Raw genomic sequence first — 144,179 nt, 5'->3', positions numbered from 1 at the left:
TTAAATAATAATTTTGTGATCCACATTCTTTAATAAAAAAGGAGCACTTGGAAAGGAAAGAACAATAAGAAGGAACTAGTAACAGTAACATGTAATTTTCTTTTCAAGTACATGGTAATATTTCTTTTTACAATCAGTTGTTGTGGTGCACCACTTTAATTACTTAGACATTAAGATGTGATTATACATTTCCCTTATCTGCATTGTTATCTTTAGTGTACTATTTTTTCTGCTTGAGCTATGTCATGTTTAGGTATAAGTTACTGCTGTTTGCCAGGCATCGTGTTACTGAATTTTAATTTGTGTTACTCTGCTAAGCCAGATGTAATTTTTTGTTTACTGCGCATTGGCTCATATTAGTTGTAATGTTGCATTGCTTGTTAATTTAGATTTACTGTAGCTTGCTTTGCAAATTTCCATTTTTTTTCTCATTGCTGTTTGTGTTAATTGTTTTGTGTGATGCTGCATTGCCTCATCCCTTAGTTTAGCATCTGAGCTCAGTAGATTTAAGTTAGCTTAAGAGGGGTAGACTATATAAGAAACTAACTATGATGAATTGGAAGAAATGCATTTAGACGCTATAAGGAAATGGTTTGGCCAAAAAAAAAAAAGGTATTTTAGGTAGGATTTTCTTGGAAATAAATGATGAGGTAAGATAATGGAAATAAATGTTGAGGTAAGAAATGTGTGAATATATAAATACAGAAAGCATGCTTAGTTAGAATTTTTTTTGGTGGAAACAAAGGATGAAATAAGAGGAAAGATATATGAAGTTTTGGGTTGGACTGCAGTACCAAATGTTACACTGAAAACGAACCCTGTCCTTTCCTTTTGTGTTATCCCACTATATGTTTGTGTACCCTTGTGTATTTGTTTTCTTCCTGTCTCTGTGTAGTTTCATAGAATTTTTTCTTCTTTTAATATTAAGCTACATTCACTATGATGAGGAATACTGTTATCCTCAAATATAATTGGCATTAATAATATGTTATTTACTTTGTAAAGATGTTAGATATTATTAATTCTGTTCTGTTCAATGCTCATGTGTGAAGTTGATGTTTCGAAAGTTATTCTGATCTTCTATGTATGTACTCATGTCATAATTCCTGTAACACTAACGTATATGTCTACTTCTATTCTTTTGTAAAGCCTGTACTACAAATGTTATCTATATTATTATGTTTTTAATGATGTGTTTTGTACCTTTGTTATTGTATTCTTATGTTATGAAATTGCAATTGTCACCGGTTCATTATCCGCAAGACTCTTCAACGGTGATTGTGCACCTGCACAGTCACAACAGATGGCTGCTGGCTATCTCTCTAAGGACTACAGTGGGTCTGCATCTTTGATGGCCCACCATTACCATTATCTCTACAAGGACTACAGTGGGTCTGCATCTTTGATGGCCCACCATTGCCATTATCTCTACAAGGACTACAGTGGGTCTGCACCTCTGGTGGCCCACCAATACCGTAATCTCTACCAGGACTACAGTGGGTCTGTTCTGTGATGACCTACCTACCAATATTCTTCAAAACGTCGAATGACTATGCTGTGGGTTTGCTCTGTTGTGGAGCATTACCTGTCTGCATGTCAAGAGTCAGCATTGTTTTTCCGTTGGAAGGACAACACTACTTCTTCAAGACTGCATGGAAATCCACTACTTCCGTGTGCATTTTCTTCTACTGCTCAGACTTTGCGAAAAACACTATATTTTACCGTAATGAATGATCAGGACTGTCTTTATGGACTGTGAGAAAATTTGAGCTTTTGACCAACGTTGTATCAATAAGTGTGTGCATTTGATATCTTTGTTATTGTAATTATGAAAAAATTTTTCAAATCTGTATTGGGCACTGCCCAAACCAATTTGTAAAATTTTTTGTGGGGAGCATGGGGGCAATGTAAGTAGGCTGTTTATGTTTTCTCTATGTAAGTAGGCTGTTTATATTTTCTTATTGGCAACGTTACGTAGCGCTCAATATGAAAATCACTGGCTGTGCTGTGTGCAGTCTGTGGCTGCTTTGCATTGTTGTAATACTCGCCATTGTAGTGTTGGGCAGCGGCAGCTGGGCTGTTAACAGCGCGTAGCGTTGCGCAGTTGGAGGTGAGCCGCCAGCAGTGGTGGATGTGGGGAGAGAGATGGCGGAGTTTTGAAATTTGTCATGAACTGCTATATTTATATATGATGATATTAAGGTAAATACATTGTTTGTTCTCTATTAATATCTTTCATTTGCTAACTATCCCTATCAGTAGTTAGTGCCTTCAGTAGTTTGAATCTTTTATTTAGCTGGCAGTAGTGGCGCTCGCTGTATTGCAGTAGCTTGAGCAGCGAAGATTTTTGTGAGGTAAGTGATTTGGGAAAGGTATAGGTTAATGTTAGTCAGGGCCATTCTTTTGTAGGGAATTTTGAAAGTCAGATTGCGTTGCGCTAACAAAATATTGTGTGTCAATTTAAGCACAGTCGTGTATAATTGTTCAAAGGGGACGTTTCACACCATACATGTAATGAGTTAATTAGCGGGAGAAGAAACACCGTCATCTGCACAAAACACGTCTGTTGTAAACCTGATACACTTATTAGTAAAAGTACTTTGAAATAATCAGTGAACATAGTCCACTAAATATGTGTGGTGGCGCATTTAGTAATAGTATACCTAGTAATCACTAATCTCATATTACTTCACAATATATGATCACTCTGTATGGAAATGTGGTTTGTATTATAATTAAAACATTACAAATTGTGTTGGAACAAACCTACAGTGATGTGATTACACTTTCATTAAACAAAGAACACCGTATCCTGCACTATATCAAACTGAAAGTTACTTCCGCCACAGGCAGTTAAATTTACGAAATCGTGTAGACTGAAGTGCCACCACAGTATTTTTCTGTCGTAGGTAAGAAAAATTTCACAGTACCTTTTGGTGTCTTCTTCCGCAACACTGCTTCCAATTTGTAGTCCTAATGTTTATATTAAAATAGCTGGTAAACTTCTTTGCTAACACTACAATGGTTTACTCAGTGATGCCATTAAAAGAAATTTAAAACATGTTATATTTGTCCCCAGTTCACATATATTTACAAAAAGAGAAAGAAGGTCACAACATTTACAACCTGGAAGCCTAGAATGAAGACTATTACACACTGGTACACTGAACTGCACCAATAAAAAAATATACTTTAGTCCTTTCACAGATGGTGAACACTTCTTGTAGCCTCTAAGAAGAGTCGCTACAGTACGATGAATTTGCAGCTTTCAACTGTGGCTGAGGTGTCGTAGTACTTTCTGTCTTCATACTTGGCCAGCACAATAGACTTACTACAACATAATGCATGCCGTATGTCAGCATATAACGATTTCAAACGGGCCCACAAAAATACATAGCCACCACATCCTATCTTGGATAAGAGGTGCTTAAAACACTGCAGTTTATCTCGTCCATCCGGGGCTTTTACAACAATTGTGCTCAGTTTTCTCCACTAGAACGTAATATATGTGCCCACCATTTCACACGTAACTCGAGACTGTCTTCCACTTCCACTTAGAGAACGTTGTAGTCAGTTGAAAAGGCGGTAATTCGGCCGCCAAAGCCCTTCCGCGGGGAACTTCGTACTAATTTCGTCTTGAAACTAGTCATGACCCTGTACATTTGTAGTTATGTAATTCTATGACAACGGTAATGATGTAAGCAGTTTTACAAAATACATATAAGAATGCGCAAGTCATTATTTAAACAGCAAAGTTCAAATATATATATATTGTTTAACATTTCTCATGTATTTGTCTGGCGGCAGCGCCGTACTGTGTTCGGTGATCTCATTTGTACCACTGTTATCGCTAGATGCCAGAAGCGTATCGTGCTTACTCTAACACCTCACTACATTCTGTACATTGTTATCCGTCTAAGTGCGGCTGACACTAGTTATAACAAATTAGGAAAAAGAATTTATATTATTGAACTGAAGCATTTTCTACACGGTGGTAATGCCACTTGTATCGTTACAGGTTCCGTCACCAGGAAGCATGGGCTGCTGGAGATTGGCGTCGGTCTGCGTTCAACAATGAGTTGTGGTTCTGGGCCACACCGGATGACCATCGTCGGCGACAATTGCTGCGATCTGGGACGAGGTCCCATTCTTCCAACGTTTCAGAGAAGTACACAGGCGTCACTCCTGTCGTCGTGTTGTAGGGAGCCCTCAGTCATAACTTCAGGTCAAGGGGTCAAGGTAGCTTGCGTCTCTATGAACTGTCTGCGTCATGCTGAAATACTCCTGTGGGCAGTGAGATCTCTCTGACAGAACATCTGCAAGACCCTCTCAGACGTCACGTCTGTCCCAGGGCCAGTACCCAGGATATCAAGGGCCAGTTACAATAACGGTGGGCCAGCTTGTCTGGGGAGTATGCAACGACTTAATTACACCCTTTAAAATAGAATCAGTCCATGCATCCAGGCAAGAGACGGTGCAACGTTATTAATACGTCGGCCCTTACAGCCAAATTATTTGTAAATTTGTTTGGATTTTTTAATCACTGAAAGAACATCACATACCCTCTCAAGCTGTTAAGTTTCATTTAACTTCCTCGTCCCCTCCTTGGTACATCGTTGTCTGCACTCGGAGCGACGATTTAGCAACGATTTCGCCGACAGCCGTCAGCTGAAATTGACGCCTCAGCTGCTGTGCTCCCCCACGTTGTCAAAGAGTTCTCCCGTCGGCCGCCAGAGGCGCTGGGTATTATATGTTGTGCTCTGTGATGTAATAGAGTTCCTTGACTGTTTATAGCTACAAAGATTACAGAGACTTTTTCTAGCGATTTCACACAGTTCAGTTTTACTTCAGGCTCCTCAGTTGCTACAGTTTTTGCATTATTAGTCAGTTATCTGCTGTCGTGACATAGCCTGCAGTACGACAAAGGAGTGACAATATTCACGAGCAAATCAATGTTTGTGAAGTGTGACATAAATCCGGGACGTGGTAGTACCGTCTGTTTCGAGAACTGTCGTATATTTACCTCCCTTGTATGCAGTTAACCCAGCACTGTAGTCTACGCAAGTGGGAGTAGAATTACCATGGACTCTATCGAGTTCGCAATAATTGTGAGGCAGTTAGACCATCGATAAGTAGTCGGGATTGAAGACGTCATAACCGCGGCACCTGCCACGAACACCTACGAGAAGTGAAAGTCACGATTGATACGAAGAGTCTATGCACCTCAAGAAGAACGGACCAGGCAAGTTATAATTCAGTGTGATGGTTCTTATTTACGTAGGTATTGTTATATCGGTATTTGTTCGTTATGTAAAGGTGGATTAAGTATTATTTTGCCTGTTTCAAGTTATTGACTCTGTTACGGGACTTCTCGCAGTTAGTTTCCCCACAAGCTGTTTTCATATCAAAAGACATCAACACACAATTTTCCAGATATACAGCTCAGATTAATTAGTATGTTTTGCAATTTTTGTTAAGTGGGAATCAAAAGAATTTAATGAAATCTGGTTATATGTATATGCTTCAATATTAGAAAACTGACTACTATTACTGCTTCAAAAGAAGAATCGCTAACCAAGAGAAATCTCCTACATTTACATTTGTTTTTATTATTTGTCAAAATTAGCAAATATTACAATATCTATTACGATTTTGGGCCGTTATCATTTATAACAATGGCGTTGATCTCTGCACACATTTTCTCCCATAAAATTTTCATAAATTATTTGTGTCACTTACTTCATGAGTATAGGATCTGTTACAGTAAAACATCAGCGACACTTTTAAGTAATATTTGATTATATTTAGACTAAATATTACATGAAACTTACATGTTCTCGTGCCTCGTCACAAAATGGCTTCTTACACAATCAAGAAACAAAAGGAAAGTGTATCCACCCTTTTTCAAAACGAACAGAGATTACAATAACAATAAAAAAATGGTTCAAATGGCTCTGAACACTATGGGACTTAACATCTGAGGTCATCAGCCCCTTAGAACTACTTAAACCTAACTAACCTAAGGACATCACACACATCCATGCCCGAGGCAGGATTCGAACCTGTGACCGTAGCGGTCGCGCGGTTTCAGGCTGAAGCGCCTAGAACCGCTCGGGCACCCCGGCCGGCAATAACAATCACAGATCATATTAGTTGATTACATAGTCTTTTCGAGTTTCTGCGATAATATTTATTTTGTTACGACGTTAGTTTTGTTCTATTTGCGAAGTTCTTCAATATTATTTTTTCACTTTATCTGGCGTACCGCCACAACAGGAGGATACTGGGGTTCGGAAGCCATCTCAGGCACTTGAGCAGCAAGGTCGACATGTCACAGTAGCTGACAGCTTGCTACGTGCGTTATGGAGCAGCCGCATGCCACCACAAGTGAAGCCAATGGCAACATCACAAACAGAAATGCCCTTGGCTGCAGTAGCCGACTCGGCAGACAGGATCATGCGTACAGTGACGCCCACTCCAATAAGTACAATGACAGGGTCGTGTAGCAGCGTATCGGTAACAATGCGTCACAAAAGAAGAAAAAAAAGTAGTATCCTACGACTATATTATCAGCGAGTCACTGTTGGAATCGGCCAACTCATAGAAATACCTGGGCGTAACACTTTGTGTGGATATTAAGTGTAATGATCACATAGGTTCACGCGGGTAAATCAAGCGGTAAACTCCGGTTTAATGCTAGAATACGGGGGAAGTGCAATCAGTCTACAAAGGAGATTGCTTACAAATCTCTCGTGCGACCCATCCAAGAACATTGCTCAGGTCTGTGGGATGGACCCGTACCATAGAGGACTAACAGTGGATATTGAACGTATACAGTCAAGGGCAGCACGAATGGTCACACATTTCTTTATTCCTTGGGAGAGTGTGACAGAGATACTGAAGGAGGCAGATTCTTGAAGACAGACGTAAACTATCCCGAGAAAGTCTGTTAATAAAGTTTCAAGGTCCGGCTTTAAATGATTAGGAATATATTACAAGGCCCTTCGTATCGCTCACATATAGAGATCGTGAGGATAAGATCAGAATAATTACTGCATGCTCAGTGGCATTCAGACAGTCTTTCTTCCCGTGTTTCATACGTGAATGGAACAGAAAGAAATCCTAGTAACTAGTACAATGGGACGTATCCTCTGCCATGCACCTCACGGTGGTTTACAGAGAATAGATGTAGATGTCGGAATAGTAAGACGCGTGTCAGCGACAATCTTGCGGCAAAAGCTGATGTGCTCGCCAAACAGATTAGCGAGTTGTTATCTCGGAGAGATAGTAGTAGCAACAGAAACCGATAGCGCAAATGGACAAGAATCAGTTCTTCCGCCGCCTCTTAGACTTCTGGGACAGATAAACACCCCATCCGTGGGTCTCATCTCAGATTTACTGATATGGCGCGCAGCCGAGTGGTCTAAGGCGGTGAAGTCATGGACTGTGCGCCTGATGCCGGCGGAGGTTCGTGTCCTCTCTCGGGCATGGTTGTGTGTGTGTGTGTTTGTCCTTAGGATAATTTAGGTTAAGTAATGTGTAAGTCGAAACAAGGCCCCCGGAGTAGACAACATTCCATTAGAACTACTGACAGCCTTGGGAGAGCCAGTCCTGACAAAACTCTACCATCTGGTGAGCAAGATGTACGAGACAGGCGAAATACCCTCAGACTTCAAGAAGAATATAATAATTCCAATCCCAACGAAAGCAGGTGTTGACAGATGTGAAAATTACCGAACTATCAGTTTAATAAGTCACTGCTGCAAAATACTAACACGAATTCTTTACAGACGAATGGAAAAACTGATAGAATCCGATCTCGGGGAAGATCAGTTTGGATTCCGTAGAAATGTAGGAACACGAGAGGCAATGCTGACAGTACGACTTATCTTAGAAGAAAGATTAAGGAAAGGAAACCTACGTTTCTAGCATTTGTCGACTTAGACAAAGCTTTCGACAGTGTTGAATGGAATACTCTCTTTCAAATTCTGAAGGTTGCAGGGGTAAAATACAGGGAGCGAAAGGCTATTTACCATTTGTGCAGAAAGCAGATGGTAGTTATAAGGGTCGCGGGGTATGAAAGGGAAGCAGTGTTTGGGAAGGGAGTGAGACAGGGTTGTAGCCTATCCCCGATGTTATTCAATCTGTATATTGGGCAAGCAGTAAAGGAAACAAAAGAAAAGTTCGGAGTAGGTATTAAAATCCAAGGAGAAGAAACAAAAACTTTGAGGTTCGCCGATGACATTGTAATTCTGTCAGCAAAGGACTTGGAATAGCAGTTGAACGGAATGGACAGTGTCAGTATAAGATGAACATCAACAAAAGCAAAACGAGGATATGGAATGTAGTCGAATTAAGTCGGGTGATGCTGAGGGAATTTGATTAGGAAATGAGATACTTAAAGTAGTAAAGGAGTTTTGCTATTTGGGGAGCAAAATAACTGATGATGGTCGAAGTAGAGAGGATATAAAATGTAGACTGGCAATGGCAAGGAAAGCGTTTCTGAAGAAGAGAAATTTGTTAACATCGAGTATAGATTTAAATGTCAGGAAGTCGTTTCTGAAAGTATTTGTATGGACCGTAGCCATGTATGGAAGTGAAACGTGGACGATAAATAGTTTACACCAGAAGAAAATAGAAGCTTTCGAAATGTGGTGCTACAGAGGATTGCTGAAGATTAGATGGGTAGATCACATAACTAATGAGAAAGTATTGAATAGAATTGGGGAGAAGAGGCGTTTGTGGCACAACTTGACTAGAAGAAGGGATCGGTTCGTAGGACATATTCTGAGACATCGAGGGATCACCAATTTAGTATTGGAGGGCAGCGTGGAGGGTAAAAAGCGTAGAGGGAGATCAAGAGATGAATACACTAAGCAGATTCAGAAAGATGTAGGCTGCAGTAGGTACTTGGAGATGAAGAGGCTTGCACAGGATAGAGTAGCATGGAGAGCTGCATCAAACCAGTCTCAGGACTGAAGACCTTAACAACAACAATGTGTAAGTTTAGGGGCTGATCACTTTAGCAGTTAAGTCCCATTAGGCTTCACACACATTTGAACATTCTGATACGGCCCGCTAATGCACCACACCTTGCGCCTTCCCAAATGGCAATCGCGATCGGACATAGCCGCATCACCTAATTGCTGAGCATAATTGGAGCACCTGTTTATAAGCAACAGAAAGTGAGGCTGGAAGTGCTTAGTCGACACAGGGTCAGATCTGTGTGTATTTCCACTGAGCTTGTTACACAGCAGTCGACCACCGTATTCTGGTTGTCTTCGGCGAAAAATAATTCTATAACAACGTGTGGCCCACAGCGGATGGAATTGGATCTTGCACTACGTCGTGTGTTCAAATAAGATTTTACAATTTCGCATATCATGGAGCCCATCATTGGAGCTTATTTTTTGGCGTTCTGTCACCTGATACCACAAGGCGAACGCGCGAATTGTCGACGCAGTCACGGGCGTAAAAGCTTCGGGTTTCCAACACAGTGCATAACTGCACACGGCGAAGATTGTGCAAGCGGCCAGCGGTGACGGCAAGTACACAGACCTACGGTAACAGTTTGCAGCCCTGATGCGCCCTCCTGGGACGCGTAAAGAGGTACGTCACAAAGCCGTACATCACAATAAGACTACTGACGCTCTGTCTATCTCGTGTCGACGCATACGTTTAGCTCCCGACAGCTTACCCATTGCGAATGCGGAATTTGACCTCATCCTGATGGAAGGTATCACTAGTCCATCCAGTAGTCCAAGGTCGTCTCCATGACACCTCGTACCAAAGAAGGGTGGTGCATGGAGCCGTGTAGAGACCACGATGTACTAAACACTCGAACAGTGCCAGTACCCAGCGCCTTTGTTACCCGAATATAATGACGTTTTATGCAGAGGAACCTTGTTCAGTGTGCACGATTGTGCTAATGCGTCTCACAAATCCCAGTGGTAGGGGAAGATATTCCAAAGACAGCCATCATCACTCCATTTGGATTGTTTGTGAGCCTTTTTATGACGTTTGGCCTAAGGAATGATGCGCAGCCATGGCAAAGATTTATTGATTTGGCACTGCAAACTCTTCCCTAGTGCTTTGCCTACCTGCATGATATTCTCGTTTTTTGTCTTCTACTGAACAACACAAACCGCGTTTGATTGGTACGCTCTTAGAACAGTGTGGCAAGTTTCTCAACACCGCAGAGTGCATGTTTGGTAAGACGCAATCAACTATCTGGGACACCTGATGTCATCTGCTGGCTCGTTGCCATTACCGGAAAAAGTCGAAGCCATCTTACAGAGTGCTCGACCAGCACTGCTAACGAATTTCGTCGCTTTCTGGGCAAGTTGAACTTCTGTAGTTGACATCTGGCACACTTGGCTGATCTACAACAACCACTGACCGTAGCAAATTGGTTCAAATGGCTCTGAGCATTATGGGACTTAACAGCTGTGGTCATCAGTCCCCTAGAACTTAGAACTACTTAAACCTAACTAACCTAAGGACATCACACACATCCATGCCCGAGGCAGGATTCGAACCTGCGACCGTAGCAGTCGCGCGGGACCGTAGCACTCACTGGTCCAAAATCAAGGGCATTTCACCGATTCAGTGGACGGACACTACGAGCTCTGCGTCCCAAGCGGAAAATCAGAACATAGCAGATGCAGCAGTCCTCGCACACGCTGACCCGGATGCACCTCTCGCACTGGCTAGAGACGTGATTTAGAGCAGTTCCACGATGGCGCTTGGCAACCAATCGCTTGCACCTGGCGCAAGCTGTCTCCAACACAGTAAAAGTGCAGCGCGTATGACAGGCAACTACTAGCGATTTACGAGGCTATCAAGTACTTTCGCCCACAACTAGAACGCAGTGACTTTATTTATTATTTATACGGACCGTAAACCGCTCACTTACGCATTCCGTAAAGCAACAACAACTGCTCGCCTCACCAACATAATAAACTTGTATCTATCGCCAAATTCAACACGGACATCAAAAAGTCTCTGGAATTGATAATGTAGCAGCAAATTGTCTTTCCCGTGTCAACCGACCAGCAGTTCCAGAATTTCATCAAGGCTACATCATCAGCCTTAGATCTAGAAGTTGTTGACGTCCCTGGACCAGATATCAAATTATATTGTGACTTACCTACTGGGAAACCTCATCCATTCTTGCCAGCTACATTCCAGAGATGCGCCTTGGGCAGCGTTCATAATGTTGGTCATTCTGGCGTCAAACCAACATTCCACCCAGTCTCACAACGATTTATTTGTCCCGGATTTTAAAAAGACAGTCGAGAGTGGACTCGTGCTTGCGTCAGATGCCAGCATGGCCGAGTTTCCCGCCACGTGCACGCACTTGTGGTGCATTTCCCAGACGCAACTACATGATTTGCGCATGTGAACGCATGTGTATATTGACACTGCAGGGCCTTTCCATCCATCTAATGGCGATCATTCTGACCATGATCCATCGATTTACTCGTTGTCCAGAAGAATTGCCAATAGACTACGTCTTTGCAGAAACTTTAGCCTCTACATTCGTCTTAAGGTGAGTTGCTTGATTTGGTTACCTGCTACACATCACAACGGACCACAGCCGTCAGTTTGAATGTGACCTGTTTGCTCAGCTGATCAACTTCTGTAGCACTGTTCACCACAAAACAACAAGTTACCACCCATCCAGTGGCAGTATTACAGAACACTGGCAACGTTCACTAAAAGCAGCACGCATAGGACATTGTACCAGTCGGCCTATAGCTCCATCGGTGGTCTTACTTGATCTAAGAAGTCCCTACAAGCCCGACTAAGAGTCATCGCCGGTGGAGCTAATTAACGGTGAAGTGCAACGCCTAACGCGAAAATTTATAGACGCACACTCCTTCCAACTTTCTGACCACAAACATAGCTGCTTCACACGTAAGTTGAGGGAACACATTTCCCAGATTCGCCCTTGCCAAGCCTCCCGGCGTTGCACACTTTTCACCGAAGTACAGCCGGCCGCGGTGGTCTCGCGGTTAAGGCGCTCAGTCCGGAACCGTGCGACTGCTACGGTCGCAGGTTCGAATCCTGCCTCGGGCATGGATGTGTGTGATGTCCTTAGGTTAGTTAGGTTTAAGTAGTTCTAAGTTCTAGGGGACTGATGACCACAGAAGTTACGTCCCATAGTGCTCAGAGCCATTTGAACCATCACCGAAGTACAGCGTGAGATGGAAATATGTACACATGTCGTGCCTTGTATGTATGGCGTCAAACTCTCCCTTCATCCACCGTACACAGATCCTCTCAGAGTCCTGCCATGAGGACTGGACACTGTGGAGTTCATGGCGAGCCCTCTACCACCTCTATTGACCGAGTGTAGCCCGCATGCATGTTGCAGGAAGTGCTACCGACTTAGGTACCACGCCTTCGGCCCACCAGCACCGGCACCTATGCCACGCACAACGCGTTACGGACGACGAGTGCATTTCCAGGCACGCTTTCTATAGGGCGCTTCGCTTCCCGAGAGGTGGCTGCTGTAGTGACGATATTACTGAGTGCCGTCATCTCAGATCTGTCAGAGAGTTCAAGCGCCGTCCGCCAGAGGCGCCGCGTTTTTTATGTTTTTTTTTCTTTATTGTATTTCAATTCCCCATCGGGGCGGGCTGACACCAGCATATGCGCTGCTCTTCAGCCGAAAAAGTTTTTTATGTTGTACTCTGTGATGTTACAGCATTCTTTGACTGTCTGTAGTTACGGGGACTTTTTCTAGCGATTAGAGACAGTTAGTTTTTTGCTTCAGCTCCAGCATTGCTATAATTTTTTCATTTTTATTCAAGAAAACAGGGTGGTCCATTGATCGTGACCGGGCCAAATATCTCACGGAAATAAGCGTCAAACGAAAAAACTACGAAGAACGAAACTCGTCTAGCTTTAAGGGGGAAACCAGATGGCGCTATGGTTGTCCCGCTAGATGGCGCTTCCATAGGTCAAACGAATATCAGCTGCGTTGTTTTAAACAGGAACCCCCATTTTTATTACATATTCGTGTAGTACGTAAAGAAATATGAATGTTTTAGTTGGACCACTTTTTTCGGTTTGTGGTAGATGCCGCTGTAATAGTCACAAACATATGGCTCACAATTTTAGACGAATAGTTGGTAACAGGTAGGATTTTTAAATTAAAACACAGAACGTAGGTACGTTTGAACATTTTATTTCGGTTGTTCCAATGTGATACACGTACCTTTGTGTTGTGAACTTATCATTTCTGAGAACCCGTGCTGTTACAGCGTGGTTACCTCTAAATACCACATTAATGCAATAAATGCTCAAAATGATGTCCGTCAATCTCAATGCATTTGGCATACGTGTAACGACATTCCTCTCAACAGCGAGTAGTTCGCCTTTCGTAATGTTCGCACATGCATTGACAACGCGCTGACATATGTTGCCAGGCGTTGTCGGTGGATCACTATAGCAAATATCCTTCGACTTTCCCCACAGTAAGAAATCCGGGGACGTCAGATCCGCTGAACGAGCGATGGTATGGTGCTTCGACGACCAGTCCACCCGTCATGAAATATGCTATTCAATACCGCTTCAAACCCACGCGAGCTACGTGCCGGACATCCATCATGTTGGAAGTACATCGCCACTCTGTCATGCAGTGAAACATCTTGTAGTAACATCGGTAGAACATTACGTAGGAAATCAGCATACATTGCACCATTTAGATTGCCATCGTAAAAAAGGGGGCCAATTATCCTTCCTCCCATAATGCCGCACCATACATGAAATCACTATGGGCTCTGATGTTCCACTTGTCGCAGTCATCTTGGATTTTCCGTTGCCCAATAGTGCATATTATGCTGGTTAACGTTACCGCTGTTGGTGAATGACGCTTCGTCGCTAAATAGAACGCGTGCAAAAAATCTGTCATCGTCCCGTAATTTCTCTTGTGCCCAATGGCAGAACTGTACACGACGTTCAAAGTCGTCGCCATGTAACCCTGGTGCATGGAAATATGGTACGGGTGTAATCGATGTTGATGTAGCATTCTCAACACGGACGGTTTTGTGATTCCCGATTCTCGCGCAATTTGTCTGCTACTGATGTGCGGATTAGTCGCATCATCATTTGTTGCAGGTCGTGGGTGATGTTTCAAATGTGGCTGAACACCTCCTGTTTCCTTAAATAACGTAACTATCCGGCGAACGGTCCGGACACTCGGATGATGTCGTCCATGATACCGAGCAGCACACATAGCACACGCCCGTCGGAGATATTGATCACTATATCCATACATCAACACGATATCGACCTTTTCCGCAATTGGTAAACGAACGATTTTAACACGAGCAAAGTATCACCCGTGGTCTAGGGGTAGCGTCTTCGATTCATAATCAAAACGTCTTCGGTCCCGGGTTAGATCCCCGCCACTGCCTAATTCAGTTCTGTAACAAGTTTCAGCTTGTAATAGCGAATACCCTGTTCAAGAATCACAAGAGGAGGAGGTATACTTGGAAAAGGCCGGGAGATACGGGAAGATTTCAATTAGATTACATCATGGTCAGACAGAGATTCCGAAATCAGATACTGGATTGTAAGGCGTACCCAGGAGCAGATATAGACTCAGATCACAATATAGTAGTGAAGAAGAGTAGGCTGAAGTTCAAGACATTAGTCAGGAACAATCAATACGCAAAGAAGTGGGATACGGAAGTACTAAGGAATGACGAGATACGTTTGAAGTTCTCTAACGCTGTAGATACAGCAATAAGGAATAGCGCAGTAGGCAGTACAGTTGAGGAGGAATGGACATCTCAGTTCGGTGCTAGCGGCCGTGCGAAGCGGAGGTCCGATACTTCCGCCTGTGCGGCGTGTGCGAGTGTTTGTTTACTTGTGGACTTTGTCTGCGCGCGGGCTAGTAACAACGATCATGGCAAACAAGTACAGGAAAACTACACTACGATTCACTTTCTGCAAAGATTACGAACGACCAAAGGCTTTAGCAGTGGAACGATTCATTCGAGAGGAAGTCAAGATACCGCCAAACGATATTGTCGGAATTCACCTGTCGATCATTAGTCCCACGGTGTATGTTAAGATGGTAACTGACGCGGCGTGTGAGAGAATTCTACAGGCGACAAAAGCAGGTCTCCGATTTTGCCATAGTGACGGGAATGTCGGTACGGTAACTGTAGACCATGCTGGTCTTGGTGTACGGACAATACGTGTTTTTGAGCTGCCATTTGAGCTCCCGGCTGAAGAAGTTATCGAGGCTTTTAAGCCATACGGCACGGTACATGGTCCCACGGCAGAACGCTGGACACAATTCGCTACGTACCCCGTTCTTAACGGAGTGCGACAGATCACTATTGATCTTCAGAAGCGTGTACCGTCCTATCTGACAATTGGTGGTTGTCGGCCGGTGGTGATTTACGATGGTCAACCACGTACATGTTCTGGCTGTGGCCAGGAGGGACACCTCAGGTCGAACTGTATGCAACGGCGGATTACGCAACTGCCTTCAGATGTGCGGGAGCCGTCGCCGGCGATGACAGTACTACCGATCACCTATGCCAAAGCCCTCACTGCGTCCGCTGATGACCGAAAGGACACAGCCCCGGTGGAAGATCAAGATGGCACTCTCCAAAACCTTGTCGCAGACGTCGGGATGACAGAGGATGCTGCTCCATCGAGCATACAATCTACGGCGACGACATCAGATGAGACCGAACTCCCACCAAGCACACCGATAGTACAAGAAGCAGTTCCAGCCACTACGGATGCTGTTCCATCTGGAACGCACTCTGAGACGACAACATTAGTTTCGACCGAACTCCCGCCAAGTTCAACGATAGGACTCGAAACACTTCCCGTTCCTACGGATGCTTTTCTGTCGGGCAGCCGTGATTCCCTACAATCTGAGGACACGGACGGAAGATCACGCAAATAACGTTCCCCGAAAAGGAGGAAACGGCGGCGTCGCACGACATCTCCTCGGGATGACTCCCCTTACCCCGACGACGATGTGCCTGTGGACCAAGACGACACAACAGCCTCTACGAAACAGGATGAGGCACTGGGAACTGTTCGATCAGACCCACAGCGGTCTGTCACATTGATAGTACCGGGACGTGGTGATGCTGAAGAGAAATCACAGCCAGTTGGCTCTCCAGACGCAGATGCTGTGGCTATGGACACGAATATATCACAACCTGAAAAGATGTGGTATGACGATATTGAGGAGGCGCCGGACGTCATACAGAGGCAGCCGGCACTCACGAAGACGGCCTAATAATTGCTGACGGTGAAGAGAGAGGGGCGAGAGAACGTCTTCTAACTCAGCCCCCAGCGCCGATGCAGGGAGATGTTGTTGCGCCTCGACAGAGTGGGATTCAACGCCATGCGAACCGTATTGCGACATTAAATATCAATGACGTGCGTTCACCGGCCAAAATACACCTACTGAAGGAAACGATTTGGGCATTTGATGTAGATATTGCTTTGCTGCAGGAAGTCCACATAGCTGCACTCCCATACATCGCAGGCTACCGAGCCTATTCGTCACATGGAGATCACAATGGGAGTGGGGTGGCAGTTTACGTGCGAGATGGCTTCCCAGTGGAAAACGTGTGTTATATTCCGTCGGCCAGGGGAATGGCTTTCACGACGTTTGGGACACGCATCATCAATCTTCATGCACCGTCGGGAAACAATCGGCGGCGGGAAAGGGCTCGATTTTATGCAGAAGACATTGCTCCACTATTCCATGGACGTTATGAATGTGTAATAGTTGGCGGAGATTTCAACTGTGTTCTCAGCCAGAAAGACCAATGGCCGCAAGCAAACATCAGCCAGGAGTTTCGAATCTTTGTCAACGATCTTGTACTTAGTGACACGTGGGAATTACGACATGGAGCTGCACCGGGATACACCTATGTGACAAGTCATTCGGCGAGCAGATTAGATCGCATTTATATCTCACGGGCTCATGCAAATGATGTACAAGACGCGGAACGCTGGCCATTGGCATTTTCAGATCACAGCGTTTACATCTGTACGGTGCTTCTTCCCCGTAGAGAGGTGTGGAACAGTAAGGCCCCGTGGAAACTAAACATTCAACATCTACATGATCCTGAATGCCGTCAACGGATCCTTGAGACATGGACGATGTGCGAGCGAAGGGTTGGAAGGTATACGACGATGCTTGATTGGTGGCTGACTTGTGCTAAACCGGCGCTTCGCCGTACGTTCATCTCATATAGCATGGAGATGGCAGAATGGCGCCGCCGTACCACCGACTTTTATTTTGCAGCACTGCGCGACCTGGATGATGGTCCGCCGGGACAGGACATCTGGATCGAACGCAAAAGGATAAAAGCTAAACTAGTGGCTTTAGCTCGGAAAAATCTTCAGGGAACCATGGTGCGCGCCAGATGTCACGATACGATAAGGCACGAGATTCCTTCCATGCACCACGTCGTGATTGAACGAAAGCACCGACGACGCGTTTTGGTACGGGAATTAATTACCCGCGAAGACCTAAGAGTGACGCGTCAAGTGGACATTGTCTCTGCATTCGTCGACCATTACCAACACATCTATCGAGAAGAAGCAGCCTCTGTCGATGACCTCGACCGTATAGCCACGTCCGTCTCCCGTACACTGACGGTGGAAGCCGCGGGAACCTTACTGGATGCCATTAGCTGTGAGGAAGTATATGATGCGATCGCACAAGGCGCGTTGAATCGGTCCCCAGGCATTGATGGGCTTCCTGCTGAATTCTATCGAGAATTTCGCAACGAAATGGCACCGCGATGGACGGAAATGTGCAACGAGATGTTAAATTCCGATGCGCCTATTCCACCGGCTTTTATGGAAGGCCTCCGGGTGCCAGTACATAAACCGAAGCCAGGAATTACGGTCACACATTATCGCCCCATCACCCTGTTTAATGCCGACTATAAGATCTTTGCACGGTTGCTAGCGTCCCGATGTCGTATGTTAATTCGTAGCGTTCTCTCTCCAGAACAGACGACACCGGGTGGATCGGTGAATGTGCAAACAGCTACTGGCGAATGCCGTGATGTGATAGCGCTGGCGGAGAAGTGCCGGCTTAAAGCGGCGATGGTGGCGGTTGATTTTGACAGTGCTTTTGATAAGGTGCGCCACAACTATCTGTATGCTGTACTGGAACAAATGGGTTTTCCAGACCGTTTTACTGGTCTCATTAGAAGGTTTTATGGGGGCGCACAATCCTTGGTACAGGTTAATGGGCGTATAGCAGGGCCCATTCAAATTCGACGCTCCATTCGCCAGGGCTGCCCTCTTTCGATGCTGCTGTTCGCGATAGCGTTGGAACCATTAATTGGGAGGCTCACCAATTCTCTTTCTGGGATGGAACTACGGGGCTACACCTTCAAATGTCGTGCCTATGCGGACGACCTCCTGCTGCTCGTTCGTTCTGAGGAAGAGGTGAAGACGGTTCTTGAACTGTTGTTGGGCCACAGTGTGACGGCGGGTAGCGCTGTGAACATGAACAAATCGGCGGCAATGCCGGTTGGAAGGAGCCTTACGCCGGAAGAAATCAGTCCATTTCCTTATGTGCAACGATTCCGCTATCTCGGCATAGACTTTACCTCATCTGTAAAACATACTACGGCAGTTAACTACCGACGTATTTTACAGACAACACGTACCATGGTCCGACAACATCTCCTACGGCGCCTTGATCCTTTGCAGCGAGTCGAGTATCTGAACACTTATGTGGTTTCTCGAATGGTGCACATTTCGTAGATCCTGCCCTTACCACTCACGCTCGGACGTCGACTTCAATCAGCACTAGGCTATTTCGTGATGATTGTGTCGCCCCTCAATGTGCGATACGACACGCTCACTCTCCCTACGGACAAGGGGGGACTCGGACTTACGAATGTTCACTGCCGAGCGACGGCGCTCCTTCTAGCCACGATGTACAAGCGATGTCGTAGCGGGCGTGATTCCCTTACATCCCACCTACTCGATCTCCTGGTTCCAGCGTCCCTCACACCTCCGGTGGCGGTGGGCAACATTACGCCACATTTTGCGCATGTTTCAACATTTATCGTGGAACTTAGTTATATAAGAGACAAGCTTCCGCGCACGAGACCGCCATGCGCGAAAGATTTTTATGTTTGGCTGCTACGACGGATAAGTCGTAATGTCATTGAACTCAAACACCCCAGGTTGCATTGGCCGAAGATTTGGAGACATGTGCACCAAAAATTCCTTCCTACCTTCGTTCGGGCACTGTGGTTCTCTGTCGCCTGTGGCAAGTTCAACACCAACCAACGACTCCATGCAATTGGACTAGTGGACAGTCCACTATGCCCGAAATGTCACCAAGTGGATGACGACCATCACCGTTTAACTTGTATCGCGGTGGAGGACGTCTGGCTCCTAGGAAGACAGATGGTGGCTTGCTACCTCCGTGTGACCCCGCAACATATTACCCCTGCTTCCTTCATACATCCGGAGAGTGACTACTTTCCGGCGACTAAATCACAGTCGATCATCTGGATCAAAGGTTGGACGATCGCGTACCTCTATGGGGATGCTGCCAAGTCGCGACTTGACTTTTGGTATTTCTTGCAGCAAGCACACAATGAGGTTCATAGATGGTCACACTATCGGAAAACCTTTGCCAACTATCTTCAGGCAGTCTTCCTTGACCCCCCACGCAGTTGGGATGTGCCGGGTGCAGCCGGTGTGCACATTTGACAGCTGATAATGAACCTCACGCTTCTCTCACCACTCAATATGTAATAAACATACTACACGATAAAATGATCTACATGTTCCTTTTAACAGAGTGATCTTTATTGAAAATAAATAAATAAATAAATAAATAAACATCCCTGTTCCTTTAAATTTGTGATTTGATTTAAAATGATTTTTTTTTTTTTTTTTTTTTTTTTTTTTTGCAGAGAATGCATTTAATTTAAAAAAAAAGTTGGTAGAGCACTTGGAAAAAAAAGTGGTCAGCGTGACAAAAAAAAGGGGTAGCGTCTTCGATTCATAATCAAAACGTCTTCGGTCCCGGGTTAGATCCCCCCACTGCCTAAATTTTGATAAATAATCAGCATTGGCGGCCGAAGACTTCCGGCATAAGAAGTCAGCCTCATTCTGCCAACGGCCTTGTCAAAGAGGGCGGAGGAGCGGATAGAGGTTGAGGGCACTCTCTTGTCCTAGGGGTGGGAAATTGCCTCTAAAGGCGGAAGAATCAGCAATGATCAACGACATGAGGATGCAGAAGGCAATGCAAACCACTGCATTAAAGACACGTAACATGTATCCACAGGACATGTGGCCTGTAATTGAAGAAGTGTCATGATGATCTCTCCATTGGCAAAAGATTCCGGAACAGTCCCCCATTCGGATCTCCGGGAGGGGACTGCCAAGGTGGAGGTTACTATGAGAAAAAGATTGAATAATCAACGAAAGGATAACGTTCTACGAGTCGGGGCGTGGAATGTCAGAAGTTTGAACGTGGTAGGGAAACTAGAAAATCTGAAAAGGGAAATGCAAAGGCTCAATCTAGATATAGTAGGGGTCAGTGAAGTGAAGTAGAAGGAAGACAAGGATTTCTGGTCAGATGAGTATCGGGTAATATCAACAGCAGCAGAAAATGGTATAACAGGTGTAGGATTCGTTATGAATAGGAAGGTAGGGCAGAGGGTGTGTTACTGTGAACAGTTCAATGTCCGGGTTGTTCTAATCAGAATCGACAGCAGACCAACACCGACAACGATAGTTCAGGTATACATGCCTACGTCGCAAGCTGAAGATGAACAGATAGAGAAAGTGTATGAGGATATTGAAAGGGTAATGCAGTATGTAAAGGGGGACGAAAATCTAATAGTCATGGGCGACTGGAATGCAGTTGTAGGGGAAGGAGTAGAAGAAAAGGTTATAGGAGAATATGGGCTTGGGACAAGGAATGAAAGAGTAGAAAGACTAATTGAGTTCTGTAACAAGTTTCAGCTAGTAATAGCGAATACCCTGTTCAAGAATCACAAGAGGAGGAGGTATACTTGGAAAAGGCCGGGAGATACGGGAAGATTTCAATTAGATTACATCATGGTCAGACAGAGATTCCGAAATCAGATACTGGATTGTAAGGCGTACCCAGGAGCAGATATAGACTCAGATCACAACAGAGTGGTGACGAAGAGTAGGCTGAAGTTCAAGACATTAGTCAGGAACAATCAATACGCAAAGAAGTGGGATACGGAAGTACTAAGGAATGACGAGATACGTTTGAAGGTCTCAAACGCTATAGATACAGCAATAAGGAATAGCGCAGTAGGCAGTACAGTTGAAGAGGAATGGACATCTCTAGAAAGGGCCATCACAGAAGTTGGGAAGGAAAACATACGTACAAAGAAGGTAGCTGCGAAGAAACCATGGGTAACAGAAGAAATACTTCAGTTGATTGATGAAAGGAGGAAGTACAAACATGTTCCAGGAAAATAAGGAATACAGAAATACAAGTCGCTGAGGAATGAAATAAATAGGAAGTGCAGGGAAGCTAAGACGAAATGGCTGCAGGAAAAATATGAAGACATCGAAAAAGATATGATTGTCGGAAGGACAGACTCAGCATACAGGAAAGTCAAAACAACCTTTGGTGACAAAGCAACGGTGGTAACGTTAAGAGTGCAACGGGAATTCCAGTGTTAAATGCAGAGGAGAGAGCAGATAGGTGGAAAGAATACAATGAAAGCCTCTATGAGGGTGAAGATTTGTCTGATGTGATAGAAGAAGAAACAGGAGTCGATTTAAAAGAGATAGGGGATCCAGTATTAGAATCGGAATTTAAAAGAGCTTTGGAGGACTAACGGTCAAATAAGGCAGATAGGATAGATAACATTCCATCAGAATTTCTAAAATCATTGGGGGAAGTGGCAACAAAACGACTATTCACGTTGGTGTGTAGAATATATGAGTCTGGCGACATACCATCTGACTTTCGGAAAAGCATCATCCACACAATTCCGAAGACGGCAAGAGCTGACAAGTGCGAGAATTATCGCACAATCAGCTTAACAGCTCATGCATCGAAGCTGCTTACAAGAATAATATACAGAAGAATGGAAAAGAAAATTGAGAACGCGCTAGGTGACGATCAGTTTGGATTTAGGAAAAGTAAAGGGACGAGAGAGGCAATTCTGACGTTACGGCTAATAATGGAAGCAAGGCTAAAGAAAAATCAAGACACTTTCATAGGATTTGTCGACCTGGAAAAAGCGTTCGACAATATAAAATGGTGCAAGCTGTTCGAGATTCTGAAAAAAGTAGGGGTAAGCTATAGGGAGAGACGGGTGATATACAATATGCACAACAACCAAGAGGGAATAATAAGAGTGGACGATCAACAACGAAGTGCTCGTATTAAGAAGGGTGTAAGACAAGGCTGTAGCCTTTCGCCCCTACTCTTCAATCTGTACATCGAGGAAGCAATGATGGAAATAAAAGAAAGGTTCAGGAGTGGAATTAAAATACAAGGTGAAAGGATATCAATGATACGATTCGCTGATGACATTGCTATCCTGAGTGAAAGTGAAGAAGAATTAAATGATCTGCTGAACGGAATGAACAGTCTAATGAGTACACATTATGGTTTGAGAGTAAATCGGAGAAAGACGAAGGTAATGAGAAGTAGTAGAAATGAGAACAGTGAGAAACTTAACATCAGGATTGATGGTCACGAAGTCAATGAAGTTAAGGAATTCTGCTACCTAGGCAGTAAAATAACCAATGACGGACGGAGCAAGGAGGACATCAAAAGCAGACTCGCTATGGCAAAAAAGGCATTTCTGGCCAAGAGAAGTCTACTAATATCAAATAACGGCCTTAATTTAGGAAGAAATTTCTGAGGATGTACGTCTGGAGTACAGCATTATATGGTGGTGAAACATGGACTGTGGGAAAACCGGAACAGAAGAGAATCGAAGTATTTGAGATGTTGGACTGATAAGGTAAGGAATGAGGAAGTTCTACGCAGAATCGGAGAAGAAAGGAATGTGTGGAAAACACTGATAAGGAGAAGGGACAGGATGATATGACATCTGCTAAGACATGAGGGAATGACTTCCATGGTACTAGAGGGAGCTGTACAGGGCAAAAACTGTAGAGGAAGACAGAGATTGGAATACGTCAAGCAAATAATTGAGGACGTAAGTTGCAAGTGCTACTCTAAGATGAAGAGGTTAGCACAGGAAAGGAATTCGTGGCGGGCCGCATCAAACCAGTCAGTAGACTGATGACAAAAAAAAAAAAAAAAAGTATCACGAAGCAAATACCGTCTGCACTGGCGGAATGTTATACTACGTACTTATACGATTGTGACTATTACAGCGCCATCTATCACAAAGCGAAAAAAGTGGTCCAACTAAAACATTCATATTTCTTTACGTACTACACCATTATGTAATAAAAATGGGGGTTCCTATTAAAAAAAACGCAGTTGATATCCGTTTGACCTATGGCAGCGCCATCTAACGGGCCAACTATCTGCTTTCCCCCTTCAAGCTAGACGAGTTTCGTTCTTTGTAGTTTTTTCGTTTGATGCTTATTTCGTGAGATATTTGGCCCGGTATCAATGGGCCACCCTGTTTACTATCTGTCGTCAATTAATAATGTTAATAAACCAAGTGAGACATCGGCGTTTCTAATTACGAATGAGCTAGCTAAAGTAGAACATGCAGTTGTGTGATTGGAGACCTAACGCCTAGAGGCTACGTCAGTCTGTTACATCCGAAAATGACAGCTTTAATTCTACAGTGGCCGCATAATTATTTCACTTTTCCCGATCTAACCGCGAAGAAGTTTACGCCAAATAGTGCGATGGACTTGAAGATAGTTGTACCGCAGAAAATAGCGTTAGTCTGCGTCATTTGGTTTCTATAGTCGCTTGCAACTGTTTCACCGATATTGCATTGCAGAAAGTCGAAGATAGTCGACGAAAATGTCGGATTTCACAGGAGAATTCTCGTTAATCTCTAGATTGCAGGATTCTCACACCAGTATACCATTTTACTAGATGTAATTCCATGCCGGCCGCGGTGGTCTAGTGGTTCTAGGCGCGCAGTCCGGAACCACGGGACTGCTACGGTCGCAGGTTCGAATCCTGCCTCGGGCATGGATGTGTGTGATGTCTTTAGGTTAGTTAGGTTTAAGTAGTTCTAAGTTCTAGGGGACTGATGACCACAGAAGTTAAGTCCCATAGTGCTCAGAGCCATTTTTTTGTAATTCCATAGAAAGAAAGGAGTAAAATGCTGAATTCATCATCGAACAGGCCATAGAGATCAGAATGTGCAACAACAATTTTAACCGGGACGATGGCTATGATTTCAGTGGTATATAGAAGCGAGCTCGCGACATTGAGAGATTCCAGAGAAATTCATCGTACTGTTTACGTTTCGCCGGCCGGAGTGGCCGAGCGCTTCTAGGCACTACCGTGTGAAACCGCGCGACCGCTACGGTTGCAGGTTCGAATGCTGCCTCGGGAATGGATGTGTATGATGTCCTTAGGTTAGTTAGGTTTAAGTAGTTCTAAGTTCTAGGGGGACTGATGACGTCAGAAGTTGAATCCCATAGTGCTCAGAGCCATTTGAACCATTTGTTTACGTTTCGACGCATATATCGTATCATGACGATATTAAGTTGATCCTAGAAGAATGTTATTTTCTGTTCTAATCTTCTGTTGTAAGAATGTGGCATATTTTATGTGAGAATGACTTCTTTTCTATTTCTGCTGTTAAACTGTCTGTGTTACTTTACGTCCGGCAGCAACTGTACGTCATCACATTGTGATGTTAATAGTTACTCACGGACGTCATCTGGCGCAACTGAAACTACTACAATGAGACACAGTGCAATGTGTGACGTTTGTTCCCGTGGGAATTGGTGACGAGACGGCGGAATCCTCTTGCACAATAGTAGTCAACATGGTCCCTTAGCTCCTGTGGCTCTCATTGTGTGCGCGAGGCGGTATAAACTTTAAAAACATTTTCATTCGGTTTACATAAAATTTTGACTTGAAGTATTTCGTAATTAATTATGATTAAATGCTTTAACTACTTCTTTGATAACAAAATAGGTGGAGGCCACTCATTTAGACCAAGAGTTAAATTTTCGGCACTTATCGACTTTAGGGGGACAAAATTTTCGAAAATATTTTTTCTCACTTTTTGATCAGTTAGACTATGTTCATCTCGAAGATGTTATTTATTTTCATCCCCGATAAAAACTTTTCAATATATCGAGAGAAAAAGTTTTTTTAATGAGAAATTTTTTTCTCGTTTTTTGACCGGACGACGAAAATGTTGTTTGCAAACATCATTCAAGCTAAATCGCAGCACATCAAAGCACTTGGATAAAATCACCTCATTCAGTTTATACTATAGTCAAATAACAGTGCAGTTAAGTGTTAGTTCGGTGTTTGTTCTACTAACTCGTAATGACTAGAATTTTTCCTGATGTGACCGAATTTCGTATGGTAAATTTGTTCGACTTTGTTGTTTTACTGCTTCAAATCTGATGCAAAACATGTCATATACGTGATCAGCATAGTTGAATTGAGGATAATCGGTAATAAAGCAAAGATTTCATGGGTGTCCCCCTAAACTCGATAAGTGCCAAATTTCCTTATAAATTTCCTACATCAATCCTGGTTTTAGTCACATTAAAAGTAAATGTTTCATAAAATAATTGCCAGTGTCAGTCGACTGGAAACAGCCGAGCTGAGATACTGGAAAAGTATAGGTGGGTACTAATTATTCATTTATTGTGGCATCATAAATATATAATTGTAGTATACAAATATGTCCATTTCTTATTTTTTAACAATTTGCAGTTTAGCTCCATCTTGCATTTTAGCACACAATTCTAACGCTGAAACCCAGTGCGCTAGCAAGTAGGACTTGGCTCAGTTTTGGTTTGGGAAACATCATGTATCACTTCTAAAGAATTTGTATTTATACTTTGTTTTTGTGTACCACTTAGTTGATCAATACTTGAGACAGAGGACTGATAATTCCTAATTATGCCTCATAACGATGGATTTTTGTACAATGTGCTTGCATGTAGCTAGATGTGTAGTAGATGTAAGTGAAATAACGACAGGTGTGTAGGGAAGACTGGGGCAGGTTGAACCGCTTTTTTTAGTTGATTTTCTACATACTGTATATTAAGTGTTTCCATTGAAATTTGTATGTGAAAACATAGGTACACAGTTTCAGCACCTTTATATCTTAGTAACTTAGACTTCTCACCATTTTTCTATTCATAAAAAACGTTTAGATCAGTAATTTCACCTCGGGGTAAGTTGGCCCACATGACATTATCATTTAATTTACTCACGATACTGATTATCAAATTGAAAATAGTTCGCCTTTCATACAACTGGTTACTGGAACAGCCCAGAGTGATTTTGGATTTGGTGCGGTACAGGAGAGATAGCACTCCCGCTTCCGTTTTTAATGCGGTGTTTTCTGCCGTTTTATCTGAGCACCACGACCATGTTGGATGGGTCTAAGTAGGGTGACTCCGTTGATTGCTCCGTCGTCTTACCGGATAGTGTCCTCAAGGTCAGACTGCCTTCCGAATTTACCATCTTTGACGCAGAAGTATATGCAATCTTGCGGGCACTGGAGTAGATGAGACATTCTCCCAGTGTTAAATTTCTCGTCTGTTCAGATTCTCTGAGCGCCCTTTACTCTCTCCAGCGTTTGTTCCCAGCAGATAAAGTAACCCAGACTATCCAGGACGTCCTCCTCCAACTACAGCGACTGGGGAATGAGGTGTCTATCTGCTGGGTAACAGGGCACATGGGAATTCTGGGGAATGAAAAGGCTGATCGAGCAGTCAAGGAGGCGTGTCGTGACGGTCAGGTCTTTCAGTGTGCTATCCCATTGCGTGCCCTCACCTCGCTGTTGCGGCATAAAGTCCTGTGTCGCTGGGAAAATGAGTGGCTAGAAGTGAACGACAACAAGCTCCGTGTCATGAAGCCCACAACTCGGCCGTGGCGCACTTCCTTCCAGCCACGTCGACGGGACGAGGTCATCCTTGCTCGTCTTCGCATCGGCCACAGCCCTATGACGCACGTATTTGTACTCCGGCGAGAGGACCCTCCGATGTGTGGTGCTTGAGGCGTGCAGATCACGGTGCACCACATTTTATTGGCCTGCATTTTATTTGCTGACCAGCGGACTGCAGCGGATTTGCCGGCGGATCTGGAGTCTATAATACGCAATGATCAAACGAATGTGGTTCGCGTTTTAAAGTTTCGTGAATTGTCCCACATTTTTACCAAGATTTTGGGGAGATGTTTTTAATGTGTCAGCAGGGTGGCTGGCTAACCCAGTTTTTTGTTAGTGCTCAGCCAGTCACATTTCCCTGTGCTGTTCTTTTAGCTCTACTGTGTTTCGTTTTCCCTCTGTTTTAATTTCTTGATTAGCTGTCTTGCCTCCTCATTGGTTTTAGCGCATGTGAGAGTGCCTGTGCGATAGAGTAATTGTGAGGTCATTTCGTGTGCATGCGTGTACGACAGTTTTCTTTCTTATCCACATTCGTTTATTTTAATCATTGTTAGGGTGCTGATAACCTCGCCGTTGGGCGCCCATAAGATCCCCAAACCACACACACACCCACACACATACAACTTCTTTTAATACAACGTCTTACAGCTTCATGGTAACATAACAATCATTAAAATGTATCATCATCGTGATACTAACAGTCTGACAGAAAACTATGTCCAAAAATTTTATCAGTCTTCGTCTCACTACCTCACAGGATCTTCACAGTTCAAACATTCGCAAAAATATCTTTCCACGTCATTTTTAACACCAAAGAGATGCGCCCACCGCTTGCAACTTGTGCTTATGGAATCCTGTAATCACCTGGATTTGAGTGAGACAATCTTCATCTTTTTCATCTTGAAGATCCTTTGTAGGAATGCCTACTTCGTTTCTGAACTTCATTTGGCTGGTCTACTCATGCAATGTAGCTCGACCACAGCTGCTTTTTTTTTTTAGAAAATGGGTTTTCGTGCAGAACATCCATATTTCTCTTTCAAACTGTTTTTATTTCCTATCTGTGGAAGCTTGTTATTCACGTTGTAATACGTCTTTCACTGGACTGTCTGTCAGAATATAAGAAGTTTCTTTTTCCCTTGTTTGTTTTCTTTTTTCTTGGTTGCGAATTCTCAATTGTGTTTTCAGAAGGTGGTGGCCCAGAGTTTGTAGTTATCTGAAAAATGTCATGATTACCACCTTGAGTTGCTGATAAAATTTTCATTTAAACAACCGTGTCTGGTTCTTTAAAGAGTTTATCGGCAGTTCAAGGTGGTAATCATAACATTTTTCAGATAACTACAAATGGGGTGCCTTCTTCAGGCAAGGGTAAGCACAGGTCACCTGATGTGATGTTTAACTTAACAGGTGTGGTTATTGACAGCATAAGCTTGCCATTGTGTTCTTGAGCAGTTGAAGGGTCAGCTTGAGCAATGGTCTACTTGTTATGTATGAAGACAGGAAGTCACTACCGGTGAAAATATTGCCGGCCGGGGTGGCCGAGCGGTTCTAGGCGCTACAGTCTGGAACCGCGCGACCGCTACGGTCACAGGTTCGAATCCTGCCTCGGGCATGGATCTGTGTGATGTCCTTAGGTTAGTTAGGTTTAAGTAATTCTAAGTTCTAGGGGACTGATGGCCTCAGAAGTTAAGTCCCATAGTGCTCAGAGCCTTTGAAAATATACCTGTTTAAGGGCCTGCCGCTTTGGATCCAGCCGATATATTTCTGGGCAAATTGCGCCTCGTAGTGAAGCTTTTACAATGCCTTACAGGTGATACGTTGTCATTCGTTGTTTGTTTCCTGCCACCAGTGCTTGGCACAATGAGTAAACAAACTGCTTAAAGGGACCGCAAACACTTGTGTCTAAGAGCTGTAGTTTGTGGCTACAGTGACCTTGAAAAGACAAAAGGATGACACCATTTTCCTTGGAAAAATATAAGACCCAGGGTATAGTTGGGAACTATGGTTCGCAGTTAGTATCAGCCAAAGATGGTCTTCGGAACATCGAACATTTGATGTAAATGTTGAATGCATTTCAAGAAGCTAGTCTCTGTCATCCCTCCCTCTGGATGGGCACTACACTTCCTCCCACAAGAAACGTGTCTGATAAGACGGGGCTATAACTTCACCCTAAAAAATATGAAACCTGGAGATACACTATTTCCAACTGCACTTGCACCTAACGCCATCGTGGTAAACGATCCTATTTCTGCTGATATTACCCGTCCTATTCGATGTAATCCTCTTTGAGCGACTATTCTATCAGGCTTTTAGTCATTCCAGTAGTGTAGTGATTCCAGTTTCATCTAAGTATATTACAGATGTCATCAGGGGTCACTGAATTTGTTGCAGTAATTCTCTAAATTTTTCTAGGAATGTTAATCTCTTTTCTCATCTTTCATGCCGTTATACTTCTGTCACTGCTAATTTCACAAGTGCTTCAGAAACATCGCCCCCTTCAGTTTTCTTTCCATAATTTCAAACCATTCTAAAAACAAACCGGCAGAACGATGATAAGTAAAAACATGACTGCATGCGAATGTACACATACTCGAAAATATGTTCCGCAGTATTCCACAAGTATTAATTTCCTATTCATATTATAATCGTTTTAGTTGAATACTTGAACAGAAGTTGAGTTTCGGAAGAAAAGAAAAAATCATACATCGCATAGACGCCAGCGGCTTATTGTAATTCATGCAGGACACAATTTACTTTCTTAAAAAATGAATGGAATTTGATTTAGACTTTGCCAACGTTGGGCCTATCAAAATAAATAAGATCACTTGTGTATGAATAGACAGCGGGGCGGGTTTGCCATGTGGGCCTACGTGCCTTTGTTAAAGTGGGCTATTGTGCCTCATCACCGAACTGGGATTATTGCAGTCCTTTTCCGAAAAAGGTCTGGAACATTTACCGCCATATACAGTGTCAGAATAATTCTTAATCTAAGAATTTAAATCGTTGTACTTGTCCAGGAGTACCCATCAAAATACCTTGAGCAAGCAAAATTTACTTTCACTAACAAGAAAACATAAAATGTGTACTCTTCCTCTTTCAACAATCTAACTGCCTTGAAGCCTTTGTGGGATGACGACGGTATTATTGCCACCCGGTCGGTGGTGTATTGTAACGGCAGGTTAACGAAATAATAACTGGCCATCGAGCCTCTATGGCCTATGTTCTTCGGTCTCCCTTACTAGCTTTCCAGTTAAGCACGACAGTGCACCTGGCTGCCTCAGATAAACGTCAAGTGATGACATCTTTTTTGTTGTGCAAGATGAGTGTACCACAGCCTACTAGTGATATGGTCAACCACATCCAGGGATCGTTCTTTTCAACCAATAAGCGCTACGTTAGGAAAACACAAGGAATAACCACCTGAGTGGTACGTACTTCACCCAGACCAGAACTATGACAGATACGGGTTTTATTTTGAAGAACACTAGGTGGTCCAGATTGATGTACACACCGGTACCTCTAATACCCAGTAGCACGTCCTCTTGCACTGATGCATGCCTATATTCGTCGTGGCATACTATCCACAAGTTCATCAAGACACTGTTGGTCGAGATTGTCCTACTCCTCAACGGCGATTCGGCGTAGAACCCTCAGAGTGGTTGGTCGGTCACGTCGTCCATAAACAGCCCTTTTCTATCTATCCGAGGCATGTTTGATAGGGTTCATGTCAGGAGAATATGCTTACCACTCTAGTGGAGCGATGTCGTTATCCCGATGGAAGTCATTCATAAAATGTGCACGATAAAGGGGGAGGGCGAATTATCGTCCATGAAGACGAATGCCTCGCCAATATGCTGCCGATATGGTTGCACTACCGGTCGGAGGAAGGAATTCACGTATCGTACTGCCGTTACGGCGCCTCCCATGGCCACCAGCAGCGTACGTCGGCTCCACGTAATGCCACCCCAAAGCAGCAGGGAACCTCCACCTTGTTGCACTCGCTGGACAGTGTGTCTAAGGCGATCAGCCTGACCGTGTTGTCTTCAAACAAGTCTCCGACCGCGCGACTGCTACGGTCGCAGGTTCGAATCCTGCCTCGGGCATGGATGTGTGTGATGTCCTTAGGTTAGTTAGGTTTAAGTAGTTCTAAGTTCTAGGGGACTGATGGCCTCAGATGTCAAGTCTCCGACGATCGTCTGGTAGAAGGCATATGCGACAATCATCTGTGAAGAGAACGTGACGCCAGTCTTGAGCGGTGCATTCGGCATGTAGTTGGGCCCATCTGTACCGCGCTACATGGTGTGGTGGTTGCAAAGATGGACCTCACCATGCACGTCGGGAGTGAAGTTGCACGACCTGCAGCCTATTGCGCACAGTTTGAGTCGTAACACGACGTCCTGTGGCTGTACGAAGAGCATTACTCAACATGGCAGCGTTGCTGTCAGGGTTCCTCCGAGCCATAATCCGTAGGTAGCGGTCATCCACTGTAGTGGCAACTCTTGGGCGGCCAGAGCGATGCATGTCATCGACTGTTCGTGTCTCTCTGTATCTCTTCCATGTCCGAACAACGTCGCTTTCAGTCCGAGGCGCCTGGACACTTTCCTTGTTGAGAGAGAGCCATTCCTGGCACAAAGTAACAATGCGGACGGGATCGAACCGCGGTATTGACCGTCTAGGCTTGGTTGAACTACAGACAGCACGAGCCGTGTACCTCCTTCTGGTGGAATGACTGGAACTGTTCGGCTGTCGAATCCCCTCCGTCTAATAGGCGCTGCTCATGCATGGTTGTTTACGTCTTTGGGCGCTGCTCATGCATGGTTGTTTACGTCTTTGGGAGGGTTTAGTGACATCTCTGAACAGTCTAAGGGACTGTGTCTGTGATACAATACCCACAGCCAACGTCTATCTTCAGGAGTTCTGGCAACCGTGGTATTGCAAAACTTTTTTTAATGTGTGTATTTGTTGCTCACTACATTTGCAATAGGTTTCGTAACATTTAGTGGCTTAGTATTGACACACTTCGGCACAATCATCGAAATGAAATACACTAACTGATGCAGTTATGAGCCCTAAAATTGACCACCACGAAGTTGAATGCCGGGTGATGGAGTAGCAGGCACGTGACTAGATACGGAAAGTTTATAAAATTAGTAGAGAAGAGGAGGCATTCACAGTGGGTCGCAGATGGTGAAATCTACTGAAACTAAAGACTTCGACAAAAGGGTGATTGTTATAGCCTAGTTCGTGGTATTAAGCAGCCTGTTCGGCTGTTGTAAAGCTATTGTCGTGAGCTTCTACGAAAGGTGCTTGAAGAACGGTATAACCACGAGTAGGCGACAAGAAGGTGGACATCCACGCCTCATTGCAGAATGTGGAGGTCGGAGACTTGCCCGCTCAGTAAATTACGATAGGCGCCGATCTGTGGCAGATCTGACAACAGAAAACAATACTGGTGCGTATACAAGTGATTTGAAGGACAGTTCAGTGCACACTGCTCAACATGAGGCCCTGCAGTCGATGAGCCATATGTTTGAGCCGACAGCATTGACAATTACCACTGCAATGGACCGAATGTCAGTGGGAACGTGTCGCTTGGTCTGGTGAATCACATTTCTTGTTACACTACTGGCCATTAAAATTGCTACATCACGAAGATGACGTGTTACAGACGCGAAATTTAACCGACAGCAAGAAGATGCTGTGATATGCAAATGATTAGCTTTTCAGAGCATTCACACAAGGCTCGCGACGGTGGCGACACCTACAACGTGCTGACATGAGCAAAGTTACCAACCGATTTCTCACACACAAACAGCAGTTGACCGGCGTTGACTGGTGAAGCGTTGCTGTGATGCCTCGTGTAAGGAGGAGAAATGCTTACCATCACGTTTCCGACTTTGATAAAGGTCGGATTGTAGCCTATCGCGATTGCGGTTTATCGTATCGCGACATTGCTGCTCGCGTTGGTCGAGATCTAATGACTGTCAGCAAATATGGAATCTGTGCGTTCAGGAGGGTAACACGGAACGCAGTGCTGGATCCCAAGGGCCTCGTATCACTAGCAGTCGAGATGACAGGCATCTTATCTGTATGGCTGTAACGGATCGTGCAGCCACGTCTCGATCCATGAGTCAACAGATGGGGACGTTTTCAAGACAACAACCATCTGCACGAACAGTTCGACGACGTTTGCAGCAGCATGGACTATCAGCTCGGAGACCATGGCTGCGTTTACCCCTGACGCTGCATCAAAGACAGGAGCACCGGCGATTGTGTACTCATCGACGAATCTGGGAGCTGGAATGGCAAAACGTCATTTTTTCGGATGAATCCAGGTTCTCTTCACACCATCATGATGGTCGCATTCGTGTTTGGCGACATCACGGTGAACGCACATTGGAAGCGTGTATTCGTCATCGCCATACTGGCGTATCACCCGGCGTGATTGTATGGGGTGCCATTGGTTACAAAAATGGTCAAATGGCTCTGAGCACTATGGGACTTAACTGCTTAGGTCATCAGTCCCCTAGAACTCAGAACTACTTAAACCTAACTAATCTAAGAACATCACACACATACATGCCCGAGGCAGGATTCGAACCTGCGACCGTAGCGGTCGCGCGGCTCCAGACTGTAGCGCCTATAACCGCTCGGCCACTCCGGCTGGCGCCATTGGTTACACGTCTCGGTCACCTCCTGTACGCATTGACGGCACTTTGAACAGTGGACGTTACATTTCGGATGTGTTACGACCCGTGGCTCTACCTTCATTCGATCCCTGCGAAAACCTACATTTCAGCGGGAGAATGCACGACCGCAAGTGGCAGGTCCTGTACGGGCCTCTCTGGATACAGAAAATGTTCGACTGCTGCCCTGGCCAGCACATTCTCCACATCTCTCACCAATTGAAAAACGTCTGGTCAATGGTGGCCGAGGAACTGCCTCGGCACAATACGCCTGTCACTACTCTTGATGAACTGTGGTATCGTGTTGATGCTGTATGGGCAGCTGTACCAGTAAACGCCCTCCAAGCTGTATTTGACTCAACGCCCAGGCGTATCAAGGCCGTTATTACGGCCGGAGGTGGTTGTTCTGGGTACTGATTTCTCAGGATTTACGCACCCAAATTGCGTGAAAATGTAATGACATGTCAGTTCTAGTATAATATATTTGTCCAGTGAATATCCGTTTATCATCTGCATTTCTTCTTGGTGTAGCAATTTTAATGGCCAGTAGTTTAAAACTGGTGAGTGGCGACGAAAGGATACGCCGTCATCGAAGCGAATGGCTGTTCGAAGATAGCATTGAGTCAAGGACAGAGGCGATAGAGACAGTACTATGTAGGGGGGACGTTCACTTGGGGTCACATGGGTTGTGTGATGGTAATCAAATGCGTTATGACAGCTATGGTCTACGTGCGGATTATTACGGACTACCAGTGCCTCCTCATACTTGATATATACCTATTCTTTAACGAAGATGGCATCCTGGTGATGATAAGTATCCGTGTGACAAGGCCGGAATGGTGCTACTGTGGATCGAGAAGAATGATGATCTGAAACGAATGGATCACATGTGGAAAGCTATCGATTTGTATTTCTGCGCCCATGAGCCACTGCCAGCAATTTACGGGAGTTGCGTGACCTACGCGGGGACGTCTAGCGCCTCATGCATCCATAAACCTACCAAGAGCTTGTGGGATCTATGCTATGCAGGATCCCTGCTGTATTGCGTTCTACCAACACACTACTCAGCAGGTGGTCGTAATGCTTCAGCACACCAGAATATATCTCGTTGGTGTACGACACTATCCTCTGATGTAGCAAAAATGCTCTTACATTTTACGGTTGAACTGTCTTTTATCCAGCTTCATGGTAAGTACTTTATCCAAACAGTAGCTCCCTGCCCGACGTTAAGCCAGGTTAATTCTTCGGCGGCACAAGTACAGTCTACAGGTGATGTGGTACGGCAGATTTATAACTAATCGACACAGAGGTAGCTTCCCGAATGGCCAGTATTTTTATCCATTTCATGAAATTGACCGCTGACTCTGAGCTCATATTCTGGTCACACCGCATGACGAACATCGGTGAGTTGTCCTTGCCGGAATCGTGGAGATGTGAACTTCGATTTATTGTATAAATATTACATTTTACTTGAAACTTGGCTGACATACGCAGTAATATTTAAGAGAAAGCGTGCTTTTTCGAGCATATGTTGGCGAGTGTCAACTTTGGGGTGTCACAGAAGTCAGACCATAATTAAAATAACAATTTTCATTGCGCAGTTTAAAGATATAACCATTCTTTAATTACTGGAGAATTTTCGTTGCTATAGGATTTGTCTTTTATCCTAATAATGGTGGGTACACAATGCCACAGTTCGCCTAATGGTGATACGAATTAACAAGATGGAAAATGTAAATACAACCTCTGTTGTTGCCTTTTACAGCTTTTATGTTTTTATGCTCATAAAACCACAGAAAGCGCCAATATCTCATCTTTAATTTATTTGCTTGTTTTTTTGTTGGGCAAAAAGGAGGTGCAGACTATTATTGTGAGATGAATGCCAGACACTTCAAAGAATGGTTTAAGAGCGTTCTCGAAAAGCTACCGACACAATCTACGGTAGCTTTAGGTCAGGCTCCATATCACACGATGATTAATCTACTATCACGAAATCCATCTATGAAATGGAGAAAATATTCAATTATTGGATGTATGCAAAGAAATAATGTAGAGCATACATATAATGCCATATCATGTGAGGAACTGACTACAGCTGGCCACTTCACATTACAAGAATACCTTTTGGAATGTGTCTTGCGCTCAGTGGGCAAGGAACATCTCTGCTGCCTGTGATGAACTGCGAATTCGACCCCATTGAACCTACTTGGGCATTCAAGAGCAAGATAGCAAAAGAGAACAAGAACTCTAGGATAGATGATACTGCCGTGTCGCTCTGTTGTGGATAACGTTCCCCACAGCGTCTGGAGGCATTTAGTGAGTCATGTGCTCGGACTTGAAAACAGAGCCCACTGTCTTGACACGGTAATAGAACCGCTGCTGATCCAAGTAGATGACTACAATAGCAGCAGTGTGACCTCAGCCAGCAGTGAAACCAGTGAAGGTAGATTTCATGTCATTCATCATCCATTCCTTCAAAATTTATTCCAGCTAATCGAATGCAAACTCATTCACTCATTCATCGAAATGCTTGGAGAAATGCGTGATAAACACTGTGCTGCCTGACAATATTTTTATTCACTGTCGGTTTCGATATTGGACCATCTTCACAGTGGAGAAATATCCATTGTAAATATTCACTGTCGGCTTCGATAATGGACCATCTTCACAGTGGAGAAATATCTATTATGACAACTTCACATGCCATACACGCTACTTACCCAAAAAAAAGTATACGTCATTGCTGACTTGAAATCGTCAGAAAATGGTACTTAACGTCATAATACTGACTTAAGCAAGCAAAAAACATTGAAAACGTGAAAACATGTAACAGCAGTAAGTGCACAACATCATTGCTCAGATGTTGTTGTGCCTGAGCAATGATATTGTGCACTTACTGCTGTTTGCTCTAAAATAATGAAATTTCGAGCAAGGCAAGGTTTCTTTATACAAGTAAAGAAAACATTTGAAAATGTTAATTTTAATTATATCATACTAAAAAATAATGTTTCTGTCATTTTTTATCCGATTGTTTGTCTGACCGTCTGTTTGCTATCGACATCGACAACGGGCAAAAATCGTCCATATTCTCGGTTGTTGATGTGGATAAACTATCTATATACATAATTAAGTTTGTACATAACCCTCATGGGGCACTTGCACTTCCACTAGCCCAATTTTTTACTAGTGAATAGGCGCTTAACGCGCATTACAACAGCGGCGCTCCACCACACCATGGCAAATATAGCAGTTAATAACGCAGTTCCTTTACAAACTCTTAACTGACAAACGCGGGGAGTATTCATTAATAATGACATACGATATAACCATCAAAGACCCGCCAGGTTAGCCGAGAGCGCTAATGCGCTGCTTCCTGGGCTAGGGTGGGGGGGGGGGGGGGGGGGGCGTGCCGTCCCTGGATCGTATCCGCCCGGCGGATAAACGACGGGGTCCGGTGTGCCAGCCAGCCTGGATGTGGTTTTTAGCCGGTTTTCCACAGCCCCCTAGGTGAATACCGGGCTAGTCCTCACGTCCCGCCTCAGTTACACGACTCGCAGGCATCTGAACACGTTCGCACTATTCTATGGATTACACTAGCCGCTGACAGCAGGGGTACACTAATTCCGTCCCGGGGGGTACGTGGTGGCGGCAGGAAGGGCATCTGCCCACCCATTAACGTTAACCTTGCCAAATCAGTTTTGCCGGCCGTGGTGGCCAAGCGGTTAAAGGCGCTACAGTCTGGAACCGCGCGGCCGCTACGGTCGCAGGTTCGAATCCTGCCTCGGGCATGGATGTGTGTGATGTCCTTAGGTTAGTTAGGTTTAAGTAGTTCTAAGTTCTAGGGGACTGATGACCTTAGACGTTAAGTCCCGTAGTGCTCAGAGCCATTTGAACCATTTGAACCAAATCAGTTCCTGCCAATGCCGACCCTGCGACACCGCGGAATAAGGCACAAACGCGAAAAAGAAAGTAATAACAATCAAGACAAGCTTCATATTCTTGCTTTCTCCGCCTCAGTAGCTGCAAAGGTAACCTAAATCGCAGAATCTTGCGTTTGATATCATAACGATGTAACGATTAATCAGAAAGTAACAAAAGTCCGCCTGCAATTTGAACTTGATTGTCTCTTTGAACTGAGCAAAGGAAATTTTCTCCTAATTTTGGTGTGACTTGTATGATTCCTCAAACTGACACTCGTCAAAAAATGCACATTTTCTCTTAAATATTGAATCGCTTGCCGTCCCCATTTCAACTAAAATGTCATATTCATGTTGTTGTTGTTGTTGTTGTGGTCTTCAGTCCTGAGACTGATTTGATGCAGCTCTCCATGCTACTCCATCCTGTGCAAGCTTCTTCATCTCCCAGTACCTACTGCAACCTACATCCTTCTGAATCTGCTTAGTGTATTCATCTCTTGGTCTCCCTCTACGATTTTTACCCTCCACGCTGCCCTCCAATGCTAAATGTGTGATTCCTTGATGCCTCAGAACATGTCCTACTAACCGAACCCTTCTTCTAGTCAAGTTGTGCCACAAACTTCTCTTCTCCCCAATCCTATTCCATACCTGCTCATTAGGTACGTGATCTATCCACCTAATCTTAAACGTTCTTCTGTAGCACCACATTTCGAAAGCCTATTCACTTCTTGCCTAAACTATTTATCGTCCATGTTTCACTTCCGTTCATGGCTACACTCCGTACAAATACTTCCAGAAACGACTTCCTGACACTTAAATCTATACTCGATGTTAACAAATTTCTCTTCTTCAGAAACGCTTTCCTTGCCATTGCCAGTCTACATTTTATATCCTCTCTACTTCGACCATCATCAGTTATTTTGCTCCCCAAATAGCAAAAGTTCGGTCGGGCCAGCCTGTCATGGGGGATACATCCACTAGGAACATGGGGACTGGCGCGAAGGAGCAGCGAGCGCAGCTCCTGCCTGGACAGCATGAGACGGAAGTTTAGCGTGCACTTTAGTAGAAATGGGGTGACACACGCTGTAAAATTTAATACGTAAGTCACATCCGTGTCGTACTGTCCAGGTAAGCGTTTTGGTTGCTGTTCCTACACTCCTGTGCATTTGTTTGACGTGCTTGTGAACCCCCGTGACTGACTGTCCCGAACGCTACATGTTTATTTTTCCAAAATTATTTAGTGGTACTTGAAGATGAAGCTTTAGGCTTCGAAACATGTCGTGTATTAAATTAAGAAACTGATGGAAACTGAAGCGTATTTTTATTCTACAAATACACTACCGGCCATTAAAATTGCTACATCACGAAGATGACGTGCTACAGACGCGAAATTTAACCGACAGGAAGAAGATGCTGTGATATCCAAGTGATAAGCTTTTCAGAGCATTCACACAAGGTTGGCGCATGTTGCGACACCTACAATCTGCTGACATGAGGAACGTTTCCAACCTATTTCTCATACACAAACAACATTTGACCGGCGTTTCCTGGTGAAACGTTGTTGTGATGCCTCGTGTAAGGAGGAGAAATGCGTACCATCACGTTTCCGACTTTGATAAAGTTCGGATTATAGCCTATCACGATTGTGGCTTATCGTATCACGACATTGCTGCTCGCGTTGGTGGAGGTCCAATGACTGTTAGCAGAATATGGAATCGGTGGGATCAGGAGGGTAATACGGAGCGCCGTGCTGGATCCCAATGGCCTCGTATCACTAATGTCGAGATGACAGGCATCTTACCCGCACGGCTGTAACGGATCGTGCAGCCGCGTCTCGATCCCTGAGTCAACAGATGGGGACGTTTGCAAGACAACAACCATCTGCACGAACACTTCGACGACGTTTGCAGCAGCATGGACTATCAGCTCGGAGACCATGACTGCGGTTACCCTCGACTCTGCATCACAAACAGGAACGCCTGCAATGGTGGACTCAACGACGAACCTGGGTGCACGAATGGCAAAACGTCATTTTTTCGGATGAAGCCAGGTTCTCTTTACAGCATCATGATGGTCGCATCCGCGTTTAGCGACATCGCGGTGAACGCACATTGGAAGCGTGTATTCGTCATCATCCGGCGTGATGGTATGGGGTGCCATTGGTTACACGTCTCAGTCACCTCTTATTCGCACTGACGGCACTTTGAACAGTGGACGTTACATTTCAGATGTGTTACGACCTGTAGCTCTACCCTTCATTCGATCCCTGCGAAACCTTACATTTCAGCAGGATAATGCACGACCGCATGTTGCATGTCCTGTACGGGCCTTTCTGGATACAGACAATGTTCGACTGCTGCCCTGGCCAGCACATTCTCCAGATCTCTCACCAATTGAAAACATCTGGTCAATGGTGGCCAAGCAACTGGCTCGTCGCAATACTGTTGATGAACTGTGGTATCGTGTTGAAGGTACATGGGCAGCTGTACCTGTACACGCCATCCAAGCTCTGTTTGACTCAATGCCCAGGCGTATCAAGACCGTCGTTAGGGCCAGAGGTGGTTGTTCTGAGTACTGATTTCTCAGGATATATGCACCCAAATTGCGTGGTGATATAATCACATGTCAGTTCTAGTATAATATATTTGTCCAATGAATACCCTTTAACATATGTATTCCTTCTTGGTGTAGCAGTTTTAATGGCCAGTAGTGTATATTCCTCAGTTACGGATGTCCACTTGCTAAAATATTGTGGAACGGATAATTATCTCTGCAACGTGCCTCCCCGTTCGAACACCCAGCAACGCTACGTGTAAAGCACGTCGCGCGTGGGACGGGCCTGGGAATGGCTGTTTCCGCTGCAGGTGGCAGAGACGCCGCGCCCTGTCCTGCGAGGGGTAGCGCCCCCGCGGCGCTGCCTGGCTCCCAGCGCCCTCCGCGGCGAGGAATCTCCAATTAAAAGTTTTTCCCGCGCCGTCGTGTTAACGAGGGCTGCGTTTCCTGGAAGCGCGCCCCCTAAAAACGCGCCGTCCAATCTGGACGGCTCACAGCCGCCCACAATGCCGGTCAGGCAGGCCGGCCGTAATTAATGTGCGTAATAAGACCGGCGCCCAAACAATTAGCCGCGACAGCCCGCGAGTGACAGGTGCGCCGGCCGCTGCCGCTGCCGTGTCTTGCCGTCCAGCGTAAAGCCGTCGCCACACGGACCGTGCTGTCGAACGTTAACGTTGAGCGTGCCAAACTCAACGTGCTGCTGACCGCTCAGGACCGATGTGACATGTGCATACGGTACGTGGGCCTCAACGTGGTATACACGATCGCAAAGCACTCCAGCGGCAGTTGACGGGTGTTTCTACTTCGTAAATCACACTGTTTACTCCACAGGCGCACGTAAGACTCCCTCGTTAGCTCCATTAAAACGCACATTTCCTCCGTCGTCCACGAAAAGGAAAGCACCATGTCCAATCAAAAAGGACACAAGTTTATAAAGGTTCCATTACTAACAGTGCGGTACAAATTTGGAATTCTTCTCCGCATAAGATAAACATTATTTCATCATTCCTACATTTTAGTAAAACCCCAAGGTCAGTCTTACTTTATCACTGTTCCTACCCAGTAGCAGAATCTTTGCAACAGATGAATTACGAAGCGTAAAAGAAAAAGGAGCAAAATATCTTTATACAAGTAGCGCAAGCTGTCCTCTAGATTAAGCCAATCGAACAAAGTCACCCCTCAAAAACAGGTGAACTTATATTAACATAACATCAAATATTATAGCATATACTTATATTGTTATTGTTGTTGTGGTCTTCAGTCCTGAGACTGGGTTGATGCAGCTCTCCATTCTACTCTATCCTGTGCAAGCTTCTTCATCTCCCAGTACCTACTGCAACCTACATCCTTCTGAATCTGCTTAGTGTATTCATCTCTTGGTCTCCCTCTACGATTTTTACCCTCCACGCTGCCCTCCAATGCTAAATGTGTGATTCCTTGATGCCTCAGAACATGTCCTACTAACCGAACCCTTCTTCTAGTCAAGTTGTGCCACAAACTTCTCTTCTCCCCAATCCTATTCCATACCTCCTCATTAGGTACGTGATGTATCCACCTAATCTTAAACATTCTTCTGTAGCACCACATTTCGAAAGCTTCTATTCTCTTCTTGCCTAAACTATTTATCGTCCATGTTTCACTTCCGTTCATGGCTACACTCCGTACAAATACTTCCAGAAACGACTTCCTGACACTTAAATCTATACTCGATGTTAACAAATTTCTCTTCTTCAGAAACGCTTTCCTTGCCATTGCCAGGCTACATTTTATATCCTCTCTACTTCGACCATCATCAGTTATTTTGCTCCCCAAATAGCAAAAGTTCTTTACTACTTTAAGTGTCTCATTTCCTAATCTAATTCCCTCAGCATCACCTGACTTAATTCGACTACATTTCATTATCCTCGTTTTGCTTTTGTTGATGTTCATCTCATATCCTCCTTTCAAGGCACTGTCCATTCCGTTCAACTGCTCTTCCAAGTCCTTTGCTGTTTCTGACAGAATTACAATGTCATCGGCGAACCTCAAAGTTTTTATTTCTTCTCCATGGATTTTAATTCCTACTCCAAATTTTTCTTTTATTTCCTTTACTGCTTGCTCAGTATACAGATTGAATAACATCGGGGAGAGGCTACAACCCTGTCTCACTCTCTTTCCAATCACTGCTTCCCTCTCATGCCCTTCGACTCTTATAACTGCCATCTGGTTTCTGTACAAATTGTAAATATCCCTTCGCTCCCTGTGTCTTACCCCTGCCACCTTTAGAATTTGAAAGAGAGTATTCCAGTCAACATTGTCAAAAGCTTTCTCTAAGTCTACAAATGCTAGAAACGTAGGTTTGCCTTTCCTTAATCTCTCTTCTAAGATAAGTTGTAAGGTCCGTATTGCCTCACGTGTTCCAGTATTTCAACGGAATCCAAACTGATCCTCCCCTAGGTCGGCTTCTACCAGTTTTTCCAATCGTCTGTAAAGAATTCGTGTTAGTATTTTGCAGCTGTGACTTATTAAACTAATAGTTCGGTAATTTTCACATCTATCAACACCTGCTTTCTTTGGGATTGGAATTATTATATTCTTCTTGAAGTCTGAGGGTATTTCGCCTGTGTCGTACATCTTGCTCACAAGATGGTAGAGTTTTGTCAGGACTGGCTCTCCAAAGTCCGTCAGTAGTTCTAATGGGATGTTGTCTACTCCCGGGGCCTTGTTTCGACTCAGGACCTTCAGTGCTCTGTCAAACTCTTCACGCAGTATCGTACCTCCCATTTCATCTTCATCTACATCCTCTTCCATTTCCATAATATTGTCCTCAGGTACATCGCCCCTGTATAGACTCTCCATATACTCCTTCCACATTTCTTCTTTCCCTTCTTTGCTTAGAACTGGGTTTCCATCTGAGCTCTTGATATTCATACAAGGGCTCTCTTTTCTCCAAAGGTCTCTTTAATTTTCCTGTAGGCAGTATCTATCTTACCCCTAGTGAGATAAGCCTCTATATCCTTACATTTGTCCTCCAGCCAAGCCTGGTTAGCCAATTTGCACTTCCTGTCGCTCTCATTTCTGAGACGTTTGTATTCCTTTTTGCCTGCTTCATTTACTGCATTTTTATATTTTCTCCTTTCACCAATTAAATTCAATATTTCTTCTGTTACCCAAGGATTTCTAGTAGCCCTCGTCTTTTTACCTACTTGATCTTCTGCTGCCTTCACTACTTCATTCCTCAGAGCTACCCACTCTTCTTCTACTGTATTTCTTTCCCCTATTCCTGTCAATTGTTCCCTTATGCTCTCCCTGAAACTCTGTACAACCTCTGGTTTAGTCAGTTTATCCAGGTCCCATCTCCTTAAATTCCCACCTTTTTGCAGTTTCTTCAGTTTTAATCTACAGTTCATAACCAATAGATTGTGGTCAGAGTCCACATCTGCCCCAGGAAATGTCTTACAATTTAAAACCTGGTTTCTAAATCTCTGTCTTACCATTATATAATCTATCTGATACCGTTTAGTATCTCCAGGATTCTTCCATGTATACAACCTTCTGTTATGATTCTTGAACCAACTATGATTAAGTTATGCTCTGTGCAAAATTCTACCAGACGGCTACCTCTTCCATTTCTTACCCCCAATCCATATTCACCTACTATGTTTCCTTCTCTCCCTTTTCCTACTCTCGAATTCCAGTCACCCATGACTATTAAATTTTCATCTTCCTTCACTACCTGAATAATTTCTTTTATCTCATCGTACATTTCATCGATTTCTTCATCGTCTGCAGAGCTAGTTGGCATATAAACTTGTACTACTGTAATAGGCATGGGCTTCCTGTCTGTCTTGGCCACAATAATACGTTCACTATGCTGTTTGTAGTAGCTTACCCGCACTCCCATTTTTTTATTCGTTATTAAACCTACTCCTGCACTGCCCCTTTTTGATTTTGTATTTATAACCCTGTATTCACCTGACCGGAAGTCTTGTTCCTCCTGCCACCGAACTTCACTAATTCCCACTATATCTAACTTTAACCTATCCATTTCCCTTTCTAAATTTTCTAACCTACCTGCCCGATTAAGGGATCTGACATTCGACGCTCCGATCCGCAGAACGCCAGTTTTCTTTCCCCTGATAACGACGTCCTCCCGGAGATACGAATGGGGGACTATTTTACCTCCGGAATATTTTACCCAAGAGGACGCTATCATCATTTAACCATACAGTAAAGCTGCATGCCCTCGGGAAAAATGACGGCTGTAGTTTCCCCTTGCTTTCAGCCATTCGCAGTACCAGCACAGCAAGGCCCTTTTGGTTAGTGTTGGAAGGCCAGATCAGTCAATCATCCAGACTGTTGCCCCTGCAACTACTGAAAAGGCTGCTGCCCCTCTTCAGGAACCACATGTTTGTCTGGCCTCTCAACAGATACCCCTCCGTTGTAGTTGCACCTACGGTACGGCTATCTGTATCGTTGAGGCACGCAAGCCTCCCCACCAACGGCAAGGTCCATGGTTCGTGGGGGAGATACTTATATTACACTAATAATAAAGTATCAGACCCTAATAAAAACGCGAATATTAGGAAAAAAAATTTTGAAGTGTTAAGACGCGATCCACTACCCCAACAAAGAAACTTATTTCGGGACACAGACGCTATTCATTACGCTTTTTTCTGTTGTTGATCGTTGGGTTTGGTCGTTGCGGACGTCACATGACATCCGGTAAATTTCGTTTGTTGATCCTTCCACTCAGTTTTTTATTACAGAGGCCGACCAACTCTCTGACCGAACACGCTGAGCTATAGTGCCGGCTAAAATACTTCAAAAATCTATGGACTGATAATGAAGATGAAGCGGAAATAAACAAATGGCTCTGAGCACTATGGGACTTAACATCTGAGGTCATCAGTCCCCTAGAACTTAGAACTAGTTGAACCTAACTAACCTAACGACATCACACACATCCATGCCCGTGGCAGGATTCGAATCTGCGACCGCAGCGGTCGCGCGGTTCCAGACTGTAGCGCCTAGAACCGCTCGGCCATCCCGGCCGGCAACTAAACCAATAATACGCTTCTAGTATTCAACCACATTCCAATACCCTTGCTAAAAACGTTAATCGTTGATAATTATGTTACTAATTGAAATTTAATTATAACAAATGGTACCAAGAACAATGCGTTTTGGGTGGATCTTCAGTGTGTCGCTGCCTTCAAATAGCCTACTCTCATAATACGCAAGTTACAATAATTCTTTTTACGCGAATATGATGTTTCTCATTATTTTATTGGAACGAATCACACAACTAACAACGGGTTTTCCAGTGATTCTCAATTTTCTGGTGCTCAGAAACGACATATATACATATAGGCTTGAAATGAATGCCAATATGGCGCCTCACAACTCTGTACTGAAGGGGGAGGGCGTGCGTGTGACGTAGTGGCGTTGTGCCATCTTATTGGTCAACGCTCACACCCACGCTCAGAATATCTGACATGCCAGATATTGCTCTGCACGTTCGGAAAGGCTCCTGAACGTGCTATTCCACGCTATGACGTCAGAAACTCGGCACGCTCAACGCTCAACGTTCGGATGCACGCTCCGTGTGCTGACGGCTTAAGCCTCCGCTCTAAGAGCAGGCTAGACAGGCGCCCTAGCTGACAGCAAGAGTCTGTCAACTTTCGCACCTGTACTGCCTATCACCAAGTAACAAAAATCGCTTGACAGTATCTCCCACAGAATACTTTTGTGAATTTTGTTTTTTCATAACTTGCGACATGGTCATGAATAAAACTGTGACCCGAATATAGAATAAATTTGCTTTCCTTCACGTCTATGCTCACAAATTTTTTGTCATCCAATTACCGGCTTCGGTCTCTAATGACCATCTTCAGATCCGTTTTATAAAAAAATGTCCTAATGTACTGATGCCATAGTGGCATCGTCAAGTGTTAAACACAAAATCAGCACAAAATCAACATTTGACTATGCCATTAAAACAAACCTGGAGATCGTCATTACAGACCGAAACCAGTAGTCTGATAACAAAAAAATTGTGACCATAGACGTAAAGTAAAGGAAATTTAATTTTTTTGTTATTATCTTCAGTTCGAAAACTGGTTTGGTGCATCTCCCTACGCTAGTCAGTCCTGTGCAGGTCTCTTCACCTCTGTATAAGTACTGAATACTACAACCATTTGAAGCTGCTTACTGCATTCTAATCTTGGTTTCGCACTACAACTTTTGCTTCCCCCCCCCCCCCCCTCACACACCCACACCCACACACACCCACACTCAAATTTGCCTGCTTCGCACTCTGACTGTTCCTTGATGCCTCAGGATGTGTCCTGTCAATCGATCTCTTCTCCAAGCCAGATTTGGCCATGAGGTACTTTTTTCTCCATTTCGATTTAGTACCTGTTCGTTAGTTATTCCATTTACCCATCTCATCTTCAGCGTTACTCTACGGCATCGTAATTCAAAATTTTATGTTCTCTGATATATTGCCTATCGATTCCTATCTGGGTTCTCAGGCCGCTGTTTGTTTCAGTGTTTCTCTGACGTTTACCAACGGAGTGGCTGGTATCGTCAAAGCTTCACCCTACATTGCTGTTGGTGGGCTGGGGACTAGCACGCGTCCGGAGATTATACACTGTCCAGTCACGTTAATGTAACTACCTGTCAAAATACTGGACAAAAATCTTTTGCAGTTCGAGACGTACAGGAGGAGGTAGCGGCAGGGATGTGGAGCCATGCCGCATCTTGTGCCCTGGCCAGGTGCACTAGGTTTCTAGGTTGAGGATCCGTGCCACGAACAGACCGATTCAGATAGTGTCAATTGGATTGAAATTCGTGGAGTCTGACGTCCAGGAGAGTACTGTAACCCGTCCTGGTGTTCTTCGAACAACGCACGTACACTGCGAGTTGTGTGACGTGTTGCATTGTCATGCTGGTAGATGCCATCATGCGAGGAAAAACAAACTGCGTGTGGGGGGGCCATGATCACAAAGATAGATGCATACTTGTGTTGATCCACCATGAGTTGCAGAATGACGATATAACCCACGGAAAGCCACAGAAACATTCCCCAGACCAGAACGCATTCTCCTCCGGCCAGGGTCGTTCCGACGATTGTTGCAAAGTGTTTGCTTTCAGACGTTTCACGACGTACACGCCAACTGCCATGTGTCTGATGGAGAACAAATCGTGATTCATCTGAAAACGCCACCTGTCGCCACTCAGTCGACGCCTGGTTGCGGTACAGGTGTGCAAATTCTAGACTTCGTTGCCAATGAACAGCAGTCAGCGTGGGTGAATGAACCAAGCACCTGCTGCGGATGCCCATACGCATCAACGTTCGCTGAACGGACGTTGTGGAGACACTGTTGGTAGACCCTTAGTTCATCTGGGCGGTCAGCTGCTCAACAGTTAAACGTCTCTTCACCCTTACACGTCTCCACAGCCGTGGTGCACTACGCTTGCCTATGCGCCGGTTTCGCATAGAGCCATTTTTCCTTTCACGGTATACTTCAACCACGGCAGCACGCAAACAGTTTACAAACTCAGCCATTTCGAAGATGCTTCCACCCTTGGTCCGCAAGTCAACGATCATGCCCTCTTGGGCATCAGGTAAATCGCTTCTTTTCCGCATTGCGACAACGACTGGACTGTTTTCTGCCTCCCCTGCGCACGCTTTATATGCAATCCGCTGCTAGTGCCGCCGCCTACCGTCTGTGAGTGGGTACTGCACGTGAACGTCGAACACACGCAGTGGTCACATTAATGTGACTGGACCTTATATGTACCTGTCGCGCCAACGTCTGAGGGCCTTTCCTGGTCATTTCTACTGTAGTTCTCCCCTTGCTACCTGCAATGGTCGTTCGCTGCACCAAGAGATCAAGAGATGAAAAGTGTATTAGACAAGCAAAGGACGAAAGTGACCCACTCGCAATGGCGGCAGTATACTACTACATACTCTGTTCGCCCCCGACAGCTGAATGGTCAGCGTGACGGATTGTCAATCTCTGGGCCCGAGTTCGATTCCCGACTGGGTCGGGGAACTTTCTGCGCCCAGGGACTGGGTGTTGTGCTGCCCTCACCCTCATCCTATCATCCTCATCGACTGCAGTAGCGCCGGCCGGAGTGGCTGAGCGGTTAAAGGCGCTACAGTCTGGAACCGCACGACCGCAAGTTCGAATCCTGCCTCGGGCATGGATGTGTGTGATGTCCTTAGGATAGTTAGGTTTAAGTAGTTCTAAGTTCTAGGGGACTTATGACCACAGCAGTTGCGTCCCATAGTGCTCAGAGCCATTTGAACCATTTGACTGCAGGTCGCCGAAGTGGCGTCAAATTAAAAGACCGGTACCCGGCGAACGGCCTGCCCGACGGGGGACCCTAGCCATACGAATAAATAAATACTACATACTCTGTGCATGTAGAAACGTCCATGTGGGAATCGACACCCTGATCACCAAAAACGGCATTGCAGGCTGGGGCAAGTGGTGGAATTGGAATTGTCTGAGCATCTTCTGTGTGAGATTGACCAATCACTAAAACCTGCAGACAGTGAAGTTATTGCTGCAGAAAGGCACAACAACCCCCACTCGTTCAGGGAAAACATAGCTTCAATAAGATAGCAGAAGACCTCGTGCCAAACGGATCTTGAATTCCCGTTCTGCAGCGAAGGAGCGTTACCTGCAGTAAGAGGGCAACCACAGTGGAAGTTACTAGGGAAAAGACGTCAGACGTTGGTGTGACATGTACATACAGCGTTTATACAGTTACAAGTGCAGATATTTTTATTAGTGGCTGAGGACATGTGCTGAACAGTATTACATAAGTATTTACTTAGTTTGCAGATTAATAATTGTAGCCATTGTGAGTAGTATGTTTTTTGCTTGGTCCGTACCTCCAAATACATGTGCAAGAGTAAGCCACTAATGCTTATTTTCCCCAGGGTAGCAAGTCAGGCGTTGAACTGTGTACGCGTGGACACAGAACGGTTTATTTATACTGCAGCCGTAGTCTACTTAGTGGTGCACTTATGAGCGTGTAGAAAGCCTGAGGTACCGTAGTACGACGGTGAGTCAACTGAAAACCTTAAATATTTTTTAAAATATTATTTATTGTGCAGAAGTGGTACAAAGCTGTATCATTTTTCAACATAATCTCCCCCACGCTCAATGCAAGTCCTCCAGCGCTTACAAAGTGCATAAATTCCGTTACAAAAAAATTCTTTTGGTAGTCCGCACAATCACTCACGCACCGCGAGGCGTACCTCTTCATCAGAACGGAACGTCTTTCCTCCCATTGCGTCTTTTGAGTGGTCCAAACATATGTAAATCACTTGGGGCAAGGTCCGGTGAGTATGGTGGATGAGGAAGACACTCAAAATGCAGGTCTGTGATTGTTGCACCTGATGTACGGGCAGTGTGGGCTCTTGCATTGTCATGTTCCAAAAGGACACCTGCTGACAGCAATCCACGTCGCTTTGATTTGATTGGAGGCCGCAGGTGATTTTTGAGGAGATCTGCGTATGATGCACTGGTGACAGCGGTCCCTCTAGGCATGTCATGCTCCAAAATGACGCCTTTTTCGTCCCACAAGAGAGTCAGCATAACCTTCTCTGCTGATGGTTCTGTTCGAAACTTTTTTGGTTTTGGTGATGAGGAATGGCGCCATTCCTTGCTCGCTCTCTTCGTTTCCGGTTGGTGGAAGTGAACCCAAGTTTCGTGACGAGTAACGATTCTTGCAAGGAAGCCATCACCTTCTCGTCCAAAGCACCGAAGAAGTTCTTCACAAGCATCAACATGTTGTTCTCTCATTTCAGGAGTCAGCTGCCGTGTCACCTACCTTGCAGACACTTCGTGAAACTGGAGCGCATCATGCACAATTTGGTGTGCTGACCCATGACTAACCTGTAAACATGCTGCAATATCATTCAGAGTCACTCGACGGTTTTCCTTCACTATGGTTTCAAATGCTCCAACGTTCTGTGGAGTCACAACTCGTTGTGCCTGACCTGGACGAGGAGCATCTTCCACCGAAGTCACACCATTTGCGAACTTCCTACTCCATTCGTAAACTTGCTGCTGTGACAAACATGCATCACCGTATTGAACCTTCATTCGTCGATGAATTTCAATAGGTTTCACACCTTCACTACGCAAAAACCGAATAACAGAACGCTGTTCTTCCCTGGTGCAAGTCGCAAGTGGGGCGGCCATCTTTATACTGATACTGCGACGGTATGTGTGTATCTGCACTATGCTGCCACCTACACGCTGTTTGTAGCACGCATACCAACTTACAGGATAACGGCATGGAATTTCGATTTGTTATTACAAATTTAAGGTTTTCATTTGACTCACCCTCGTAAATTATGTGTTGTTTTTTGCGGGCAGACTGATGCGGAGGAAAAACATCCAACTCACTGATATGTGCACATATTAAGGCACCACATATAAAAATGTCTGCTCTTATATCCATTACACCCAGTATAACTCCAGTCCGCCACTAGCAATGGGGGTGAAGCTTTCACAATGCCAGATACTCGTCTTGACAAAAGGTCAGAAAAATCGTCAGACAATCCTCTGCCGAAGAACCTAACGCAGAACGAAATCACGTTTCTAGCAGCAATTCGTCTGGATAATGGCGTGTCCTTACACAGTCACCGATCTGGGGTAGGAACAAACGTAATGCACCTCACCAAGTGACACTTTACTATAGATCTAAGGCCCAACATCTACGTCCCGGTGCCCACTGCGATATTCACTGATGTGCAAGCTAACCATCCCCAACACATGTACAGTAGTTGTCCAGTTTGAGTCAACGCCAGCTGCAGTGCTCTACCTATCTGAACAAACATAACGATAAGTTAGCCCACTTGCTGTATAATAGCGGTTTGTAAATCTGTCCACTTATTTATTGTGTACGACATCATAGGCTGCAGATCATGGCAAATGCACTGAACGAATGGTAGTATGTGTGAAATACTGTTTTAGAAATTAAAAATATGTGTAGTAAGGGATGCAAAGAAAACACTAAATTTATAGGGGGTGGTCAGAAACAGTCTGGAAAGCTTGTGAGGGTGTTGAGGGGTACGGTATGGGCTGAGCAGGCTCGCGCGCTATCGTCTACGCTATGAGAACAACTCACACTAATTGTATCTGTCGGGCCATTTGAATTTGCCTGATATGCCTCACTGGCTAACGTCAATGCTAATAACTTGGAAACGTCGCAACGTACCAAATTTTTCTCTCAACAGTTATTTCTCAGCACAACTCACCGCGCAAGCTTTGGAAACCGTTTCTGACCACTGTGTGTACAAACATCGTTGAAAGTTCGTGAAAATGGAAAGGCCATATTACAAGTGGAATAACATTTTATTTTAAAGAGAAAACACATAATAAACAGCTTTTCCAATAGATGGCATGATCCTACTTAGTCTGCTTCAAAAACCTCGGTTTTGGCTGTACCTGACCGCTTTGCAGAATACCGAGATAGTGTTGCGCGATTCTTATATTTGACGATTCTCCGTTAAAAATAATGTCTCCAGACCCGTTACACATCTCGGAAGCCTGACGTCTCGGGATTACAGTTTCAGTGCACAATTTAGAATGCGCGTTACTGACGTGTATACGGCGTATATTTGACTGTACGATGTCCTAATCCGTGGCACATACTAAATAATGTCAGTTCATTGAGTGAGTCACACGACACAATTCAGAGCTTATTCAGATCAAAGCACAGTCCTTCTAATGTTCAAATTTTATATGGCACGCTTTCACTGTTCGACCAACGACCTGCAGATATGTAAAAAATGGTTCAAATGGCTCTAAGCACTATGGGACTTAACATCTGAGGTCATCAGTCCCCTAGAATTAGAACTACATAAACCTAACTAACCGAAGGACATCACACACGTTCATGCCTGAGGCAGGATTCGAACCTGCAACCGTAGCAGCTGCGCGGTTCTGGATTGAAGTGCCTAGAACCGCTCGGTCACATCGGCCTGCTAGATATGTGTCCCTAAAACACAAGAAAACAGTCTTACACCATAAAAGAATGAAAACACAGCGCATAGTTTACAGTTTAGTCAATAGTGACGATTGCCGTCCTGGATTTTACATGATACGGAACACATGTCAATTTAAATATTTTATCCGTGTCCTCACATACGAAAGACAGCCCATCAACCATGCCACTATGTCACTTCCTCCTGACAGTCCCGTATCCCATGATTGATCAGTTACAACAGTCGAAATAGGTTCACTTATAGCAAAGATATTTTTGGGAACTAAAGCAAAACAATACAAAACAGCAAAGCTACATAAAGATACATTATAAAATATATGTATTTGTAATATTTCAGTGTAGTGACATTTACTGTTAAATATAACTAACGGAACAAAGTAATTAAAGGATAAAAGTATTTTCGTGGGCTCCCTAGAACTATAGCTTTACACCTGGTCTAATTGCGCGTTTTAGAGAGATAGACATTTCTACATTTCTCTGCAGTAGTTTTATGCGCTACTGTCAAGACGGAGTAACACAATACTGAGCTAGTAAGCGAGGCCTTTATCATTCCATAAGAGAAATGAAGCCGCGTCAGAATAGTGGAGCAAGTCGACAACGCAGGTGGACCTCCCAGTCTGATCCAACACCCGGGATATGTGGCACTGACTGTGTCACTAGCGCACAAAAGTGTGCATATCAAAATCCTTGTGTGTGTGATACCATTTCCCGTCGAAACACTTCTTGCCAGGGTAGGCTGCTTCCTACTTCTGATGTAGTTCGTACGATTGTTGGTGTACTGAGTAGAGAGCGCCAGAATTTTCTACGAAGATGTTATGCATGCACTGAAATTGTTGGTCGTCATTTTGAACACCTTCAGTGGTGTACAACACTTTGAGTAATCAGCACATCATCCTTGCCGTACTTAAAGATCGTGTGCATCTATTGTCGCTACTGTTCCTGACGTTCAATAGCTTTCAATGACTCAGGATTATTTCCAAGACCGTAAGTTGCCATTCCAAAGTGACTGTGTTTCGACTTCTCTGTGAGCTCCTTCAGTTTACGCGCAACCTTTTGGATCACTCTGTACATCGCAAGGACAGGTTACACGCTAATAGTGGCTGCGTATTTTTGTCGTAAAGACCTCTAAAGTATCTAATCAGATTATTACGCATTCTGAAAGTGAATTCATCGAGGTGAGCGAAGCATTAAAAATGAGTAAAACATGGTAACTGGATGCTTTTATAGTTCACCTGGCTCAGGAGCTGTAGTGGCAAAGCGCTTCAGAGAAAAACATTCAAATAGTGTTGTGGTTGTAGCTGAAGCCAGAGTGCAAGGTTAACTATTTTTTACAAAAATGCTTCTAGCAGTTACAGGAAAGACAGGTGGGAACAACATTTTAAACCTCCTTGTAACTAGCACGAATGACCTTGAATTAGTCTTGAATTGCGAGAACATTTACCTCCTGTTCTTCTTGATAGCAACCCAATATCATAAAGAAAAGCTGACGCATGTGAATACAATTTTGAACGAGCACCTCTATTGACACCAAGTTTAACAAAGTTTCAATTTGCCTCTGCACCCTCAAGCAATTTCGGAACGTATCTCTACGTGATATAGAATGGTAACCTGTGCAGTCGCCTTTGTTCCAGAAAATCCACGTTTGATGTCATCGTACATGGAATGATTAATGACCACTCTAAGCAGAAACTGTATGTAGCTAAAAGTGTGGATATTCGTATGTGCTCGTACTGCTGAAATCCCAGATTTTGCAGTAGTGCAGCATGGGACGAATAGAGAAAACTTCAGTCGCTTATAACCAACTTTGCACGTTTGTATGTGTTTCGTCTGTTACCTTATTTAACCTTATACGTCCAGCTAAGGCGGACTGCGAGTAAGTAGGCTACGTGAGTACCACAGACTGTGTCTGCTTTATTAGTATCACTATCAGTATTTCTATGCACAATTTCAGTTATATCTCTCACAACCGTAATGGAAGATCTATCTAGTCACACGCTTTGCATCTCCCACACACTTTCAATTACTGTATGTGTTCTCAAAGCAGTACATTTACAAAGCTAACTGCTGTCACAGATCAGATGAATTACTATTAAGAGCCACCGTAGACTATAATATCCTTGCCCTAAAACATCAAACAATCCCCGTCAGCCACACGATGTTTGCCGGCAGGATTTTAACCCCAACGATACAAAAGTACTGCTGATCCTTGCTGCACTACAGCGTCAACATTCAGGATTTTCGTGTCAACCACACCAAGCTTGGCCATTTTACGTAGTTGTATCACTCCTTCTATAGAGTTAACCCCTTTACATCCTTATTCTTCAATTTCTCTGTGTGTCCTTTGTTTCAATAACTGAGTTTTAACAGATTTTTCGATATGGACATGACCTTTTTACTTCTTGCTTATAGTGTCTGTGACTATGCTATTATGTAAAATATTTTAATACTGAAATGTAACAGTCGATTGTTATTTTTTATATTAGTCAAGCCAGCAGTAACAAAATTGTAGCTTCAGTACCTTCATTAAACACTGAAAAGATTTAAATACACTGTCAAGAAACGTGGGGTACCGATTTTACGTAGCCAGTAAACTTTCTTGAAGTCCAAATTGTTTTCATAACAGCGTAGACATATTTGAAATGTACGATAACTGTACGAAAGTACGCCAAGAAGTTGAAGACGAGTACTCTATCAACTGTAGTAGTTTTTTGAGAATCGTTGTGGAAGAATCTTTGATTTATATGACGAAATGGCAACTATCTAACAGAACGTCACACCAACGCAAATAGGCAAAAGCTGCATTGCCACACATAGTTTCCATAATCGATTAAGGCATATGCTGCGACACTTCAGTTGAAAAGGACAAGATCGATGTCGTTCCCCTATCCGAGCTTTTGCTCGGTTTATAAAGAAATCATCGTTGTCGGGATGTTAAAACCCTATCATTCTTTCGTAGTGGATTGTACTTTTTGTGAGAGTACATTAGGTATTTCGCTGTGTTGATTTAGTTTGTACGTACAGCCGCGCGGGATTAGCCGAGCGGTCTAGGGCGCTGCAGTCATGGACTGTGCGGCTGATCCCGGCGGAGGTTCGAGTCCTCCCTCGGGCATGGGTGTGTGTGTTTGTCCTTAGGATAATTTAGGTTAAGTAGTGTGTAAGCTTAGGGACTGATGACCTTAGTAGTTAAGTCCCATAAGATTTCACACACATTTGAACTTTTTTTTTTGTACGTACACGTAAGGGTTCCTATTGCGCTGTTTAGCAATGAGACACTCTTCGTTCATCATTAAAAACGGTCAAATTCCTTCCTTAATGCGCAGCTTGAAGCCCACTCAAACAGCTCTTGCAGATGACGTCACACCTCCGGAAATCCCTGGCTTCGTCCAAACGTTCGATCAAACCCTATTAACTAAATTCTACTGATATTATCTTCACGATGGATCTTATCGCTATCATTTATTCTCGTGATTTCAATCACACTTGGTTTCATATGATTTACTTCGTTTATCAGGCATATAATTCACGATTTATTTTCTTTCTTGTTTCATATGAATGTTACTATCTTGTTTTCAATAAGATTAAAAGCGAATAACTTTTGAATCCTTTATTAAAACATGCGAACGGAAATCGAAATGATAATTTGCGACCCACGTGGTAAATCATTACAGCCTCTAATAATCAGATAAAGTATTGTCCTGGATATAGAGTGACCATATTTTCTTCTGACAAAAGTGGGACTTTCATATATTTTCTTGGCGAAAAAGTGGGACAATTTTTATTTCTCGTTAAATATTACTTTTAATGCTAACATTTCTTCTTCCTCTGCAAATATTTGTGTGTGTGTGTGTGTGTGTGTGTGTGTGTGTGTACAAAACCAAACAAAGAATGGAAAGACTGGAAAGAAGTACATTTCAAGTTTTCAGAAATTTACTTATTAAGAAATGTAACATTTATAACACAGAATGTAGAAAGACATAGAGTAACAATCACTATAAAAAAAGTTCTTCGTGAACACAAGGAATTTATGGCTTTGTGGATTCCACACTGCAATCATATTTCTTCGAAGATGAAATTTCATTCAGCAACTGAGGTTTGCTTAATAGGTATGAATAGAAGTCAGTGTAACTGTATTTACTGAAGTTTAAACAGGTCAGTAAAATACACTTAACGCTCCTCACCGTAAATCTATTCCTCTCATCTGTCCACTGTGGCGATAGTAAGCTGAAAACTCTTGCATTGTGGGCAGGGAGTGAAAAGAAGTACTGCGCTATATTAAGCGATTCTCTGAACTGCTCATTACACTGGCAAGGTCTGAAAAACCTACACCATTTTTCATGTGCCATCAACTGATTCCATTGTACACTGTTTCCACCTGTTGTTTCCAAATGACTGTATATGAACTATTTCATCAAATAAGAGGCTGTCATTTACTAGAACGCCCTTTTCATTTAGCCACATTAAAGTATTTTCAACTATTGACCATTCTGGTGGTTCTGTGAGCATCATCCATGAGAATACAGAAAACTCAGTTATTCCTTGTAACCATGAGGATAAATAGGCTACTGAAGCATCATAAAACGTTGATACTTCTATGTCAAATTTCTTAACAGACTAGTCATCACAATCATTCAGCAGTTACTTTACACTAAGTGGTACAAAATGTTCATGTCTCCTTGACTTCAGACTTGTCAAAGCTTTATTTAAGACTGCTAATACTTCACATATGGAATTATTCTGTTCCTCAGTGCTCAGAATGGATTGTTGGAAAACAATCATTTGTGAATATACAAAAAGTAAATAACATTCATTTATAGGATCACTGAAAAAACTCTTTAAGATTGCAGGGCACTTTGAGTTAGACTGTGACAAAAAGTAAGATTTTAAAGGTTCATACATTCTCAAGATCCTTTCTATGGCTGGCAACAATGAAAGCCACATTGTTTTGGAAAAGGAAAGAAAATTTTTGTAAGTGACACCAATAAATTCACAGAATTCAGTGAGTTCTGCAACACGAATAGAAAAATTATGAAAATGGTTGTACAACTTCATGACAATACAGTCAATGTCAACAGGTGAAACATCACAAGCACTTTGAAGTGTGTTATGAACAAAAGGTGCTAGACAACCTATGCCAACAATGTTAGAGTTTTTTAATTTTTCTTTCAGATGTGTGAAAACATTATTACCCTCTTTCTTCATTAACTCCCCAAAATTACAGTTAGTATTGTCTGCACCAAATGAAACACACTTTGAGATGATACTGAATGACTGTATAACATGAGAAAGATAACTGGAAATTGTTTCGGACTTTTCGTTCTGCAGTTCATCAAGATCAAGCAATTTCGTCTGCAGTCCATCCTCACTTACAGAAAAATACTGAACTACCACAGGAAAAATTTTCTGATGCCCATGATTGCTAACATCAGTAGATATTGAAAAGTATTTTTCACTATTTACCGAAGCTATTACCTGTTTCTGGGAATGCGGAGCTATAACATTGTTGATCATTGCTTCACACTTTGTTCTTCCACACGAAACATTTTCTGCAATCTTAGAATCAGGAAAAATTTTTTTTGTTTAGATGAACACTGCTGTCATTAGAACGATAGTTTTGGTGGTGCTCAGCAACATGGAATGACAGGCTTCCTTCTGCTGCAGCTACGCTTTTCTGTTCCTGTTTATTTGGAGTTACAAAATATCTCGTCATTTTTTGCGAGGAACCTGCCGATCGAAGATTCTTCCTATCTTTCTCTGATTCCATATGATGCTTGAGATCTGCAGCACCACCATGAGACACGGATACAGCACAGTTACATATCTTACGTTTTGCTGAACGGTCATTGTCTGTGAGCAGTGAAGCAAGGAAATTTCCTCTGAAGCTCTTCCAAAAACTTTGATTTTCGTTTCGGCATCGCCACGACGTGCTAGCACTTCGAGAAACTGATAGTGAGAGCTGACAACAATGGCAAGCAAAAGCAAAGAAAATAAGAGTACGGAACAATTACAGTGCTTAAGCTGTACATTACCTGGAGGTACCAACGTACGGAATGTCAGTTTCAGTTGGTAGTTTATAAAATCGACACGCAGAAAATATTTTAACCACTTTGTAAATGTCTGAAAATAATCCTTGAAAATCGGGACAAATTGCTTGTTTTAAAAAAAAAGTCGGGACAAATTTTTGAGCCTCAAAAAACGGGACAATCCCGATTAATCGGGACGTATGGTCACCCTACCTGGATACAGACTCAAGTAATTTTTTGAGGACGAAGTTTTCCTCTTTGACTGTTAACGCCTGTACATTCAGTTAGCTTTATCAGACGTCTTTTCGTAGTTTTTTCGAAATGGAACAGGAGTTTGCATGGTAACAGAATTTAATGCTCTTTCCTCTTGCGTTTCAGAAAACTGTGAATTTTTTAGCAGAAATATAGCTCGTTGTTGTGGCTGGTTCATATCTCTCGCTGGAGTCAAATGTCCCGTCACTGCACCAGGTGTACTCGATAACATATCGAGTTCTGTGGCGTATCGAGAAATGTCGAACCCATTTGCCCAACCCTGTTTTTTGTCGTTTTACAGTTGTTATTCTTGTTAAGTTATTTAGGGGAATCAGAAACTAATTGTGTCACTTGCGTCTCTGTTACGTAGATAGTAACAGAATAATATTCTAGAACAAGTATCATAAGATTAGTGACCGTTACAATTTCTTCAAAATACTTAGATGACGACAGCGGGTATACATTTAAATAAAATGTTTTGTTCTACATTAACGGCTATGCAGTGCATGTATTTGGAATGAAACAGACTTCTGTGGAATTTTTGTGATTCCTAGTACAATTTTCGAAAGCACTTACATATGTCAGAGATGACTGAAACTGAACCGAAAGCATAGAGAAGTACTGCTGGGACTGAACCGTCGGAAAAAAGTGGAGTTTCTCGGAGTTCTAGCGACCATGGAAAGCGCTGACGAAGTTGAACGGGCGACCGCTAGGTAGCACTACCAACCGAGCCCATTGCCAGTCATACATTTCCGCGGGCCTCTTTCAACTGAGCGGCGATAGAAGTAAAATACAGTTTATTTCAGCGAACTATTATGCGGTTTTTTTCTGATAAACTACTTCACACTACAGCTGCAAAGTGATCTGCCGTGTCAGTACACTTTTCCCCATGAAACTGCTCGTCTGCTGACGCTCGCTTAAAATTAGGAAAACAAATACCAACATACACTTTGCAATTTGTGTTCTTAGCGATAAGTATAATACGTATTCATGTATCCAGAGACTGACACACAATTATGGGATTATATGACTCTTGGGACATATGAATACTATTTCAAGTACCGTATTTAGTTAGGCGTGTTACTTTAGTCGGGAAATTTTCGTAGGAACAATAACTGTTAGTTGGTAGTGTGTTGTTCAGTGCACTGAACAGCATACTATTATCTTCGTCTTAGTTTGAATACTAACCAACGTAGTGTGCTAACTTTAATGAAAACAAATTTATCAGCCCTTGTCACTATTCAGAGTTAAACACGACGTCGCAAACATGTTACCAGCTTTTAATTAGTAATTCGTCTACAGAATAGAAGGAACTGTGTGGAAGAAATTATTCTGGTTCAACTTAAGACTCGATTTGCCACCTGTATAATTTTTTCCGTTATTGGCCAAATAATCAAATATTAATAAACTACTTGCTTATATGACTCATAACTGTGTCTAATCTCGAATTACCTGTGTCAGTGATAGCGTAAAGGAAAGAAGGAAGGAAGGTCAGGGATAACGTCCCGTCGACAGCGTGATCATTAGAGACAGAGGACAAATTCGTATTAGGATTCTGATGAGGGTACGAAACACGCCGTGTTTTTATAATGACCCATCCCGGCATTTACTCTAAGTGATTTAGGGATTTAGGGAAATCACTGAAAATCTAAATAAAGATACCTGGAGAGCATTTTAATCACTGTCTTCCCCAATATAATTCCACTGTCTTACCACCGTGCCACCTCGCCTAATGGTAGCATAAAGATGCTCCATCGTCTGCCTGCTGTAATATTTTAGTTTGTGGTAAAATTCTGGGTTCGAAGTTTGGAGTACAGAAAATCTGCAGAAGAGGACTGGGGCTAGAACTTTGTAGTTTTACTGCTGAGAGAAAAACTTTTTGATGCCACAAATAAATAGCTAAGGGGCCCTTAGTAATTTTGGTTTTTTGTGAGTACATGGATGTTCATATTATCATATACTCCGACTACATTAATTAAGAAGGCTCCTAGATACCTTCTTGTGAAAAAAATCAGTCAGTCTCGGATTTCAGAAGAGTTATATTGTCTACAACGCTCTTTCTTCTCCAAAACCAGTCCAGACTGGTAATTACTGTTATTCCGAGGTCGTGCCCACACAGCAAGGTAAAGCTGCAGGTGTGTATTAAGATGACAACTATTCATGCGTTCCTGGTTTTAGAACAGGAATTGAAACTGGGGTGGTCCATTTCTAAGGTAAGGCTGGTCCCATCTACATATCATCCTAAATTTATTTGAGGTAGAGAAATTGCAAGTCCTGTAATAAGGAATATATTCTATCCCTGAAGGTGTATTGGAGAATTTCTTAAAAGTTTTATTAGGCAGCGACCACAGAAACGTGGTTGAATTATCAGGGGTGAGAAATATAGCCACTGGAGCGGCACCAATAGTTTGTGACTGACATTTACGTTATTGAGTTAAAACTTTGTTTTTAATGGCAGCTGCTCGAGAGCATTTACTTTCCCATCATGCCATCCATCTACCTCTGTGCTGCCCAGCAAGAATCTAGGTTCGAGCAGCGGTCCAGCACACGGTTTCAAAACAACGCAAACTTCGCTACATAACGAAAAATTCATTTTGGAAAGAAGTCCCATAAGTTACGGTTAAGCCATTTCTCCACATTATCATGTCTTTCAGAAGTGGTAGTTCAGAAAGGTGTGCAAGAGAACTGTGAAGTTTGTAGAGTAGGAGAACATAGACCGTGCGAACGTGACATTAGTCGTACCTGGATATCTTAGTTTGTAAGATGAACGCCCAAGAAAGGAAAGATTTGGGTTCGAGCTCTGCCCTGATACATACACTGTGCAACACCATTTAAGGATCACTTTTTCGAAATCCCGTAATTCCCATACACTGCGAAGATTAAGTTTGAAATTTGGCTCGAAGATGTCTACAATCTTCCTCTCTAAAGGTGCAAAAGCTTGGAGCAATGCGATGTCACTCTCAGGTACGTGGCGTTTCAAACAGCAAGGTGTCCAAACATACGAAAAAAAGACCAGAACTCAGAAGTTAATGTGACGTGTAAGGTGGTTTAACAATGTCACATTGGCACCAAATTTCACCTCAATTCTGCCCAACGCCACCATGGACTTGTCACAGATGCGAAGGTCGTCGCACCCTCTCTTACTCACATTTCCGCCTTTATTTTGATGCTTCCGTGATTGAGGTAAGAACCGCGACTCTCAGCGTTGAAATCATGTGGTCGAGGAAAACATTTCGGACATATCGCCACTCAGAATCCACGCGAAAAGGCATTAGGATGTACTGTAAAGGGTGTCAATGGAACCACCATTTCTCTTAAGGCTTTCATTCCCTCACATTTAGCGGTTGAAACCGACAGTTCGTAGTACAATGAACAAGTGGATGAAGTTCTTGACGACCTTCGTCACTGATGAAATCCCGGATGATTCTGACCCCTTCGGAGTGTAGTGCGACCACAGTCTTTTCTCTGGTGTAGAGGGTGGAATCACTAGGGACAGTTCAAAAACACTCGACGAAATCTGAACTTGATCTAAAGCAGTAAAGAGTGTTTACACTTTTATCAGAGCTACTGTTTCGAGCCCTCCTGTAGCGACATCATAGGGGGGGGGGGGGGGGGGAGGGGGGGGACACTGACACATGCGTGAATAAAACGAAGTACTAGGCGCTAGCAGAGAAGCAACCCATTCGATACCACTCCATATCCGATGCCTATTACAAGATGAGAGAGCAGCAGTATCGCCTGCCTGTAGGCTGTTAGGGCTTCTGTCATAGGTTGGCTCAGTACAGGTACATTTTTAAGGTGCTCATGAATGGGGGCAGGTGGTATAAATCATGCGTGTCCTTTAGAAGTCAGATCTGGGAGCTGGAGAGATGTGGAGCGATTGAATAAGAGTCCCTAACCGTTCTTTCCATCAACCTATCATCTTCTAAAGTTGTGTCCCCGGCGCAGAAGACAGCTCGTCGGTCGTGGGATCTTCTTTGGTGGAAGCCACTATGCCGTCATCTGGACCCTGAACCTGTGATTGTACTTTTTATGGGATGCCATTTGCCCAGGTTAGTCTCCGTATCTACAGAGGGCAAAATCTGTAGTACTCAGAATGATGATGGTAGGCGACACTTCTCATTACTGTACCTTGTTTCATTATTATTTAAATCTTCATATATTTTACACTGTCTTTAACAACACTCGACGTAGCTTTCTTAATTGTACAGTAACTTTTCTGACAACTTCCGATATACAGTACAACATGATCACCCGAAACAGAGTTACGCGTCCATCCCTCTAGAACGCCCGACACAGTCTTACACGTCGAGCCCTCCGAACGACCGAAATAGAGTTGCGTAATCGGACCTTCAGAACGCCCGAAACAGTCTGACTAGCGCAGCCGAAGTACTTAGTCTCCCAGGCGCGTCAAAGCGACCGGAAGGTGTTCGAAGCACTTCCGTAGCAATATCGTTACTCTTATGTTTCTCAAAACTGGTGAAATTTAATAAACAAAAACGATAGACTCGTAGGGTAACCGTGAGACACTGTCATATTAAAAACTGGATTAAATATAACGAACGGTATATAAACAATTAATAAGAGAAGTTAGGCGTTTTGGCGCCTAGGATGCGAACGTGTCGACCAATCAGAAGCAAGTTCCGTACAATTGGCGGAGTCTCCCACGGGACTGGTACATATTGTACCATCTGTCACTTGTACCCCACTCCACTTTTGTACCATATGCTACTTCCAGTGTATCAAGCTGCATCAAGGCGAGGTTCTAGCAAAATAAAATACTGGCGGCCACAGCCAGGAATATCAGCATGGCACCGAGGATGTGTTGCTGAAATGATCACGCCACAGGAGGTAGCAGTACATGAGGGGCGATAAAGCATGAACAACTTTTGCTGCTTCAGACCGCGTCAGATTTCGTCGAGTGGTTTTGAACGATCCCTGGTGGTTTCACCCTAAACTCCAGAGCAAAAATTCTGTCGCGCAACGTTGCAAAGGGGTTAGATTACGTTAAGTCTGGTTGCTGCCCCGCGATGTCCATAGAGAAGCACTGGGTCGTCTGGGGGTTTCACCAGTGTGAAAGCTTGATAAGAACGTCGTCCCGCTGCTCACTGCACTGCATACTGATGTTTTCTACTGCGGAAATTGTGGATATCAATGCCCCAAGGCTAAGCTTGCTTTCATCGACGCCCCTTTATGCCATCCCTGAGGCCTTTTCGTGTCAGTTCTGAGCGGCGGTGTGTCTGAAATGTTGTCATTGGCCACCCATAAGTAACCCGCGTGAATTCAACGCTGGCCATCGCGGTTCTGAGCTCCATTGTGGAGGCGTCAAAAGAAGGGGGTGAAATGTGGTAAAGGAGAGTGGGACGTCCTTCTCATCGTGTGAGGCGTCCATTTTGGCATTGAGCAGGATTGTGGTGAAACTTGGTGCCAGTGTGACATTAATAACTCACACTACACTTCACATGAACTTCCGAGCTCTGGCCCTCCTCTCGCATGTGTCGACACCTTTCTGTTTTAAACTTTCTCCGAGCCGGAGAGTGACGTCACAGGGCACGTCGCTTTTGTACCATTGCAGAGGAAGGCTGAAGGCACCTTTCAGCCAAATTTCAAACTGATGCGTCGCAATAGGAGAAGTGTAGTGAAACAATTTCTTACTTCCTGTACTTCTTCAGAGAGTAAATCCACACAAGCGTATCTGAATGTTTCATTTAGCGAATGTATGTCTGCTCTGTGTGCTTGGTAAGCGGAAATCGAGAGTAATTTTAATGATCCTGACTTCAGTGTGGGCACTCCACATGATGGCAGGTAATGCTCTCCAGACATTCCCCATCCCGAAACCTTCCATCCGATGCCATAGGCTACAGCATGTTTCATCACTTCAGATCAATCGTTTCTAGTTCGCCACTGTCCAGTCGGTGCCGGCCGTTGTGGCCGAGCGGTTCTAGGCGCCTCAGTCCGGGAACGCGCTGCTGTTACGGTCGCAGGTTCGAATCCTGCCTCGGGCATGAATGTGTGTGATGTCCTTATGTTAGTCGGGTTTAAGTTCTAGGGGACTGATGACCTCAGTCCCATTGTGCTCAGAGCCATTTGAATTGTCTAGTCGCGTCGATCTTTGCACCACCTTAAGCGCCGCTTAGCATTGACTACAGAAATGTGTGGTTATGAGGAGCCCATCGATCATTGTACCCCATTCTCTTTAAGTGCCTGAGTCCAGCATTTGCTAGCTGGACTGCTGGTAGCTCTGTTGAAATCTACCTTCCTGCTGATTTAATACCCTATTTTATAGCCACGTTTTGGAATGCACGACGGTCGCTGTCTGTCAGTACGTGATGTCTGCCTCGTCCCTTTCCGTTTCCACTTCACAGTCACATCACCAACAATAGTCAGATAACTTTAGAAGAGTTGCGGTCTTCATGATGGATCTGATATTCAGGTTTTTATGTCTGCCTGGAGTGGCAAACATAAGTTGGAATTCGTAGCAGCGCAGTGGTTAGACACTGGAATCGCATTCGGGAGGGCGACGGTTCAATCCCGTGTCCGGCCATCCTGATCTAGGTTTTCAGTGGTTTCCCTAAATCGCTCCAGGCAAATGCCGGGATGGTTCCTTTCAAAGGGCACGGCCGACTTCCTTCCCTAATCCGATGAGACCGATGACCTCGCTGTCTGGTCTCCTTCCCCGAAACAACCAATTCGTAGCAGGATGTGACTGGGGTGTGACGCAAGATCTGATGGCCGAGAAAAGATTACTCTAAGACTAAGGCGCCAGCGATCAGGAAGATTGCTTATCTTTATTCTCCACACTGAAGCAGGCTCCGTCTATTGCTTCATAGCAATCCAAGTCGCAACTAAGTTCTAAGCCCAAGGTTGTCATATAAGATCTATACACTAACACTTCGATATTAACACAACTAGCGAACAAGAGCGAGTGGCCGTGGCGTCAGGTCTGTGCTCCCGTTATATCTTGTGGCCATAGAGAGAGCTGCAGGCAAGAACAACTGAATGGCTCGACGTCTTCAGCAGGAGATAACGCCACGAACCTCCGGTGGCCGCGACGTGAAGCTAAGGCCGACCATCGCGCATGTGCGGCCGGGCTGAGCGACGGCAGGGCGCGCGTGATAAGGTCAGGTCCACAGACGTAGCACAGGTGACATCCAATGATTAGTCCACATTAGAAGCCACTGTACTCTCTTGACGGATCCATTATTCAGTTACTATTTCTGTGCTGACAACACAATGCTCCCCGCCTCTTTTATTATTGTTAGGTCTCCCTGTCGTGACATCTAGATGTAATTTCTGCATATCGTAAGGTGTACGGATACTTTTGATAAGACACTCTTCTCCCTCCATGTGTCTGAAAAAATGAGACATGATAACTGAGGTATTGAAGTCAGAGAAATGTTAAGCCTTAAGTTTTATGCACAATTGTTCTGTGGTGTATGATCTTCATGTAAAAAGCGCGTTGGTTATCATTTTTATCTGCTTGATAATTTATCATAGAATTTGAATTCTTGATGATAACTGATGCTTAGTTTTTCTTTTAATTTTCGTTGGTAGGTGTGAGTTCAAACATGATGTTGTTCAACGATCATATATAGAACTATTCGATGGATATTTACTAATTTTGTAAGTGATGTGCGCCACCGGCTGGTAGAAGAACTCACCTATCGAAGTAAGGATACCGTATTTCATGCAGTTGTATCAAATGAACCCGGCTACTTCTTTTAGATATTTCTAGCTGAGTAACTGCAGTTACTTGGAACGTACGTATTTATTCCAATGTACGTATTTATTCTCATCTTCTATTAGTCCATATCCCCCTCTCCCTTTATATCCATCTCCTCCTCCCCTCTCTCTCTGTCAATCTCTTCCGTCTCCTTCTCTCTCTCTCCATTTCAACCTCCCTCTCTCTTCCGTCTTCGCCTCCCATCACGAGCGATGGGACACAGCATTTCCGAGGTAGCGATGAAGTGGGGATTTTCCCGTATGACAGTTTCACGAGTGTACCGTGAATATCAGGAAACCGGGAAGACATCAAATCTCCAACATCGCTGCGACCGGTAAAAGATCTTGCAAGAACGGGACCAACTACGACTGAAGAGAATCGTTCAGTGTGACAGAAGTGCAACCCCTTCAGCAAATTGCTGCAGATTTCAGTGCCGGGCCATCAACAAGTATCAGCGTGCGAACCATTCACCGATACATCATCGATATGGGCTTGCGGAGCCGAAGGCCCACTCGTGTATCCTTGATGACTACACGACACAAAGATATACGCCTCAGCTGGGCCCGTCAACGCCGACATTGGATTGTTGATGACTAGAAACATGTTGCCTGGTCAGACGAGTCTCGTTTCAAACTGTATCGAGTGGATGGGCCTATGGAGACACCCTCAAGGATCCATGGATCCTGCGTGTCAGCAGGTGACTGTTCAAGTTGGTGCTGTCTCTGTAATGGTGTGAAGGTGTACAGTTGGAGTGATAAGGGACTCCTGATACGTCTAGATACGGCTCTGACACGTGACACGTACCTAAGCATCCTGTCTGATCACCTGCATCCATTCATATCCATTGTGCATTCCGACGGACTTGAGCAATTCCAACAGGACAATGCGATACCCCAGAGTCAGAGACAGAATGGCTCCAGGAACACTCTTCTGAGTTTAGACACTTCCGTCGGTCATCAAACACCTCAGACATGAACATTATTGAGCATATTGTGGGATGCCTTACAACTTGCTGTTCAGGAGAGATCTTCACCCCATCGTACTCTTACGAATTTATGGACAGCTCTGCAGGATTCGTGGTGTACGTTGCGTCCAGCACTACTCCAGACATTAGTCGAGTCCACGCCACGTCGTGTTGCGACACTTCTGCGTGCTCGAGAGGCATGTTTCCAGTTGCTTTGGCTTTTCAGTTCAAATGGCTCTGAGCACTATGGGACTTAACATCAGAGTTCATCAGTCCCCTAGAACTTAGAACTACTTAACCCTAACTAACCTAAGGACATCACACACACCCACGCCCGAGGCAGGATTCAAACTTGCGACCGTAGCGGACGCGCTGTTCCAGACTGAAGCGCCTAGAACCGCTCGGCCACATCGGTCGGCCGGATTTTCAGTGTAATATGTAGACTCTATGAAGTTTTCCTGAAAGCGATACACGAGGTTAGGAGGAGCTTTTCACCTGTGGCTTTACCAGCGTATGTCGATGTCAAGTATATATCACATATATTTAACGTGTTTCGCACAGCCGGCCGCGGTCCCATAGTGCTCAGAGCCATTTGAACCATTTGTTTCACACATATGTGTACACGTACTTCACCTGTATCTCTAGCGAATTGTCTCCTGTTGTTTCGTTTTATCTCAACGTTTATGACGTGTCTCCTGTACTATGTGTAGTACAACGATGTTATTATGTAGATAACGTTCAGTGGAATTGCGGATATTGTATGTGTTCGGCTAGAGTTAGTAGCAGAGAAGTAATAGATTTAAACGTCATCCATAATGCTACAGTTTTTCACGCATCTCAGTGTTTATGTTGTCGTATCTCCTGAAATAGAAGTGTCCGAGCACGGTTAGTGGTACACAAGTAATAAATTAAAACGTCACGTCTGATGCTGTAGTTTTACTGCATGAGCAGCGAAAATATTGTAAGGGACAAACTTTCATTATTTTATGGGAGTTGTCAGCGATAAAAAATTTCGTAAAAGTTTGAAATTATGTGTCAATTTGCTGAAAGTAGCTAATTGAACTCACCCTTAAATACTGGAGGAATAAAGCGTGGGCTGCACTTCTTCTCACCCTACCTCCATTCCCTTGAGAGGTAGCCGATTCGTACCCCCACAGCGATTCTTTTCAGCCACCAGTAAGTTATATGTGTAGTAAGTTTGGTTGAAATCGGTTGCAGTGGTTTAGGAGGAGATGTGGAAGGCACATAATAACATACGCTATGTGATCAAAACTTTCCGGACAACTGGCAGAAAATGACTTACAAATTCGTGGCGCCCTCCATCGGTAATGCTGGAATTCATTATGGTGTTGGCCCACTCTTAGCCTTGATGACAACTTTCACTCTCGCAGGCATACGTTCAGTCAGGTGCTGGAAGGTTTCTTGGGGAATGGCAACCAATTATTCACGGAGTGCTCCAGTGGGGAGAGGTCGCTGAGGCGTCGTACGAAGTCGGCGTTCCAAAACATTCTAGAAGTGTTCTATAGGATTCAGGTCAGGACTCTGTGCAGGCCAGTCCATTTCAGGGACGTTATTGTCGTGTAACCACTACGCCACAGGCCGTGCATTATGAATAGGGGATCGATGGTGCTGAAAGATGTAATCGCCATCCCCGAATTGCTCTTCAATAGTGGGAAGCAAGAAGGTGCTTAAAACATCAATGGAGACCTGTGCTGTGATAGTGCCACGCAAGACAATGAGGGGTGCAAGCCCCCTCCATGGAAAACACGACCGCACCATAACACCTCCGCCTCCGAATTTTACAGTTCGCACTATACATGCTGGGAAATGACGTTCACCGGGCATTCGCCATATCCTCACCCTGCCATCGGATCATCACATTGTGTACCGTGATTCGTCACTCCACACAACGTTTTTCCACTGTTCAATCGTGCAATGTTTACGCTCCTTACAGCAAGCGAGGCGTCGTTTGGCATTCAAAAACGGCTCTGAGCACTATGGGACTTAACATCTGAGGTCATCAGTTCCCTAGAACTTAGAACTACTTAAACCTAACTAACCTAAGGACATCACACACATCCATGCCCGAGGCAGGATTCGAACCTGCGACCGTAGCGGTCGCGCGGTTCCAGACTGAAGCGCCTAGAACCGCTCGGCCACCACGTTTGGCATTCACCGGTGTTATGTGTGGCGTATGAGCAGCTGCTCGACCATGAAATCCAAGTTTTCTCATCTCCCGTCTAACTGTCATAGTGCTTGCAGTGGATCCTGTGTGATGGTCTGGATAGATGTCTGCCTATTACACATCACGACCCTCTTCAACTGTCGGTGGTCTCTGTCAGTCAACAGACGAGGTCGGCCTGTACGCTTTTGTGCTGTACGTGTCCCTTCACGTTTCCACTTGAGTATCACACAGGAAACAGTGGATCTAGAGAAGTTGATGTATTTCGTACTTAAAATATGTTGGTACTGCATTCAATACAGGTTTCCCAAGTTCCACGTGTACAGGCGTATGACACAAGTGACACCCAATCACCTGACCACGTTCGAAGTCCGTAAGTTTCGTGGAGCGCCCCATTCTGCTCTCCCACTATGTGTAATGACTACTGAGGTCGGTGATATGGAGAACGTGACGCACTTAATATGAAAAAAGTATGTTTTGCGGGGGGGGGGGGGGGGGGGGGCGTCCGGATACTTTTGATCATATAGAGTATATTTATTGGATGAGAAACATACATATCTGTTGCTTTCTTACTTTCTGTTTCCATTATGAGAGGCACTTTTCTTGACACGTAACAATGTCGTGAGCAGTCGAATGATTCTCACATTCATATATTCACCCGACTTTCTAATACACGAGGATTTGGTCAATGTAATTATATTTGCTTCAAACGTGAATGCGTCAAAGATTCTTGGCATTTATGACTCAGATATAGAAAAACTGTGGAGCTGGATTCTTCTGTTTTGGGAAACAGTTTTATTGCTTTGGAGGTTTTATTATTATGTCTGTTTTTTTTCAGTTACAGTTGTGCTGGCTTATTTCATACGTTAAAGATGTGGGTACTGGATTCAGTACAGGTTTCCTACGTTCCACTTTCGCTGATTTGACTAGGAACAAGTCTTCTGTTGTTCACTAGCCATGCTTTTTGTTCTTAAAAGAAAACGATGTTATTTAGTAAATACCTGTATTGTTACAAACAATTGTAAATAACCTGTTTTCTAATGTACCGTTTCATTGCTCCCAGGGTCCATAGGAAACAAAAGAGAGAAAAATATGGTGTAATCTTTTAGTTATTGCCGATTTTTATGGCACTACATTCCCTCCCAGTTGTAGAAACTGTGTTACAGACGAATATAAACGTTATTTTTCGCAGTCATCCAACATCGTATTCAAAAATGTAGATTTACGTCCGCCTGCAGCGCTGCTATCACAGTATATAACAAATATGTACAGCAGTGTCATTACTGCCAATGTAATGCTGCGGTTTACTGTGACAGGGAAGCATGGGCCCCTGATGAATGGCGTCAGGAGCTCATCAAGGACAGATAGAGCATACGTAAGACCAAGGTCGCTGATAAGATATGAACTCCGCTGACAGCTGATAAAATTGTTGTTTATTAAAACACAATCGGTTTCGCGGCTTGAAACCAGCATCATCAGGTACGACGTACACGGTACAAAGCAAAGTACTGTGCCACCACATTTTTTGGTTATTAAAATTGGTAAAGGAATGTCTAAAATATACTCGCAACATTGAAAGATCATAGGCGTATCCATCGCTCCTAGTCAAAATTTACAATTCGGAGAATATTGTCAATACTATGGCGAGCGAAAGGTAAAGCAGGCGTGCTCCATTCTTTAAAATTTGTCTCCATCAGTGTGACAGATCGGTGCAGAAAGAGGTAAAAATAGTCCGCACAAACGACAAAGAGAGACAAGCTGCCTGGTGGAACGGAAGATATCCATGTGGACAGTGTGACGTCATGTACTCATGACTAGAAATGCTGGGTCGCTACCTTTACGAACGAGAATAATACAGAATTTTATTACGTAGTAACACCTAATCATTCAAACAATCAAAATTAGCCAGAATCATTCGGTGCTTTCATGCCAGTTGGTTATTCAACTTGAACTACGCGTTTTCTTTTTTATATTTAAAAAATTCCACTTCCTGTAATGTACACAGAGTATAGCTTCTTCCTGTTTTGTGAAGTATTTTTAAATTTTCTGCAGGGCTTGTGCTGTGCCCCTCTTCACATAAGTGCGCTATTAATGCAAATGGCGGGTTATTTAAGGTGTTCCTAAAAACTTATTCAAAATGACCTACCCGTTTGTCCAGTATATTTCTTAGGGCAATAACTGCTTGTTGTGCAGTATACACCCGCTTTATTATATTTATTTACCACAGCTTTTTTCTTGTGCCTGAGTTTTCTGCCTGGATATGAAAATGTAAAATATGCTGGAATAATGCTTTTAGACCGCGAACGTCTCCCAGTTTTTTCGGATGTTGCACGCAGATATAAATCCTAGAATAAATAGAGTGTTTCTTCACTGCATTAGAAAATTTGCCACTAATTCGCTACAGGAAGGAGGATTCTTCTTTTCTACTATTCGTCCATCATACTGATTCGCCAAAGAAACTGGTATAGCGTGAGTACACAAATACGGAGATATGTAAACGGGTAGAATACGGCGCTGCGGTCGGCAATGCCTAAATTAGACAAAAAGTGTTTGGCGCAGTTGTTAGATCGGTTACTGCTGCTAGAACGGCAGGTTATCAAAATTTAAGTGAGTTTGAACGTGGCGTTACAGTCGACGCACGAGCGATGGGACACAGCATCTCTGCGTTAGCGATGAAGTGGCGATTTGCCCGTACGACCATTTCACGAGTGTGCAGTGAATATCAGGAATCGGGGAAGATGTTCAGATGTGTGTGAAATCTTATGGGACTTAACTGCCAAGGTCATCAGTCCCTAAGTTTACACACTACTTAACCTAAACTATCCTAAGGACAAACACACACGCCCATGCTCGAGGGAGGACTCGAACCTCCTCCGGGAACAGCCGCACAGTCCATGACTGCAGCGCCTGAAACCTCTCGGCTAATCCCGCGTGGCAATCCGGTAAGACATCAAATATCCAACATTGCTGCCTCCGGTAAAATATCTTGCAAGAACGGTGTCAACGACGACTAAAGAGAATAGTTCAGCGTGACAGAAGCGCAACGTTTCCGCAAATTGCTGCAGATTTCAATGTCGGGCTACCAACAGGTGTCAGCGTGCGAACCATTCAACGAAACAACACCGACATGGGCTTTCGGAGCCGAAGGCCCGCTCGTATACCTTTGATGACTGCACGACACAAAGCTTTAGGCGTCGCTTGGGCCCCTCAACACCGACATTGGAACGTCGATGACTGGAAACATTTTGCCTGGTCGGACGAGTCTTGTTTCAAATTGTATCGAGCGGGTGGACGCGTACGGGTATGGAGACAACCTCATGAATCCGTGGACCTTGCATGTCAGCAGGGGAATGCTCAACCTGGTGGAGGCTCTATAGTGGTGTGGAGCGTGTGCAGTTGGAGTGATACGCAAACCCTAATACGTCAAGATACGACTCTGTCAGGCGACAAGTATGTAAGCATCCTGCCTGATCAACTGCATCCATTCATGTCCATTGTGCATTCCGAAGGACTTGCACAATTTCAGCAGGACAATGCGGCACCCCACACATTCAGATTTGCTACAGAGAGGCACCAGGAACACCCTTCTGAGTTTAAACATTTGCACTGGCCATCAAACTCCCCAGACATGAACATTATTGAGCATATCTGGCATGGCTTGCAACGTGCTGTTCAGAAGAGATCTCCACCCACTCGTACTCTTACGTATTTATGGACAGCCCTGCAGGATTATTGGTACTTCCCTCCATTACTATTTCAGACATTAGTCGAGTCTATGCCACGTCGTGTTGCGGCATTTCTGCGGGCTCGCGGGGGCCCTATACGATATTAGGCATGTGTACCTGTTTCTTCGCCTCTTCAGTGTAGTAACTGTTTTGCTATCCCATACACTGTATAACCTCATATTCATCCACTTGAGCTTCACTGGTAATAGCCACTGCATACCTACTATTTCACATGTCTCGGAATGCTGTGGATTTATATTTCATTGGGTGACATGCTGATAAGAGAAGGAGGTAATAGGTTAACTTCCAGGCTTAGGTTACACACTTGGGCAACTTATAACGGAGTTCAAACCCTATTCCCTTCTCCATGGCGATCCGGTCCCATGTCTCTGTCATACTTCAAGGTCATTAGGGGAAAAGTCCCCCCCCACCCTCCCACCCCTCCAATCCCAATGGACCAATGAGATTCAAGCACTCCCTCCCCAACATCATCTTTTGTAACTGGGCATTTTATTGGCGGCCTTCATTCTGGAGGTATGCAGCCGAGAGGATCAGGCTGTGGGTATTTGTTAATAACAAGTTATGGCAACTACGTTAAGTCATGTCACGGAAGCCTCTTAAGAGAGATTAAATATGACGTGATTTTCTTCATTACGTATTTTTCAGCCATTTTTCCCATTTATCCATATTCTTGCGTATTTTCCATAATTTTGCGCATTTTTCCACATTTTTTCGTATTTTCCCTATCTTCCACAATTTGAAGTATACTTTCTAATTTTTTCACAGTTTTCAAATATTTTATACAGTGACGTTCATTCGGTTCCACTGTTCTCACCGAATCATCAACATCGTGTAATGTCATGTTGCATCGTAATGTCCTATCACATCACGTTATGGCGGTGTGGGTGTGCAACAGGTTATTCCCAGCACTCCTGATTTGTCAGGTTTGTTCAATAGTTCCATCTGCCGTCCTGTGACCTCCTGTCGCCATCCTATGGTTTTAAGGTTTAAGATTATTGCATCATACGTTATTATTATTTTTAAATAATCAATTATGCTCTCACTATTAGTGGAACTGGGTGGCTATAGAGTGAATTTCCTCCATTAACATGCGTTTTGGGTAACGCCATGCAAACGGAATAGATGCAGTCCGCCCTACCGTTGGACCTGCTGCGTGGCAGCACACACACTTAAGAGGGTGTGACCGAAAATGCTGCCACCTTCAGTAATTACCAAGATGTTTTTTTTGTTATCAATACGAATTATTGACTAAACTGTTTTTAACATGTGGGGATGCAAAATATTATTTATCTATATATAATTTTAATTATTGTCAGGTTCTACCATACGGTTATCAGTTTGAGCTCTTCTGTTTGCTTGGGTGTGGCATTTCACATTCTAGAGTATCATAGACACCCGGGGTTGATACTTTAATCAATATACAAGCTAGGATTGCGTTTTTTGTGTCCAGGGTAGCAGTGCGCAAACAAAACACGTGCATATTGCTTGTCGCTATTGGTCTCACAGCCCACCACATGGCCGTTGAAGTATTCAAGTCGCAGCACACACAAAACTAGTGGAACTGGGTTGCATGGCCAATCACGTTTTGAAGGTATGACCAGGAGATGACGAAACTGGAAGTGCTATTACCATTACCTTTACCTGAAAGTTTTTGCTACTAGTATGAATAATCATCATCTACATCTACATTTACAGCTACAGCTAAATGGATACTCTGCAAATCACATTTAAGTGCGTGGCAGAGGGTTCATCGAACCACCTTCACAATTCTCTATTATTCCAATCTCGTACAGCGCGCGGAAAGAATGAACACCTATATCTTTCCGTACGAGCTCTGATTTCCCTTATTTTATCGTGGTAATCGTTCCTCCCTATGTAGGTCGGTGTCAATAAAATATTTTCGCATTCGGAGGAGAAAGTTGGTGATTGGAATTTCGTGAGAAGATTCCGTCGCAACGAAAAACGCCTTTTTTAAATTGATTTTCAGCCCAAATCCTGTATCATTTCTGTGACACACTCTCCCATATTTCGCTATAATACAAAACGTGCTGCCTTTCTTTGAACTTTTTCGATGTACTCCGTCAGTCCTATCTGGTAAGGATCCCACACCGCGTGGCAGTGTTCTAAAAGAGGACGGACAAGCGTAGTGTAGGCAGTTTCCTTAGTAGCTCTGTTACAGTTTCTAAGTGTCCTGCCAATAAAACGCAGTCTTTGGTTAGCCTTCCCCACAACATTTTCAGTGTGTTCCTTCCAATTTAAGTTGTTCGTTATTGTAATACCTACGTATTTAGTTGAATTTACGCCTTTTAGATTAGACTGATTTACCGTGTAACCGAAGTTTAACGAGTTCCTTTTAGCACTCATGTGGATGACCTCACATTTTTCGTTATTAAAGGCCAACTGCCACTTTTTGCACCATTCAGATATTTTTAAAAAATCGTTTTGCAGTTTGTTTTGATCTTCTGATGACTTTATTAGTCGATAAATGACAGCGTCATCAGCAAACAACCGAATACGGCTGCTCAGATTGTCTCCAGAATCGTTTATATAGATAAGGAACAGCAAAGGGCCTATAACACTACCTTGGGGAACGCCTGAAATCACTTCTACATCTACATTTACACTCCGCAAGCCACCCAACGGTGTGTGCCGGAGGGCACTTTACGTGCCACTGTCATTACCTCCCTTTCCTGTTCCAGTCGCGTATAGTTCGCGGGAAGAACGACTGTCTGAAAGCCTCCGTGCGCGCTCTAATCTCTCTAATTTTACATTCGTGATCTCCTCGGGCGCTATAAGCAGGGGGAAGCAATATATTCGATACCTCATCCAGAAACGCACCCTCTCGAAACCTGGCGAGCAAGCTACACCGCGATACAGAGCGCCTCTCTTGCAGAGTCTGCCACTTGAGTTTATTAAACATCTCCGTAACGCTATCACGGTTACCAAATAACCCTGTGACGAAACGCGCCGCTCTTCTTTGGATCTTACCTATCTCCTCCGTCAAACCGATCTGGTACGGATCCCACGCTGATGAGCAATACTGATACTGTTTTACTCGATGACTTTCCGTCAATTGCTATGAACTGTGACCTCTCTGACAGGAAATCGCAAATCCAGTCACATAACTGAGACGATATTCCATAAGCACGCAATATCACTATGAGCCGCTTGGGCGCTGCAGTGTCAAAAGCCTTCCGGAAATCCAGAAATACGGAATCGATCTGAAATCCGTTGTCAATAACACTCAGCACTTCATGTGAATAAAGAGCTAGTTGTGTTTCACAGGAACGATGTTTTCTAAACCCATGTTGACTGTGTGTCAATAGACTGTTTTCTTCGAGGTAATTCATAATGTTCGAACACAATATATGTTCTAAAATCCTGCTGCATATCGACGTTAACGATATGGGCCTGTAATTTAGTGGATCATCAGTGAAAAGCATTTGATTTTGGTGGTAATTGTGACCTTACTGCTATTCTAAGGCTCGTTCCAACGTTCGTCCTACACATTTAAGAATAGTAAGATATACTGGCATTGGATCTGAACCGGTATCAGCCGGCCGCGGTGGCCGAGTGGTTCTAGGCGCTTCAGTCCGGAACCGCGCTGCTGTTACGGTAGCAGGGTCGAATCCTGCCTCGGGCATGGCTGTGTGTGATGGCCTTAGGTTAGTTAGGTTTAATTAGTTCTTAGTCTAGGGGACTGATGACCTCAGATGTTAAGTCCCATAGTGCTTAGAGCCATTTGAACCATGTTTTTGAACCAGTATCATCCGGAAAATTAAAGTAAATACTGTCGACTTGTGCGGGTGTACATACAGGTCATCACTACCGATGCCTGGTTATAAATCTATGCTACGTATATCGACAGGTGCCGGCCGGGTGGCCGAGCGGCTCTAGGCGCTACAGTCTGGAACCGCGCAACTGCTACGGTCGCAGGTTCAAATCCTGCCTCGGGCATGGATGTGTCTGATGTCCTTAGGTTAGTTAGGTTTAAGTAGTTATAAGTTCTAGGGGACTGATGACCACAGATGTAAAGTCCCATAGTGCTCAGAGCCATTTGAACCATATCTACAGGTTTTTTTAGTTAGCCTAGAAATTTTGATCCGATGACGGCATATGCCATGCGGGGGATAGTAGATGTACTGATAATGGTATCAACGTGGTCAGCCAGTAGATAGCGCAGTGGCATAGCTACTAGAGCGCAATGTGTAGGGATTGCTCACGCCACAAAGTCCAGTGTGGTGCAGACGTGTGGAGCAAGCAGGCAACCATGCCACGGAGATGAACTCATGCTTTCTACAGCCAAATGAAAGAGTTTCAAAGGGAATAGCTTGTGGCCGTCCAAGTGACGGGACGGTCCTTTCGGAGAACTGCCACACAGGTTGGACGTGCTGCATCAGTTCTACAACGATGCTAGTGTAAGTTGTCACGTGGACATTCTCACGTCTATAGTCGAGGTTCTGGAAGTCCATGCAGCACAGACGCCCGCCAGTATGGTCGTGTTGTAATGGCAGCAGTGGCAGATCGTACAGCTACCACAGCACAGACAAGAGGGCTTGTGAGCCCAGACGTGTCAACACGAACTGTTGCTAACCGGTTATTAGCAGTGGGACTATGGACACTCACCGCACACCTCTAGCCTGTATTCAACTCACGCCACAGCATGGACGTGCACGGCTCGACTGGCGCCGTCAGATAATCACTCGAAAGAAACAAACACTGGCCGTAGTCCTCAACAACGAAAGCAGATTCTGCATGCACGCAAATGATGGTCATTTGCGAATACGATGTAGACCAGGTGAACGTTGTCTCGAAAAGTGCATTCGTCCAAGAAATACTGTTCCCACCCCCAGGCCTTATATCTGGGGTACGGTGAGGTATAACTCTTGTTCACCTTCGGTGGTGCGCCTGGAGTGGACGCTAACCAGCGCTCGATATGTGCAGTTTAAAATGTTGTTAGATCCATTCCTTTGCCTTTCCTGCAACAGGAAAGTGGTGTGATGCTCCTGCAGGATAATACTTGTCAATACACCGCCCGTGAAACTTAACGTGCTCTGAAAGACGTGTCTAAGCTTCCCTGGCCAACTATCTCTGGACTTATCTCCAATCGAGCACTTGTGGAATGTGATAGGACATTATTCGCCATCTGTACGATAGACGATGCCAGAGTCAGCGACTCCACTGTTGCTCGTGGCGGCCACACCACGTATTATAATTCGTTCATCATAAGAATAAACCTGATGTAAACAAACAGAAACGCGATTATTGGCCAGAAGCCGTAGCACACGTTCACTCGGGTTGTTACGCTCATGGGAGTAGGTCCAATTTTTTTGATGTATTAGATATCTTATTACTAACAAGGGGAGGCCGCCAATTGTGAAATTCAGATTCGATTCATACTGCGCATAATAAAAGCTCATGGCCAGAGGTGTAATGTGGCAAAGCACCAAGATGCACTTCTCGGCCGTTGTCGAGAAAATCGACGGTTAAAAAAAACCGTTGCGGTGAAATACTCTCTACGATTAGTAATTTTCTACAGCGTGGTGGTGCTGCGGTAAGCGCTCGGGTTCGTAATCCGAAGGTCGCCGGATCGAATCTCGCTCCATGTAATTTTTTTTAGTATTTGTTTTATATATATATATATATATATATATATATATATATATATATATATATATAATTCCCGGCAATCAGTTGCAACAATTATGCATATAATAAGTTGTTGAAAGTCGTTCGTCGTGGAAAAACTGGCGACTTCGAACATCATCATGTTTTCCGCAAACAAAGTTGTATTTCACAAATGTTATTAATTGTCTTCATAATGTTAACCACGTATAGTTAACGGAAGACGTAGAAACGAATACGTATAGCGTAAGTCAAACGTTCGAATTAGAACAGAAACCCCACGAACACAAACTTGCTGTGGCAGGTATGAAATATAAACTCCGTTACTCGCTCTTTACACTTGAAGGACAGATGTTGAATGGGCCGAAACGAGCCGCCCCATAACAGCGTAGTTGCCTGCTAACTTCGAAAGAAGGTAGATGCGGTCCCTAGCGCAACTTATAACATCGTCGAAAATCAGTGCGGACGGGACAGCTTTGGTACACCCTGTTACTCAAACGGAAAATTGGAGAGCGATCCGCCTTCACCAACATGCATAAGCAATTCATTAATAGTTTATATATATATATATATATATATATATATATATATATATATATATATATATATATATATATATTTGAATTGCAAAAAAACTTATAATAAATAATATTGCATGGCGCGAGATTCGATCCGGCGACCTTCGGCTTACGAACCCCAGCGCTTACCGCTGCGCTATGACGCTGTAGAAAATCGTTAATCGTGGAGAGTATTTCACCGCAACGGTTTTTTTTAACTGTCGATTTTCTCGACAACGGCTGAGAAGTGCATCTTGGTGCTTTGCCACATTACACCTCTGGCCATGAGCTTTTATTATGCGCAGTATGAATCGAATCCGAATTTCACAATTGGCGGCCTCCCCTTATAAGTTACGTTAAATGAAACTTCAAGATATTCAAATGTATTAACACTCATCAAAGTTTTTCTTAATCACGCTTTAGCTACGTAGTTTTTATTTCAAAAATAGTGTACAATCACAGCCTCTGCAGGGTTGTGCTCTGATCGTCGCGCTGTTAATGCGCAGAATGAAAATGGCTGAGGCTGCTTTCTGTTCCGTAGCGAAACACGCAAGTGGAACATAGTTAAAAAGTGCCGATAAATAGGCTGTTCTTAATGCTTTTCGTAAATTTACGGAGATAATCTGCTTAAATTTTACCCAGCGTTGTATACAATACCGTTATTAACAAACCCACATTGAATGCTGCATTTTTACGTTTGCTACTTTACCACCACAATATGAATTCAACAGAACCGATCTGAAGCCAAGCTGCGGGATTTGGCCCGAGAAGTAACAAGACTGTTAAGCTGCCAGTCTTACTGGAACTAACACACGCAGCTTTTTCACACGTCGCTGCCGAACGCTCGCGGGATATACTGTAGAACGGCTCGTCATAAAAGAAGAAGAGAAAATACTGCGCCTGGTGGGCTTCGTGGATTCGAAGCTCGTTATCAACGTAGCAAGTGACACTTCCAGAACTGAAACGTACTTCTCGCATTCTGATAAGGAAGGAGCTAAGAGATTACCTGACGACTGACTGTATGTAATACCTTCAGTGCCTTCAATATTTAACTATATACGGCGAAATCCTTCAATACTCCCTTGCGTTACCCTGTGGTTAAGTCTGGAATTTTCATCAATCTTGTTTTTAATTACAATAGTACGTCAGCTAACGTGTTGCGGTTTTCGTCTAGTCGGCTAAGGAGCGTGTTGTGGGACATTACTTCATTCTGCTTAAAACTTAAATGACGTTCGAAGCTGTATTGCTCCTCTGCTCGTCTCGTTTTGCGTGTGTACTGCAGCTGTACCAGCTGACGGGCCAGTGTTGTCCAAGCTAAATGCACCGGTAAAGCTGTTATACCATATTATCGCTAAGTCGATGTGCGCGCAACGCTCAGCACAAAACATAACTCTTACTATCGTGCTTGACAGTACTCGAGACAGCTTGGCTGCAGTGCCACGTGAAACGGATATCCAATGAGGTTCCAGCAAACGCGGAAGAATACATAGAGCAATATTTACATCAAGCTTATTCTCATGATGAACGGATTATATTGTGGCTGTTTCGGTATGTGTCGACACGTGGTAGCTCGGGACAGCGTGTGCTATTGATCTGTGAATATAGTCACTTCATGTACCCGATATGCCCTGTTATAGAAATAAATCGTCAGTGAATGGGAAACCCCTAGAAGGTATACTATTTTTTTTCTAGCAGTGTATTACATGGAGGTTGATCATACGAAAAGTGATACTGACAGTCATAGTATGGACTCTCTGTCTTGATGGTATACCATGTTGTTCTGCTGGAAGACTGTCTGTTCACCGTAAGAAAATCAGTATGGTATGCATACGCATTTCAAGAGTGCGGTTTAATGGAGCTAATAGCGGAAGGGTGTGGCTGTCTATTCTTCTAATCGTTTCATCAGCCAAGTTACTGGGGACAGTAACTTGATATAGGATCCAGACTGGGAACTTTTTTTCTTACTTGCATTTACTATGGCTGTCAAACGCTCCACCTTCCCCATAGATTTTTTGCTAATGTTAAGAATATGGTAAAATCTAGTGACATTATTTCTGATAATACAAAGGAGAGGGCTGACTGTCTTGTTGGGAAAAGTACCGACAAAATTACGCCTTCCTGATACGTAGAGGAGGCAATATGGTGTGCGAACTTAGATTATCACGTATTAAAATTTTCGCATATGTAGTCCTAATGCCGCTCTGCAGTTTTGAATGCTGGGATGTAGTATGAGCTTATATGTAGATCACGTGACGATGCCATCTTTCCCATTATGACTCCTCAAATTAGAGAACACAAGCGTTATATTTTAGCTTGATGTGCTCTACATGTTGTGAAAGACTTTAGTTTTAAAGGGATATTATGTAAAGGCAGACTGCAATACCATACTTTGATATTCTACTTAAAAAAAAAAGACAATCAGGACCTATAATGGTTTATAACACTGCAGTGTATGCCCGTAGTTTTAATTATTTTAATATGGGAAATCTATTACACAAGCAGTTATAATGATAGTTATTTTGTAGACGATTTAGTAGTGGAATGCAATGGTACTATGCTTGAAACCTATTCTTCAGCCATGTTACTGACGTCAGATTCTCCATACGTGTTACGGTTCCACCACACAGCGCTAATGTCAGCATGGTGCCGGAAATAAATACCTGGGCTTACCAGTCGAATCTATAATTATATATCACATGCATAAACCATGTTTGGGATTTTTATGGTGTATTAAAAAAAATTCCGCGTGGGACCCCACGTTGGGTTAACAGATGTGGGCTTTAATTATCGTAGGAACTATATTGTAGCTCTTCCAACAGGAGTATATCATACTGTCAGAGTAGTATTACCATTTGTATGTTTCTGCACAAATATTAGAGATACGCTTCCACGCAGAATCATCATGTATGTTTAATGCTTGTCCGAACTCTAAGTCGTTTATTGCTTATAAGAGGATTATGCGATCATGACATCTCTTCTTGATTTTTATTTTTAGAAAACACACAAATACCCCTGATGGTACCTTGTGTCACTCAGCCGGCCGGGGTGGCCGAGCGGTTCTAGACGCTACAGTCTGGAACCGCGCGACCGCTGCGGTCGCAGGTTCGAATCCTGCCTCGGGCATGGATGTGTGTGATGTCCTTAGGCTAGTTAGGTTTAAGCAGTTCTAAGTTCTAGGGGACTGATGACCTCAGAAGTTAAGTCCCATAGTGCTCAGAGCCATTTTTTTGTGTCACTCACAGAAAGTAGAGCTAGAGAGAAAAATGTCAGTCTGTAAGAGACCTGATTTCTCTTATCTTATGTGAAATGTACGTAGTGAGCTGCGAATGTCGGTTCTCAAAGAGCGTTGTCCAGATTCAGCTTGTGTGTTGAGCGAACCTAACGCTGACAACTCGAGCATTACGTTAATGGCTTTTTTGGGTAAAATCTTCTACTAAGTTAGTAAGAAATGTTTTTGCGGCCAGCAGCGTTATAAACTGTACAGGTTGACTATAACTTTTTAAACTTGTTTTACCTCTTCAGAGGAAGCAGTGTGCGGACCTGTATTGTAAAACATCGATTGTTGTTTACCACTGCAAAGTAACCAAAATGTCTATTTGATGACTCCATCATGACGGTCAATATGACAAAAATACTGTATATTTGCTTCAATTCATTTTCTTCTTAGAACAGTCCACTTAATAAATTATCTCCGTACACGTAAGCTCCGCTACCATTAGTAGCATGCTATTACTGGTATTTAGAGTGAAGTACAGTAAAAAAACTTTTTAGAACATTTTACGGGTCCCTGCGTCCACTAGCTGTCACACGTTTTCGGCAGGTAACGCACTGGACGACAACCAGCTTCCTGCGATACCAGCAGTGCGTGTGCCCTACTTAGGATCAGTTTCTTTACTGGTCTCTTTCTAACCTCTCTGTTGTGGATGCTGTGATCGAGGGTGGGGGAAAGGAGTTTCTTGAACATTACCACAAATGACCCACAGGGTGGTGGTTCCCCACCTTTCATCAGCCATCTGTAGGATATATTCCGACAGTTACTGTCAAACCATGTCCGCACATTGGTTCTTCCTCAGGGCTAGCCGTTTCATTTACCCGAGGTGCTTTGTTTCGTTGACAACTGTAATCCTCTGAGCTACCTGGGAACTTCTGGCGATGGAGCGTGCGTTCACTCGAGACTGTTGTGGGAATTGAGAAGATATGGTAGTGATTCTGCTGTCATCAGGTTTGTCGAGGTAGTTTTTCAGCACTCGTTGTTTGTGTGTATGTTGTCCGCAAGTTAATTCCGGTTTGTGAAAGATTAAATCTGCAGCTTTCTCTAAGATCACATTTTATTGTGTAGCGAGAGAGGTTCCGTGACCTCTGTGAGTCTGTGACTGCATTTAGTTTGTTGGTTATTTGGGGGGGAAGAGACCGAACTGCGAGATCATCGGACTCATCGGATTAGGGATGGATGGGGAAGCAATCCGGCCGTGCCCTTTCAAAGGAACCATCCCGGCATTTGCCTGGAGCGATTTAGGGAAATCACAGAAAACCTAAATCAGGATGGTCGGACGCAGGATTGAACCGTCGTCCTCCCGAATACAAGTCCAGTGTGCTAACCACTGCCCCACCTCGCTCGGTCTGCATTTAGTTTTGCTGCACTGTGAAGATTGCTCAGTCTCCTTTGAGTGGCGGGGACGTGTATATATGTTCTTTATCTGTTTACAAGTCTTGTACTGACATCGCACAGTAGTATTGCAAGAGTTACTTGTATGTTTCATCTGCCTGGGAGCACTGGAAGATCTCGCCAGGAATCAGTGTGCTTTCAGGCTTGTATGTGTCGCTAAATCTTTTCCCCGATATACTCAGTATGGTCCACGTGTAGGGGGAAATAAAGCAGTTTCGTTGCATTGCGCCAGTCCTGCCCACGTTGGAAGAAAACGCCAGACTAACCAATGAAAAGGACATTGAAGGATTAGTGACACTACTACACGGAAATTTTGCGTATCTGTTAGTAATGCCCCAAACTCTATCATAACAATGTAGTAGTTTATATGGTGTTATATGGTTTTTCATTCTGCGTGGGGGCTCTGGCTGAAAGACACTCACGTCGCCCAAGCATAAGCAATAGTTTTCAAGGCTTCATTATGCCAGTTTCCGAGAGAGTTTTGCTTTTAGATGCAAAGAACTCTAACTTTTCTCTGGGACAATATGCAATATTGACACAGAAAAAATGAAGGAGTATTTCCAGTCATCCAATCCCGACAAAGATTTTTAGGAGATTTGACACCCAATTGGGAGTCTCTTGCTGGTATTTGGCTGACAAGTAGCAAGTCCTACATCATGCTCTGCTGTTATGAATCGGAAATGAAAGAGACAAAAAAATATATAAACTGTTACCATAAAATCGAAAAAGGAGCTACCTCATGTGACAGAATTTTAAACAACAGAGTTTGCTCACAGTAAGTTCATTTTTACGAATATTTAGTGTGCTAAATATAACTACTCACCAACTGAGTTACGCTATACTCGCAAATTTAGAAATTTACTAGTTATGTATTAAGTAAAATTAGTGATTTGCCGACATGTGTTCGTCATTCATTTCATCAGCTGGAACAAGTTACGTTCTGATTCAGTGTTGATACGTCTTGGGATTTCGAGTGGAGTGGTTAGGAGAATGAAGATATTCAGCTCTAGATTTTAGCACACATACCAGCAACCGACAGGAGTGGATAGTTTGACAGTTGCTGACAGCTGTCCAAGGAGCACGCATGCCCGTAATATCTTCACGAGACCAGTTACAGTGCTGCTGTGTTTTGTAACACGAAAGCTACTCGATTTAAGCAGGCCTGAATATGACTTAATGTAAAGTCGAAACCGGTAGCCCAAAAATAAAACCTGAATAACAGCTATTGGTATTGTATTATTGAAACTGACCAGCCTTATTCCCGCCATCCAGACAGAGGATGGAGTTACATTTATCACACAGGAATTACAAACTGCATCAGAATCCACTGCAAGTATTATGACAGGAAGGAGATGAGAAAACTTAGATTTCATGGTCGAGAGGCTGCTCATAAGCCACACATCACGCCGGTAAATGCCAAACGACACCTCGCTTGGTGTAAGGACCGTAAACATCGGATGACTGAACAATGCAAAAACGTTGTGTGGAGTGACGAATCACGCTACACAATGTGGCGATCAGATGGCAGGCTGCGAGTGTAGCGAATGCCCGGTGAACGTCATCTGCAAGCGTGTGTAGTGCCAGCTGTAAAATTCGGAGGAGGCGGTGTTATGGTGTGGTCGTGTACTTCATGGAGGGAGCTTGCACCCCTTATTGTTTTGCGTGGCACTATCACAGCACAGGTCTCCATTGATGTTTTAAGCACCTTCTTGCTTTCTACAGTTGAAGAGCAATTCGGGGATGGCGATTGCATCTTTCAACACGATCGATCACCTGTTCATAATGCACAGCCTGTGGCACAGTGGTTACACGACAATAACATCCCTGTAATGGACTGGCCTGCGCAGAGTCCTTACCTGAATCCTGTAGAACACCTTTGGGATGTTTTGCAACGCCGACTTCGTGCGACGCCTCACCGACCGACATCGATATCTCTCCTCAGTGCAACACTCCATGAAGAATGGGCTGCCATTCCCCAAGAAACCTTCGAGCACCTGACTGAACGTATGCCTGCGAGAGTGGAAGCTGTCATCAAGGCTAAGGGTGGGCTAATACCATACTGAATTCCAGCATTACCGATGGAGGGCGCCACGAACTTGTAACTCATTTTCAGCCAGGTGTCCGACTACTTTTTATCAAATAGTGCATTTTCAGCTGCAATCTCGCCAGTATCTTTAGTTTTCAGTGACTTCTTTGAATATTTCGATGCAGCCCTTTGATTCTACAGTGAGTCTGTTCTTAATAGGCACCATTCCCTCAGTGAAATCGGCGAGGACATTACGCATCATGCATTATAGTTCTAAATACTTGCTCTTGTTCTTCTTCCCCGAGGAGTAAGCGAATCGATTGTTCCAGCACAGAGGAAGCAGTTGCCGTTATTGCTTTGGTCTTCTAACGTCTTTCGTATGATTCCGTCAGTGTGACAGAACTTCATCCTTCATGCCTACTACTGAAGTGCGAGAGCAACATTTTTATCTTCATTGTTTCTTCTATTTTAAAATTATTCACTTCTTCCCTTATATTTCCGGGTTTAATTCCATCGAATCTCATGGAGTGTGTCATGGATCGCAGAAATCTCATTTCTAATGTCTGTATCTTACTAGTAAGCTTTATTTGGTTTAGGACCAATGTCCGTGAACCGTACAACAGTCACTTTATAAAACTGCATTGTTGTCTTTCAGCTCGTTCTCCTAGATGATGTTCATCAGATTGTTCCAAATATGACCTTGTACTTATTCAGCATGTGATCGGTACCACTATCAGTATCGTAAGCTCTATTGTACGTAAGATAGAAGGAGTGAGATTATTGACGAACAGCTGAATTATCTTGAGTTATTTAACCAGTCACAAAGGAAAAATTAACTTTATCCAAGTTTTCTCCGGTAATTTAGCCGTAAAGAGTTTATTACTTAGTTGGAAGTACAGGTGCAATCGTTATGAAGTTTCCTTCCTTAATTTCTCGTTCAGCTGCTGAATGAAGTGGAGGAGAAAAGAATCGTTGCACTATTCCATTACTTTTTTTCTTCTGACCTAGGACGTTCTCTTTCTCTACTTTACCTCTAATTGATATATACTGGAATCTGCGTTGCTTAAGAAACATCATTAACTTCTGGGTCGCTGACCGCATAACAGGCAGCACGTACGAATGTTTTTGGAGTGTCTGACCTCAGTGATGAACACCTGCAGTTCTGCGACTCGCAGCGGGCAAAATCTCTCGAATTTCCGGCCCTTTCGCGGAAGACTACAGATCGAGCGGAGCACTGCATTCTGCGGTCCGTCTTCCTCGAACGCGATCGCCACAGATGAAACGAGCGGAAGCGATGGAAAAATTTGTTTCACATCGACAGTCGCCGGTGGCAGATTTAATATCTGTAACCACGACCCTAGCTGCAAGTTACCTGCGCACCGCCCTCTCATTGTGTTCCTAGGAATCGCAGACGCCGGTCGTTCTCCCCTTCCTGTCGTGTGTCGGATTAATAAACACTGCCTATCCTCGCCGCAAAACGAGGCGAAAATAAGAGGAAAGCACATCTTGTAATTACAGGGGAATTAATCGCAAAGGTGCTTTGTAGCGAGGTAGCAAAGGGCCCCGGCATTGGAAGCGGTTCCGCCTGGGTTCGAAAAAGTTGCACTCTGTCGCAGATGTCGCGCGGGGCTCGCCGGGAATGTTGCCACACACGAAGCGGCTGCGCCTCAGCATTTCCCAGGCGGCGCTCGGCCGCTGTCCGCTCACCTGGCAAAGCTGCCGGCACCACCGACGACACCCCTTCCAGGCACCACCCCGTGCTCTGGGGCACTACGGAGTCTGAAGTAAAGCTCGGTAACCATTTCTTTCTACACTACTGGCCATTAAAATTGCTACACCATCAACATGACATGCTACAGACGCGAAATTTAACCGATAGGAAGAAGATGCTGCGATACGCAAATGATTAGCTTTTCAGAGCATTCATACAAGTTTGGCGCCGGTGGCGACACCTACATCGTGCTGACATGAGGAAAGTTTCCATCCGATTTCTCATACACAGACAGCAGTTGACCGGCGTTGCCTGGTGAAATGTTGTTGTGATGCCTCGTGTAAGGAGGAGAAATGCGTACCATCACGTTTCCGACTTTGATAAAGGTCGGATTGTAGTCTATCGCGATTGCGGTTTATCGTATCGCGACATTGTCGCTCGCGTTGGTCGAGATCCAATGACTGCTAGCAGAATATGGAATCGGTGGGTTCAGGAGGGTAATACGGAACGCCGTGCTGGATCCCAACGGCCTCGTATCACTGGCAGTCGAGATGACAGGCATCTTATCCGCATGGCTGTAACGGATCGTGCAGTCACGTCTCGATCCCTGAGTCACAGATGGGGACGTTTGCAAGACAACAACCATCTGCACGAACAGTTCGACGACGTTTGCAGCAGCATGGACTGTCACACCGTGGCTGCGGTTACCCTTGACGCTGCATCACAGTCAGGAGCGCCTGCAATGGTGCACTCAACGACGAACCTGGGTGCACGAATGGCAAAACGTCATTTTTTCGGATGAATCAAGGTTCTGTTTGCATCATCATGATGGTCGCATCCGTGTTTGGCGACATCGCGGTGAACGCACATTGGAAGCGTGTATTCGTCATCGCCATACTGGCGTATCACCCGGCGTCATGGTATGGGGTGCCATTGGTTACACGTCTCGGTCACCTCTTGTTTGCATTGACGGCACTTTGAACAGTGAACGTTACGTTTCAGATGTGTTACGCCCAGTCGCTCTACCCTTCATTCGATCCCTGCGAAACCCTACATTTCAGCAGGATAGTGCACGAGCGCATGTTGTAGGTCCTGTACGGCCTTTCTGGATACAGAAAATGTTCGACTGCTGCCCTGGCCAGCACATACTCCACATCTCTCACCAACTGAAAACGCCTGGTCAATGGTGGCCGAGCAACTGGCTCGTCACAATACGCCAGTCACCACTCTTGATGAACTGTGGTAAGGGTGTTGAAGCTGCATGGGCAGCTGTACCTGTACACGCCATCCAAGCTCTGTTTGACTCAATGCCCAGGCGTATCAAGGCCATTATTACGGCCAGAGGTGATTGTTCCGGGTACTGAATTCTCAGGATCTAGCCGGCCGGTGTGGCCGTCCGGTTGTAGGCGCTTCAGTCTGGAACCGCGGGACCGTTACGGTCGCAGGTTGGAATCTTGCCTCGGGCATGGACGTGTGTGATGTCCGTAGGTTAGTTAGGTTTAAGTACTTCTAAGTTCTAGGGAACTGTTGACCACAGATGTTAAGTCCCATAGTGCTCAGGGCCATTTGATTTTCTCAGGATCTATGCACCCAAGTTGCGTGAAAATGTAATCACGTGTCAGTTCTAGTATAATACATTTGTCCAATGAATACCCGTTTATCATCTGCATTTCTGCTTGGTGTAGCAATTTTAATGGCGAGTAGTGTACCTAGTCAACAGGAAGTAGGGCGTTATTCTCCAGTGTCAACAAACAGGGAACAAAGACGAATCTGACTTAGCGATGTGCAGCAGTTGGAGGTGAAGGAGAAGGACGAGGTCGCGGTTTAAGCCTTAGCTTCCCGTCGACGACGAGATCATTAGAGTCGGAGCTGAAGCTCGATCACAGGTCTACAAAATATGCAATTACTTTTTACTAGATTTAGGTGTTTCTAATGTTTTTTGTAATGCTGTATTCAGAAACGCTAAGGGTTTCCCTCTATCACGCAAGCTTCTTACAGAAAGTACTGATAGAAATGTACGCTCACAGTACCGCTTGATAAGAAAGGTAATCGAGCAGATTCAAATAATTACATTGGGATCTCTCTACTTCCAGTCACTTAAAAGACACTGTCTAGAGCTATGCCGAGCAGAGCTGAACCTCCTTGGGGAATACCAAGCTGGTTTCCGGAAAGCAAAATCGTCATCCGGACAGATATTCAACCTGAAAAGCATTCTGCGTCAAGAGCTCTAAGGAGCCTGTACTCTGTGGTGATTTTTGTCGACTATAAAAAGGCATACGACTCGACAGAAGGACAAACGTTATTTCGTACAGTTTTTATTAGGTGATTGTCAACAGTCGTTAAATAATATAGAAGAACCATACTAGGGCCATCAGCTCTACAATTTCATGTTTGTTTTCTGCCCTTTCGAATGTTACAATCATCTTCAAGGAGAAAACTATAAGGTACAAGAAACAGGCTGTATGATAAACACAAGCATCTTAGAAAACAGAGGAATTAAAAAAGGCCAGTTTTAAACCGCAACAGTTACACATTGTACATAAATGGATCAATCATAAATTTCAGTCATATATATAAGACATAAAAATGTAGAATATTTATAACTGAAAATAACTTGTCTTACCACAGCCCATATAAACAAGCTGTGCCTTGGAGTAATGGAGTAGAGCATTAAAAACTGTTATACTATGTGATAATCGAAACCAGTACACAATAAACAAAAATTGTACGCTGATGACAGAAAATTGTTTTTGCAAATTATTTAGTATTTTGAAAGGTTTGGAACTGGCAAAAAAAGAAAGAAACATGAGAAATTATTAGACAAACACGACAGATACCCCCTCGATAGTCAAGTTCTTCGAGAAATTTCTGATGCGCTTGAAATTAAGACGGGGGTCAGACAAAGACATGATTTATCTCCAATATTTTTCAATACTTTAATGGAGAAAATAGTGGAAACCTGAGAAGAGGCGCTAAATTTGGAAGGAATAAGAGGAACACGGTTTGGGAGGAAAATTCAGAACCTGGAAATCAAGTGTTGACTTTTTGACGATGACATTGTTCTCTTAGTCAACAAATAAGAAGACGATCGAAAGTTGTTTGAGAGTTTTCATTAAATCGCAGAAAAAACAGTTATCACATCTCTATGAAAAGGTAAAATATATGTGGTACAGGCACCGAAGTGCGAGATGGAAGCAAATCGTGGTAATATTATGACGACAGAGAAGTTTAAATACCCGAGGGAATGGATCCAACCCAACTGACTATATGAAGACCAACGGAGAGCCAGAAAACTAGCCCTGGCCTACAAGCTAACACAGAATAAGTACAAGAAACGGGTGTTATCCTACAAGGCCAAAATCATACTACATAACTCGGTAGTACAACTTGAAGAATTGTACTCTTCGGAGTGTCTTACTTTAAATAGAAAAGTAACTCGAAAATAAAGAAAGGGAGATTCTGAGGAAAATAGTCAGACCAAAGAAGACTACTGGTGGGACTTGGAAGAAGACTAAAAACGAAGAACTCTACAAGTACACTGAAAAGATTACGAACACAATGAGGAAGCGGAAGCTAGAGTTCTACGGATATCTACTAAGGACGGTTGAATGCAGACTGACGATCTTCAACTACATTGTGTTCTTCAAGGCCACAACTAACTGGGTAAATGTGAAGAGGTATGCTGCTAAGTCGTAATTACGCCACAGATGGTCAGCAACAGAAGAGAGTTCAGAAGCAGATGTAACAATATAAAATCACTTCAAGATGAATCATCAAACAGGAGGTACAAACGGATCATTTCCGAAGAGGAGAGAAAAAAAGAAGCGAAAAAATGAAGAGGTTCTGGGAGGAGAAGAGAAGTCTAGAAGTCTTAAAATCTTTGCGGTCCATAGTTGGTCAAATTCAGAAATAAAAGAAAGGCACTTTGAAACATTATAATAAAGTATTATGTCATTCAGGTCTAATACAAAAGCGTAAACCTCAGTTTCTGTTCATTTCTCCCTCAAATCTCCGTCGCATTTTCTTCTGTGCACTGACTGAGGGCAGTCCCTGTACAGCACCCAGCTATCATGCAGACATCCCATCGGTCCTGGTATAGCCGTTCCTTTCGTTTATTGCTTTGATGTCCGCTGCGTACGGTAGCGGTAGCTTTACCGCCTACCACGCAGGGGGCCCAGGTTCGATTCCCGCTAGGGGTGTGGGTATTGTGTGTCCTTCATCATAATTTTCATCATCATTGACTCGCAAGTCGCCGATGTGGAGTCACCTAAAAAGGACTTGCAATACGGAGGCCGAACTCCCCCGATGGGGCCTTCCGACCAACAATGCCACACGGTCGTTTAATTTTTATTTCATTTCATTGCTTTGATGAAACCTTTATCCCTGTTCCTCACCCAAAACGTCTAAATACTCTAGGAAATTGCACCCTCAATCTCACTGAAGCATCCAATAGTTCAAAGTTACCCAGCATATTTCTTACTAATTCGGGTAATCAAGGTGTTAGCACTTGTCAAGAAAATTATTGAAAGCTTTTTAAAGGACCTCCAAGTTGATCTTTCAGTTTCATTAACTTTGTTTTCAAATGTTTCGTCTTTCGTTAGTTTCCCAACGTCATGGCCGTCACAATCCCTTCTTTCATCTTAGCTTCACGCAGCCGTGGTATGTTACTTGCCACATAATTGTTCAAATGTTCAAATGTGTGTGAAATCTTACGGGACTTAACTGCTAAGGTCATAAGTCCCTACGCTTACACACTACTTAACCTAAATTATCCTAAGGACAAACACACACCCATGCCCGAGGGAGGACTCGAGCCTCCTCCGGGACCAGCCGCACCGTCCACGACTGCAGCGCCCTAGACCGCTCGGCTAATCCCGCGCGGCCACATAATTGAAAGTGTCACCATCTTTTCGTAGACCTGTAATAAATTGTTTCATTTGCGTAGTAAGCAGGGGTCTTTTCTGACAACTTGAACATAGGGGATGGGGGGACCATGACTTACCACGATCCCTAACCTTTACACTCAAGTGCGCAAAATACACTTCTTTGACAAAGACTGAGATCATCTGCTTATGCTTTTTCACGACACGTTTGAGACAGTTGAATCAGAGGAGATCAGGAGAATTAATATAACCTCCTAAAGCCACGAAATTTGCAAAATCATGTACCAACCGATGTATTACTCGTTGCGTGATAAGCGATACGTAAAATAAACATACAGGTCTCAACATTACAGTGTCACCGATATATATAGATAATACTGGCCGAAAAGTAAGCACCTTTTCGTAGCAGGTTACGTTGCAAACCTTCACAAAATAATACTGACCTTATTATAAGGATTAAAGAGCTAGTTTCTGCGTACCTCACATATTTTCTAAATTGTGCCCAAAACTGCGCGTGATTAAACATTCTAAAGATTTAGATAATATACTAATCGTAAATGTATAATATGAAAGACAATATTTATGTTTAAACGCTTTGCCAACATGAGAGTGAGAGAGAGAGAGAGAGGGAGGGGGGGGGGGGGGGAGCTGTACGAGGTAGGGCAAAGATATTTGTTGTTGAGCAAAGAGAAGAATACCCAGTCATCAGCCGACTGTGTCTCTCAACAGCAGTGCGAATGGCGGCGTTCTGTGGAAGAAATGTAAATCACCATTAAGGGAGAGGCAATATCTTGAAAGGGTTTAATAATGTCTTGGAGTATTAGTCACAATGTTTCTCTGGAGACACAGCGAGAGGATTTGGTATTAAAACTCATTTTAAAGGACGGTATTTTCGCTTGACAATACATTTTGGTAGCACTACGTATTGAAAAGTCGTAATAATCGATTCACAGTTTTTTACTAACTGCTCACTACTTTAGATAATATGTTGCTTTCAAAACTTGCAATATTCTTGTGCATGACTATTAATAACGTAGTTTCATCAGTGCGTACTTGATGATGTTCTGTGGCCGTGTTATTTGTTACGTAAATTCAGCGCTGATGGTTGTTGTTATTATCATTGACTACACCTTCGTCAAACCTGACTATATCAGATGATTTCACTGAATTATTTCATTTCAAACACATGTGAAGGTAAAGTACTCGTACTACGTGAGCTTGAATTTTTTTGTGGTAACACAACGTTGGGGTCTAGTGTAGCAGGGGATACAACCCGTCGGCTTTGGACAATGACGTCACAAGTCGCCAGAGAGCAGTTTACCATTTTCGCTTTTGCTGTTATGTTTCAGTTTCGTTTTTTTACTGATTGCTTAATAAAGTGGATCTGTTTATTCTATCTCGTGAGATTTTTTTTTAAAAGCCAAAAAACACTAATCAGCTACTGAAGGGAGCTACAACACTAAGAAGAATCGCTTCTCGTTTGGCATACGGACCATATTCCTTATTAGGAAAGTAAGAGCGCGTTAGATGTTATTGGTGCTTAAGAGTTATTACCTTGACCTATTTCTTTTCTAGATGCAGTTTCTCATCCCGAATTTCTTCTGATACCTTAGAGATATTGGTAATCTCTTTCTCATTCAGATGATTAATCACAAAGCTACTGGGAGGGTTAGGCCTACATAAAAAGTGGTCACTTGAGGTGTTTTGCGTTCTTACCGTTTTCGTACTCTTCGATGTGCGCCTAAAGCACTACAAATAATCTGTTATTAAAATAATTACGTTTAACAATAAACTGGTGCAAGTAGAAATGTGTATGTTATAGCAGGCCAAAGATAAAGTTGTAAATTTCTACGCATATGTTTAAACGTTTAGACGATTACGCTTTTCCATGTAATACTATTTTTTTTAGCAAAAAATTGTATAAGTTCGAAAATATTGGTGAATGTTTTCTCAGTGATTGACAAAATTTTGGTCATAACGAAAAACATTACAAGAAAATGCAGTGCAAAAAGTATACTACCATTCTTGTAAGATTGTGCTTATTCTTGTTCATGTCAGCACTTTAGCCAGATAATATATTCCATTACCGTATGGTTGGAGGGGACATCTACTACTTTTCTTGTCAGAGGTTTCGTTTGGCACTTGGCTGGAGCTGACTCCACACTTTATGTCGCTGGCGGCGGACTGACACTGATGAAAGCGGAATATGTAATGTGGTAGCTGTTTTCATACTGGATTTGTTTGACGGTAGAGATCAAACGACGGGAAGGGCATTGTGTATTTTATTTTTCTTGTGCAAAGTTTGATTTAGTAGAAGAGGTACGTCTGCCGGTTGAAATTTGGGTGGTACTCTAATAATTTTAGTCAACATTCAGAAGTTATTTCTGTAATGCGGTACGTTCCTTTTCCTTTTGTTCTTCTTTTTTCCCTTGCTTCAGTGGATGTGTCGAATAAGGTGTCAGACATTACCGATTTCCGACAGGTCCTCCCATTTCTGTGCACACATCATTCTGTTCATTTCACCTGCAGTACTCAGGTCTCAGCTACTCAAAAGGCAGATTTGTTAGAAAATGAAACTGCACTTTGTCACTGGAGAAAGGTGTTGTAAATCAACTAACATACGAAAACGCAGTAAAATAATTATTTACCGGTACCGTTAAGATGGTCCCTTTCTTGAGTAAATTTACATTTTTGCACGTGATTCGACTCAAACATTTCCATCGTCAGTTCACGGTTGTAGAGATTCGAATATCACAGAAAATAAGGATCATTGTTTATAATCGACTTCGCTTCCACTAATAAGGAAGCAAAAGCTACTCGAGCCATTAGTTGTTCCGAATCTATACTACTACGATTTGCTTACAGACGATACAAACAGTGAAAATTCTTAACCACTCAGACTAGCTTTAAATATCTGTGTTAGATGTATGTGTATAACATTCGGTTGGTTGAGCACGTCATTTAATATAATATGCAGTAACAGGGGGGTGTAACTGGCTAGGCGAAGAGATATTCACAATTTTTTTTTCGACGATTTCTTAGGCACTGATGTTCTCAATACTTCTCGCATGTCAGATACCTGTCATTGTCCACAACTGCAATAGAAGAGCTGGTATGTCGAGCATCACGGCTGTACCTACGCATAACTCTAAATTTTCCTCCGTCTTCTTCTTCTCAGCCACACTACTCAGTAATGTCTTGCTTACCAAAACCACCATTCTGCATTCAAGAGGAAATTAAAGCTTTGCTTATTATTACTGAAGTAATTTCCTACATGTTTTCCTATTATCCAACACCAAACCAATATTATTATTATTATTACTATTATTTCAGTATTTGGCCATTTAAGGGCCATGACAAGTTTACATCCATTATGATAATTGTTAATTTTTTCGTTTAAATCAGGCGTTTTTTCATTAATGCACTGCGTTAGCAAGTCGTACATCTGAATGTTTCGCACCAGTTGCTCGTTTCTCGGGTCGGGAAATCCCATATGTCACTATAGCTATACTGAAAATATTTCGATGTTGTATCTTCTGGTTTTGTACAGACCTTCTTTAGATCTTTTTTACGTTCATGTACTACATTACAAGTATTATTATTATTACTATTATAATTAATATGTACTACACTCGTTGTAAGTCACGGTATGTCGTATATGACTCTCTCCTGTTTGATCTAAGAGATGCCGTTAATATTACACATAAAATAAATGGATAAACAAATATTTTTTCTGGAATATCAGCAAACCTTACCGCAATCAGATGGTTCCTATTGTTGGTGAACGATGCCTGTGAAAGTTTTGCGAATATCTACCTGTACCATCATTTTGTTGTGATATTGTTAAACATCTACATTTAGATCTACATCCACATAATTACTCCGCGAGCCACCGTATGGTGCGTGGCGGAGGGTACTCTGTATCACTTCTAGCCATTTCATTTTCTGTTCCACTCGCAAACGGAGCGAGGGATAAACGACTGTCTATATGCCTCCGTTTGAGCCCTAATTTTTCGAATCTTATGTCCTTAAGCGCAATGTATGTCGGCGGCAGTAGAAGCATTCGTCAGTCAGCTTCAAACGCTGGTACTCTAAAATTTTTCAATAGTGTTTCTCGAAAACAACGTCGCCTTACCTCGAGTTGTTCCCATTTGAGTTCTCGAACCATCTCGTTACACTCACATGTTGTTCGAACCTACGGGTTACAAATCTAGCAGCTCGCCTCTGAATTGCTTCAGCCAACCCGACCTGGTACGGATCCCAAACACTGAAGCAGTACTCAAGAACAGGTCGCGCCAGCGTACTTTCCTAAAATTCTCCCAACGAACCGAAGTCGACCATTTACCTTCCCTACCACGCTCCTCACATTCTCCTTCCATTTCATATCGCTTTGCAAACGTTACGCCCAGATATTTAAGCGACTGGACTGTGTCAAGCACGACACTAGTGACACTGTAACCGAACATTACAGGTTTCTTCTTCCCGCTCATCCACATTAACTTACATTTTTCCACATTTTGGGCTAGCTGCGTTCATCGTAACAAATGGAAATTTTGTCTAAGTCGGCTTGTATCTTCCTACAGGCACTCAACTGCGACACCTTGCCGTACAGCACGGCATAATCAGCAAACAACTGCAGATTGCTGCCCACCCAGTCCGCCAAATCATTTATGTGTATAGAAAACAACAGCGGTCTTGTCACACCTCCCTGGAGCACTCCTTATGATACCCTTGTGTCTGATGAACAGTCGCGGTCGAGAACAACATACTGGGTACTATTACTGAAGAAGTCTTCTAGCCACTCCGATATCTGTTGAGCCTAAACCGTACGCTGGGACCTTAATTGACAGCCTGCAGTGGAGCACCTTGTCAAATGTTTTCTGGAAATCAAGAAATATGGAATCTGCCTATTGTCCTTCATCCATGCTTCTTAGTATGTCATGTGAGAAAAGGGCAAGCTGACTTTCGCGTGAGCGATGCTTTCTAAAACTATGCTGATTCGTGGACATAAGCTTCTCAGTCTCAAGAAAATTTATTATATTCCAACTAAGAATATGTTCATGTGTATGAAGGCAACAATGCTCTAACTTCGGTCAGTATCACAGTATGACAACACGCAAAAGAGCCAGCGGTTACTGTTTCTTAATCAGTGAGATGAAGATAGCAGTGTATCTCCTAACGGAACGTACCTCTTTTTGTCTGCAGAACAGCAGATATCGTTGGAACGTCTATTGCGTTAAGACTGACAAGAAATTGTAAAATAAAATGCTTGTGGAACTAGAATTTTTCTATTCTTGTCACTGTTGTTATTCCACTGAATTTGTGTCATCGCAAACGCTATTCGAAGCCACAGAAGAGCATTACTGTATTTTCGGAATCAAACTTGGCGTTTTTACCTCACTGTTACGAAAACACGTTCATTATTTCATGACCTCTTTTGTGACAATCAGTCCGATGGGAACATATTTCCAATATCTTTTTCGAGTCAAAAGGTATTTCAGTAGTAAATGTTAGGTGCGTCATAACTTATATTTATAATGTACCACTTAACAGATGATTGGGAAATAGTTTACGAAGACAACGTTACAAATTTACTGCAGTAAAACAGGCAAATTCGGTTTCTAACACAGAAGTCACGTGCCACATGTTGCCGGCCGAAGTGGCCGTGCGGTTAAAGGCGCTACAGTCTGGAACCGCAAGACCGCTACGGTCGCAGGTTCGAATCCTGCCTCGGGCATAGATGTTTGTGATATCCTTAGGTTAGTTCGGTTTAATTAGTTCTAAGTTCTAGGGGACTTATGACCTCAGCAGTTGAGTCCCATAGTGCTAATAGCCATTTGAACCATTTGAACGTACCACATGTTAATATAAAATAAGTGACATATAAAATTTTGAACTAAAGATAGATGAAAAACCTTGGGTGAATTATCACAGAAAGTGACCCATGCTGTTTTGAGTATACGAATAATCTATAATATATTCCCATTGACACTGAAGCGCTAAATCTTTTCTACGTTACAAAAATGGTTCAAATGGCTCTGAGCACTATGGGACTTAACTGCTAAGGTCATCAGTCCCTAAGCTTACACACTACTTAACCTAAATTATCCTAAGGACAAACACACACACCCATTCCCGAGGGAGGACTGGAACCTCCTCCGGGACCAGCCGCGCAGTCCATGAATGCAGCGCGTAAGACCGCTTGGCTAGTCCCGCGCGGCTTTTCTACGTTACACATTTTCACTCCAATATGCCGTTTTGTATTATATTTGAGGGTGAATACTACGCATTTACAAAGAATAGACCTCGCCCAGAAAAGGGCTCTTAAAACGATTTGCGACGTTGCTCAAACGTTTCGATGTTCTAGGTCTCCCATCCCTCTGTATATACCATCTTATGAAAGAAAAAAAAGTGGTTATATACAGTCACTGCCTTGACAATGATGTTCCCTATGCTGTAGGCTTAATTTTAAAGCGGCTTTCGGAGGAAAATAAAATCGCGAGTGATAAACCCGGATTATTAATTCTACGTTGAAAGCATCAATTCACAACTGTATTCTGTTACTAGCTTTACGTAAAATCTATTTTTTAATTCTGGAATCTGTGAAATACTGTTATTTTTTGTGAGCTAGCAGTCATCTCTCAGGCTAAATCACAGAACCTGAAAAAAATATAGAAATGGCATCGACGTGTTCCTCTCATTTCCAGCCATGTACTTCCTATTGTGTCGCTCTTTATACTACCTTAGTCGTCGCTTAGCACTGCCTACAGAAATGTCTCTCTTGTCAGCGTTCCTGGACCACTGCACGCCACTGTTTTTAACTCCCCAAGCAGAGTCTTTGTGCTAAGTGGACTATTGGTGAGTGATCCTTTCCGCTATTTTTAAACGACTTTTTTTCAGTCAACCTCCGTTGTGTTCCACGATTCCTGTCAGTCCCTAAATGAGATCTTCGTGATCTTGTTTTAACTGTAGTTGTTCCTTCGCATTTCCAGTTCACAGCAGCATAAACAACTGTCGACTTGGGCAATTTTAGAGGGAGTGAAATGCTCTGATGACTTTGTTAGTCAGGTTACATTCAAACAAATTACCTCTCCTGACCCACTCATTCTGCTATTACTGCTTCTCGACTGACAGCACAATACACCCCGCCTCCTTTTATACTGGCGGATCCACCTGTCGTGACATCTAGTGATCAATTTTGCTTTACATAGGGATGTCCGAATACTTTTGACAATGTAGTGTGTTTAGGAGATTTTTAGTAGGAGCGTACAAATATTATTCAGGCGAAGAAAGGCTCGCAGCGTATATATGCCCATAGAGAAGAAGCTGTTAGTAAGAGTGGAAGAATGAGACGTGCCTGATTATTTCTAGTTGGATTCTACACCACCCACCAACTAAGAGCAGTAACTGCCTCTAGAATTATGGATCAGGGCAGAGCGAATGATAAGTGCTTTTTTCCTGAAAGAAGATTGACTTTGCATTCCTTCCACCCCACGTAAGACTAATCTGAGTTAAAAATTGATTTTAAGACTGAATTATAGGTAGAAGCAGCTGTAATCCATCACTTATAAAATATTATTTTATTTTTAATTACTAGTTTTAGAAAAGTAGTTCATATAATACTTCTAAGGACATAATGCTGGAAACTGGAGGTTGCTTCATTATACTGCATTGGCAGTATTACCGCTAAAATCCCACTGACATCATCCATTACCATTGTCATTTTTACAACAACCTTTGCACTGGGCTCTATCATTGAATATTTGTTTCTGTTTACTGTAATATTGTATTATACTTTAGGTGAAGAGCACACAGTGGATTGCGGCCACATACTCCTTACAAAGAAAGAAATATTCTTTTATAGTGCATAGCGCCTAACTATGTGACCAAATAGGAATGAAAGAGGAAGTGGCACTGGTAACAGCCATGATAACAGTGGGATTTTAGCGCCAAAACCGCCTATGCTTAGTACGGAACAAATACCATATCCCAGCCTCGTGCTCTAATTATTATTATAGTGAACTAATGGCTATCTTGTGTGAAAATAATCCTGCAATGGCTCGAAAAGTATTTCATGAAAATGAAGTTTTTCTTCAGAATGAGTGGTAGCAGCAGTCTGTGGCTGCAATTCGTTTCATGTAATTGAAGATAGAGAGGGAAGAAAGGAAAGGAAAGAGAAGGAACTGATGGTGTCAGCTGCATCGGGACTTTATGCAGAATTGTCGGTGACGAGTGAAAATGTGTGTTGCACTGCAACTTGAACCCAGGATCTCCTGCTTAGTAGGCAGTTACGTTAGCCACTGCGCCATCCGACACAGCGTTTATTGAAAATGCACAGACTATCTCAGAATGCTTCCCGGCCGACCCATGTTCATATAATAGAATTCGTTTAATATACAACCACGATGCTGAAGAGTGTTCACAATGGATAACCTTACAGTTTTCAAGACGTAGTCCCTGGAGTTGCACAAGTTAATTTTCGTCATCAGAACTGTAATACTTTATTCGATTTTCACTTAACTGCAGCACTGACCATCATTAAATTCACAAAGAGTAAATTTAGATCTTTTTAAGTGACACAATTAAATTAACGATCTGCTTTTAATCAACTGATAAATTGCTTCATTGCATTATCACAGTGTGATTTTCTTTACGCTCGTTAAATAAAGTTGTTGTCGTAGTCTTAATAATGTCCCATTGAAGTGAAAAGTCTTGATAGTTAAGGTTTTATTTAATTTCATGTTTCCCTGTAGATAGTGAATGTGATTTATTTGAATCTTTACTACATCCAAATTTCGGATTCTTACACTTGTATAAAAGACAGTGTTGTCATCGACAATGTGAAATTCGGCCTTCTTAAAGCACTAGCAGTGTTAGAAAAGTTGCCAGTTCACAATCTAAGTAACTTCTAGTTAGTTAAGAGGTTCTCAAGGGAGTATCTATTAAATGTATATCGGCATTCTTAATGTCTAAGTTGTTTGGCACAGCCATGAAAGATTTTACGCTGCTCAAAGACATAATTCAACTATTAGGATCATTTAGCTTGCCTGAGACTGTTGGTGCCAAATTTCCAATTGTTTAACTTTCAGCTAATGTAGAATTGTTAGTGCTACTAGTCCAGAAACAAACATACAACATACAATGTAATAACAGCGATTCGTTTCAAGCCGAACAGATTATTCCTTCGTCAGCAACCAGATTTGGTGTTACGACTGTTATATTAAAAAAAAGAAGAGAGATTTTGGTGAGGCTAAAGGTCGAAACAACTTCAGACGACCCATAAAGGAATTTCTCTTATTGCTGAAACTGTGAAAGAAACTCGAATGGCAAATTAGAAATAGTTTGACTCTTAAGCAACATGTCGATGATTTTCCTTCAGTTTAGCTAGGTTGGACTTCATAGAGGGTTCAAAAGTACAGTGTGTTCCACTCGAAAGAGGCTCCACAAACATGTGCAGCAATCCCGCTGAAACTGCACTATGTAATTTGTGACGTTTGACGTGGCAACACTGCACTCTGCAACATCGTTTGACGCAACAGTGTGGTTCCGCGCGTCGCTGTGGCTGGAGCTGTTTTCAGTGTTTGGTGATAATGTATCAACATTCTGTCGAAGAGCACGTGTTTTTTGGCGAAACAGTATTGGATTACTGGTTCCATTAAGACGTGTCAGCGAGTGTTCGTTGAACGGTTTGATTACCAGAATATACCATGTAAATGCTGGATACAGAAGTTAATGAACAAGATGGAGAGCAATGGAGCGGTGTTGGAACTTCACGACGGGGGACGGCCGCCATTATCGAAAGAAAAAGTGAACGGCGGGAAACAACGATTGTTGGCCTCTCCTGCAAAGTGTGTCTGACGTTCATCCCAGGAATGTGGAATGTCACAGAGCACATGCCACAGAGCTACGCGGAAAGCCAGTATGTATCCATACAGTTTTATAGTGGTTCAGGAACTGAATGTTAATGACGAAGACAGACAAACGCATTACACTTCAGCAATTTATTGCTCAGAGGCCAGGAACATTCCAGTACACATGATTCAGTGATGAAGCTTAGTTTTTCCTCTCTCTCTGTCTATGTAAAGTCTCAGAATACACATTTGTGATGTAATGAAAATCCATATGCTCTGGTCGAGCAACCCTGTATTCACAAAAAAATTGATGTGTTCTGTGTAACATTGCAGAGTAGCATCAATGGACGATTTTTTCTTTTCGAGTCTGTTGTGAAAAGATGAGTTTACATCGAAATTTTTCGGAAATTTGTGGACCAGTTGGACAATTAAGAAGTTACCCTCTGCCGGTACCAACACGCTGGCGCCACATGCCACACGTCGTGAGTGACCGTGGCTGAGGCCGAATCATCTATCCCCGGCTGAGTGATTTTGAAAAGACTGTAGCCCCCACATCACCTAGCTTTTTCGTCTGGGATGGCCTAAAGGGAAAGGTCTACAGGAACAAATCACGCTACTTGGAAGATTTACCAGAGAATATCATCCATAAAGTCCAGGCAATGACTCCAGAGGTTCTGGCAGCAACATTCGCCCCAGAATATGGAGCGTTGTGTTCAACTGTGTTTACAAGTCGAGGACGGTCACTTTCAGCATCTTTGGTTATTCATCTTTATTTTTCCGTAAACAGGTATGACATGTTCATTTCATTTTTTTCCCTCATTTTTTTCTTGCAAAACCTTCAAGTGTAATTGAAGCAAATGTTTGTTTGTGGGGCCTCTTTCGAGTGGGACATTCTGTATTTGGCGCAATTTCCTTTCCGAATGTGACGTTATTCAGAACTGTATGAATAAAATGAAGTATGTATTTCCTTCACAATAAAGGATGGCAGCCAAAAACAGTTGCAGGATAGAATTTTTTTATTAAAATTCTTGACCAAGGTTTCGGTACATATAAATATACCTTCATCAGAAGTAAAACTTCTAAAATTACATCATGCACTGGAGAATAATAAAACAATTATGCCAAAAGGCGTCGTCATCCTTTATTGTGAAGAATTTTAACAGTTGCTGCTGCAGCCATGTTTAAAATCTTGAAGTATGTATTTTGACTGCACGCTGTAGCTTGAAAGACTCTGACCAGTTTAACGAAGTATAGTGCCATAAATCCAGTACTGTCAGAATTTTGTTTCATTTTGGAAATTGGAAATTTTTAGTAAGGACTATGAGACCAAACTCTGAAGTCATCGGTCCCTAGGCTTTCGCACTACTTTATCTAACATAAACTGACTTACGCTAAGGCCAACACACACAGACCCATGCCCGAGGGAGGACTCGAACCTCCGACGGGGGGAGCCATGCGAACCGTGACAAGATGCCTGAGACCGCACGGCTACCCCGCTCGGCTTGTTTTATTTATTTATGCGTTTATCTCACCTGGAAACTTTGGACCATCACACCATCCATAATAAATTAACATTGCAACATGTACGCTATATAAAAATAATAATAATAATAATAACAATAACAAGGAGAAGAAGAAGCCTAATGAATGTTTTGTACCACAATTGTGTGAACATCATTAATACTGTGTTAAGTGATTAATAGTTTGTCAGTTTCGAGTAGGAACGGTGACATATTAACAGAAATCGCATGGTAACTACACACAAGGCATCACATCTGGATTGGTGAACAGCAGAAGAATAGATTAAAGTTACACGTTTATGGAACGGAAAAATAAAGAAAATTAAAAACAGAAATAAAGTTGAATCTCGTTTCAAGGAACAGAAAAATAGCCAATTTGGTTTAACAGTTTTTTAAATTAACGAATTTTTTTGTAAAAACATGACTGCTGAGCTCATTTTCTCTTTTGTTATGGGCACCAACGAATGATGGTGCGCTATTTGTATGACCTTTAAGAAAAAAATAAAACTAACTACACTGTTTATGTACATCAGTATTTCTGGAATTTGTGTAACTGATCAAGTATAAGTACACACTATCGTGTGCCTGTCATTTTTTTCCGAACAGTACAAGCACATACATATTGTGGAACAATATTGACCAATTGCATTAGTGCGTCATGTAATACAACAAACGATAATCTTATGGAACTCCTTAATGTACTGTGTTTTAACACACTACGTTGTAATCAGAACACCTGTTTCAGTTTACAACAACTCTTATCTATTGCACATTTTACTTCTCTATATCAATTAAGAAAGTTAATTGTCGTTTATCGGACATTTGGTCGTAACATTACGGCACTTTCCGAAGATACCACATTCAGAGCAGCTTGATATGTCATGGAAACATCAGAAATGGCAGCAAATCTCTCGACAACCGCAATTACAGCTACAGTTTCTGCGAGGGGCGGGGCAATCATATCTTCATGTTCCTCCTCAGAAGATGACAGTAGGGCATTGTCATCCTCTTTGCATCATCAGCACAACTGATGACTGGTTCTCCAGAAGCACAGATGTTGTTGTCTGCCTTCGTCCATACTTCCACACTGACAATGCAAGAGGACACCAACCGGGTTTAAGTCTACAGAAGAAAAGCATAAGAATCCAAGGTTGTATTCGCATTAAGAGTAAGTACAGGTGCTGAATAATCGGTTTCCTCTTCAGTTTCAGCGGCGTTATCAGCTGCTGTCCAGACATCCTTAAAACAGGTGGTTAAGGTGTCTGTTGTAGCTTCATCCCAAACAGCAGATATGTTACGGACAGGTTCTAGCAGATATGTTACGGACTGTTTTAGTACATTCCAGTGTGAAATTATTCGCTACAGTTCCATTGCACTGATATCAACCTTAACAAGTCGGCGTCTGTAAATACGCTTCATTGAGGCGATTGTTCTTTGATACAGGGGCTGCAGACGGCTCGTGGTGTTAGCTGGTAAAAAGACAACTTCCATATTTTGAAGTCCCAAGTCATCGAACTGAAGTGCCAAGAAGCGATCCAAAGTCAGCAAAATGTTTTCTCTTCCTCACAGCCATTGTTGTTGAACCTTCAAAATCCAGCTGCAGAAGAGAGATATGATCATCCAAACTTCATTGTTATTCTCGTAGTGGCATGGCAGATTGAATATGTTGACTTTTTTAAAGAACATGGATTTTCGTACTTTCCAGTCAATAATGGTCTGAGGTTTTCAGAACTATCTGAATTAATGCACAGGATCACCGTCTGTCTCTCCTTACTACGTTTTCCTCCAAGACAATTTCCCACCTCGACACATAGTGCTTTTTCAGGCTTCAAGTTGTACGAAACGCCGGCTTCGTCCGTGTTAAACGCATCTCTTGGGTGATAAAATGAGAGAGCTTGGATTGAAATTCCCGTGCCCATTGATTGACTTCTTCCTCATTTACTCTATGTGATTCCGCACAGACACTCAAAGCACTGATTTAACGCTTCTTCTGAAAACGCCCTACCTCAGAACGCACAAGCACAGAAATTCTCTCTTACTGGACGATTTCACGAGCCTTTTCTCCAAGCATAGAGCCAGACAGCAGAATTTGATGTGAGCGCATGTGCTGGAACCATTCAAACAGCGAATCCACCACTTCATGCCTGGCTGGTTCATGCGCATGCTGTTGGCTCTAAATGAACGGCTTGCCAGGGTTGCCCTGTTTTCCGTATTAAACTTGTTGTAGACGAGAGAGTAGACTTCGTGAGCTCAGTATGGCCTGCAACTTGTTTTTTAGTCCTTTCTCCACTTCAGCCACATCGCACCCTTGCTACAAAAGTGACATAACTAAAAAGTTTTCATGTTTTGGCCGTCATAGTGCAGCTGGATCGCTTTAGTTGTTTGGTATAGCAAAGTGCACATAACTGCAAAGCAGGGGTGTTGCACTGTAAGTTGAGCAGTGAATTCGATAGCGAACGGATTGTTGTTAAGCTGTTCAAAACTGTATTATTTTGAGTCGTGAAGTTCTTTTTAACTGAAGTAAAAAACTTGCGGCGTGATATTTGTCTTTGTGTCACCTAGTTGATCAAGTTCAGCATAAAATGTTTAAATAATTTGGATTATGCTGGTTTTGAAGGATTATTCAGGAAATTTCGAGTTATCTCAGTTTTAATGAAAAAACAAAATGTTCCATTTCTGTGCTTTGGTCAAAAAGTTCTTTTTTTTGTAATTTAAACGTTGTTAGCTGCCCAGGTAAACTCGATTCTGTTGATTACATTGTAAATTGTATTATTTGCAAGGAATATTATTGATATATTGAGTTACATCACTTTACAAGTATTATTTTCTAACTTCTCATTTGTGGCAGTTTTGTAGAAACAAGTTAGGATTATTTTAAGAATATACTCATACATTTCCTTTTGTGTTCCGTTTTTATGCATAATAATGATATCACCACCAGAGCGTTCACCTGTCATATTGCACGATAATACAGAGGATGGACATTCTGCTAATCTGGAATGTATCCAATGAATAGAAGCCGAAGAAACAAATCCAAGAGATGAAATAATAAAATACTCCACGAAGTACATTGTCACAGAAATGCCTCATTAATAACGAAATTGTATCAGCTGCTGCTGCTACCAATCGTGAAATAAATGTGACATTTATGCTGTTACACGTTTATCAGAGTGTCCTATCCACATGCGTGTGACAAAAATGAAAGGAAAATATCAATACTGTATTTCTTCAGTACATAGTGACATATTGCTGTATTAGACGTGATTCAGAAGAAGGTCCAAATTTTACTGTACGTTCCTGCGATGGAATAAGTGTGCAAATAACTTTACAACAGAAATAGAAATTTAGAAGCAGAAAGGAAGGAAAACGAAACAGAAGCCCTAACATTGGACAGCTAGAAAGACTAAAATAACGAGAAATTCTGAAAGAGCATATGTGTCATCTACAAATACAAAAACGCAATTTCCGGCAAGAAAAGTGCGTGCACCGTATGGAGCGGGTTGTAGACTATGGTGCTGGAAAAAAGTTAATGACAAAGCACAACCAGAAATTTTTGATAGCCATTTGAATCATGCGGATTTAAGAAGCAACGGAAATTTATATTTCCACACACTGAGCCTGCCGAACCCAAGAATCGATTACTCAGTAACAAGAACTGAGAAGATTTAATTCAGCATTTTATTATGGAGTGAATAGTATTAGGGTTTGTAAAACCTTTTCCAGACGACTGTTCATACAAACGACCAACCCGTACGAACGGCTTTCACTGACAAATCAGAAACCGGATTTGTTGAGACTGACAAATGAGGAAAACAAGACAAGTATCCAACAGCAGATTCTGAAATAAACTGAAGACCCTGTAAGGAGTTTTAATAATGCTATACCCAGAGTTGAATCGCACTGTTTAGGGGCTCAGACCACTTGTAAATTCATCGAGAGTGGTAAATGTTTAGCAGACCTCTATCAGGAATGCAGAGAAAGTCGTGGGATGCAGTGTTTGCCATTTGCAAAATTAATGTTTAATCGCATATTCGATTGTGAATTTAACATGTCTTTTTATGTACCAAAAAAGACCAGTGCGACTTTTAAAAATTAAGATCACGAGTGCAAGAGAAACAGCTGTCCCGCGAAGAGAAGGATGATGATAAGAACAAACCTAACGTTGCTATGTATAACTTTCAAGCTGTTATGCCACTTCCTAAAAGTATGGCATCAGTATTTTATTATATGAGTAAAATAAACTGTTACAGTTTTTCTTTGTTTGATCTCCACACAGAACAAGTCGAATGCTTTTTCTGCTCTGAAACAGAAGGGAGGCGAAGTGTTGTGGAAACTGGAAGTGACATAGTACACTATACAGAATTGCTAGTTGCCAGAGCTGGCAACTATGAGAATAAGTAGCTCATCTTCTATTCAGCTAACTGCTGTGGACACCAAAAGAACAAGTACTGTGTCTTCTCGTAGCGTATTGACGTGCTGTACATAAACACAACTTCCAGAATAACACTCATAAATTTTTTATACAAGGGCATTCACAGAATGAACTTAACAATGTGCGCGGTGTAGTTGAGAAGCTCGTGAAAAGGCATTTGGAATGTAGTGCAGTCTATGTGGCAGAACTGTATGTTATATTAATCTATTTGGAAAGTCCACCATATCGTATTCATCAACTGACTAACGAAGATTTTTGTGCTGTGGAAGCACTGCAGGAAGAATCGGGTACGAATTTTAACGTCGACACAGGGATGAGGAAAGTGAAGCAGTTTGACATTAAGATATTAAATGTCAAAAGAGACTGTCCCGATGCATTCTTGAATAAGACATCTTACAAAGATGCGGAGTTCAAGAGAGTTAATGTACAGAACTTGAAAATCAGCCTTTCGAAGTCCTCAGAGCAGGTTAGGAAAGTTGCCAGCATGCCTTAAACTCTTGATAAATACGTAAATAATATTGCGTTGTACTCATTTGTCTGCTAGTACAATGACTGTTTCCGTTGTCAGATTGGTTAAAGTTTCCTCTAATAAGTATCGTCTGCCTGAGAGCAAGGAGAACTGTTCATTATAGTTCAATAATTTTAGTGTCTAATAACTGTTACATATATATATATATATATATATATATATATATATATATATATATATATATATATATATATATATTCTCATTAATGCTGATAAACTGGTTTGTTTAATAATGTTTTATTGTTGCCAAAAAGTTTTTCTTGGTTTATGGAAAACCTGCCATTCTGCTATGCGCCAGTTTTGTGGTAAGAGTGCAATATGTAGAATTTGGTGTTTTTGTTTTAGCATCACAGCATGAAGAGCTCATTTTTGTTTCGGTATATAGCGAGTGATGCAGCGAAAGGAAAGAGTGCATTTACTCTTCACACACTGCACCCTTCAGGTCGCGCGCCGCGTCCAGCGGTCTGGTTACCAACCACACTCTTGCCCCTCACGTGCGTCTTGCGCCATGGAAGTGACACGTGAGCAGTAAGCAAGCGATCGGGGCATTGTTGCGAAATTACGGTACCGTACATTGTAGAGAAAATTATGTGATATTCATAACGGAAAACACCGCAGAGCGCAGCACTACATTTGCACTTACTTAAACGGTTTATACAAAAAGTAAGATATCCAATATGTAATGTGGTGAGCAAATTTCAGTTTCTAGTTCGAATTACCAGAAATTCGGTGTAACTGGTAGATTTTTCGGTTTAATTCGGCAAGGACTGAACAGCTGGGACTGGTTAACAGAGTTCTCCGTTCATCCAATTTCGAAATAACTCGTGTCTACTGTATAAAAGGATGAGGAAGGCCGGGATACTGTTGAGAAATGAGCAGGAATACTGTTTCACTGTTGTACGGTAGAGAGACAGCTGAGATACGTTCCCAGGGAAGACATGTCGACGGTAACAGTTGAAGCGCTAATATCTTCTTGAATGTGCCATTTTTTCGGATCATACGTAGGTTACTCGTTCCATACTCTTACGGCTGAATTCGAGAAGAAGATAGAGGAAGATTAAGCGTTATGCCAAGGTGTAAAAGACGTTAGGGATGTATCAGATCTTGTAGTTGTGGAACGATGGTAAGTGTTTGAGATAAGAGGAGAGAACCAGTGGCTAAGAAACCGCTGAAGAAAACATGGCGTGTAAAAATCGCCTCACCTTGCTTGGTCATGTCTATCCTGAACTTAAGAAATGCTGACGTTATCAAAAAACCGAATGTTACACATGCAAGAATTGATGGCTAGATCGAGTTGTGCAGAGTTCCCTCATCTCTGCCATATTAACTGCATCATAATAATAGGACCGAAGACTGGACTGCTTTTTGTTTTGTCTTATATAGAGACATATTTCTAAACTGTTGAGTTGCATTTGAACAAGAGAAAGATTTCCTGCGTGGTATGACATTTTGTTCTTTCGATTTTAGATACTCATCCAAGATTTTGTTGAGATCGTCCACTGTACGTTGATATGCTAAGTGGGTACCCTCAAGAAATACCCCAATAACTCTTTCGCGAAAATGTTCACTAATTAACTTTCCACACGAGTAGTGTGGCTTAGTGGCTCATTGTCAGTAGTTAAGCGTCAGTTTACGGATCGAAAAGTCCAGGATTTGAACCTCGGTCTGTGCTTGCATTTTTGTCTGTCACTCATCACTTGCTCCACCTGCAGCAGTGTTTGTTGACGGAAAATATGTACGTCTCCCTGTAACAGGCTCAGTAAGTCATTCGTAAGATCGGAGGAGGACAAGGGCGTACTGCGATGCAACTTTTCTGGCGTGTTTATTCATGTATTTTTTCTTTCTTTTTGTTTCATGAATATTGTCTGTGTTACCTAAAATATGTAAATATAAATCTACTTATGTGCTATATATGTATTTTTATTGCATTAGTACTATACCCCAAGAGATTAATATCTGTGTAAAATCAATTGAAGGACAGTAAGTACAGAGAGGACATTGTCACAGCCTATTAAATACAGTCACGACACACTCTGGAGCAAAGTTTGTTGCCGCTTGACAATGTGAGGTAAGGATAATATTTGTTTTTAATTATTTTCTACTTTATTACTAGAATAGCTGTTATATGTTTGCGTTCCATGCGTTAGTAAGTTATCAAGAGACATGAGTTATTGTGAAATACATATAAAAGCATGTGTGGTTTTCCCTTGAGCTACAGTTGCGATGGCTTATTTGGTACTTTAAATAACGTGAGCATTACGTTCCATATAGGTTTCCTACGTTACTAACTCTCAGCGAAAAAAACTCCACTTTGTTGGAGAGATATACGACGTCTTTCCGTAAAAGGTCAGGTCATCTGATGTTTACTAGCAGTATCTGTTATTAAAGGGAAACGACATGATTCAGTATATGTGTGCACTTTACAAGAAAATCGTAAATAAAAAGACTGTCCTGTAATGCACCGTTTACATCTCCCAGGATCGTTAGGACACTAAATAATCACAAATGTGCTGCAATATTTTAGTTATTGCCGATTTTTATGGCACTATCTACACTTCCTATTGTAAAAGCTATGCTACAAATCAATAGACGTAGTATTCATACTCATCCGATATCGCATTCAGAAATGTCGCTTGCTTGCCACTTGGGACGCTGCTGTCGCTGGGGTAAAAATAATGAGACGTAGTGTCGCGACATCTGCTGCATAAAAAATGAGGGTTTGAACGGCTCGAGGGCTAATAGGGAAAAAGATGTATACAGGTGGAGTAAATTACGTATGATTTCAAATTATGATAATTATGAAAGTTTCTACAAGCAGTTTATGAGGAAAGACGACCCAATATATGAGCTGCTAATGATCTATATTACATTGTCCAAATATACCACTGAACATACTTGCAAAGTTATATCATTGTATGATTGACCTAATAAATAGAAGCCTGAAAACCTAGCTTTTGCTTAAAACGGAGCACGAAATATCCAGATTTTACTCGTCCAGTGTTTAATAGCGAGCGCACTTAGCGAAGATCGTTCATACGATAGTTTGTAGGGGGAGGGGAGGAGGCACTAGACCTTGGGGTTTGGAGTATTTTTAATATTTTGAAAGAGAAATGGCAACTTGTAAGTAGCCATAAGAACGTTCCAGATCCGACGCTGTTGAAAGTTTGCGTAATACCAACATTTAAATTATTTACCTGATAAAATAAGCCTGAATACACTAAATTTTTTCCTTTCCCTGAGAGCTGTCGGGGAAGGGAGGGAAGGGCGTGGACGCGACCCTTCCTTTCCCTGGTTATGGGCGCCCTTCGTCTTGGTCACTTCCAACAAATTATAAACATGATTTCAAACCTTTTTTTATACTTCCTCCCGCTTCTACATACTTTAAATATTTAACACGTTAACTCAGTTGCAAATTAATCAGAAGTCTGAAGCTGATTTATACATGGGAGTTCCGATTCACTACGGAATCTGGGGTTGATTACTAAATCATATCTTTGTGAAGGCAGTTATAATTGCTTTAATGTTATTTCCTGTTTAATGAAAAATGGCGTCCCTACAAATATGCATAATACGTTACGACATAATGTGGCTGAAAATTGTCGATCGTGTGCACACTGGACACATTAATCGCACCTGAATACGATTATGAACTTATTTGTACTTTTCAGAAAAGCTACTTGATTCGAGCCACGCCATCTTGGCAAAATCGGCAAAGGCAGAGACTGCAGCATCACTCGCAGCCTTCATACGTCACGAGGTAAGTGCAACTGATTTGCATACATCTTTACCACAGAAAACAAGCAGCAGAGGGCGAATGAAAAAGAAAATGAGCCTCGTGAACATGCAAAATGTAACAAGTATTTACATTGTGGGCTAATATACAGGTTAAAGACTTCCATCTTATATGTAACGAAACAAATCGTTTTAGAAGCAACTAGCGATCAACCCCGCCTTCGCACGGATAGCACAAAGTAGGCCTTAATATCTGTCAGAAGGTGTCGGAACGGCGTCCCTCAGCTCACAGCAATTGTTTTTAACTCACTGGAATGGTCGACACCGGAGGTTTAAAATAGTACATGTGTATTACATCGCAATGTAACTGTATTCTTCTGCTGTGCCGGCGTTGACAGTAGAGGACCAATGTGATGCAATGGGGAGGTGTTGTGGTGAGGTACTGTCTAACTAGAATAACATGTTAGTTAATGAAATATTTCAATCAGAAAATTTAAGTTTCTAGAAAATTCATGGTGAGCTGTTCCAAAACCTAGGAATACAAGTTTGCACTCAAGAAACTTTCTCTTCACCGAGTAGCTACAATGCGAATGTTTCGACACTGCGGTTGGCCGCTGTATAAAGCATGACGTCATGGCGAAGACTACCAACTTTCCCGATATGTATCGAGCAGAACTAGGGATCAAAACGATACTGCTACAGGGACAGACGGTTGCTCCTGCTTATATTAGCTCTTGTGGTTTTAGTTGTGATTGCAAGATCCCATATTTTAAAAACAGAGTTTTAGAAGAGTGTGTTGTAAACAATGATTTCTCATTGTACGTTTAATCAGAAATTTTCAAAAATAGAAACTTGTGATTTTTATGGCGGAGATGGGAGGTTCTATATTTGAAGAGGTGTGTTCCGGCATCTAAAATTTCTAAGCGTAAGCTCTGCCACAAGGCATTTACTGCCGCACGACTTGTCTGGCGTAGCGATAATAGATTATACTATCGTGAAAACGTCAATCTATTAGTGAAAACTATATCAACATCTCTACAGTAGTCCCTGAGATTAGCCTTCGCATGCAGGTCTTATTACATCCGACGCCACACTGGGCGACCTGCGCCTCGGATGGGGATGAAATGGTGATTAAGACAACACAACACCCAGTCCCTGAGGGGAGAAAATCGCCCAGACAGCTGGGAATCGAACCCGGACCCCATAGGACGGCAGTCCATCGCGCTGAACATTCAGCTATCGGAGCGGACAAGTAAGAAGGTGAAACTGCTCGACCAACTGTTACATTTAGTTATGTACGAGGGTATGTGGTTAAGAAGGTAATAATCCACTGCCAGCAACAAGTGCATACATGTGTGTTGCTTGTTGTGCGCCAGCGTTGAAATGTTCGTACCAAAGCAAACTTATTAAGGCGTGTAATACTGTATTTCCCTAGCATAAACTGTGCAGAATTATGGCAATTGGACAAACTTATTAAGACGTGTAATACTGTATTTCCCTAACATAAACTGTGCAGAATTATGGCAATTGGACAGGTATTGGTGTTGCGTATTTGAGTGTTTATAGGTACGTTTTGGATCTAGCTATGCAACTATGTAAAGTTAAGTAGTGGGAAAACAATAGTTAAAAAAATTAAATGATGTAAAACGAACACCCATACAATAATAAAACCTCTTCCAATAAGACCTAACACAGCACTGTAGTGTCAAACCAACAGTTGGGCTATTTACGGCTTTACGTTCTATGAAATAGGGTGTGCTGAAAAGTAAGACCTGCGAAATTTTTTACTCTGCTCTCAGTATCGGTTTAGGTATTACATCTCGGGCATATTACTTGGACGACCTTCTGGATTCACTGACGCAAGTTACAGCCCTCTGCCGCTAATGTGTTCCGAATTGTAGCATGTAACGAAGTGGTGTGTTGCGAAACTGTCACTGTGTAACAGCGTGCTGTAAACGTGTTTCTAACCGAAGAAAACATGCCTCTATTTGGAATCCACAAAAGAATGAAAGCTGTGTACGGTGATGATTGTACAGACATGATTAATGTGCGACGTTGGATTGTCCGTGCTCTTAATGAAGGAAACATGGTGCTAACCTCAACGTGTGTGAAAAAACGCAATCTTTCCAAAACTTAACCCTTTACCGGACACTGAGCCCCCGAAGCCCGCTCGTGATGTTTAATACCTACTCTATTACTACCTATACATTTTATTTAAAAGAAATTTAGTGACTTTTCCTAATTTGCGAAGTTAGTCATAATTTTCTAAAAAAAATTAAAAATTTACTTATGGCTTTCTGTTAAACTTTGGTGCACGTTTCCTCCCGTACGGACATTGCAGACCAGTGCGGTGAGAAGCAATTTTTCCACAACCACATGTCTGTCTACACAACGTCTGTTACGTCAATTGCGATTGTTGACTCGTGCTGTTAGTCTTTCGTTGTTCAACAGTCATCCTTGTGGTACGCACATGTTTATTTTGGTGCATTATTTCATAAGATAAATGATGACTAACTGAAACCCTCAGCTGCCAACAGGTGTTGTTGATATACCTCGATGTGGACAACTGAAAATGCATGCCCCGACCGAGACTCGAACCCGGGATCTCCTGCTTCCATAGCAGACGCTCTATCCATCTGAGCAACCGAGGACACAGATGAATAGCGCGACTGCAGGGACTTATCCCTTGCCTGCTTCCCGTGAGACTCACATTCCCAACTGTCCACAATTCTACATATGTATTGTACCTTATAGACATTTGCTCAACCACTCATTCCTCGCCCACGCTTTGGCGATTCCCGTACGAGTTTGGGCAACCTGTACCCAATCGCACAGACGAAGGTCAATGGCTGGGTAGCCTTTAACTATATATATACGAAGACAGTAACTTGTTCTCGAAAGAACAGTTGCCGGCCGAAGTGGCCGTGCGGTTAAAGGCGCTGCGGTCTGGAACCGCAAGACCGCTACGGTCGCAGGTTCGAATCCTGCCTCGGGCATGGATGTTTGTGATGTCCTTAGGTTAGTTAGGTTTAACTAGTTCTAAGTTCTAGGGGACTAATGCCCTCAGCAGTTGAGTCCCATAGTGCTCAGAGCCATTTCTTTGAAAGAACAGTTACTGTTGATGACCATGCAGCTTTTCCCTGGAATAAATGATGACTAACTGAAAACCTCAGCTGCCAACAGGTGTTGTTGATATACCTCGATGTGGACAGCTGAAAATGTGTGCCCCGACCGGGACTCGAACGCGGGATCTCCCGGTCGGGGCACACATTTTCAGCTGTCCACATCGAGGTATATCAACAACACCTGTTGGCAGCTGAGGTTTTCAGTTAGTCATCATTTATTCCAGGGAAAAGCTGCACGGTCATCAACAGTAACTGTTCTTTCGAGAACAAGTTACTGTCTTCGTATATGTGTTTCATAAGAGTTGTCCGTTCTACAAATTGAAAATTTTACGGACAAGAGGACTATCAGATGAGGAGATAAGGGAGCTGTTGGAGCAGTCTTCTGTTTGTAAAAATCCACCTAGTGAATGTGAATCTTCCGGTTTTGATGGTAATGAGGTTGCTGAAAACTCAAGACTATACGAAGATGATGATCATGAAGAATCGCCTTATGAAGATGGAGAAGAATAATGTAGTGCAAATTCTGTTGAGTATGACTTACATTTCCTCGTAAAGAGAATGAATTATGACCTATGGTTCTTCAAGCTTGAATTTCTGGTAGGCGGAGTAGAAAGGATGTTTTGAAAGAAGACCTACAAGTTATTCGATTAAGAACTGTGATAATGGAGAATCTTGTTTTATGTTGTTTTTTCGTGTACTCCTCATTGACAAAGAGTGTATGTAGACCATCAAGGGAAGTCTAATCGTTTACGAGGCCTGAGCAGATATAGATATGCATTAAATGAAAAAGTTACTTGCTGATCTGATCCTGATTGGAGTTTACAAGTCAAGTAATGAAGATATCAGGCAGCTTTGGTATACTGACAATGGTCGACCACTGTTCAATGAAATTATGTCTCGCAACCGCTTCCATGCTATTCTGAAGGTGTTGCTCATTGACAGTGCAGCAGCCCGACGTGAACGTAGGTCATGTGACAAATTGGAACCAATCAGAGAAGTATTTGAGATGTGGGAAACTACCCCTAGGGAAGCCTGCATTCCAGGGTGGTGCATAACTGTGGCCGAACATTTAGTCACATTTCGACGTCGCTGTCCATTTCGACAATACATCCATCAAAACTTGGTAGCCGGCCGAGATGGCCAAGCGGTTCTAGGCGCTACAGTCTGGAACCGCGCGACCGCTACGGTCGTAGGTCCGAATGCTGCCTCAGGCATGAATGTGTGTGATGTCCTTAGGTTAGTTAGGTTTAAGTAGTTCTAAGTTCTAGGGGACTGATTACCTGAGAAGTTAAGTCCCATAGTGCTCAGAGCCATTTCAACCATTTTTTGAAAACCTGGTGGATACGAAATAAAGTTCTGGACAATTTGGGACAATACAGCGAGCTGCTGCTGGAAGATGAAAGTGTATTTGGGGAAAAGAGGAAGAATTCGGAGCCGTGCGACTTGGAGAGGACGTTGCGAAAACCTTGGTGACTGAACTTGAAAAGTCTGATCGTAATATCACCTGTGATAACTTTATTTTATGTCTCTCGGTTTAGATCATTATTTGTTGTCAAAAGATCTTACCCAAGTCGGTACTATCCGAAAAAACAAAGATGAAATTTCTGACGGTTTTACTACACCTAAGGAATGTGAAGTATATTCTACATTATTTGCTTTTCAATCAGATGTGATGATAGCTTCTTATGCTCCTAAGAAAAACTAAGTTGTTACCGTTCTTAGCTGTCTTCATGACCATGCAACGGTTCCATCATCACAAGTAAAGAAGCCTGATGTTATAATGATATACAGTGCCACAAAGGACGATGTTGACACCATGGACCAGAAGACACGATGCTACACAGCGAAGAGAAAAACAAGGCGCTGGCCGTTGGTGGTTTTCTTCAACATGATTGGTGTTAATATGCATGCATAATTTCGGTGATGCTGGCTACCAGTAAACGCCCTGTACATCACCTACGACACCTTAGTGTTTAAGATCCACGTTTAGTGCCGATATTGATACTGAAGGAAGGTCATAGTTTGAACGAGATACAGCACAAACCGTTTATTTCCTATTTACGACGGTAAGCTTGTATTGTTGCTTAGTCAATGATACCGGCTTTTACAGCGGTCATTGTCCCGATGGTATCACCCACGCAATCGCCATTTATCTTTACCCACGTCGGTGCGGGCAGGGATGGGAACTGGTGGTATGAGACCCCAGGAGCAACGTCGGCGTCCCGTTAGCGCGCGGCCGGCACCATTTCGCGGACGCTCTTCCGCCTGGCGGTGCAAGCGCGCACGAGTGCCGACATAATGCATTAATCCCCGGCGCGTCCGGCAAGAAGCGGCAATGGCCCGCGTGCGTACGCATGCCTGCAGCGCGCAGCGCAAAACACTGGTCGCCGAGCAGTGGAATTGACCGCTCGAATTTCTTCCCGACATGGTAACTGTCACCGACCTTTTTGCGCGCGGCACTCGGTAAAAATGCATTGTGGCGCGAGTAAAGAAGGGCCAATTACGGCGGCAGCGAGCCTCTGGGAAGTGCAGCCTGCAAGAAAGGACCACACAGGAGCGGCGGTTGAAGCCCGCCCGGGCCAGTGCAGCGGCGATGCGCGGAATGCGCCGCCGGAGGTGTTCCGCACTTGTCGCAGCTGCCTCCCGCGCGCTGCGCCGTCTGACAGCGGCGCTGGCGTCTCTGTTCCGTCTGGACGGACGTGCCGGCCCAGGACCGGGGGCTCCCCGGCACACGGCCCGCCACCGAGCGCGAGCGGATCCTAATTGCACTGCACTGCTCTCGCAGCACCGTAGCCAAATTCCGGCGAACGTTATAAGCACTTTTTTATCCTTTGTTCCTCACAAGGGAACCTCCCCATCGCACCCCACTCAGATTTAGTTAAAAGTTGGCACAGTGGATAGGCCTTGAAAAACTGAACACAGATCAATCGAGAAAACGGGAAGAAGTTGTGTGGAACTATGAAAAAATAAGCAAAATATACAAACTGAGTAGTCCATGGGCAACATAGGCACCATCAAGGACGACGTGAGTACAGTAGAGCCGTGGTCCCGTGGTTAGCGTGAGCAGCTGCGGAATGAGAGGTCCTTGGTTCAAGTCTTCCCTCGAGTGAAAAGTTTAATTCTTTATTTTTCAGACAATTATCAGAGTTCAGGCACTCACACATAATCAACTTCGCTCTCCAAAATTCCAGGACATGTTCACATTTGCTTGGACATATGCAGGATTTAACGGTCTACACACGGAAAAATTTGAAAACGTTAAAAACATATGTTTTGACAGAGCACAGAGAAAACTTTGCGACTGTGAAACTGTTGCATTCATTTGTTGCAGTTTTATGTGACACATTCTTATGTTTTCATCACTTTTTTGGAAGTGATTATCACATCCACAAGAAAACCTAAATCGGGCAAGGTAGAAGAATCTTTTTACCCATTCGCCAAGTGTGCAAGTTAGGTGGGTCGACAACATATCCCTGTCATGTGACGCACGTGCCGTCACCAGTGTCGTATAGAATATATCAGATGTGTTTTCCTGTGGAGGAATCGGTTGACCTATGACCTTGCAATCAAATGTTTGCGGTTTCCATTGGACAGGCACGTCCTTTCGTCTAGTTATCGCGCGGTTTTGCGATTGGGTCGCAAAACACAGACACTAAACTTATTACAGTGAACAGAGACGTCAATGAACGAACGGACAGATCATAACTTTGCAAAAATAAAGTAAGTAAACATTTCGCTCGAGGGAAGACTTGAACCAAGGACCTCTCGCTCCGCAGCTGCGCACGCTAACCACGGGACCACGGCGCACCTGTGCTCACATTATCCTTGATGTTGCCTATGTTGCCCATGGACTACTCAGTTTGTATATTTTGCTTATTTTTTCATAGTTCCACACAACTTCTTCCTGTTTTCTCGATTGATCTGTGTTCAGTTTTTCAAGGCCTATCCACTGTGCCAAATTATAACTAAATCTGAGGGGGGTGCGATGGGGAGGTTCCCTTGTCAGATCAGGGGTGGATTTATGGACGTCGGTGTCTTAGTCCAGAGACTTTTAGGAGCCTCTTTTGGCTCCGTCACTCCCTCCTGTCGTTTCTTACCGGCTTTCGACGTGTTTAGTTTTCATAAATAATTTTGTTTTCCTACAAAATTAAGATTCAATATTACTCTGCGAATAAATAAGGCAGAAGGCATAGCCAACAATCCTTCGGAATTTCTGAAATCAATAAATGAAGTGGCAACCTAAAAACTATTCAAGCTGTTGTGTACGGAGCGATCATAAAGTCCCTTTAACACCTACGTATTACATAGATGTTGATCAATTGTTGTTACTTATTGTTGCGGCTGGTGATATGCAGGGTGATTATAATTGAACTTTCAAAGCGCTGCAGAAATCACACCACTGGAGTGACGGTACAAACCCCGTTACTAGATGAATAGGTCTAGTATGCAGGGATTGCTTTGTGGAGAGCGAGCGTGCGACATGGTACGCGATTCGCGAGAGCGCGTGGCGCGCCCGCGCGAGATTTGCAACGGTCGGTGTGATGTCTCTGTCGCCGGGCGGCCACGTGGCCAGCAGCTTGGGGGATTGTTTGGTTTTTCGAGCTTTACGCGAAAACTATGTAACTTACGGTGAAGAGCAATGCGGCAGTTGACTGTGGCCAGCAATATGCACCTTCTGAAAGATCGATCTTTGTTTCACGTAACGAGACGCAACAGTTATGGTAACCTCAAAATCGCTTAATATCAAGAATACTGAAAGATTAATAAAAATAGTAAATAACAACTTACAGGGATAAGCGAGCACTCATTAAAAACGTTTCATCATAGCGGATCGAGTGCGGTAGTCATATGTTAAGACTCATAAATAATTAACCCTGTAAAGAGCAATAAACAAAGTTTGAGGGAAAATTATTTATAAAATTCGATAGATAATTCGTGACGTAAAGAACGGCACTATACAATACTTAGGATGGCATCACACGTATTTTAAACTAGTTAATTTATACTATACACTTAACTTGCAATAGTTCTCATTGTTTGCAAGTTATTATTAACATTTATCACCCATAAGTAATTAATTATTATAGATATGAAGATTTTGAGCAGCACAATGTGTAGATCGCTATAGATTACGTCTAAAAACGGTGCTATATGCAGTTCCACGTTAAAATTTTGCAACACAGACGTCAATAAACAAATTTGCGCTAAGTGGCGAAATTTAGCAAAAAACTAAAACTTGATTTACGGGCGATAGGATAATCCTAGAAATTAACGTATGATAGTGAATTAGATGTACCTTTTAGCGCGGTTCCGATGGTGTACTTATTTCTGTCGAGGGATGTATGTATCCAAATTTGCAACCTTAACTGGTGAGATTGGTACTTAAATAACCAGGGGGTGGACAACCGAGTCTCTATAAGCGAGCGGCCATCTTGGCCAGGGGCAGTCGATGGGCAGTCGATGGTCAATCGTTTTGGAGGGTGGGTGGCGAGCGACCCCCACTTGAGGGTAGCCCATGTGGTCGTTTGAGAATTTTTTCTCGCGCCGATTTATTTCGACAAAGAGTATTGTCTAATAGTGCAAGTGTGCAAGCATATATTTGGTGAACTGGAAGTGCTACGATTATTTCTGTGAGTGCGAATTACGAGGTATACATCGGCGTAAGTGAACATGTGGCAATCTGTGATTTCGTGCCAAAACTGCTAGAACAAAGAGGACAGTGGGACGTGGGGTTCTGTTCGAACTGATTGAGTAATTTTCGTTTATAGCAGCCTACATTACTGCTATTGGGGGCTCGGGGTCAAACTATTATTAAAATAAAACTGTAAACCGTCTCACCAGTGCTAATTTCGTTGTGTGAAAGAAAAGGACAACGCCAATAAGTAGTGATTGAACTGTGTCGTTAAAAACTGATTTTGGTGTAATAATCGCCAAATTTTTGTTCCCTAGCATAAACTGTACTCATGAATATTAATCCAAAAACTATAACTAATGCGCGGGTGTGGAACAGTGTACTAATGCACCAAGTGTGTAAATCATCCCCTGAGACTTACGAGAGAGCCAAAATTTGCAATAACATTTTTTAACCAACATTTGTATATGCACATTCGTGAGAGCGCTGCAACCGCACTTCTTGTTTACCGCCCCGTCGCACTGGTCAGGATGAAGTCAAATTGCAACGGAATATAATCGCAGAATGGCGAAAACGTATGCAAGAAAAAAAAATAGTGTGAAAATTGATCAATAGATGGCGCTGTATGTGTCAGAATACGTAAATGAAAACATCTGTTATGCACACTACCGATTGAAGTCAGTATAAACACACCATGTACATGTCTTTTCCTCCTTTCGCGTCTGCGACGATCGCCATGACTGTCTCAATGCAAGATGGCGCTCTGGTTGTAAAGCTGTATTACAAGAATGATGACTTTGCACACGTCGATCTGCAGACGTTCCGGACACTGAAGGGTTTGAAAAAGGGTGTTGATGCGATGACTGCAGTGGGTCTGGAGAAAAAAGGATTTGGAAATCGGAAAAGACGCGTTCTTTTTGGTGAGCAACCTGGTAGCGTGAGGAAACGAATTGATTCGACTTCAGTGGAAGCAGTGGCTACAGCAGTGCGGGAGAAGACGAGTGATGGTGTGAAAACGTGTAGTGCACGGAGAATTGTCCGAACAGTGGACATATCCGTAAGCATGGTGCATAAAATTCTACGAAACATCGTTGTGGCCGAGTGGTTCTAGGCGCTTCAGTCCAGAGCCGAGCTGCTACTACGGTTGCAGGTTCGAATTCTGCCTCGGGCATGGATGTGTGTGATGTCCTTAGGTTAGTTAGGTTCAAGTAGTTCTAAGTCTAGGGGACTGATGACTACGGATGCTAAGTCCCATAATGCTTAGAACCATTTTTGAACCTACGAAACATCCCTCTTTGCTATCCATTCAAAATTACCCATGCGCACAAGTTGCTTCCTACTGATCTTCCAACAAGAGAGACCTATGTTTTAGAATTTCTTGCTCGCATGGAAGTTGAAAATGATTGGGCGTGGAAGATTTTGTGGACAGACGAAGCCCACTTCCATCTGACAGGATATGTCAATACACAGAACTGTCGAATATGAGCGACGGAAAATCCGCACGAAAATCAACCAGTACCACTTCATCCTGAAAAGAAAACTGTGTGGCGCGGGTTTACGGCATCATTTTTCAAAGGGCTATATTTTTCGAAGTGACAGGTGCTTCCGGTCCTATTACCTGGTAAGCGCTATGAGTGTCTTTTGTGCAACAACGTCATTCCAGCTCTCCAACAGCGTGGATGGGACAACGTTTATGCAAGATGGCGCAGCATCTCGTGGTCGTGCGGTAGCGTTCTCGCTTCCCACGCCCGGGTTCCCGGGTTCGATTCCCGGTGGGGTCAGGGATTTTCTCTGCCTCGTGATGGCTGGGTGTTGTGTGATGTCCTTAGGTTAGTTAGGTTTAAGTTATTCTAAGTTCTAGGGACTGATGACCATAGATGTTAAGTCCCATAGTGCTCAGAGCCAGCCAAGATGGCGCACCTCTACACATTGCAAATCCAGTTAAGCAGCTGCTGAAGCACCATTTCGGAAAATCTAGAATTAAGGGCCGCCATTTCCCTACAGCCGGGCCGTCCCGATAACCTGATATTAATCCGTGTGACTTCTGGCTTTGGGGCCATCTGAAAGATGTTGTGTTCAGTGTTCCGATTTTAAACTTAGCTGCATTGAAGGCAAGCATTGCGCAACACATTCTGAACGGGACCCCAGTAACACTAAACACTTCGATCAGTTGCGGAACATGCTGTTTCTCGGTTTCTGCTTGTTGCAGAAAACGGTGAACAGCATACTGAACATGTTTTGCGCCAGTTACATGGAAATTAATAATCCGATTTGTTTTTGATTTATGCTTTTTTTGCAGTTTTTGATTTATGCTTTTTTTGCAGTTTTTGCCCTCAGGACAATTAAAAACCGATGTGAGTTATGCTTTTTAAGCAGCTCAGGGCAAATTAACAACCGATTTTTCCCATCCGATGTGACATGACCGTGACGTGGTGGATGGGCTCACGTGAGCGGTTTTAGGCGCTTCAGTCCGGAACCACGCGGCTGCTACGGTCACGGGTTCGAATGCTGCCTCGGACATGGATGTGTGTGCTGTCCTTAGGTTAGTTAGGTCTAAGTAGTTCTACGTCTAGGGGACTGATGACCTCAGATGTTAAGTCCCATAGTGCTCACAGCCATTTGAATTTTTGGGCTTACGTAACCAACAGTATCACACCTATACATCCATGCACACTGAATAGTGCAGTTTGTCTAACGTCAAACGTACACCTTAGGCATTGTTGTATGATTCATTTGTCATTTATTGTTGACCACTATTAAATTATGATTCTTATAGCGCCATCTATTGCTACATTTGGTAACGATTTATTTTTCTTCTGCCATACGTTTTCCCCCTTTTCCGATAATATTCGGTTGCAATTTGACGTCATTCTGACCAGTTGTGTTATTTCTATAGCAGTTTGAAAGTTTAATTATAATCACCCTGTACATCTAAATCATGCCTGATGAGTCAACTTTCACAGTGGTGGAACGGATGGTAGTGAGCACGTGGGCTCACGAACGACCAAATACAGGAAAATCACTGAGAGATATTCAGTATTTCACTACAAACTTCCAAAAACCTTCTCCATCAAAAGCTATTGTGCAGCTGTCTGCATAAAATATAAGCGCAGCTGAGGACGGCCACCGATACGACTCTAAAAGTGTGTGGAGACTGCAGCGTCTGTCGAACCTACGACATAAAGTCCATTCGTTAGCGGCAACAGAAAAAAATGACTCTGAACACTATGGGACTTAACATCTGAGGTCATCAGTCCCCTAGAACTTAAAACTACTCTAACCGAACTAATCTAATGCCTAAGACAGGATTCGAACCTGCGACCGTAGCGGTCGCGTGGTTCCAGACTGAAGCGCCTAGAACCGATTGGCCACGCCGGCCGGCCGGTAACAGAAGTTAGGAGTTCCATACTTGACATTACAAAAACATTTCAAGAATTATTTGTAGTTAAAACCATTTAAACTTTCGTTTGTAAACTATTTCAGTGACAATGACAGGTAGAAACGTCGTGAGGTTTGTGGGCTAATGATCGACCTCGTGGTTCCAGACTGAAGCGCCTAGAACCGATTGGCCACGCCGGCCGGCCGGTAACAGAAGTTGGGAGTTCCATACTTGACATTACAAAAACATTTCAAGAATTATTTGTAGTTAAAACCATTTAAACTTTCGTTTGTAAACTATTTCAGTGACAATGACAGGTAGAAACGTCATGAGGTTTGTGGGCTAATGATCGACCTCCTTACAACTCCCTCTTCAACGGTGAAAGTATTTTTCTCGGGCGAGTGTGCAATATACTGCAGTGCGAAAGCGAGAAACATTTATTTCTGGGGTAAAGAAAACCCACACGCAATGTTTTTAACCCAATTGGGAGGCCCTTATACACTCCTGGAAATGGAAAAAAGAACACATTGACACCGGTGTGTCAGACCCACCATACTTGCTCCGGGCACTGCGAGAGGGCTGTACAAGCAATGATCACACGCACGGCACAGCGGACACACCAGGAACCGCGGTGTTGGCCGTCGAATGGCGCTAGCTGCGCAGCATTTGTGCACCGCCGCCGTCAGTGTCAGCCAGTTTGCCGTGGCATACGGAGCTCCATCGCAGTCTTTAACACTGGTAGCATGCCGCGACAGCGTGGACGTGAACCGTATGTGCAGTTGACGGACTTTGAGCGAGGGCGTATAGTGGGCATGCGGGAGCCCGGGTGGACGTACCGCCGAATTGCTCAACACGTGGGGCGTGAGGTCTCCACAATACATCGATGTTGTCGCCAGTGGTCGGCGGAAGGTGCACGTGCCCGTCGACCTGGGACCGGACCGCAGCGACGCACGGATGCGCGCCAAGACCGTAGGATCCTACGCAGTGCCGTAGGGGACCGCACCGCCACTTCCCAGCAAATTAGGGACACTGTTGCTCCTGGGGTATCGGCGAGGACCATTCGCAACCGTCTCCATGAAGCTGGGCTACGGTCCCGCACACCGTTAGGCCGTCTTCCGCTCACGCCCCAACATCTTGCAGCCCGCTTCCAGTGGTGTCGCGACAGGCGTGAATGGAGGGACGAATGGAGACGTGTCGTCTTCAGCGATGAGAGTCGCTTCTGCCTTGGTGCCAATGATGGTCGTATGCGTGTTTGGCGCCGTGCAGGTAAGCGCCACAATCAGGACTGCATACGACCGAGGCACACAGGGCCAACACCCGGCATCATGGTGTGGGGAGCGATCTCCTACACTGGCCGTACACCACTGGTGATCGTCGAGGGGACACTGAATAGTGCACGGTACATCCAAACCGTCATCGAACCCATCGTTCTACCATTCCTAGACCGGCAAGGGAACTTGCTGTTCCAACAGGACAATGCACGTCCGAATGTATCCCGTGCCACCCAACGTGCTCTAGAAGGTGTAAGTCAACTACCCTGGCCAGCAAGATCTCCGGATCTGTCCCCCATTGAGCATGTTTGGGACTGGATGAAGCGTCGTCTCACGCGGTCTGCACGTCCAGCACGAACGCTGGTCCAACTGAGGCGCCAGGTGGAAATGGCATGGCAAGCCGTTCCACAGGACTACATCCAGCATCTCTACGATCGTCTCCATGGGAGAATAGCAGCCTGCATTGCTGCGAAAGGTGGATATACACTGTACTAGTGCCGACATTGTGCATGCTCTGTTGCCTGTGTCTATGTGCCTGTGGTTCTGTCAGTGTGATCATGTGATGTATCTGACCCCAGGAATGTGTCAATAAAGTTTCCCCTTCCTGGGACAATGAATTCACGGTGTTCTTATTTCAATTTCCAGGAGTGTATCTTTGACGGTGCTGCGGTTCAAATGGTTCAAATGGCTCTGAGCACTATGGGACTTAACATCTATGGTCATCAGTCCCCTAGAACTACTTAAACCTAACTAACCTAAGGACATCACACAACACCCAGTACGGTGCTGTGAATTACACTGCGTAGATCATCGTTTTACGTGATTTGTTTTTTTCAAATCTGCAAAATCGGGACTGCTCACTCGTATTTTGGTCCGGTAGGATGGAGCACAAGCCCACTATGCTACTGCCGTTAAAGAATATTTCAGTGAGGTATTTTCTGATAAATGGACTGCAAGTGGTTCTGTCCACTTCCTTGCATCTTGGAGAGGGCTCACGGAAGTCCTGATCTGTCATCTTGCAATAATGCATTATTGGGGGTTCATTAAAGTGAAGGCCGCTGCCACACCTTACGAGACAGCTGACGAACTAAAGCATCCTCTTCGATGTGCATTTACTGTCATCATGCCAGGAATGTTAAGAGAATTCCACATCGTACATGGAGCAGAATCATACACTCCTATGATAACGATGGTGTACACACAGACACTCTGGAATAAATAATAAAAAGAATAATCACACTACGTCGAAGTTGTCTTCTGCCATGATCGCATATTAATACAATGCAACCATCTGTGAATACGAGGACACACGCTAGGGGGTAACGGGACTTTGTGATGGCGCTATAGAATCTATGAGATCAGAGACATGCCATCTGACTTTCGGAAAAGCATCATCCACACAACACCAAAGACAGAATGTGCGACAGCTAATTCACTGTCGGCTTATAGTACAAGCATCCTTGTCGCTGACAAGAGTAATGTGCAGAAGAATGGGAAAGAAAAATGAGGAGCTTTCAAACGACCAGTTTGGATTTACGGGAAGTTACGGCACCAGTGAGGCAGCTCCGACGTCGTGCTTGATAATGCAAGCAAGACTTAAGAAACATCAAAACACATTCATAGAATTTTCTGGCGAAGATAATGCGCTCCACAACCTATAATGGTGCAAGATTCTCATAAAAATAGGTGTAAGCTACAGGGAAAGACGAATAATACACAGTTTATATCAAAATCAATAGTGAAGAACACACTGGGGGCCAAGATTCAAGTGCTAGGACTGAAAAGAGTGTAAGGCAGGAATGCAATGATTTGTGCATACTGCTCAATCTATACATCGAAGAAGCATTAAAAGAAATGAAAAGGGTTTAAAATTAAATGCGAAATGATGTTAACGGTAAGATATACGGATGGCATTGCTATTATCAGTGAAAGACAAGAACTACCAGAGTAACTGAACGGAACAAATAGTCTAAGGAGTACACAATATGGACTGAGGGTAAATCGAAGAAACAAAGGTAAAGAGCGGTAGTAGAAATGAAATTAGTAATAAACTACACATCAAAATTGGTGAACACGAAGTAGATGAAGTGAATCAATACTGCTATGTTCGAAGTGAAATAACACATGACGGACGAATCAAGTAGTACATAAAACGCAGACTACCAGAGAGCATTGCTAGTCGAGATAATTCTTCTAGTATCGAACATCGCCCCTAATTTGAGGAAGAAACTTGTGCGAATGTACGTTTGCAGAACAGCCTTGTATGAAAGTGAATCATTGGCTGTGACAACACCTGAAAAGAAGAAAATCGAAGCATTTCAGATGTGGTGCCGTAGGATAACGTTGAAAATAAAGTGGACTGATTAGATAAATAGTGAAGTGGTTCTCCGTAGTGTTGGAGACGGAAGGAAAACATGGAGAACACGTAAAAGAAGAAGGGACAGGATGATAGGATATGGGTTAAGACATGAAGGAGTAACGTCTGTGATACGTGATGAAGCTGTAAAGTGTAGAACCTCCAAGGGAAGACAGAGATTGGTTTATATCCAAACAACAATTGAGGACATCTCATGCAAGTGCTACTCTAAGGTGAGGATGTTAGCGCAGGAAAGGAAGCCGTGATAGTCGCAACGAACCAGTCAGAAAACTGACGATCTTCCACTCCTCTCCCCCCCTCCCCCCCCCCCCCCTCCCCCAACATCGCCCTTAATTTGAGGAAGAAATTTGTGAGACTGTATGTTTGCAGGACAGCATGGTATAAAGGTGAATCTTAGACTGCGAGAACACCACGAAGAAAAAGTAATCAATAGTTGAAAGATATCACAGACCGTGCACTTAAAGTTTATCCTTCTGCTTACAGTTATTTGCGTGTGAGAAGGAAAACTTGAGGGTGTACCTAAAAGTAATGCCTCAGAATTTTATAAATCAAAAATTTTAGAGCTTTTTAAATAAAACAAACTTTATTAGTATTATACATCTTTATTCTTCATGTCTGCATATTTATTTCTCGACAAATGTCACCTTGGTGACGGACACATTTCTGGCAACGACAGATCACTTTGTTGATACCGTCACTGTAGAATGTTTCACTTCTTGACGTAGATAGAACCTCGCCTCTGCTTGCACTGCTTCATCACTGTCAAAGTGAAGTCCTCGAAGGCGTTCTTTAAATTTGAATCAGATGAAAAGCGGATGGGTCTAAATCGGAACTGTATGGAGGATGATCGAAGGGAGTGAACCCAAGGCGTCGGATTGTTGCAGATGTCGCAGCGGTCGTGTGTGGTCTGGTGTTCTAATGGTGAATGAGAGGGTGCTCCATGGGTAAACGAACTCTTCGAATTGGTGCTTCCAGTTTTTTGAGCGACTGTCACGCATCGATATGCAGTGATCATCCAGAACATTATGATCACCGACTACTGTCGATATCAACCCGTCCAGACTATACAAGCGCCCTCTGGCGCCCTGGCGAGGAATGACTGCTGATCAGACACACGCACGGTACATGTAGCGTGCTGCCTATGCGTTGGATGAAGAAGGCGCGCTATCTGTCTGAGCCTCACCTAGGCCAGATTGTGATGGTTCGGAGGCTTGGCACGAGCATTTCGGAAACTGCATAACGGTCGGGTGGTCGAGGAGTGCTGCAGTGAGTGTCTTCAATTCGTGGCGAAAGCAATGTGAAGCCACGTCCAGACGTAGTGGTTGTGGGCGGGCAGCTCTGCTTACAGATGTCGGACGTCGTAGGCTGGGCAGACTGGAAAATCAGGACAAGCATCAAGACAACACTCCTACTCATATGCGGCAGAATCCACGTTAGTGACAGTTTCTTCTCAGTCACTAACTCCATATTCATGTAGTACATGAATATGTAGATACAAATAACAGAAGCATGTACAACACAGAAGAACTGATACAAAAGATCAAACTTATCAACATACCTACAACATCCACACTCATATCAGTCGACGTGACATCAATGTACACCTCAACATGGAAATCATCTACATGATCAGACAGCAATTAAAACAACAGAAAGATATTACCAAACCCCACATAAAATAAATAACTAACATTCTCAAATTAATCACAGGGCAAAACTATTTATCAAATGACAATCAGTTCTCATAACAAGATGGGCTTTCCATGGGGTCGCCAGTCAGTGGACTCCTAGCCAACACCTTCCTTAATCACGATGAAAAAAAATGTTAAACTATACAGGGTATGTAAGTGATTCATTATATGAAACATCTAGTCGCATGCGAGGACATAAACGCAATCCATCTAAAAACAAACTGCACCACAAACACAGAAAATAGCAAAATGTTTGAATTTCGTTAACCTCACATTAGACAGAGACGACAACCAACACTACTTTTTCCTTATTCAGGAAAGTCATTAGCAGGTCATACCACTCGATTACACAGAAAAAAGCCGGTTTTTAGTATGTGCTGCACGAGCTGGATATAATTCCACTCAGTGAAAACAACCAGTGAACCAACTTACAAACACAGGTACACACAATATGGTCACACTGAAGACCACCACACATGTACCAGTAACACCCACAGCAACAAGCAAATGATATACCCTCACTTACAACAACAAAGCAGCCAATACGACAGGCAACATAATTCAAAAAACAAGGACTAAATATAGCCTACAGAACGGATAACTCGCATTCGGGAGGACGACGGTTCAATCCCGCGTCCGGCCATCCTGATTTAGGTTTTCCGTGATTTCCCTAAATCTGTTCAGGCAAATGCCGGGATGGTTCCTCTGAAAGGGCACGGCCGACTTCCTTCCCAATCCTTCCCTAATCCGATGAGACCGATGACCACGCTGTCTGGTCTCCTTCCCGAAACCAACCAACCAACCAACGGATAACTCAGTGTAGAGAAAACTGAGGACAGTACCAATACTATCCACGACTAAATATAGCCTACAGAACAGATAACTCTAAGTGTAGAGAAAACTGAGGACAGTACCAATACTATCCACAACGATATGACATCCACCGTCCTTTAAGAGTCGTCTGTATGGCAGCTGTATAAAATCTCATAGCGTCGCAGCAGCAGTTAAAGAAGACTAATTTGCAGAATGTTTGACACAAACTTAAAATTTATGTTATGTGCTACATATATAGTTTCAAACGCTTCTACCAATAACTGTGAGTACATGGAACTACTCCGAGTATACAGAACTACACAATATTTTTGCAGATTCTGGCATTGAGTAGAATGGACGTTGCTGTAATGAACTTTGTAGCGTAAATTATACATACGGAAGTGGTTAATATTACAAAACTGAATGTGAAGTTTGACTTTGACAATAGAGTATGCTGTGACTCGATTTATGTTCTATAATCACAGTCTCTAAACATTGCGTCATTGAACTGAGGAAAACATGGGCATATTGTTGGGTATTTTATCATGTCATTTATGTATGAGTCCTTCGCTCATAGCAGTGAATGCTGCAGAGCTGTGGCGAACAAGCTGTCGATCTACAAATAAATACATCTGACGGGTGAGATGTCAGACTGTCATGCAGATCAAGGAAACAGGGTACCACCTCCATGACCTTGTGGCCGGGTGTTGTCCTCTTGAAACGTGTCACTTAAAGATGGCTGAAGGAGGGACAATATCTCGACTATACAACACCCCTGACGTGGTCGCTGTGCATAATCTCATTTCGAAGAACTTGGTGTGTATGTGTTGTGCTGAATACACTGGATGTATAATCAACTGATCTCAGGAAGCTGATAAATGATGATGAGATTACTATTAGGCTACATAACCAGGAGTAAACTGTTACAATGTTTCATACACACTATGCGCTATGTGTGTACACTGAGACAAAAGTTGTTCGGTACCTCCTAATTTCGCGTCTAACCTTCTTTTGCTCGGTGTGCTGCAGAGGCTCCACGTGGCATGGACTCAACAAGTCGCTTGAAGTTCACTGTAGAAATAATGAGCCGTGCTGTCTCTATTGTAGTCCACAATCGCGAAAGTGTTGCCGGTGCAGGTTTTTGTACGCGAACTGAACTCTCGATGATGTCCCATAAATGTTCTTTCGGATTCATGTCGAGTGATACGAGTGGACAAATCATTAGCTCGAATGGTTCATAATGTTCTTCAAACAAGTAGCGAACAGTTGTCGTCTATAAAAATGTCACCGTTATTTAGCAACATGAAGTCCATGAATGGCTGCAAATGGTGTCCAAGTAGTCAAATATAGCCATTTCCAGTAAATAATTGGTTCAGTCGGACCAGAGGATCCAGTTTACACCATTTTGCAACCACCATCAGCTTGCACAGAGCCTTGTAGATAACTTTGGTCTATGGCTTCGTGGAATTTGCACCACACTGAAACCCTACCATCAGCTTTTACCAACTCAAATCAGGGCTCATCTGGTCAGGCCACGGTTTTCCACTCGTCTAGGATGCAACCGATACGATCACAAGCTCAGGAAGACACTGGCATCTGTCGTCTGGTCCCATAGTCCATTTACGCTAAATTTCGCCGCAATGTCCTAACGGTTACGTTCTCGTACATCCCACACTGATTTCTACCGTTATATCACACAGTGTTGATTGTCTGTTAGCACTGATGTGCGGCTGATCCCGGCGAAGGTTCCAGTCCTCCCTCGGGCATGGGTGTGCGTGTTTGTCCTTAGGTTAATTTAGGTTAAGTAGTGTGTAAGCTTAGGGACTGATGACCTTAGCAGTTAAGTACCATAAGATTTCACACACATTTGAACATTTCTGTTAGCACTGACAACTCTACGCAAAGGACCCTGTTCTTGGTCGTTAAGAGAAGGCCGTCAGTCACTTCGTTATCCATGGTGAGAGGTAATTTCTGAAATCTGGTATTCTCGGCACAGTCTTGACACTGTGGATCTCGGAATTTTGAAGTCACTAACGATTTCCGAAACAGAATGTCCCTTGTGTCTTTCTCCAACTACCAAAGAGTTCAAAGTCTTTAATTCCCATTGTGGTGCCATATTCACGTCGGAAACCTTTTCACGTCAGTCATCTGAGTACAAATGACAGCTCCGCCAATGCAGTGCCTTTTATACCTTGTGTACGCAATGTTGGCGCTATCTCCGTGTGTGGAAATCACTGTCAGATCAGTGTACACTGATGTAATAGTGTCACGGGGTACAGACACAGTGTTATGCCAGGGTGATCGATTCAGGATACCGCGCACGATGTTGGAGTACGTACTACCAGTTTCGCAACGCGCGACTGCTACCGTCGCAGGTTCGAATCCTGCCTCGGGCATGGATGTGTGTGATGTCCTTAGGTTAGTTAGGTTTAAGTAGTTCTAAGTTCTAGGGGACTGATGACCACAGATGTTAAGTCCCATAGTGCTCAGAGCCATTTGCACCATTTTTTGAGTTTCGCAACAGTTGCGTAATCAGAAGGGCTCCCTTAGCAATTATAGTCTTTATGGACTAGTACTCTTGTATAATGGCTAATGGCGGTGACAGTGCTATGGTCCGGCATCGACGCCACAGCCCTCGGTGGTGGGGAATGTAGTTGCGACGACGGCAAAAGCTACTCTGCTGCACAGTATCACATCATTTGTGTGATAAATAATTGAAACTTCATTCATACATTAAAAGGCCTATCACTATCGATAGAGGTTGTGAGTGCCCATATCACATAGAGCTGCTGTTGCAAAGTGTGGCCCTCACAGCTATGTATTCTGCAGCAGCCAACACGGCACCAGATGGTTCAGTCTCAGTAAACCAACACTACTTCTTACTTTGCTCTTTCATCTGCAGCCGACCTCTATGTGTCATCCGTGTCTGCTGATTTATATTTCTGTTCGTGAAACTAGTGCCATGAACAAAGAAATGTAATCAAAGAAATTTGAACAGCAGTTGGCGTTGCCACTGAAACAATTTTTTTCTTGCTTCGACACATACAGTGACATAAAACTCTTTCAAACCAAAATTACATCTAAATAACAATTAATTTTTTTCTATTTCTTAAATTTCGTTAGTTATAACAGTCGAAGGTCCTTGTCTCTACAGATACAATTTTCTTCACAGTTTGTTAATAAACTCCTCTGTCTCTCGAAAAATATAATATTGTTAATTACTTACGAAATTTTCTAAGTTCCTTGCTCTCAGATATAAAACACACTCACACAGATTCTCTCTCTCTCTCTCTCTCTCTCTCTCTCTCTCTCTCTCCTCCCTCCCTCCCTCCCTCTCTCCCTCTCTCTCCTCTCTCTCTCTCTCTCTCTCTCTCCCTCTCTCCCTCTCTCTCTCTCTCTCACACACACACACACACACCTTGTCTTTTTTTCAGTATAACTTCTTGACGGTATTCATTCCTCCGCGTAATTTCTTAAAGTAGTCCTCTAAAAATGTTCAAATATGTGTGATATCTTACGGGACTTAACTGCTAAGGTCATCAGTCCCTAAGCTTACTAACTACTTAGCCTAAATTATCCTAAGGACAAACACACACACCCATGCCCGAGGGGGACTCGGAGCTCCGCCGGGACCAGCCGCACAGTCCATGACTGCAGCGCCTCAGACCGCTCGGCTAATCCCGCGTGGCAAAGTAGTCCTCTGTTATTGTATCTGGCTAGTGCGCTGCCCTCTGTTGGATAATGTAGTACCTATTTTGAACACTCTGTTTTGTTGTTGCGTTCACAAAGCGCACATTTTACGACTAGCCCACGACGAGATATTAAAACACACAAAAAACTTTAGAACGAACTTTTTGGTCTTCGTACACACATTCGTCACTCATTCCCAGGGGAAAGAAAAAGGGATGGAAAATTTTACATTACATATACGGATATCGACGTGACAGCAAGGCACAGCAATGCATTACACTTGTACTGGAACCATTCCCCAGTGGCGGTGCTTCAGATGATATGTACCAGACGTGCTAGCCAATGGTGACAGGGACTAGCGAATGCGGCCGGTGCACAGGGCAGCATGAAGGAGAGGCGACGCCGCACATCGAACCTGTGAGTCGGCGAAGGATGCTGCAACAGCGGTATGTGGTCGCGAGACTGTGGCGGCAAATTGCATGCATGCTGGACAAGCGGTGACTGAGCAGTGGGTCAGAATCGATGTGCACTGATGCGCAGGGTCCGAACCTGAGACCCCCTGCTGACGTCCAGATGCTGGTTGGTGTCGCCCCACAGGTGGATCCAGCTGTGTGGTGCATTTTAAGTCCCACAGCATCAACTATAGAAGTGGCTCCAACCACAAGCAGAGGTGGTGACTTCATGCAGTCAAATTTGGCTGAGCCTCACTGGGCCGCCAACTGATGTAGAATATGCATAGATATTGGTGGCATTTGATGACAACATGCTACTAGGAGTGTGCTGAGGGTATTTATGGTAGATTTGCCTTCATCTCATAGGCCCGTTTTTCATAGATGTAACACAACGCCCACAAGTATCGCAGCCTGCTGACAGACCATCTTCCGCGGATGCTAGAAGACGTACCACTGCAGTCTAGGAAGAGCCAGTGCTACCTACGTGATGGCTGCCCAGCCCGTAGTGAACGAAGTATCACAGTATGTCTTCGTGAACTGTTTCCAAATCGTTGAGCTGGGCCCAGAGGACGTGCACCTCATCCAGCCCGTTCCCCGGATTTGACGCCTGTAGAATTTTTTCTGTGGGGAAAGTTGAAAGACACCGTCTACAAGGGCATACTGTTGTCTCGTTACTGCTCAGAATCCACTTGCGTTGCTCTTTCAGTGTGTGCTACCACATGTATTGGACAAGTGTCCGTGTGGGACGTTTCAAAATACGATATTTCGTTAGGCAGCCAGCGAGTGGGAATGGATAATTGTTTTAGCTGTTTAGTAAAGAAGATGAGGGTACGTCACCGGTGTTTGTTGGGAGAACATTGAACAATACGGAATACATCCAGATATCTTCCAGTCATTCTTTTGCTTATCCTCCGACATCAGAGACCTATTCTCTTCCGGCAGCATAATGCCCGATAAGACACTTCTCGCGTTATGGAATGCACTCTGCAAAATTTACATCTTCATCTGAATCACCAGTCCTGTTCCCCAAAGTACAGTTGGGTGGTGTTTCATCCTGTCGGCACTACCCCCATCAACTCTCGATCACTTGGGACTAGGATGGCAAATAGTGATAAATAATTTTTCTGTCATCAAGGAAACTTCGATACATTGTTGTGTAGAGGCACTCTTCGGCCAATGTTGTAACTGCCCTTCAGAAGGGTGGAGTATTTATTAGTGGAATAGTGTCAAATACAATTTCAAGTACGAGGGCGTACTGAAAAGTAAGCCTTCTATTTTTTTCATGTCGAAACTCTTAAAGTTTTATGCTTAAAACAAATTTTGTTACATTCAACATCTTTATTTTTCATGTCCGTATATTTGCAGAAGGGCCGTGAGTAGTGTGTAACATCGCTGTGTGTAACGTAACTACGTCGGGGAGCGAGGAATAGCGTTTGGTAATCGTGTTTCGATTTCTAAAAGATCCTCCACAAATGGACCACCCTCTCCTTCAGCACGACAATTTCAGACCACACACGAACTCTGCGACATCTGGAAACAATCCGGCGCCTTGGTTTGACTGTCATCAATCATTCTTCATGCTATCTCGACTTGGTTCCATCCGATTTCTATCTGTTTCCAAAACTTAAAGAACACCTTCCAAGACTTCACTTTGAAATGGGTGAAGCGATGCCAGCGTAGGTGGAGTTGTTGTACTTTTCAAAAATCTGACACTCTACAGTGACGGTATCAACAAACTGGTCTCTCGTTGGGACAAACGTGTTCGTCGCCAGTGTGATTTTCTTCAGAAATGATAATGTAGACACGAAAAATAAAGACGTAGACTGTCAATAAACTTTATTTTATTTAAAAAGCTTTAAGAACTTTGACATAAAAAATTTGGAGCCACTAGTTTTGAGCGCACCCTCGTACATGAAATGTATATTTGCACTACTCCAATATTAAATGCTACACTGTTCCGAAGGCCGAAAAAGCACACCGTCGTAGTATTATTTCAAGAACCTCTCCGAATTCTCAAGTCTTGAGAGGAAGACGTGAGTGGGGAAGTCGGACTGACGTCATTTATTGATAGTATTTTTACGCTTGGAAATACTTCCCGTGATAAGAGCCGACATTGTAGCGACCTTATCCATGTACGACTACAGCACTGGATTCGCCCGCAGGAGGCTATAATACGGGTGTTTTTACGAGTGCTTCTGCCAAGATCAATTTGTTAAGTACTTTAAATAACATTAATTAATCTAATTACATAACTTTTTCATTCCCTTATTACTCATTAACTGTTCTAGACAATACTACTTAAAAAACTTCGTAATGATTGCACACTCATTTCGAGAACCGATTTCCTTTTTCTCACATCAGTATTTGCACAACACTCTTTCTTTGAAATTGTTGTGACGCTGGTAGTATGCAGCATCCGACATAATTGGTATCCACATCTACATCTATACACTACAAGCCGCCTTGCGGTGTGTGGTGGAGGGTGTTTTGTGTACCACTGCCACTTTCGCCCTTTCCTGTTCCATTTGCAAATTTCTCCTGGAAGAGTCATGCCGGAAAGTGTCTGTGTTAGCTCGAATCTCCCTTATTTTACCTTCATAGTCTTTTGGCGAGATATACGTAGGAGGAAGAATTATACACGGTGTTTATAAATGAATATCGGGGTTTTAACGCTTTGTAATGTTTATTATATGGAACTTACAGTTATAAGTGATATGTCAAATGAAAGAGCAACTCAAACAGTTTTACCAAGGACCTTATAAATGTTCAATGTGAGCACCATTTGTCACACGGCACACATCAAGTCTATACCCAAGCGCAAGGGGTCCAGTGACAGGGCTTGCTTTGCATGGCCTCCACGTTCACCCGACCACTTTTTTCCTTGGGGGCTACATCAAGGATCGTACCAGCAGATCCGCTACCAGCAGATCTCCCTGAATAAAGAAACCGGATTGAAACAGCTGTTGCTACAATCACTGAAGACACACTTATCAGCGCTTGAGAAGAACTCGGCTATAGACTTGGTGTGTGCCGTGTGACAAATGGTGCTCACATTGAACATTTATAAGGTTCATGGTAAAACTGAGTTGCTCTTTCGTTTGACCTCTCATTTATAACTGTAAGTTTAATATAATAAATATTACAAAGCGTTAAAACCCCGATATTCATTTATAAACACCCTGTATTTGATGACTCTTGTAGGAACTCACGCTCTCGGAACTTTGACAACAAACCACACCGCGATGTTGAACGCCTCTTTTGCAGCGTCTGCCACTGCAGTTGGTTGATCGTGTCTGTGGTCCTTCCGTCCTTACTAAATGAACTTGTAAAGAAATGTGCTCGCCTTCCGTGGATCTTCTCCATTTACCCGATCGATTCTGCTTGGTACGGATCGCATATTGGCGAGTAACATTCTAGCACTGGTCGAACGAGAATTTAGTAAGCTACCTCCTTTGTTGATGCATTACGTTTCCTCATGATTCTTCCCTCTGCTTTGCTGCAATTAGTTTTATGTGGTCGTTCCACTTTAAATCACTCTGTAGACATACTCCTAGGTATTTTATGTAGATAACTGCTTCCAGTGACTGTTGTACAATCGTGTTATCATACAGCACTGGGTTTCTCTGTCTATGTATACGCATCACGCTACATTTGTTTATGTTGAAGGTCAATTGCCGCTTCCTGCTCCAAGAGTCGATCTTCTGAGGGTCCTCCTGCATTTCAGAACAATTTTATGTCGTCGAGACTTCTCTGTATACAACAACAAACATTCGCGAAATGTATACTTATATGGATATGGTGTCTGTTCTTTCGGACATGTCCGAAAGACTGACGGGCGTTGATGTTTATCAACGGGGGACAGGTGAAAATGTGTGCCCCGACCGGGACTCGAACCCGGGAGCTCCTGCTAACATCGCAGACGCTCTGTCCATCTGAGCCACCGAGGGCACAGAGGATAGTGCGACTGCAGGGACTATCTCGCGCACGCCTCCCGCGAGACCCACATTCTCAGATTGTATGTCCACACATTACATTCCTAGTGTCGCACACCAACACACTCATTACTCGTGGAAGACATTCTTACCAAGTCCCGTAAGAGTTCGGACATGTCCGAAAGAACAGACACCATATCCATATAAGTATATAGTTCTGGCGATACCGGCCATGACTTTCTTCTTCTGTGCGGATGCACACATATTCCCCAAATTCTTACGGGACTTGGTAAGAATGTCTTCCACGAGTAATGAGTGTGTTGGGGTGGGACTCTGCGAATGTAGTGTGTGGACATACAAGGTGAGAATGTGGGTCTCGCGGGAGTCGAGCGCGAGATATTCCCTGCAGTCGCGATCTCCTCTGTGCCCTCTGTGGCTCAGATGGATAGAGCGTCTGCCATGTAAGCACGAGATCCCGGCTTAGCGTCCCGGTCGGGGCACACATTTTCACCTGTCTCCGTTGACACATATCAACGCCCGTCAGCAGCTGAAGATATTAATATAATTGTAAATTCGTGAAATGTTTCGTGGAATTTCCGACGCTGTGAATTATGACATTTATATATACTGTGAAAAATTATGGACTTCTAACGTTCCCTTGGGGTATGGTTCAAATGGCTCTGAGCACTATGGGACTTAACATCTGAGATCATCAGTCCCCTAGAACTTAGAACTACTTAAACCTAACTAACCTAAGGACATCACACACATCCATGCCCGAGGCAGCATTCGAACCTGCGACCGTAGCGGTCGCGCGGTTCCAGACTGAAGCGCCTAGAACCGCTCGGCCACAACGGCTGGCTCCTTGGGGTATGCCCAAAGTCACTTTTATGTGTGAAGACTTCTCTCCATTCAGAATGATGAGCTGTGTTCTGGTTGTTAGAGGCTCTTCACTCCAATGACACATTTGCTCTGACAATCTCTAAGATCGTATTTTGTTCACTAGGCGGCTGAGCGGAGTTGTATCTGACGTCCATCGCAGAGGCGTCAAAAGAAGGGAAGAAATATGGGTAAGATGAGGTGTGACGATCTTCCCATAGTGTGACGCATCTATGGTGGAGTTGGGCAGATTAGTGGTGAAATTTGGTGCCAATGGATAGAAAATGGATAGAAAATGATTCAAATGGCTCTGAGCACTATGGGACTTAACATCTTAGGTCATCAGTCCCATAGAAAGAACTACTTAAACCTAACTAACCTAAGGGCGTTACACACATCCATGTCCGAGGCATGATTCGAACCTGCGACCGTAGCAGTCGCGCAGTTCCGGACTGAAGCGCCTAGAACCGCTCGGCCACCACGGCCGGCGCTTCGGATAGAGGTCGTCGAATGGTTTGGAATGCTCTTTAGTAGTTCCACAGCGTATACTAGAGCAAAATTAGCGGCCGCACTCCACTCCACATGGGTCAGACCACGTTCAGTGTGGTTCCAGCCGCATAGAGAAAGGTTGACTTGCCTGGGGATGTCATCAGTGTCAAAGGCTGTCAAGGAAGACGGTACGTACCTGGGCGCCGATCGTGGACAAACAGAGCGAGCTGCGTCTCACACGATCGTTGTTTTCGGGACCAACTCGATTTCTGCAGAGGAGAGTAGGGGAATCGTTACTCCGTGGCATCGTTTTTCACTCTCTAGTCATACATGTACCTACTGTTTTATGTACGGAGGGCGATCCAGACTGAACTGCGTGGAGAACGTAAACAGTCCGCCGTTGCTGCGAAGTTTACGTGGCAGCATGCAAGGAGCCGCCCCCCCCCCCCCCCCTCCCGAGTCTCGCGAGGAGTTTTGTCTCCACTGACTGAGTGGCCACTGTGGATACTGAGGTAGGTGTCTCGAGGGCATCGCGCGTCATAAGGAGCAGCCAGCGTGCGGAGACAGTGGCCTAACGGCCACGTGCGTGCGGTGCAGTGCGTTGTGCGTGCCGCTCCTGGGAAGCGGCTGCGGCTGCTTTCCGCATTCTGCCTGCACTGCGATCACCTCAGCTCGCCTCGCCTCGCCAGTACCGTTGCTAGCGCCGGCTCCTTTCTTGTCTGTCTGCTGGAGACAAAGTGCGAGTCCAGGGGGCGACGCGTGTGACGCCGACTGTCGCCTTGTAGTACCCGGCGACGACGGAACAGAACGAGTGTCTCAAATATCGGTAACCTTATTGCTTCCCTTCTGTGAAGATAGATGGAAAAATATGACTGGTAAGTATCATGTAGGTTTAAGTAATAACTTCCGTTTCAATCCGTTCCTGGGTTGTAATGATCAATAGAAATGAAAATACAGAAAATGGAAACTTTCCGAAAACCATTCCTAACTCCGCTTAATACTGTTTGTACTAATACTTAGTAACCGAAACTGAGAGTATCTCTTATTGAAGTGTCAGGTTCTAAATATATACCAATTATAAGATTATAAAAGTTTTCCTACATTATATGCCACTGCACAGTTTAATTAAAGGATCACTTTTTCGAAACGCTGTAATTGTGTCCCTTTGCAAAGTAGAAGTTTGAAATTTAGCTCAAAAGTGCCTAGAAGTGAAACCTGGTTTCGCAGGACAGAGCGGATCAGGTTATATTTGTGGAAAGGGCACAAAATCAGTCAGTTGCACAAAACGTACGAACTTTATTTTCCTAAAACACTTAATCACACATGCCCTTAAGAGCATTCAAAAACAATACGGATGAAGGCCCTAACACAAATTATTAAAATTGATTTAAGGAATACACACGGCTGAAGGCCTTAGTTACAAAATCGTACATAAAAACTCGGCTGAAGACCACACACTGGAGATAGAAGAACTGAGGCCTTAAGGCCTGGATAACAAGAATTTCAGACAGAGAAGAAAATTTTAAAAGGTTTTAAACGAGTGACTTTTCATATTTAGTTTAAGACGGCTGAAGGCTTTATCTTAAAATATTTCACATAAAGTTCGGCTGAAGGCTACATACTGAACAAAGAACAACTCAAGGCTTAAGGCCTGGATAATAATAAGGATTTCCAATGGGAAAAATCCTTTTTTTTAAAAAATAGTTTAAGCAAGAATCTTCAAGGTTTTAATACAAGACGGCTGAAGGCCTTATCTTAGCATTAAAACAAACTAAAGTAATAGATGGCTGAAGGCCTCGCACGGTACTTGAGACTAAAAGAAAATTACAATGTAAAACAACAGAACAGTGGAGCTCAGAAGTGCCCCAAGAGTCGGCTTGAGGAGGTAACTCTAACATAAGTTTAGGTAAGACAGGCAACCAAGAGTAATACTAAATAATCGGATGGCAACCCGACCCAGGGACGGCTGAAGGACCGACCAACAACCTAATCAATTCCCTTCAGCACGACAACGGAAAAATCAGCAAGGACGAATATACCAGCAGCACTACATCTTGAAAATCGGCGTCTAAATACAGTTAAGACACAATAACCACTCAAAAATATGAACAACACGAAAGGCTGTCGAACTACACGCCGTGCCAGACAGCATCAACACGGGGAGGAAAAACACACTGCCGGAAAACTACGCTAACGACCATGGCAGGTAACTGGAACGTTAACGGCCACAAGGCAGAAGATACCACTGGTGCACTTCACTAATAAGTATCAACCAATTCAATAGTTAAACACCATACAGTAAGATGGCTGCCAACATACCATACGTTGCTGCTTTTGGGAATGGCCCAGAAAGCAACAACCAGCAATGAAGAAGAGATGTCAGAGCAGTAGAGGATTCATAAAAAGGTAACTGATCACTCCACTTCAGCGTCCAGGTTCAGTGGGCGACGAACTTTGTAGCTCTCACAGCTAGCACCCCACAAATCCGACTGCGTGTGCACACTGCCAGCGGCCCCAGCCTGACCCCGCGCTGCGGAGACTTCCTCGTTGCTCTGTCCCAACCGACCGCTTCGCACACACAACACACACGGAAATATAGCGGCCACACCAAAGATGATACAGCAGTACTAGTATCTATAAGTGCTGCTGCTGCTGCCACTGACACAGGCAAGTCAGCAACTCAGTATGGCAGTAACTCAGGGAGAAATAAGACGCCACTTGATTGGACAAATGCCAAAGAACAAGACATCAAGGCGAGCTGGCCACGGCTCAAGAAGGTTCCTCTGTAATGGTACAAAAGCATGACGCCCTGCGACAACACCCTGCAGCTCGGCGACGCTTCAAACGCAAAGGTGCCGACACATGCGAACCTCAGATGTTCCTTGGTAAGTGTAAGGTGGGTTAAAGATGCCACACGGGCACCAAGTTTCACCACTATTCAGTTCAGCGCCACTGTCGACGTGTCACACAGTGGGAAGGTCGTCACGTACCATCTAACCCACATTTCTTCCCTGCTTTTCACTCCTCTGCGATGGACGTCAGAACCGCGATGTCAAGCGTTGAAATCACGCTGTTCTCTTATGGATGGCCGACGAAAACATTTTAGACGCACTGCCGCTCAGAATCGACACGAAAAGGCCTCAGGGGGTGGCATGAAGGGCATAATGAAGCCAGCACTTTCCTTGGGGGAGTTCATGCCCACACAATTCGCCGTCTATAACGAGAACAGTGTGATGAGCAACAGAAAGACGTTCTTGACAACTTCTTGACACTGCCGACACTCCCCTCACGATTCAATCCTTCCTAAGGACATCGTGAGCTAGCAACCCTATGGAACGCGATCGCACATCTTTGGAGCTCCTCTAGAGCCCAGGGTTTGCTCTGCTGGACAAAGTGGACCTACTAGGGATCGTTTAAAATCAATAGGCGAAATCTGAAGGTGATCCGATGCAGCAAAAGGTGTTTACGTTATTTCAGCCCTCCTGTTTCGCACCATACTGTGATTGCAGAGGGGTGCGGCAGTGACACATGCTTTAATGAAATGGCAAAGGGTCCCTCTAAGACCTCTCATTTGGAAAACGCCCGCCCGCCTTCGTTGAAAACTTTAAAAATGTACCATTACAGAGACAAACTGTGACGATAGTGCTATGCGCTTACAAGCAGGCAACCCCTTGACACCTCTTCTGTTCTGCATCCCTACAAGCAGGCATAAGATTTGCAGTGTAGCCTGCTTCCAGGCGCCTAAGTCTCTCGTCACATGCCCTTTCTACATCTACGTCTACATTTACATG

The sequence above is a fragment of the Schistocerca americana genome, chromosome 4 (assembly GCF_021461395.2).
Source record: "Schistocerca americana isolate TAMUIC-IGC-003095 chromosome 4, iqSchAmer2.1, whole genome shotgun sequence".
In the NCBI taxonomy this organism is placed as follows: Eukaryota; Metazoa; Arthropoda; class Insecta; order Orthoptera; family Acrididae; genus Schistocerca; species Schistocerca americana.
This window is presented reverse-complemented; position numbering follows the sequence as displayed.